Below are 144,179 nucleotides of genomic sequence, written 5' to 3' on the forward strand. Positions count from 1 at the left end.
GCAGCATTACCATTTTGTGCATCTACATCATCAATCACATTTACTGGTTTATACCAGCTACTCATCTCATCAAAAACAACATCTCTGCTCACTGTAAACTTACGAGTAGAAGGGTTATAGCATCTATACCCTTTTTGCTGCAGAGAGTAACCAATAAAGATGCACTTCTCAGCTTTTGGATCCAACTTGGATCTCAACTCATCTGGCACATGTACATAGGCAATGCAACCAAAAATTTTCAAATGAGAAATATCTGGTTTCCTACCAGTATACCTCTCCTCTGGAGTCATTCCATGTATTGTTGCAGTCGGAGTCCTGTTCATTATGTAGACTGCTGTAGCAACTGCTTCAGCCCAATAAAAATCTGGCAAGTCTTTTTCATTGAGCATGGCACGAGGTACCTCTCCAATATGCCTGTTTTTTCTTTCTGCAATTCCATTTTGTTGTGGGGTATGACTGCATGAATATTGCTGCTTTATGCCATGCTCCTGCAGGAACCTTGCAAACTCATTTGAGAGGTACTCTCCCCCTCCATCTGACCTTAGGCATTTTATCTGCAAGCCTGTTTCTTTTTCAACCATAGCTTTAAGAGTTTTGAAATGCCCAAAAACTTCACTTTTCTTTTTCATAAAATACACCCAAACTTTTCTGCTATAGTCATCAATAAAAGTGACAAAATAATGATAGCCTCCAAGAGATGCAGCTTTAGTTGTCCACACATCAGAGTGGATTAATTCCAATGGCTTCTTACTCTCTTGAACATGTCTAGGAAATGGTTTCCTTGCCTGTTTTCCAAACTGACAGGCTTCACATATCTTATGCATTTCTGCAACCTTGAATTTCGGCAAACCTGCGACAATATTTTGGGCCTGCATTGATTTAAGTCGCTGTACATTAACATGACCAATGCGTTTATGCCAGATATCAATATCTGCAACTACATCGGTCCCATGTGCAAACATTGCTGCACTCAATTCAGACATGTCTGCATCCAATGTAAACATTCTGCCCTTCTTCTTTCCTTTTGCTATCAAGCGACCTTTATTTTTCATATCCTCAACAAAGCATCCATGAGGATTAAATCTGACCTGCAAGCCCTGCTCAACCATTTGACCAACAGAAACTAGATTCTTGGTGATATTCAGGACATGAAATACATCGGACAGGTATTTCTTTTTCCCATCCTGCATAGACAAAGGAATTTTTCCAATCTGCACAATAGGATATGCAGTATCATCACCAGTCTCCACAAATCCTGGTTTTTCCATTTTCCTTGCATCCTCCATCCATTCTGCATGACCTGTCATATGGTTTGATGCACCTGAGTCAACATACCATACATCGTTGCTTTCTTCTGTACTTGTCACAGAATTGTTCATGTGCTGCACCATAAACAGATGCGCATTTCTGTCATCACCCTGTCTACTAGAGGATGCATAGTTTCCTTGTTGCAGTTTTCCATTCATGATGTCATTCTGCTTTTTATAGCAGTCTTTAGCCATATGACCCATTTTACCACAATAGTAGCATTCAACATTACTGTTTGCATTTTGGCCTCTTTGCCATCCACCACGACCTCTTTGGCTCCCCCTGCCTCTAGAGTTACCACGTCCTCCTCCATAGGACTGGTTTTCTTGAGTTTGCTACATATTCTGATTTGTACCAGGGCCTCCGTATCGGCCTCCTCTACCTCTGCCTCTACCTCTTCCAGCATTTGAGTAGAAGACAGCTTCTTTTTAAGTTCCTCCTGAAGAAGATGCACCACCATTTCTCTGCTCCTCAGAAATTAGAAGAGCAATCAACTCCTCAAAATCAAGAAATCTTTCATGGATTGAAATGGATGTCTGAAACTGTGCATAATCCTTTCCTAGACCATTCAAGGTCACAGAAACTAAATCATCATCTTCCACTGGCGACCCAATGGAAGCAAGTGCATCTGCAATCTTCTTCACCTTCATGTGGTAGTCATTGATGCTCATATTTTCTCTTTGCACATTATGCAACTCTTGCTTGAGCTGCATTTTCCTGGCTTGCGTATTTGTGCTATACATTTTTGACAAAGTATCCCATGTCTCCTTTGGCATACTTGCATCCTGAATATGCACAATCATAGAGTCTGAAATGTTGATAGACAGCCAGTACATAACTTTCCTAGCTCTCTCATGCCATGCTTTAAATGCATGCATTTGCTGTTGATTGGGAACATCAGGAAGAACTGGTTCTTCTTCATTTCCTGCAACAAATTTCCAATATCCTTTTCCCATAAGGAAATTCGTCATTCTAAACTTCCATGCTTGGAAGTTGTTCTTGTCAAGCTTTTCAGTGACAATTTGTGAAAGAGAATCAGATGCCATTACAGAAGACTGCAAAAAATTCTGTCACTGCAAAAACCACAGCTTCACCCTCACAAGGGAAAATCCACAAAACTGGCGAAAGTGGTATTTGACCACACAGTCACTTCCTAGTGACGATTTTGCATCAACAGGCAACAGGGATGATTCTGTAACTCCCAATGTCTCTGCGCACAAGCATACCATGCAATTTTTACAATAACTATTCACCGACCTGTAGAACAGTGGTTGCACAGCATAAAACTGGGCCTTTTCCTGAGTGCGTGCAGGAAACTTCCGCCTCCAAAACAGGCTCCGAAATGGCCTCAAATCAAAAAAACAAGGTCGCCAAGGGCTAAAGCCCTTATCCCACAGCATATACTGCCCTCTTGCTTCACCGTGAAGGGCGTCTCAACCTGAGACAATGCACTCCTACACTTTCCGGCTGTGCTACCTGTAGAGATCTGCTCCCAAAACAGAAAATGAAAGCAACACTGCTCCTCTTACCAGAACACCGCGAGCTTGGCTTGCTTTCTTGAGCTCCTTACCACGAACAAGGCTCTGATACCATGTCAAGATTGTGGGAGAGAAGGAAGGAGTCTCACTTGAAGCTTTCTTGCTTGCACAATGGGGGAAGACACACAAGGGTGGAGGCTGAAAACAGTTTTCCTCTTCTTAGTTGTGTAAGCCAAAAGAACTCTATTACAAATAAATAGAAGAAGCCTATATATGGGTCTCAAACCAAACTCAACTAACTAAGGTGGCATACTAACTGAGCCACGAACTAGAGTAGATAAGGATAGCTATCATGTAGCTATTATTCATGGGCGGTGTACCAACCGTATCTGCAACTGACAAGTCGGTGACATAAATACACAACGGTCACCCCGGCGTATCACGAGTGGAGCTCAATATCTCAACACTTCCACAAAAATATACTTGAAAACTACTTCGACTTGTCCTATAAACATTACAATACTTTAAAGAAATGTGTTCAATTGTATAGCCTCTTGTATCAAGTTTGAATTGCCTAAACATGTGACTCTCTCTCTCTCTCTCTCTCTCTCTCTCTCTCTCTCTCTCTCTCTCTCTCTCTCTCTCTCTCTCTCTCTCTCTCTCTCTCTCTCTCTCTCTCTCTCTCTCTCTCTCTCTCCCCAATCAATCAATCAATATGCACCATGTATTATTATGGACATATTAAACTTGGATTTTAACATCACAATGACTTTTTGACATGCATTTGAGAGATGATGGGTCTACCAAAGGAGAAAGAAAAAGTATAAATTTTTGTTGCCTTTAGCTTTGTTCATGGAAGCTTAATGCATAGAGGTTTGAAATTGTGCTTATTGCCTACATACTTTCTACAAAGTATGGAAAAGGGATAGTTATGCAACATGAATAGAATCTTGTTGCAAGTTAACCCACATGATGATCAACATTTTACATAATTTTGTCTCATACGCTTATTTTGTCCTCAAAAGACGTTAATATTTCTTTCTTTCTCTCTCGCACATTTTGATGTCTAGTGATGATCAACATTGTACATGATTTTGTCTCATACACGGATATTCACATCAAAGGATGTTAAGATTTCTTTCTTTCTTTATTTTTCTCTCTCTCACGTCTATTTTCATTCTTCAAATAAAAAATGTAAATAGTCTATCCCAATTTCTCCAAAATTTTATTAAGTCCATATTCTTAATCTTCAACTAAAATATCATTAGCTTTCATTAGACGGCCCAAAACTCAAGTTAATCAATGAATTTTAACCATTTCTTTTAAACAAGCACATTTGAGAGAGTTTCAATGTCACACATCTAAACCCTAATTTGTAAGGTCCCAACTTTCTATAAATAAACAACGTGTGTCATGGTGATGTGAAATTTTTGGATGCTTTGCTTATGCTAGAGACATTTGATTAATTTAAAAACAAATGTGCAATGTCAGATGCACATGTGATGTGCAAGCAAGTATTTCACAGTAACAAGTGTAGGACCACCTTGGGACTCGTGCCAACAATTAAAGGCATTGAATAGTGAAATCATCAAACTAAAATTCAAGGAATTGTTGGAGATTTTAGATACTAGCCCATCTCAATTGATTTGGGGCAGCATTTAGCCAACTAAGGGTCAATTTTGGACAAGTCCTAAGTGAAGATCAAAGGGAATATTATTCAAAGAGCTTGTTGATCATTTATGACAACAAGGGACATTTGGACTAGCAGAGGACATTGAAGAATCCTAGTTGTACTCCATGCAATCGCAATATAAGATAAAGAAATACTACAAGGGGGGCACCAATTTTGGGGCCAACAAGGTGTCCAATGGCCAAGATTGTATGGTAAAATGTGCATTTCAATCTTGTGAATTTTCTTATTGTTATAATTGAGTGCTTAATCAAGTCATCGCCACCCTTTCCAAGAAGGAAGGCTAGTTTCAACTTGCCCTCTCACTCAATCTAATCTCGTTTTTGTAGGTTGTAGGTGCTAGAGCTTTTGCTAGCAACACCTCATTCATGGAGGACATCTCAACCAAAGCTACCCTACACTATCTACACCATTCTAGCACTTATTTCTAGCCTTCTCTTCACACTATTCTCACCTCCATCTATTGTGTTTGTTGTTGATGACTCCATACAAGCTGCATTTGTTGATGAGAGGCTACATTTACACTTGCCAATCCCATCCTTGGCTGCGTTCGAGGTTCCCGACTATTTCCCAGCACTCCTTGACCCTCACATGGATGTGTTTTGTCCCAACTACTGCTACATAAGATCTCGCCCATGTCCAAAGGCTATGTTTTCATCATTTCTCTCTCCCCTACCTACACAAATATGACATCTATACTACTATGTTTACTGTTACCAAATGTCTTCGAAGGCTGCCTTGCTATGTATCGAGATCCATCATATTATGACACACTCTCTAACTCATACTCTTTGCTCAAATGCTTGAGACATGGGAGTTCAAGGGGTCAATATTTCTCACTATATAGTGTGTTTGTTGCATCAACATTGTATTATTCAAATTCATTCATTTCAAATTATTCATTGTGTTCATTGTCTCTAAGTTACTCTAACCCTAACTATATTTTTTTATCAATTTGCGCTTTGTCGTATGATTATATTTTTGTTTTTATGTTAGGACATTTCTTTACAAATGTACATGATATTAGAGCTAGGTACTCTCTTAAAACATAGGCCTTTGATCTAAAAACTTTGTAAAGGTACAAACAACAAGAGGGCAAGATAACTTTAAACACTACATTACTACTTCGGTCTCTTGAGCCAAATCCATCAAGAAATGAGCATGAGTGGATATCACAGCTTATTGTGCAAGGTTCCAACATGGCCGGAGAGACAACAAACTACCATGGAGTCCAAAGATCCTATGAGATCTCACAAGGTAAGTATGACCTCATCATTATGTATTAGACTCAACAACAACTTGAAGGTAAATCTAAGTGTTCCCCCTTAGATTTGATGCAATGGGCTAATGATTTTGTGGGAACAATGAAAGATCCACAAGGGACTAGCCATCCTCTCATGGAAATTAGCATGCAGTACAAAGCATTCATTTCTCTACCTCTTTTATCCACACCCATACCATTGACTTCGCTATCTCTCTCATCTATTTCATTCATTTCTCTACCCTCATTTTCTCCCATGCCAAGTATGGATTTTCATACTTCTCAATATTTTGATTCCATTTCCTCTTTTCTACAAGATTTTGGTCATTGTCATGAAGAAGGGACCATGCAATCAAGATATTGGTTCATTGTTGGTATTGAAGAAAACAGACTTTTCTTTTTCAACTCTAAGAAAGACGACGAGTATAAAATGTTAATTCCTCCACCTATAAGTTTTCCCTCTTCTCTTCCTTCAGTTTCTTCATCTCAAGGTCATTTTTCAATTCAATGCATTTAATGGACAAAAGGAACCTAATACATTTTCCACTATTGTATCCACTAACCCATATAATCTCCCACCCATCTCTCCCTCTTTTTCTATTGCACCTTCCTTCACATATCCATTAAGTGCATGTCACATGTCTTCACACATCACACTGAAGGGTTGTTTACCCTTACGTACATCCTTTAGGACCTCTTCTTTACCTCAGCTAGGTCATCAACCTATGAGGGAGGCTCATCCTCTCTTCCATATGCTTTTGGGCTTATCACAACCTCAGATACCCTCCCAACCATTACCAAGAGTGGATCTGGTACCATAGTTTACCTCCATGCCATTACCTAGAGGGTCTTCAAATTATTTTGTTGTACCTTGATCTACTTTTGGAAAGGGCTCACATGTTCCAGTGCCTCCACCTCCATCGACATCTTATGTAAACATTCATGTTCCAGTACCTCTGCATTAATCGACATCCTTTGAATACGCATAGCCCATTTCTACCTATCTCCTCCTCCTTTGCCACCTTCTTATCCCCCCTCCACCACCACCTCCTTATCCATGCTATCCTTCTTATCCCACCATTCCAATACCTCATGGTTATTCCTTCTCATCAGTCAAGCATGCCTTCATTGACAATACTCGTTTTCATGGATCTAACTATACTACATTATCCAAATTGATGAGATATATCCTTGACTCATAGAACCTATGGGATATTGTGCAAGGATTGAAACCCCAACATGATCCTACACTTGTTCCATGTGAGGTTGTTCACTCAATGAATGCTAGCAATACCTCTACTATTGTCGAGCTTATGGAGGGCTTATTGCTTGAGTTTCATTCTCAACTTCAACATTTTGACTTAACATCATAGCATTGGGCATAGTTGACTAACTACTATGCAGCTTGACATAGGTCCCATCGCATAAATATTAACCATGATCTTCAAAAATTTAAAATCATTGATTCAGAAAACTTGAAAGACAACTTGGTAGAGTATCGACGACTTCTTGGCCGAGTTCTCTACGATTGGGGCTCCTTGTTGAGATATTAGCAATCACACCTAATGTAGCCTCTTTGTATGAGGTAGTTTGGGATGAAGACATGCAGGCTGCAGGAATCCCATATGCACAGAAAGGGAAAATTGTACCCATCCAACAACTATAAAGCATTGTACTTGACTACCACTTTTGATAGATGAATAAATACATGATGAGGCTTTTCTTTATCAGTTAGTATCAGTCTTGTACTTGTCAGTCCTACACAAGATTGTGTTTATGAGTCCAAACTTCCATCTTGGAACCTAATTCACTTCTGTAACAGTTGTGGTCTTCAGTCAATGTCATCATGAGTTTGGTCTATGCTTACAAGCCGCCATAGCCATGCTCTAGATCCCATGTATTTTAACATGGTATCAAAGCTTAGTTGAGCATGGCCCAACTCTCCTTTCACTCCTCTCAGCTCCTTTCCATCTCTTGTCAGCTCAGTTTGAGTACTAGACCCTATCTCCAACTTCATTTGCATTCCTACCTTCAACGAAACTTCCATGGTAGCCATAGCCAGCAACACCCTATCAGCTTGAAGCTTTCATATCTCTCTCCACATGCCAAATCTCTATGAACTTCCTTCTAAAGAAGTGTTTCTCTACTTCCAAATCTCCTCCCTAGCACCTCAATCATTGAGATTGGGTAACTATAGCTTCAGCATTGCATCTTTTCAGAGTCGCTACCATAACTGTGTCTATGGACAGCACCTGCCAACCTCTGTTGGAGCAGCCATATCTCATCAACCATGCCATATCTCTTTGAGCTTTCTTCTCGAGAGTTGTTCTTTAGGTCAAACCGCAACTTCTTGGCACAAAAATCAAGGAGACTGATGCATACCATGCCCAACAATTCCATTTTTCCAAATCTGGGCATAGTTTTGACAGCGACCACTTTGAAGGCTTAGATCTCTCAACTCGAGCAAAACGAGTACAAACCCTTTTAATTAGGGGGATTTAATCCCATAAGTGAGAGTCCTCCATCTTAAAGGATTTGAGCAGATTCGACCTATGAAGCTCGTGGGAGCTCATCTACCAGTCGTGGTCCCTGTTTTGATAGGATAACCATAGCCACATACCTTCAAGCTCATTTTTCCCTTCATTTTCTCTCTCCTGTCACTTAAACCAAGCCAAGGCCACTCTAATCTGAAGTTTTCAGTAAGTATTCAACATCAAATCAGTAAGGAGGAGAAGCTATGAAGAGTTTTTGAAGATCATCAAGCCAAACTCAAGCAACAAACATCGAATTTCAAGCTAGTATTTGTTGATAACTCACTGCCATTGCTTGTGTCTTTTGACACATACAAAGATCAACTCATTGTTGGTTATTCTCAGTCATTTGAAGCTGATTTCCATCATGGGAATGACCAAAATCGTCTTTTATGAAGATGCTTCTCATGAAGAGTAACATTACTCTTGTTGCTCAATTCAACTACATGGAAGGCTTTTTTTCCGCTTGCAGGGATGGATAGATTTACTTGTTTTGAAGAGCAATCGATGAATTTATTTGAAGATTTTGAAGACATTTCTGCTGCCTCAAAGACAATGATACCTTTTCTTAAGGGGAACATGGACATAAAGACTGATGCAACTATTGCAAGCAAAGTCAATGAAGAAGCAGATCAAGAGGACCAAAAGAACAAGAATAAGAAGCAGAAGTAGAAAAATCATGACGTCTTTGAAGTGGCAAACAAAGTGAAGTACAAGTACAGGAAGCTAGACAAGAAGAACTTAAATGAATCGAAGATCTATGTCAAAAGAAATGCTAAAAACCGCAAGGGCCTCACGGTCCTTGATCCTATTTTTTACTGACTTTTTTAGCCTTGTAATGTCTAGCTCAAATGTCTTTATCATAAGCTTGTAAAACTCCTCATGTAGCCTTGTACTACAGCCTCTGTAAGGCCCCTGCTATAGCCTCTAGATGTACATCATATTTGTGGTACCCACACTTAGCCTTTTCTACGACAATCTCTGGTGTTTTGCCATGTTTATGATGTGCCCACACTTTGCAGGTGTTACTTTCACTAAAGTCTCTACACACTTTGTACATTATGGTTGTGATTGAGGAGGGGTGTTGAGATATTAGCAATCACACCTAATGTAGCCTCTTTGTATGAGGCAGTTTGGGATGAAGACATGCAGGCTGTAGGAATCCCATATGCACAAAAAGGGAAAACTGTACCCATCCAACAACTATAAAGCATTGTACTTGACTACCACTTTTGATAGATGAATGAATACATGATGATGCTTTTCTTTATCAGTTAGTATCAGTCTTGTACTTGTCAGTCCTAAACAAGATTGTGTTTATGAGTCCAAGCTTCCATCTTTTGGAATCTAATTCACTTGTGTAACAGTTGTGGTCTTCAGTCAATGTCATCATGAGTTTAGTCTATGCTTACAAGCTGCCATAGCCATGCTCTAGATCCTGCGTATTTTAACACTCCTAAGTCCTCTAACAATCAAGTCACATAGTTCCTTATTAACAAGTTGCTATGAAAATATGTCCATTTTGAAAAACATGTGATCTCATAGTACAATATGCCCACATTCAATGAATTTTAGTGTTAGTTAATGTGTTATGCTCAACTGTTTGATGAGTTCCATTGTACGACCTCCATAAAGGGGCTCTCGTTACTTCTTCTTAAAAGGGCAGCAACAAGGAAAGGGAAGCAAAATCAAAACCAAAACCAAGCTAGTGAGACCCAAGTGAAGTCCAGACCTCTCTCAAACCTAGGTAGTTGCATGTACCTATGAAACATAGGTATTATCAGCATTGTCCAAAGGCTAGTGATGAAAAATGTCGTTCAAAGGCAAGAGAGGCATAGGCCACCAAAACCTAAGACTCAAACTTTTGCCCCTTAGGTAGGTAAATCCCAAACAAGGAAGAAAGGGTAGTGGCGACCCCCAATAGGGGCAATGGTAAGGCCTAATCCACGTTACCACACCGATCAGCCCCATCACAGTCAACATCGTTGTTATGGGGAATGGTGGAGGAGGGATTAATCAAAAATAAAAATTAATAAAAGAAAAATATTTAAAAACTTACCTTTACACTCACGTAGTCTTTGACTACCAATGTCACTTGCTTCCATGCCATCATGCAGATGACCCCATCAATTGGCTCACCACCACAAGGCATCACCTCCTTTTAGTCCACCGCAGCTCCTCCAGCTATGCATAGAGACACTTCGACCTTGATTATAATGAAGAGAGAGGGAGCGCTCATTGATATAGATGGGGGGGACTCCCTCCAAAGACTATATAAGCATTATATCATAAGGCTTAAAGACACACATCATAGCATTGAAAAGCTATTGAGAGTATAGGCTGAGAGAGAGAGAGAGAGAGAATGATAGAGGGTAGGAAGGCTGAGAGAGATATAGAAAGAAAGTGCAAGAGGGAAAGAAGATAGAATAGGGAGAGGGGGAGTTAAGAGCATTAGAGAGAGGGGAGAGACAAAGAGAAGATAAGAAGGAGAACTGATAAAGATAGAAGAGAAGGATCCATCCTTCTTCTAGCCACAACATCCAATCCTTCCACTCTATCCATTGATGAAGAGCCTATTAGTGCACATAACCCAAGGATTCTTGCACAAGAGGCAAAGCTCAGAGAAGACTAAGACTTCAAGTTCAAAGCTCAGAGAAGACTAAGACTTCAAGTTAGGAGACGCCTCTCTTAAAGGACACCGGGTGTTTCCTCGCCTTTTTTTTTTCTACTCTGAGATGTATTGCCAATTGTATAGCCTAATGTGAACATCCGCCGGTGAAGTCTAAGTCCACCCTTCATCCTTGCTATATTTAACCATTGCATGACTGCGGCCAAAACTATCTCGATTCTTTTAAAAAGATCGCGCAGGAGCGTTTGTTGTTTCTGGGCGAGTGTGGAAAGACTAAGACCTCCTTCACCGTCATGGTTAGTTACGAGCACCCATGATATTGATCTCCATTCCTTTTGACTTGGATACTTACTCAATCCCTTAGGCGCTGGTATTTATTCAATAAGGGAGAAGACGGCCTTGGTTTCTCCAAACTCACATAAAATCACCAACATTGCTATTCAATCTTTTCAAAAGAATAAGAATAGTTTGCTAACCATAGTTGTGTAGTGGTTAGTCACTAAAAGTATCGGACGTCTGCAAGTTTCCAATTCTTTTTGGATTGACCCTTTACTGACAAGAAAGGAGATAAAGATACCCTCATCTCGAGTGGGTGGCTACTCGATTAATTTATATGTGGCCAGTACTCCAACCCTAGAGCACATTATTTAGATATTTAAGCATGCCAAAAGAAAAGAAATCTTACTCAATACTAGACAAATCCCTAAATTTGTCTTTTGTTGACACTCCTTGGCATTTCATCATTTGGTTGCAGAATCGTTCATAAAAGTTGAATATTCAACTCTAGGAACTTTCACTCTAGCTATACTTTGGTAATTGTTTTTCTTTTTTCAATTTTCACCTTGACTTTAAAAATGTGTATCATCATATCACTGTGGAGTTGTGGGGCTTCTCTTTTCCTCTGCTCCCCACAAGCATTTCTATCTAGAAGTTAGATCAGAGTACCTTGTAAACAATGACGAATGGTCTTAAGACTCAAGAATTTGAAGGGTTGAAAGGATAAAATGATAAACGTGACCTACCTTTCCCATGGTGTAGCAACAAAGTGCGATAGGTGTCGTAGAGTACTACGAATGCGATGGCTACAAACACTTAACAAAAGCACAATGTTTCTCATCTCGCAAGCAAAGAAGGCTTATATTTCACTAACAAGTACTCGCACTCTCTCTCTCTCTCTCTCTCTCTCTCTCTCTCTCTCTCTCTCTCTCTCTCTCTCTCTCTCTCTCTCTCTCTCTCTCTCTCTCTCTCTCTCTCTCTCTCTCTCTCTCTCTCTCTCTCTCTCTCTCAAAATATGTACTATGTATCACAATGGATGCATGTGCCATAATAGAAAGGCTTGAAAATTAAAGCCTAACTATAAGACACATAAAGCTTAGATTTCAACATTAGTGTGACTTTTTGACATGTATTTAAGGTATAATGAGTCTGCTAAACAAAAAAGAGAGAGTATAAATTTTTGTTACCTTAAGCTTTGTGGCTTTGTTCATAGAAGTTTAATGCGTACATATTTAAACTTGTGCTCATTGCCTACATACTTATTACAAAGCATAGGGAAGAAATAATTATTGTGCATGAAATTGTTAATAATTTATTTTGATAATGAAAAAATTAATATATTAAAAACATGTCAAGAGAAATACAACCATTCATGTATATAAGAAATTATCTAAAATCAATTGTTCAAAACAATAAAATCACTATTGGCTCTACTGACTATTTTAAGAAAACCAAAATTTTTAGTGGCTTAAACTCGATCAAAGCCTAAAAGACAAAGATTTTAAAAAATCCCATATCTCAATAGTTTGAATTTGATTTTTAATGCTTCCAACTATGAAATCTCTAAAAAATGTATGACATCACTGATGGAAACAGTAGGTAAGTTTCTCGTATTAAAAATATATACTATCATGATTATAATTATTCAAAAAAGTTAATGAAAACTCCAATTTATGTCTGCAATTATGTAATTATATTTAGACTAAAATCATGAATACGTAAATTAGCTTTGAATAAAGACATACAAATTATCATTAATGAAGGAGACATTTTTCTATGATGAGAAAAGTTTGAAGGTTCTCCTCTCTAAAGAGAACATGAGAAACATACACATAAAGCATTCTATAAATTGATTTAACATAAAAGCAACCAAAAAAAATAAACTTACAATGTTTATGTACCTTGTTCTATATCATATTAGATAAAGAGAGTAGTATCATGTTGTATACCTTATTCTATGTCATATTATGATTGATATCAAAAGAAGAAAGCAGCATTTTTTGCACGGCCATCATTATCTAGTTCCACCATAATCTAATATATTTCAAAAGAAAGTTTCTATTGTTTGTTTAGGAAACGCACACATTATCTTAAAGGATCTAAAGACTTGAAGACATTTCAAAAAAAAGTCTCAACTCTTTGTTTAGAGAATATATTTTGAAAGGATCTCAAGGCAAATCTTGTAAACCTAAAAACACATCCATTCTACATTAATTGAGTGAGTGAAAGGAGGCTACTTTTCTTTCCTAAATTCACAACTCAAAGCCCTTTGTGAAATTGCTTTAAATTCAACATTAACAATCACTTGAAGTAGCATATCTCGAAAGGAATAATTTGGCAATTATGAAAAAGTGTTTTTTTCAATACCTACGAAGCACAAGTGCTTATATGTTTCTTCGAGCATCCAATATTGCTTGGACAACTTGGAGAATATCCTCTTTTCTCAAGCTAATCCATTTTTGAACACGTGTCTTATGAATGCTTGCTTGCAAATTATGTGAGTAATATACATGCATGTCCATGTGAAACCTTGATTAGCAAAGTGCCCCATGTCACCCTCATCTAATCTTTGTAAAGGTTAACTCTTGTGCTTGATCACCACCATAAAGTGACTAAAAGATGGTGACTATGAGAATGCTAAGTGGGATAGAGGGCATGATCATGATGATGATAGGTCTTCGCCTTGAGAGGGCATGATTGTAATCATAGTGTATGCAATGTTCGTAACTATCTTATTCATAGATACAAATATGGCTAGAAGAAGTAGCCATGGGTGTAGATGTGGTGGAAAAGGTCACATGAATGGAGAGAGTGGAACATAAGGAGGAGCATGCAAAAAGAAATGAAGGGGCTATCAAGTGTTGAAGAAGGTTGCATGAAGTGGATGAGAGAGTGGGAGAGAAGATCAACAACACATGGTAGTTCTATATTGTGACATTACTATAGCTTACAAAATTTATGGAAATTTCCAACTAGATCTTGTACGGGGTGTCTAATCAATGAGAAATCTCCTTCTAGACCACTACAATGCCATACCCAACTCAAATAACATTCTCAAATTCACAATCTGTACAAGCATATCATCTTGAAAGCCATAACTCAATCTATGCATCAAAGCACAAAGAACCAAAGCTAGTAATGAAATGAACTACAAGGACATGGTATGTACTCCATTTGGATACATGTTTGGTGTTTGAATGCTTAGCATTGTTGAAATTTGAGGTGGATCACCATATGTAGTAGATACATTTGTAGAAGATGCAAGTATGTCATTTGAAACAATGAGTGGTGAAGTAGCTTTTGGATTGTTAGTTTATATTGGATTAGTTTTGAGTTTTGGGCATATCCCTATTGAGGGAGAAGCCAAGTGCACAAATAAAAGTTTCCTTATATACACATATTAATTGATTACTAGCATTTCGCGTGCGCATGGAATGCTAGGCCGCTTCGCGACAACTTCACTACCCCGAAGAGTGGCAAGCGAAGTTGCCGTATAATAATAATCCATTTCTCACCTTTCTCTCTCCTCTTTTCCCTCTCTGTTTCTATTTTTTTTCTTCACCCTCTCTCTCTCTCTCTTCCCCCAATTCCCTATGTCTAATTCTCTCTCTCTCTCTCTCTCTCTCTCTCTCTCTCTCTCTATGTCTTCTATTTTAGTTTATTTTTTCTCCTCTCTTGGTTCTCTCCCTGCTTTTCTTCTCTCTCTCCCCCTCTCCTCTCTTTTCCTTCTCTCTCCCTCTCCTATTTTTTCCTTTCTTTTCTTCTTCTTCTCTCTCTGTTCATACTCTTTTTAAATTTTATATACTCTCTCTCTCTCTCTCTCAAATTTTTTCTTTCCTCTCTCTATTATTCTCTCTCTGTTTATATCTCCCCTTCTTCTTCTTCTTCTTCTTTTTCTCTCTCTCTTTCTCCTTTTCTTCTCTCTCTCTCTCCTCTCTTTTCCTTCTCTCTCCCCTCTATTCTTTCTTCTCTCTCTCTCTCTTTAAATTTTATATTTTCCTCTCTCTATAATTCTCTCTCCATATTCTCTCTCTCTCTCTCTCTCTCTCTCTCTCTCTCTCTCTCTCTCTCTCTCTCTCTCTCTTCCTTTTCCCCGCTCTGTCTCTCTTAAAGTATGTAAATTTTATATTTTCCCTATATATAATTCTCTCTCTTTATGTTCATATTGTCTCTTGTTCTCCTCTCTCTCTCTCCCCCCTTTTCTTCTCCTCCCCTTTCTCCTAACTTTCCTTTTTTTCTTTTCTCCATCTCTCTCTCTTAAATTTTAATTTTTATCTTTCTCTCTCTCTTTCCCCCTCTCCTTCTTCTCTCTCCATTCTCCCTCTCTCAAGAAATATTTAAATTTAAAAAACTTTGCTCTTTCCTCTTTTCATGCGTCTCTCTTCCTCTTTTCCACTTTCTTCGTCTTCTTCTTCTACTCTCTCTCTCTCTCTCATCTTTTTTCATTTTTTCTTCTTCTCTCTCTTCATTCTCTCTTTAATTTTTTTTCTTTTCTCTTTATTTTAAATTTTATCTTCCCTCTCTCTATAATTCTCTCTCTGCGTGTTCAAATTCTCTCTTCTTCTTCTTCTTCTTTTCTCTCCCTGCTTTTTTTCTCTCTGTCTCTCTCCCCATTTCTTGTCCCCTCCTCTCCTCACTTTTACTTTTTTCTTTTCCTCTCTCTTAGATTTTATACTTCCTCTATTTATTATTCTCTTCTCTATGTTCCCCCTCTCTCTCCTCTTCTTTATTTTTTGCTCTCTTTGTATCTCCTTTTTCTCTTTTTTCTTCTTCTTTTTTTGTCCTTCTCCTTATTCTTCTTCTATCTCCCTCTCAAAGTGTGTGAAAAACTATGTCCCAAAAACTTTAAAGTAAAAAAAGCTTTAAAAATATTTAATTTAAAGAAAATTTTAAATTAAAAATTTTAATCTAACTGAGAGAGAGAGAGAGAGGAAACTTTTGATTTAAAAAGAAGTTTGATTTACTTAAAGGAGAGAGAGAGAGAGAGAGAGAACCTAGGTCTTGCCCTACACATGAGAGAGAGAGAGGCACTACAAGATATAGACCTTATAGCGACGTTTAAAGCGACGAAAATACAAACAACAAAATTTGCCCCCGTCGTCGCGACGTAAATAGCGACGCATATAGCGACGATTGCAGAGAATTTGCGACGCTGATAGCGACGCGTGCAATAAATTTGCGACGCAAATAGCGATGGTAACAGAGAAAAAAAAATTTGTGGATATAGCACTGTGTGCTGTATGAGAGCCATACAAAATAGTTTCTGCACTGTTGCATACAAAGCGTTTGCAAACAAAAAGAATGTATACTAAAATCATAAAACTGATGGATGAAATAAATACATGATATCGCATAAAATGCGATTGGTACAATCATAAAACAATATCACTAATACATAGAAAATGTCTACATAGATCGGGCGACTAAAAACTAAAGGTATGTGAGCTCTAAGGATCCAAGGGCGAGCTACAAATCGTCGTCCCCCGAAAGCTCTTCCCGCTGTAAAGGAGCATCAAAAGGATTCTGCAGAAAAAGAAACAACATATCAATCCACCATACAATAATGCATTCAAATATCTCATGGTAACTACGGACAAGAAAGATGAGTGACTTACTAGGCCGCCGCGTCTATACAATCGATCGATCAATGATCTGAGACCGTGCCTCTCCGCATATCGAGTCTCAAGGCCTTGCGGATCGCGATTTGTAATGGAGTGCTGCAAAGAAAACAAAATGCTAACTGTTAGAAACATGATTGTCAGTACAAAGAATATCTCAAAAAAAACAAATAAGCAAAACAAAAGAGAAACTTACAAAGTCCTCCAAATATGTCCTGTGGCCGCCACTCCCAAGATGATGTACCGATCCGGCCTCGATTCGTGCCCTCGCCACCTCCCACTGCTGACTCCAACGTCCTGGCAAATTTGTAGCCTCCTCCCTCAGTCGGTGCCAGTCGCTTGCATCTAACCACTCGGGCTTTGGAGCCCCACTCTTGATTGCCTTGCGTGCGTCGAATCGTCTATGTGACATGTATACACGCATGCAATCCATCATCCAGCCCGTAGAGAATCTATCCACTGTGGCTAGCACCGGGAACTCCTCGTGCAAGGATCCTACTATGTACTCCTTGCTCCCCTCTAGTATGTTCCTCCAATGATCCAGGACGTTGTGCCGAAAAACTTGTTGGCACAACTCCCTCATGCGAGCCATCACCCTCCTCCCCTCATCATTCATGATGATGGCTCCTGACCTGCTATCTACTAGGTATCCATAATCCCTAGGAGTGTGCCTTGTATGGGCCCTCTCCCATCTCCGTCCACGCTCCTGGGCATATCCAGGAGACCCCTAAACATCCGGTGTACCGACGGGGGTACCCTCTCCCGGAGTGCCACTCAAAGGGGTGCCACTAGAGGGTGTACCACCAAAAGGAGTGCCACCAGAGGGGGTGCCACCAAAAGGAGTGCCACCAAAAGGCGTGACATCTGCCGACGGCTGCGCAAAAGCCGGAGTAACTGGAGTGGACGTCCCCACAGGTGTGACAAATCCTGGAGGTGACCGAGCTCCAGTTGAACGACGAGACGGAGACACCGTGTCCGTGTCTCCACAGCAGCACCCCCCTGATCCTCCTGCAATCGCAGTCCCTCCCTCTGGCCCAAGTCGCAAGCGTCGAGATCGTCTGCTCGAAGCTAAAGCATTTGATCGCGCTGAAGCTGATCTAGCAGAGCGCCCTGACGAAGAACGAGACAGCTCCTGATCTGCTATCTCTCTGAATCTCGCGAGCTGATTTGGAGACATACGTGCCATCATCTCCTGAAACTCCTCATCGCTCATCCCTCGACTCATCCTGAAAATGTCGATACCTGCACATATAAAAAATAATGTTAGAATAATCAATTTAAACTATACAAAGCACATTAATATAAATCATTTTTGAAAAATCCCTCTTAAAATGCATATCTTTTCTACCTTTATGGAAGATCTAAACAACGAATTGAGTAATACAATTATCCAAGAATGAAGTATTCTATGGTCCCATGTTAATCTCCTGACACAACTCTGCATACACTGGAAGGTCGATAAACATGTCACCACAAAAGAACGAGTCTGCCTCGTTCTCAAAAAATTCTACGACTTCTGTATTTCCATCATTGTTAGCCGATGCGGGCTCCAAGCTTGCGGTGGCCTCCACCCCTTGTAATTTCGATCCCTCTATTTGCATATTTTCTTCATCTATGCCTGGAACATCGCTTTGATCGTATACTCTCACACCTCGAGGAGTTGAAGGTATAACATACCACCATCGAGGTTGTCGGGGATTTGGATAGAAGATTACGTGTTCACAAACACTTACAAACCGTCTTCAAACCATTGTGACATAAACCATGTCGTATTACAATTAGCAAGCAAATGCCTAGTTGTACCTGTTCACAATGGGCCGGCAACACAAAGGTGTCGCGCAAATCCATCCATTTTTTTTCGGAATCTATTTCGAGAAATCCAGATGGACCTCATCGAACTGTTGCGCCAGCTCCTCCAAGTACCACTTTGAACCACTGCACGTCGAATATTATCATGGAGAAGCTACGGTAATCCACCGTAATAATACTTTGCAAATTTCCAAAATACTCCATCTCATCCACAATCGTGTTCAGATCCGTTGCTCGTCGCCGGCTCTCTTGCTCAAACCTTGCCATGACACCACAGTCCATTGTGGAGCGCACTCCCCCTTCAGCACTCGACTGCGGCCAAAGTGCCTCCATCTTACCTACCTCCTTTAAATCCATTCGTGATCCTATAGTGTCTCTCTTTCCTGTGATGTGGTCCCATAGCAAGCTGCCCACATTTTTTAAAATATGCATGGGATCCAACAAGTGGTTGACCTGTAAGTGGGTCCAATATGGCAACTCGTAGAAAACTGAGAACCGTCGCATTCCATTTGGATGTGAATCCGGGTTTACCATTTTCAGCTCGTACCAGCTTGCAGCGTTCATACGTGCTGGAGGTCGTCCAAGAAAACCTTCCATGAGTTCATGATCCTCCGGCAAGAAATCGGCGTGTCCTTGATATACCATCTTCTTCATGGTTCGTGACCTTCGGGAGTCTAACTGTGGCCCACACAATAGACATGCATGATAACCTGAGGTAACGAGACCTGCAAGGCGATCCACGACCTAGTGAATACTTGATTGAATGAAATAAAATATAGATATTACCGGCGAGAACAAAGGTCTGCTCACCTGAGCACTCTCCCAATCCCGGAAAGTCATGCATCGTCCACATGAGAATGGCTCGAATGTTGGCTGACCGCCGACCATCGCGCCTGCTTATATCTTGCACCGTGACCCCCTCCTCCCACAAAATCTTAAGCTCATCGACTAATGGACGAAGATACACGTCCATATTTTTTACTTTGTAGCGGCCCGGGACGAGCAAGCTAAGGATGAGATGTCCTTTCTTCGTAGAAAGCCATGGAGGAATGTTGTAGTTGACAAGCACTATAGGCCACACACTGTAAGAAGTTGACCGCAGACCGAATGGGTTCACACCATCCATGGCGAGACCGAGACGAAGATTCCTTGGCTCTCGCGCAAAGCCTGGGAAGGTAGAGTCAATGTGGCTCCATGCGCGCGAATCTGCTGATATTCATTGCACTCCATCCGTGGACCTATTCTGCACATGCCACGTTGTCAAGCTTGCCATGGCAGACATGCGAAACATGTGGTTTATGCGGGAGATGAGCGGAAAGTGTCTGAGGACTTTTTGAGGGATGGTCTGCCCTTGCAAGTCCTGTCAATACCTGTGAGCACCACACTTTGGACATGTCTCCATAGTCTCGTATTCATCTCGAAACAATATGCAGTCGTTGATACATGCATGGATGTTATTGTAGTCCATGCCAAGCTTTCGTAAAACATGTCGTGCATCATCACGAGACTCAGGCATGGTGTTTGCAGGTGGCAATATATGATATTTCAATAACTTGAAAAAATCATAAAACACCTTGAATAATCCATCCATGTTTGCAATAATACTGTTTTTTTTTTAAAAACAATGAAGTCTGTGTGCAAGGTACCTGAATAACTCAGTCACACTCGTATCGCTCCAACCGTATTTTGCTTGCACACTTAAGAGTGCAAGCAATGTCTTCAACCGAGATACTCGGCACCCATCATATAATGGTATGGATGCTTCCTCTCTAAGCGGGTCAGATGTCTCAACATCCATGGGAATCAATGCATCGATCATTGCCTCCATCTTAGGCTCCAAGATTGTAGGCAAGTCGGGAAGGTTGTCTGTCTCCTCTAGCATTGACGGTATAGATGGGCCTTGCGAGTGGTCGATTGGCTCCTGCAATCCATCCATCGCACGTCCACGAACTCTTCTAATTGGCCGCAAAGGGTGCACTCCCCCTTGGGTCGAGACATCACCCCCCTGGATACAAAATTTGCCAACAAGACCCAATCTTATTGTGTATGGTTTTCAATTAGCTTGAGAGTATAATGCATGAAAAATGCTAACTTCAAATTACCGTTTGCTGAAACTCTGCAATTGCCTGATCAATGATCTCAGATTGAAACTCACCAAATCGTCGTACGTGTTCTATAGACAATCGACGTTTTCGTCTAATTGCCAACTTGCATTGAGAGCAAGGACATGGGACACGCTAATTAAGATACGACTCGCGGTCTTGAGCAATAGGACCTTCTTCGTTTGCCATCTTATCTACATTACAGCAAACGAGGCTTAAATGGATAGCTTTATGGAGATGTACGTCAAGTTGCAAGTTGACCATAAACCTTGCATTGTATATAGTAGTCGAGAGATTTTTCGATGTTATATCTCGGCCTTGTATCATGCTCAACGATTTGTTTGTCCCGGTAGATAATTTTTTGTTATATCTCGGCTTTGAGTATAAGTAATCCATTTTAAAATTAATGCGCGCCATCTATGAAATTTTATAACTATAGTAATAAATTTTATTTCAATCAATTCTACTCATAGTCATAAGACCTGAGAGAAATTATCCTATACTCAATTTAAGGGTTTCTTCTTCTATAACAATAATTTTGGGTTCATTTTGATGAAGTACGTGGCCATATGCAAAGCACATTGCATACCATTATCAATACGTATATTATCTTAAATTTCCTTCCCTTCCCTCTCCCTCTCTTTCTCTCCCTCTCCCTCTCTTCCTCTCTTTCTCTCACCCTCTCTCTCTCCCTCTCGTTCTCTTTTTCTCCCTCTCTCATTTTCTCCCTCCCCCTCCCTCTCCCTCTCCCTCCCTCTTTCTCCCTCTCCCTCTCCCTCGCTCCCTCTCCCTCCCCCTCCCTCTTTCTCTCCCTCTCTCATTTCCTTCCCCTCCCCCTCCCTCTTTCTCTCCCTCTCTCATTTCCTTCCCCTCCCCCTCCCTCTCCCTCTCCCTCTCCCTCTCTTTCTCTTTTTCTCCCTCTCCCTCTCTATCTCTCTTTCTCTCTCATTTCCTAAACAAGCAAAAAATAAAGTGATTTAAACATCTTCCAAGCAAAAGGGAGAGGGAGAGATACAATGCACTCTCCCTCTCTTTCTCTTTCTATCCCTCTCTCATTTCCTTCCCCTTCCTCTCCCTCTCACTCTCTTTCTCTCTCATTTCCTCTCCTAAACAAGCAAAAAATAAAGTGATTCAAACATTAAACAAGCAAAAGGGAGAGGGAGGGAGAGAGAGAATGCACTCTCCCTCCTTCTCCCTCTCTTTCTCTTTCTCTCCCTCTCCTATTTCCTCCCCCTCCCTCTCCCTCTCCCTCTATTTCTCTTTCTCTTTCTTTCCCTCTCTTTCTCTCTTATTCTCTCATTTCCTCTCCTAAACAAGCAAAGAATAAAGTAATTTAAACATTAAACAAGCAAAAGGGAGAGAGAGAGAGAGAGAATGCACTCTCCCTCTCTTTCTCTTCCTCTCCCTCTCTTTCTCTACCTCTCCTTCTCTTTCATTTCCTCTCCTAAACAAACAAAAGAGAACGATTTAAACCTTCAACAAGTAAAAGAAAGAGAGAGGGAGACTCACCAATGAGATATGGCGAGCGTGGGCGGCTTCTCTTTGCAACGAGGGCTCCTCCTCTCCTTCGCGAACAACGACGGTGGCGGTGGCGGCGGCGGCGGCGGCGGCAGCAGCAGCAAGTCTCTTCCTCCTCTTCTCTCACAAAGCCTCGGCTCTCTCACTCGCTCTCTCCCTCGCTCTCGCTCTCAAAAGGCGAAGAAAAGAAAATGAAAACGGCGCTCTGGTTTCGGCCGCGCTTTTTTTCCCTGCGGCGTCGCTATTGGCGTTGCTATATGCGTCGCTATTGCAACGCAAATAGCGACGCCAATTGCGACGCCAATAGCGACACCAATTGCGACGCCAATAGCGACGCCTATAGCGACGCCGATATCCGCCGTCGCTAATCGGCGTCGCTATTGGCCCATTCCCTTGTAGTGAGGGGAGAAGAAAAATGTTTAATTTAATAAAGACTATTCTCTTTCCTCTTTCCCCCCTCTTTGTCTTTTTCTCTTTCTTCTTCTTCTTCTTTTGTCTTTCTTGTCCTTCTTCTTCTTCTTCTTCTTCTTCTTCTTTTCTCTCTCTCTCTCTCTCTCCTTTTTCTTCTTCTATCTCCCTCTCAAAGTGTGTGAAAAACTATGTTCGAAAATCTTTAAATTAAAAAGAAGATTTTAAAAATCTTACTACTATATTATTTTGGTTGTAGGTTTGAAAAGTCTCGAATCTCCAAAGGGCTTCCCGAACCTATCTCCTTTTCTAAACCTCCCTTTTTCAATTAAAACCCCCTCCCCTTCCCTCTCTCTCATGTGTAATCTCTCATTTTCTCTTTCCCCTCCCCTTTTAATTGTAGGCTCTCTCTCTCTCTCTCTCTCTCTCTCTCTCTCTCTCTCAAACCCCCTCCCCTCTCTCTCACGTATGATCTCTCTCTTTCTTTTCCCCCTTTCCTTTTCAATTAAAGTCCTCTTCCCCCCCTCTCATGTGTAGGGCCTAGGTTCTCTCTCTCTCTCTCTCTCTCTCTCTCTCTCTCTCTCTCTCTCTCTCTCTCTCTGATTAAAAATTTTAATTTAAACATTTTTTAATTAAATATTTTTAAAAACTATTTCGGGCATAGTTTTTCACACACTTTGAGAGAGAGAGAGAGAGAGAGAGAGAGAAGAAGAAGAAGAAGAAGAAGAAGAAGAAGAAGAAGACGGAGAGGGGAGGAAAGAGAATAGTTTTTTTAAATTAAACATTTTTCTTCCCCCCTCCCTCCTCTCTCTCTCATGTTTAGGGCCTAAGTTCTCTCTCCCTCAGTTAGATTAAACTTTTTAATTAAAAAAATTTTATTAAATATTTTTAAAAGCTTTTTTTAAATTTAAACCTTTTTGGACATAGTTTTTCACACGCTTTTAAATGGAGATAGAAGAAGAAGAAGAAGGAGAAGGATTTTTATAAAAAAAAAAGAAAAATAAAGAGAAGAAAATAAAGAGGGGGGAAACGAAAAATAGAATACTCTTTTTTTAATTAAACCTTTTTTTTAGTATAGTTTTTTAGAGAGAGAGAAAGACAGAGAGAAAATATATAATTTGAAAGAGAGAGAAAATAGGGGGAGAGAAAAGGAAAGAGAGGAAAGAGAAAAATAGAGAGAGAATAATAAATATATAGAGAGAAAAGAAAGCAAGAGGAAAAAAGCTTGAAAAAGAAAGAGAGGAAAAGAAAAATAAGGAGAGAGAGAGAGAGCGAGAGAGACAGAGAGAGAGAGAGAGAGCAAAAAAGAAAGAAGAGGAGAGAGAGGGAAAACAAAGAGAGAGAATTATAGAGAGTAAATATAAAATTTAAGAGAGAGAGAGAGAGAGAGAGGAAAATAAAAAAGTAAAAGAGAGAATAGAGGGGGGAGAAGAAAAGGGGAGAGAGAGATAGAGAGAAGAAAAGTGAGGAGAGAGAGAAAAGAAGAAGAGAAATTTATAGAGATAGGAAAGATAAAATTTAAAAGAATGAGAAAAGAAAAAAAATTAAAAGAGAATGAAGAGAAAGAAGAATAAGAAAAAGGAAAAAATATGAGAGGGAGAGAGAAGGAAAAGAGAGGAGAGAGGGAGGAGAGAGAGAGAGAGAAGAAAAGCCGAGAGAGAGAGAGAGAGAGAGAAGATGAAGAAGAAAAATGAAAAATGGAAGAGAGATGCGGGAAAAGAGGAAAGAAAAAAATATTTTTTAATGTAAATATCTTTGGAGAGAGAGAGAGAGAGAGAGAGAGAGAGAAGATAAAATTTAAAAGAGAGAGAGGGAGAGAAGAGAAAAAGTAAAATTAGGAGAAAGAGAAGGAGAAGAAAAGGGGGTGCACAGAGAGAGAGAGAGAGAGAGAGAGAGAGAGAGAGAGAGGAGAAAAGAGAGAATATGAACATAAAGAGAGAGTATTATATATAAAGAAAATATAAAATTTACATATTTTAGGAAAGACGGAGGAGAGAGAGAGAGAGAGAGAGAGGGAGGGAGGGAGGGAACATGGAGAGAGACTTATAGAGAGAGAGAGAGAGAGGGAGAGAGAGAGAGAGAGAGAGAGAAAAGAAAAAATAGAGGAGAGAGAGAAGGAAAAGAGAGAAGAGAGAGACAAGAAAAGCATAGAGAGAAGAAAATGAGAGAGAGAGAGAGAGAGAGAAGAAGAAGAAGAAGAAGAAGAGAGAATATAAATAGAGAGAGGAAAGATCAAATTTAAGAGAGAGAGAAAGAGAGAGAGAATAATAACAAAAAAGGAAAAAAGAGGAGAGGGAGAGAGAAGGAAAAGAGAGGAGAGAGGGGGAGAATAAAAGGGGGGACAGAGAAAGAGAGAGATAGAGAGAAGAAAAGTGGGGTGAGAAAAAAAGGAGAGAGAGAGAACTAGGAGAGAAGGGAAAATAAGCTAAAATAGAAGGCAAAGAGAGAGAGAGAGAGAGAATTAACATAGAGAATTGGGGGGAGAGAGAGAGGGTGAAGAAAAAAATTAGAAACAGAGAGGAAAAAGAGGAGAGAGAAAGATGAGAAATAGAATGTTGAGAGAAGTTGCCATGCGATATCGTACGACAACTTCGCTTGCCGCTTTAGGGCAGTGAAGCTACTGCGAGGCGGCCTAGTGTTCCGTGCACTAGTCTTTAATTAAAAGGAAAGTTTAAATTAAAAATTTTAATCTAAGCGAGAGGAGAGAGAGGAGAGGAGAGAGAGATTTTTAATTTAAAAAGAAGTTTGATTTAATTAAAGGGGAGAGAGAGAGAGAGAAAGAGAGAGAATCTAATCCCTACACATGAGAGAGACAGGGGGAGGAATTTAATTAAAAAGAGGAGGGGAAAAAGAAAGAAGAAAGATTATACATGAGAGAGAGGGGAGGGGGTTTTAATGAGAGAGAGAGAGAGAGAGAGAGAGAGAGAGAGAGAGAGAGAGAGAGAGAGAGAGAGAGAGAGAGAGAGAGACCTAGGCTCTATAATTAAAAAGGGGAGGGGGAAAAGAAAAGGAAAGATAACACTTGATAGACAGGGGAGGGGAGGGGAGGGGAGGGGGTTTTAATTAAAAAATGGAGGTTTGGAAAATGAGGTAGGTTCGGAAAGCCCTTTGGAGATTCGGGGCTTTCCAAACCTACAACCAAAATAATATAGTAGTAAGATAAACAAAATTTTCCTTGCATGAATATATTAATTGATTAATTGTGACACTTTTTTTAGTAGTATGACTCTTCATCACATGTGCCTCTATACATATTATTTTCAAGCATATAAAGGCATTCACAAACAAGTTATTAAGGGACTCATGGGTTGAATGGGGTCTATACAAACAAACCCAAACAATGGTATGTTTGTGTATGAAATATTCATGACAAGTTTTATCGACATCTATACATGCAAAACAAAAGAACATGCCAATCTATTGAGCTTCAACAATAATATTAGGCCATCCACAACTTGACAATACAAGTCACATGTTTAGCCTTTTATGTCTCACATGTGTGGCCAATTTTAGACACGAATAGGCATGTCTATTCCTAATAGTATATTTCATACTGGAGGAAACTTAGGTTTCTTTGCATGTAGATATGGGAACTTGAAGGTTTCCAATTTCTTCTAGTGATTAAGGACTAGTGCATTACATTCTTATGTAAAATGTTGGGTCCTCAACGTTTTACTCAAATGAGAAAATTGGACATGCACAAGTTGTACTTAATTTAGCTATAAAATGTATATACAAAGAAGTTACAAACTACTATTAGGGAGAAAGTGGAGAACCATTGTGTAAGATGCATAGAATCGTATTTTTATGGGATAATGTGTCAATCATATCTTTGATTTGACTCAAGTAGCCAAGCTTTGGAGGAGGGTCATGGCCTTCATACTCACTTGTTGTTTTTGCAATCCCACTTAAATTTGCCTTTGTAATCCTCAATATCATGATCAAGCAGTGAACATTATAAGAAAAAATTGAGAACTATAATCGCATTCAAGATTGTAAGAAAAATGTATCGGATCATTTGGTTGGTATTCTCCATTACATGCTTTGTAGTTTGAGCACAAAATACATGTGGATAGATCTATGATTTATTACTTAGATAGGAGAAAGTGAGATGGCACATGGGTCAATATGGATTAAAAATCTCCTCAATTTACATAGATGTTTTGCATATCCTTAGCTACTTCACAAAATAAAAAATCTAATAAAACAGACAAAAACAATACATGCCCTGAGTTATGTGACTCTTTATGTTTATCCACTCTCAAACAAATACACATGTGCAAAGAGAGAGAGAGAGAGAGAGAGAGAGAGAGAGAGAGAGAGAGAGAGAGAGAGAGAGAGATATGAGACTTCATGACTTATAGGAAGTGAGATGGAGGGGTCCCATAAAGTTGGGAATAACATTACCTTATTGAGTTGTGTGAGTGTTTACGTGTTTGAGAGAGAAATGTGTGTGTGTGTGTGTGTGTGTGTGTGTGTGTGCACCCACATGTGGAGAGAGAGAGAGAGAGAGAGAGAGAGAGAGAGAGAGAGAGAGAGAGAGAGTCAAGGATCTATTCTAAGCAAGATTTTGCTAAGAGAGCATTACTAACTTCCCCCTCTAGGTTGTGAAGGATGCATCTGGCTCTTGAAGGAGCTACAAGCTACTGCAAGAGTTGTTGAAGATTTGGCTCTCACCTGTGCCTTTAAGAAAGATGCTGGTGCTTCAAGGCCAATCTATACTTCTAAAGGGATGAACTTGTCTATATTGCCATAGTTTGGGCCTTCTTAGAGTTTGGATAGCCAACATACTAGTCTACTATCTTGTACCCATGTTGGGTTGTGCCTTCGAAGCTCTAGGACTAACAGCCCTAGACAGCTCTAGTCCTCATATTCCATGACATGGTAGAGGGCTCCAAAGCTCTCATCATAGACACAATAATATTCTCTCTGTATAGCATAATACATTGTATAACTACATATGTAATGTTCCTCTATCTCAAGCTCTCTATCCCAAAGCTAGCATATCTAATCTTCTGTTGGAATATCTAGCCATCTACATGTCTCTATCCTTAACTGATGGGATGAGGTAACTATCCAATTGTAGCCTGCATATCATGGGAGAGGTGTGTATCCATGTTCTGTGGTTAGAAAATAAATCTATTCTCGGAGAGATATAGGAAATGGCTCCTGTAAAACTCCATCTTCCATCCTAAAGGGAGAAGTGGTTGAATCCAAGTCTTCTCTATCTCAACTCTTAGGACATTGGCCCTAATGATTGAAATCATGTTAGATTGCCTAGGGGGGTGTAGGATAGTTGTAGCTATAGTCAAAAGAAAGGAGCAAATTGATGTCCGATCCATGTAAGCCCATCCAATTTTCCATCTTGAGTACCAATATTCCTTCTTACTTGCCTTTGCTAGCTATCTAGAGGAAGCTAATGCTAATCTAGGATATCTATGGCATGGGATCTCCCATGTGCTATGTAAGAATTTTACTACTCTAAAGAATGCCTCCATAATAGGTGTTGCACCTAACTTTACTATGGTGATAAGGCATGGAGTGGAGGGCTTACTCCTAGTCATGTGTGATATCATCATCATCAATGCTGAATTAAAGAACACTATCAGAACAGCTTGTAACTAAGGCACACAATGCATCTACATTCCTTCGTTTCCAAGCTCGTAGAAGAATTTGATGGGTCAAGGGTAGGCTATGGTTCTGCGTCAGTCCCCAGCACAGTCTCCAAAAGCTCATAAGAATCAAGGATAGTTGTAATTTTGAACTTCCACAAGGTGTAGTGTGTACCATCTAACTTGTCTTTGTTGAAGGTTGGTGAATGAATCCTCAATGTTTGAGTAGTTGGTACAACAACACCACCTCCTGTTGAGATATCGAGCTCCACTCGTGATACGCCAGGGTGACCGTTGTGTATTTATGTCACCGACTTGGCAGTTGCAGATGCGGTTGGTACACCACCCATGAATAATAGCTACATGATAGCTATCCTTATCTACTCTAGTTCGTGGCTCAGTTAGTATGCCACCTTAGTTAGTTGAGTTTGGTTTGAGACCCATATCTAGGGTTCTTCCATTTCTTTGTACTAGAGTTTTTTTGGCTTACACAACTAAGAAGAGGAAAACTGTTTTCAGCCTCCACCCTTGTGTGTCTTCCCCCATTGTGCAAGCAAGAAAGCTTCAAGCGAGACTCCTTCCTTCTCTCCCATAATCTTGACATGGTATCAGAGCCTTGTTCGTGGTAAGGAGCTCAAGAAAGCAAGCCAAGCTCGCGGTGTTCTGGTAAGAGGAGCAGTGTTGCTTTCATTTTCTGTTTTGGGAGCAGATCTCTGCAGGTAGCACAGCCGGAAATTGCAGGAGTGCATTGTCTCAGGTTGAGACGCCCTTCGCGCTGAAGCAAGAGGGCAGTATATGCTGCGACCCTGTTTTTTTTATTTGAGGCCATTTCGGGGCCTGTTTTGGAGGCGGAAGTTTTCTGCACGCACTCAGGAAAAAGCCCTGTTTTATGCTGTGCGACCACTGTTCTACAGGTCGGTGAAAAGTTACCACAGAAATTGCATCGTATGCTTGTGCGCAGAGACATTGGGAGTTACAGAATCATCCTTGGTTTCTGTTTATGCAAAATCGTCACTAGGAAGTGACTGTGTGGTCAAATACCAGTTTCGCCAGTTTTGCAGATTTGCCTTGTGAGGCTGAAGCTGTGTTCTTTGCAGTGACAGAACTTTTTGCAGTATTCTGTAATGGCGTTTGATTCTCTCTCACAGATTGTCACTGAAAAGCTTGACAAAAACAACTTCCAAGCATGGAAGTTTAGAATGACGAATTTCCTTATGGGAAAAGGATATTGGGAATTTGTTGCAGGAAATGAAGAAGAACCAGTTCTTCCTGATGTTCCCAATCAACAGCAAATGCAGGCATTCAAAGCATGGCATGAGAGAGCCAGGAAAGTTATGTACTGGCTGTCTATCAGTATTTCAGACTCTATGATTGTGCATATTCAGGATGCAAGTACGCCAAAGGAGGCATGGGATACTTTGTCAAAAATGTATAGCACAAATACGCAAGCTAGGAAAATGCAGCTCAAGCAAGAGTTGCATAATGTGCAAAGAGAAAGTATGAGCATCAATGACTACCACATGAAGGTGAAGAAGATTGCAGATGCACTTGCTTCCATCGGGTCGCCAGTGGAAGATGATGATTTAGTTTCTGTGACCTTGAATGGTCTAGGAAAGGATTATGCGCAGTTTCGGACATCCATTTCAGTTCGTGAAAGATTTCCTGATTTTGAGGAGTTGATTGCTCTTCTAATTTCTGAGGAGCAGAGAAATGGTGGTGCATCTTCTTCAGGAGGAACTTCAAAAGAAGCTGTCTTCTACTCAAATGCTGGAAGAGGTAGAGGCAGAGGTAGAGGAGGCCGATTTGGAGGCCGTGGTAGAAATCAGAATATGCAGCAAACTCAAGAAAACCAGTCCTATGGAGGAGCACGTGGTAACTCTAGAGGCAGGGGGAGCCAAAGAGGTCGTGGTGGATGGCAGAGAGGCCAAAATGCAAACAGTAATGTTGAATGCTACTACTGTGGTAAAATGGGTCATATGGCTAAAGACTGCTATAAAAAGCAGAATGACATCATGAATGGAAAACTGCAACAAGGGAATTATGCATCTTCTAGTAGACAGGGTGATGACAGAAATGAGCATTTGTTCATGGTGCAGCACATGAACAATTCTGTGACAAGTGCAGAAGAAAGCAACGATGTATGGTATGTTGACTCAGGTGCATCAAACCACATGACAGGTCATGCAGAATGGATGGAGGATGCAAGGAAAATGGAAAAACCAGGATTTGTGGAGACTGGTGATGATACTGCACATCCTATTGTGCAGATTGGAAAAATTCCCTTGTCTATGCAGGATGGGAAAAAGAAATACCTGTCCGATGTATTTCATGTCCCGAATATCACCAAGAATCTGGTTTCTGTCGGTCAAATGGTTGAGCAGGGCTTGCAGGTCAGATTTAATCCTCATGGATGCTTTATTGAGGATATGAAAAATAAAGGTCGCTTGATAGCAAAAGGAAAGAAGAAGGACAGAATGTTTACATTGGATGCAGACATGTCTGAATTGAGTGCAGCAATGTTTGCACATGGGACCGGTGTAGTTGCAGATATTGATATCTGGCATAAACGCATTGGTCATGTTAATGTACAGCGACTTAAATCAATGCAGGCCCAAAATATTGTTGCAGGTTTGCCGAAATTCAAGGTTGCAGAAATGCATAAGGTATGTGAAGCCTGTCAGTTTGGAAAACAGGCAAGGAAACCATTTCCTAGACATGTTCAAGAGAGTGAGAAGCCATTGGAATTAATCCACTCTGATGTGTGGACAACTAAAGCTGCATCTCTTGGAGGCTGTCATTATTTTGTCAGTTTTATTGATGACTATAGCATAAAAGTTTGGGTGTATTTTATGAAAAAGAAAAGTGAAGTTTTTGGGCATTTCAAAACTCTTAAAGCGATGGTTGAAAAAGAAACAGGCCTGTAGATAAAATGCCTAAGGTCAGATGGAGGGGGAGAGTACCTCTCAAATGAGTTTGCAAGGTTCCTGCAGGAGCATGGCATAAAGCAGCAATATTCATGCAGTCATACCCCACAACAAAATGGAATTGCAGAAAGAAAAAACAGGCATATTGGAGAGGTATCTCGTGCCATGCTCAATGAAAAAGACTTGCCAGATTTTTATTGGGCTGAAGCAGTTGCTACAGCAGTCTACATAATGAACAGAACTCCCACTGCAGCAATACATGGAATGACTCCAGAGGAGAGGTATACTGGTAGGAAACCAGATATTTCTCATTTGAAAATTTTTGGTTGCATTGCCTATGTACATGTGCCAGATGAGTTGAGATCCAAGTTGGATCCAAAAGCTGAGAAGTGCATCTTTATTGGTTATTCTCTGCAGCAAAAAGGGTATAGATGCTATAACCCTTCTACTCGTAAGTTTACAGTGAGCAGAGATGTTGTTTTTGATGAGATGAGTAGCTGGTATAAACCAGTAAATGTGATTGATGATGTAGATGCACAAAATGGTAATGCTGCACAAAATTCACAGCAGCAGTCACAAAATATTAGTGGACCTGGAGCGTCCTCTAGCAGTGGTTCACATTCTTCGCCATGGACAGGCAGATTGAGATCAGGAGAATCTTCTCAAAGTAATGCGGATAGTGGTATGCAGGTATCACGAAAAGGAAAAGAGAAGGTTGATCAGCCCATGTTTGATGTGAATGCAGGTCACTCTTATGTGGATGGTGAATCCAGTGGTTCAGAACAGAGCATTGATGATGAGTTGGGTATTCCTTCTATTGTTACACCTGGAGTAAGGAAGACTAGGGATGTTTTGAGAGCACCTGGGAGTGAACCTACTTTGCGCAGGTCTACGAGAGCTAGGTATCCTGTGGATAGGCTGAAATATGATGGATTTACAGCCATTCACTATGCATATATGGTTAAAGTGATACAGGAACCAGAACCCACTTCTTTTGAGGAAGCCATGGGAAAAGAAAAATGGGAGAAAGCCATGGATAAAGAAATGGATGCCTTGGAAGCAAATGCTACATGGGAATTGGTACCTTTGTCTAAAGGTAAAAATGCAATTGGCTGTAAGTGGGTTTATAAGGTGAAGCACAATGCAGATGGTTCTGTGAATAGATACAAGGCAAGATTAGTAGTCAAGGGGTATGCACAAACATATGGCATTGACTATGAAGAAACATTCAGTCCGGTTGCAAGGATGGCAACTGTAAGAGCAGTCATTGCTATGGCTGCATCAAAGGGATGGTCTTTACATCAGATGGATGTAAAGAATGCCTTCTTGCATGGTGATTTGCAAGAAGAGGTCTATATGGAGCAGCCACTAGGTTATGTGCATGCTGTTCATCCTGAGTTTGTTTGCAGGTTGAAGAAAGCCTTGTATGGCTTGAAGCAAGCACCTAGAGCATGGTCTGACAAGATAGGACAGTATCTTGTCACTATTGGCTTTCAGATTTCCAAGGCAGATTTCTCACTTTATGTGAGAAAAACAGAGAAAGGTATTATGCTACTTGTCATTTATGTTGATGATTTGATTATGACAGGTGACAGTGATGAAGATATCCTTCATGTGAAAATGCTATTGAAGCAGAAGTTTGAGATGAAGGATTTGGGAGAGCTGCGTTATTTCTTGGGCATTGAGGTGATTAGATCACCAAGTGGGATATAGCTCTTGCAGAGGCAGTATGGATTGGACATGCTGTCCAAATATGGGATGACAGGCTGTAAGCCTATTTCAGTTCCTTTGGAGCAGAATGTGAAGCTGAGCACAGATGCAGGTGAGCTTCTAGAAGACCCTACTATGTACAGACGCATAGTAGGAAGTTTGATTTATATGACTATTACCAGGCCAGATTTGAGCTATGCTGTTGGATTGGTAAGTCAGTTTATGCAGGCTCCAAGGAAACCACATTTGGATGCGGTTGGACGCATACTCAGGTATGTGAAGTCCACATTGCAGTATGGACTATTTTATGAGACTGGGGTTCAGATACAGTTGCATGGATACACTGATGCTGATTGGGCTGGTAGTATTTCTGATAGACGATCTACCAGTGGATATGTGTTCTCCTTTGGGAGTGCTGCAGTCACTTGGAGCAGCAAGAAACAGCCTACAGTTGCCTTGTCGAGCACAGAGGCTGAGTACAGGGGTGCAGCAATGGCTGCATGTGAGGTAGCTTGGTTGCATAAGCTACTTTATGATATGCATCAGTCTACAGATGGGCCAGTTGTCATTTATTGTGACAACATGAGTAGTATACACTTGGCAAATAACCCAGTCTATCATGCTAGAACAAAGCACATTGAGGTGCATTATCACTATGTGCGAGAGAGGGTTTTACTAGGTCTTATTGATCTAGTTTATGTCAGCACAGAGGATCAGGTAGCTGACATATTCACGAAGGCATTGGGCGCAGAGAAGCTGCGCAAGTTCAGAGACCTGCTTGGTGTGCAGGAATTGGGATTGAGCTCGAGGGGGAGTGTTGAGATATCGAGCTCCACTCGTGATACGCCAGGGTGACCGTTGTGTATTTATGTCACTGACTTGGCAGTTGCAGATGCGGTTGGTACACCACCCATGAATAATAGCTACATGATAGCTATCCTTATCTACTCTAGTTCGTGGCTCAGTTAGTATGCCACCTTAGTTAGTTGAGTTTGGTTTGAGACCCATATCTAGGGTTCTTCTATTTCTTTGTACTAGAGTTTTTTTGGCTTACACAACTAAGAAGAGGAAAACTGTTTTCAGCCTCCACCCTTGTGTGTCTTCCCCCATTGTGCAAGCAAGAAAGCTTCAAGCGAGACTCCTTCCTTCTCTCCCATAATCTTGACACCTCCTACACCACTTCCTAATGCGCCAAAACCACTTCCAGAAGATGACCCATTGGTTGGCACCTTATGAGGGTGGGGCATGACCAACAAGAAATGTCTATATAGTTCTATGCAGCCTCTACAAGAATCCATTACTATGACGGTTGGAAATGATGCAAAATGCCCCTATTTCTTTTGTTGCTGCAAATGGTAAAGTCAAAAAGCTTTTAGATGTGTTGTATGTTCTTGAAATTAGGAGAAATCTATTATCAGTTTGCTGCCATAACTGATCTTGGTCATGAAGTGAGGTTCAAGAAGACAAGTGCAGAAATTCTTGACAGTGCTGGCAAAATTGTTGGCAAAGGAGAAAGAAAGAACAACCTATATTAAAGAAAGAACAACCTATATGAGCTAAGTGCTCTTACAGCCACCGCTGGAGTGGGCATAAGTAAGCTTTGGCATGAAAAGTTTGGACACATCGGATTTGCAGTGTTGAAGGAGATGCAAAAGCAAGGTATGGTTGCTCACCTACCTACAGTAACTGAATTGAAGGAACCATGTGAAGCTTGTAGGATGGGCAAGCAACAGAGAAAGGCATTTCCGCAGGAAAACAAGAATAGAGCACAGGTTCCTCTAGAGTTGGTACATGTTGACTTGTGCAATAACATACCTGCACAGGCCTTGGGGGGATCTTCTTATTTTATGTTGATTGTCGATGACTACAGTAGGATGATGTGGGTGTACTTCCTTCGTGATAAGGCTCAAGCTTTTGGTAAGTTTAAAGAATGGCTAAAACTTGTTGAGAATGAAATAGGGAAAAGTGTGAAGAAATTTAGAACAAATGGTGGTGGTGAGTTCAACTCAAAGGAGTTTGAAGACTTTTGCAAGAGCAAAGGGATCAAGCGTCAATTGACGACGCCTCACACACCTCAGCAGAATAGTGTTGCACAGGAATCACACCATTGTGGAGATGGCAAGATGCATACTAAAGGGCAAGGGATTGCCTAACCATTTTTGGGCTGAAGCTGTTAATACTGCAATCTACATTCTAAATCCGAGCTACACAAAGGCTTCCTTCGATAGCTTTAGTATTCTAATTAGGTCCTACCACAATTACGTGTGACATTTAAAACCAACTTCCTTAATAAAAGCCTTTAAGGAATAGGGTTCGTTCGCATAATTTACGGCACAAACATGAGTACAAAGCAAGCAGCCTTTTGACAAACAAGTTCCTTAACTTATCTCAAGTTAATCTTTATCTCCTTCCCATACAGGAGAAATTATGTATCCCTTCTGTCCAATAGAAGTATCCAGTCCAAATCACATGGCACCATAATTTCCATCTAGTATCTAGAATAGGATCTTCCAATGTCTCAGACGTTGGTTGCAGACTCAACAAGGGGTGTCCAAAGCTCCACTGACCCCAAGTGACCTAGGAGTGAGACACAACTTTCTGTGGTTGGCCTTTTCACCACTCGACCTTCGACCCTTGAATCGAAAGTGCCCTCTCGAGGTAATCTGTGGTGTGATCTTGGAGATGATCCACCCGTACAAATATCCTTCCTTAATTAATTCAATTAAGAATCAAGCACAATCAAGGCAATCGGCCTGATATCATCTTCCAAGAAAACATTCCTTTATTCCCATGGCAACTTGTCATCACAAACCCCTGCCATGCATTTATCATCAAACACAAATACTTCGAATAATTATCCAAATCACATCCCACAATTAGTTTAATGCAAAAGAAGCAATGGTTAGTTTACCAAATGGATGTTAAATTAGTGTTCTTAAATGGTGACCTCAAGGAGGAGGTGTACATGGCTCAACCATCGGGGTTTGAGGACCCCCATACTGAGAACAAAGTGTGTAAGCTAAAGAAGGCATTGTATGGGCTAAAACAAGCCCCCAGAGCATGGTACCAACGAATAGATAAGTTCTTTTTAAGCTTAAACTTCAAAAGATGTGCCTCAGATGCTAACTTGTATGTTTACAGGGATGGTAAAAATTATGTAGTGATTGTCCTATATGTGGACGACCTTCTTATTACATGTGACTATGAAGATATGATCAGCCAAACTCGAAAGGCTTTGAGTTCTGAGTTTGAAATGACAGACTTAGTCTTGCTACACTATTATTTGGGGATTGAAGTCTGGCAAGAGCCAGGAAGGATCTTCATCTCTCAGAAGAAGTATGCATGGGAGATCTTGAAGGCGTTTGGCATGACTGAGTGCAAGGAGATAGCTACACCTATGGAGGTGAATGTAAAGTTATCCATTGAGGATACATCTGCACTAGTAGACATTGGGAGGTACAGGAGGTTGGGTCGGCAGTCTGATCTAATTGTGTAACACCAGACCAGATGTCAATTTTGTTGTTGGTGTTTTGAGTAGGTTCTCAAACAAACCTCATGAGAGTCATTGGAAAGTTGGGATGCGGGTGCTCAGATACTTGAAGGAAACTCTTGACTATGGTATCACATACAATTCCGAAACTTCTCTTGTGGGGAATTGTGACTCAGATTGGGCAGGAGACAGTGATTCCAAGAAGTCTATTTTTGGTTATTGTTTCTCTTTAGGTTCGGGAATTTTCTCTTGGATTAGTAAGAAGCAGCCAACAGTGGCATTCTCTTCTACCGAAGCAAAGTACAAGGTAGCTTGTTTTGCTGCATGGGAAGCAGTATGGTTGAGAAGGATCCTATGGCATATGGGAGTGCAGGATGAAGAACCAACTGTGCTGAGATGTGACAATCAAAGTTGCATCGCCATTGCCAAAAATCCAGTGTTTCATGCACGCACCAAACATATAGAGATCCAATATCACTATGTGCATGATTTGATCAAGGATGGGATAGTGGAACTGGTCTACTGTCCAACTGACGAAAATGGAGCAGATATCTTCACCAAAGCACTTACGAAGGATCTACTTCAAGTTCATCTTCAGAGACTTGGCATTGGGCCAAGGATATAGTTCACCTACGGGTGGACATTGAGGGGGGGTGTTAGATATGCTCAATGCCCCACCCTCATAAGGTGCCACCAATGATCCATGGTGCTCAAAGTTGTAAGGCCCCCATTATGAGGAGAAGCCATATGTGAGCCTGGACATTGGTTGAGTCCTGACTTGTATGTCAGATGAGGTCTGTGTGACTGGATGGCAAAAAGGTGACCGTTGTGGGTCTAATCTTTGGGTTAGACAGAGTAGTTAAGCTGGTAGCAACTCGAGGCACATTGCATCAAGTTGCGGGGTAAGAGAGTTATCAGGGGCCCTAGCCAATAGTAAAGGGAATATTCCCTAGAATATTCCTTGGCCAACTAGTGGAGGTGCACATGGAAGTCAATAGGCACATGTGCATATGGAAGGTCAACAGACACATAGGCATATGGAAGGTCAACAGACACATGGGCACATGGAAGGTCAACAAACACGTGCATATGGAAGGTCAACAGACACATGGGCACATGGAAGGTCAACAGACACATGTGCATATGGAAGGTCATCCATCATGACCCCCTTCACAAGCTATAAAAGTTAAACCCCTTCACAGCCATCAATTATCCATCTTTCACCCAGTCAAATTTGATCTTCACCTATCTTCTGCCTAGATCGCCATCTAAGCTTCACAGTGGAAGTGCACGGGTGGACAAAGCCATATTTGTATCAATTGTTTGGAGATAAAGAAATTTTGTTATTCTCCTCTTATCTATTGTGTACTCTCTATCTCTTTCTCAGATTCTGTTCGCTGCGCCATGTAATTTTTACACCATAGAGTAAGTATTTAAGACCAAAGTAGTTTAGGGTAAGCAAGAACTCAAGCAATGATTAGATGACACCTAGGAGGCCTACAAAAGATTCATAATACAATCCAATCATCTTTCAAGACCTCTGTGCACAATTAAAGGATCATGATCTAGAATTGAAGTCCAAGAACCAAGAAGTACAAGATCTACAACATCAACATGAGGAAATTTAAGCCCAAGTGGCAAACCTCAAGCCTAGCTAGAGTAAGAAAGGGCCAAGACAACTCTCTAAACAAGAGAATTAGCAACCTCAAGGATGTGGAGAATCAGCAATCACACTCAAACAGCCTCTTTGTATGGAATCTCAGGGTCAAGGATATGCAGGCTAACTTATCCCATATGCACAATAGTGCCTACTGCAGTTTCCTACTTTCCTATAAAGCATTGTACTTGCTTCCTTTCTTAATGCAATAATAGTACTCTTTTCATTTCAGTAAAGTGTCAATGTCATTGTCCACATACACAAGATTGTGTTTATGAGTCCAAGTCTCAATCTTGGAACCTAATTCACTTGTGTAACAAACAGTGTCCATTCCATCATGAGTCTACACTTCTCCTTCCATCCTCCATAGCTTCCGGTTATGTCATGCTCTAGATCCCGCATTTCTAACACGGTATCAGAGCGGGTTGAGCATGGCTAAGCTCTCCTCTGCTCTCTCTCAGTCCCTCTTCAACTCTAGGTAGCTCCTGGATCTCTGTCCACAGGTCATATCTTGCTGTGACTCCTTCTGGGAAAGTATTCCTATGCTTCCATAGCTCCTCTGTGTCAACTCAGAACTCAACATTGCCCTAACCACAGCTCAGCATTGCTCAAATTCTTAATCTCTGTTTTTTGGTCCACCATAGCCAGATTTGACCTGCCCACCTTTGAGCACTCCAATCTCATCATAGAAGCTGAATCAGCTTTCGATTCCTTCTGGGGGATTTCTCTACACCTCAAGGCGCTGCAGCGTGGCACCATACACGACGACATTGGAGTCCATACACGACGGCATTGAAGAAATCGACAGATCTGGCCGAAATCTACACCCGTCTCTGATTTTCGATTCTGCCCGCCTGCACGCGACGTGATCTGGTCGATTGCTATGGGGCTTTGGTAGAGCATCATGAGAGCTACATTTTCATAAAAAAAGTTTTGAAAATGGTCAACCACAGCTCCCACAATCTGTAAAAAACCAGGGCTGCCTCAGAAACCCTAAAAGTCAGCCATAGCCAAAAGCTTCAAAATCTTGACATTTTTCACTGTTTCTCTCACTGAAGTTATCAACAGTGATTTTAATCACTGAGCAATACTCTCTGAAGTTCGTTAAAGTACTGTCACTCAGATCTGAAGACATCAGCATCAAATCAAGAAGGGGAAGATCACTTGGAGAAAAAGACTTTTGTAGATTTGGTATTCATTGACACTCAGTTAGTGCTTTTTAGCACTTGTGTCTCTCAATCAATTCTTCTGTTGCTCAAATCTAATAAAGTCTGAAGTTGATTTGCTACTATTCCCGTAAATCCAACATGGGCAAAGACTCGCCAAATGCTCGATTCAAAGGAGTCGGATTCCACACTTGGCAAACCCGCATCAAGCTCATTCTGATGAAGAAGGGTCTCTGGGCCATCACAAATGGCAAAGAGAAGAAACCGCGGGACGCGGACCTTGCAACTACTTGGCAAAAGAATGATGACAGAGCCCAGGCCATTATCAAATTGGAGCTAGACGACAGTTATATCCATCATGTGGATAACTGTGAGACCTCACAGGATACATGGAAAAGACTTGACACCCTGTTCGGTGCACAATCTAAATCATCAAAGTATGGTCTCCTAATTGAATTCTTCAGGCTTGAAATGAAGTCCAGCACATCACTTGCCACACATCTTAATTACATGGAAGGACTCCTAACCCAACTTGCAGGAATCAACATTAAAATGGATGAAGATGTTTGCATCGATGTTCTACTTAAGAGCTTGCCTCCTGATTATAATAACATATCAACAACTTTAATCAACATGCCAAATCCTGAACTTGTTGATATCCAAGCATCACTGTTAGAAGAAGAAAAGAAGCTAAAAACTAAGGAAGAACCAAGTACCTCTAGAGATGAGCATGCATTATATGTTGGCAACAGGTACAAAGGCAAGAAAGATCAGCTCTTTTGTGACTTCTGCAAAAGGACCGGACACACCGAGAAGTTCTGCCACGCAAGAAAGAGATCCCAAAAGGCCTATCTAGTCGCAGTCAAAGAAGAAGAAGAAAATGAAGCAAAGGAAGAAGAAGATGAAGATCACCAGGATCGGAAGGACAAGACTCATCAGTCCTTGTACTCTCATAATTCTGATAGATTGTTTTAATAGCCTTGTATTTTCCTTACCCTAATGCTTCCTGCCATAAGCTTTGTAAACTCCTTATGTAACTTGGCATTACAGTCCCTGTACACTTTGTGAGGCCCCTGTTACAGCCTCTGGATGTCCACCATGTTTATGGTACCCACACTTAGCTTTTTCTGCAACAGCCTCTGGTGTTTTGCCATGTCTGTGGTATACCCACACTTTGCAGGTGGTTCTCATTACAGCCTCTACACACTTTGTGCCTTTCCTAGTTGTGATTGAGGAGGGGTGTTGAGAATCAGCAATCACACTCAAACAGCCTCTTTGTATGGAATCTCAGGGTCAAGGATATGCAGGCTAACTTATCCCATATGCACAATAGTGCCTACTGCAGTTTCCTACTTTCCTATAAAGCATTGTACTTGCTTCCTTTCTTAATGCAATGATAGTACTCTTTTCATTTCAGTAAAGTGTCAATGTCATTGTCCACATACACAAGATTGTGTTTATGAGTCCAAGTCTCAATCTTGGAACCTAATTCACTTGTGTAACAAACAGTGTCCATTCCATCATGAGTCTACACTTCTCCTTCCATCCTCCATAGCTTCCGGTTATGTCATGCTCTAGATCCCGCATTTCTAACAAAGAACAGCTAAGAGCAATATGCACAAGGTTGTAGCAAACTATTGAAGCAACTCTAACTAGAGCTATCAATAACTTAAAGAGTCTATGGAGAATCTCTAACAAAGTTGTCCAATGACTCAATAGCCGCATTACATAGAGAGAGCCAAGGCTCATGTCGACATTTATAAATATGTGATTGCACTATAACAAGAGCCTCATAGAAAACCCATCCTAACAACTTTCACTCCTAGTACCATGGATGTAGCAAAATTGAAGACTCCATTGGGTTTGGCCATTGCAGCATTGAAAAATCTAAAACAAGGACAAGAACTCAATATTTTGACCCATGTGCCAACAAGAGAAGCTCTAATATACCACTTACAAGGTATATGCTATAGAAACGAAGAATTGGAAGTACTAGGACTTTGGCAACCACGGTCCTCTAAGCCAATGCAATCTACATCTTTGGAGCTACCAAAAATCATGGCATCTACGGTAGATTATGCAAATCAACTTGAGTTTTATGAGCCTAAAGAAAACACAACAGAGGTGTCTCAAAGCTCCTAATAGATAATTGAGATGACACCAAAGATACAAGAGCACTACATGAGGATGATCCATGCTTTGTGAGCCCCGAGTTAGAAGGTGTATGACCACCCCCTTGACTTTTGAGGATATGAAGAGCAGTGAGAGAACCTAGAACAACTTGTGAGAAGAGCATAATACAAACATTGCTCGTGTTAGGGGAGAACATAACTAAAATATGGAGGGATCAACAACACAAAGATGCATTGTGGGAAGTTTCTCAACTTTTGAAGGATAAACATTGATCAAGTTAGGGAGAGCGCAACAAAAAGATGGAGGAATCAACAACATAAAGATGTAGTGTGGGATGCTTCTCACCCTCATAAGGATAAAACCAAAAGTGACTATTTGGTATTGAGGTCCCAAGTCACCTGGAACTGTCAACCAAAGTGGTCATATGCTGACTTAGAGGCAAAAAACATCACTCAAATCTCCTATTCACAACCTCATGAACATGTTGATATACATCATTGTCCTTACCACAAGAGTGACATAGAGACTACATAATGCCATGGCCAATACAATTTTTCAAGGATTGCCAATGTCAATGCATTATCAACCAATAAATTTTATATTTTCCAACCAAGGGATCTTAGACCTTCCTTCAACATATTCCTCAAAAGGGTTACCAACTACCTCATCCTTACCTTCATAGCCACTTGCAACTATCTTCATCTCTTGGTAAACTTATTGTAGCAAGCGCCAACACCATATGAGGATGTTCTGTAGCTATTATTCTTCGATATTAATGCTAAGATAGACAAAACTAATATAATTTGGCAACATCTATACATAAACACTCTTTCTATTATATTACATAGCATTCCTAGAGGACATGGTGGACAACCACTTCACCTATTACACCCATCCATCATATACTAGCAGTCATCCATCCAATTGCGGAAAGAGATGAAGGACTACATGCTCAGCAAGGGATGCCCAACCTATACCCTATAGCCACTCTCTGAAGAACTAAGAAAAAACAAATAGAGAATATAAAATATAATAAACAAAAGAGAGCAGTGGCTCTATCTTAGATAGATTCACCACACATTCACTACTTCAAGGGGTCCTCAAACTAGACATGCTTGGTGGCTTTGGTTGGCTAGCTTCATTTCTAACCTCCTAGCCCTTTGCCCCACAACACAACCTTAGGGCACACCAAGGGTAGGATATCCCTGGCTTACTCAAACAATCTATCACCTTGAAGAATGCATAGTGCAGTAAAACTTTATACTGGGTCCTCAAGTATGGGACAACATTCCAAGCATGCTTGGAATTCTACTTGTATCCCAATTGCACTTGCATGAGCATCCTACGTTGCACAATAAGCTAGTCAAACCCCTAGGGAGAGCATGTTGATTGCAAGTATACTAATGGCCTAAAAAGCACATAGCAACTCCTCTACAATGAAACCCTGTATCTATGAAATCTTCATCCACATCCTCAAGCTACCACCTGGTAGAGCCATAACAGAACCTTCCTTATCGTTAAGGAAAACTATTGCTCCTCCAATAGGACTACCACTTCACAATCCTTGCTACCGCAAAGCTCCTATCCATAATGTTGCATACCCAAGGACCAGCATGCATCTTGGAGGGGGTAATGTTAAACACATTTTTGAAAGACAAGAAAAAGGAGAAAAGAAGTACAAAGTGCCAACACAACAGTCAACTCTAAGGACATGTATTTTAATCTTCATCAAAAGTAAATTTTTGAGAGATTGTGTCTCATTTCAGCTAGGAGAGAGTCCAATTTGAACTCAAAATATATGCAATTATCACAAAGGAGTGGTCAAGAGCCCAAGAAAGGGATAGTCTTGTAAGGTAGTTGTGGGCATGGAGTGGGTTAACACTTGCATTGAGGACTTGGTATAATGGGGCTCACTATAGCACATGGACTCAAGATCACTCTAGCTTGAGGTAAGATAGCAAGACATGATGACTCAAGTTGTCCGAACACTTCTGCTCGTGGTGGTTTACGTGTACCACTCACGATGGCAAGCTAAATTGCCATTTGGGGTGGTCATTATGTGGACTACAATGCCACTCAAGGTGGTAGACTCTGCTAGGTCTCAATGTGATTGCTCATAACTCTACTCAATGGGTCTATGTTGAATATCTCTCACCATCTAGACTATTTGCTTTGTCAATTGCACTCCTTGGTTCAAGATCGAAACTAGGCCCAACTTTGGTAGAGATTTTTCTTTCCCAATGAGCTCTCATGAGTTATGACAAAGAATTTATCTCACAACATGGAATCATGAGCAATCTAGAGTAATCATGAAAGCAAATAGTGAAAACAAGTAAAGACCCAATAAGCTATGCAACATGTTTTGACACTCCAATGAGAATTTCCAAGAAAGTAAATTTGCTTGGGATAAACATGTCTTAGATACCAAATAAAAAATGACTATAGTTTGCACAATTGGAACTTCATCACAAATGCCACATCAATGGGCCATGTCCTTTGAAAAAGTATAGCCCCTTAAAGAATGGATTATGCCTAATTGGGAAGTCATTTTGGGCACCTTTGAAGGGAAAATTCCAAGATATTCATACCAAGTTATACAATATTTGAACAAAGCACTATTCACATTCTGGTAAATGATGATCACAATGAACTCCATGCAAAAGAAAAGCATACAATAAATGAAAATTTTGAAGAACCCTCTTAAATGTGAATTGCCTAACATGAATTTTAGTAAGAACTTACGAATGTTTAGTAGTCTCACTTCTCGACACTTTAATTTCTCTTATTTATTTTCGTGGATGAGATTTGAGGCCCCAAGGACTAGTTATGGATCTTGACCTTTTCAACCTCCTTTTTTTAACAATTGTCACTATATGCTTGTCAATTTACATGGTGAATGTTCTTAATTCCATGCTCATGTTGTGCCAATGGTTTTGATACATTGATTGTGGTTATTAACCCCTTGGTAGCATCATCCCCTTGTTAAGAAAACTAGTTTATTGTTTGAAGTCATTGCCATGCCAAGAACGCCATGGGACCACATTGTTTTGCATCATTTGTCAACCCCAATTTTCTTGAAAGTACAAACGGTCACAAGATTTTTGATGTTGCTTATAAATTGTTTAGCTTGTGCGTGTAAAATATTACACGGCGCAGCGAACAGAATCTGAGAAAGAGATAGAGAGTACACAACAGATAAGAGGAGAATCAGTAAATTCTTTAACTCCAAACAACTGATACAAAGATGGCTCTGTCCACCCGTGCGCTTCCACTGTGTGAAGCTTAGATGGCGATCTAGACAGAAGATAGGTGAAGAGCTTAAGGCTAGCTGGAACAACAACTCTGACTGGGTGAAAGATGAGTGTGAGATGGCTGCGAAGGGGTTTAGCTTTTATAGCCCGCGAAGGTCGTTAGGTCGGCCTGCTGACCGACCTACCATATGAGCCTCCACTAGTCGGCCAGGGAATATTCCAGGGAATATTCCCTTTACCATCGGGCCGGGGGCGCTGCCCCCGGACCCCCGCCAGGGGGGCCGCTGGCCCCCCTGGGACCCCCCAGCCAGGGGCCGCTTCCGCGGCCCCCGGACCCCACAATAGGGGCCCCTTTTAACTCCCTTACCACGCAACTCAATGCAATGTGCCTCGAGTTGCTACCAGCTTAACCACTCCGTCTAACCCAAAGATTAGACCCACAACAGTCACCTTTTTGCCATCCGGTCACATAGACCTCATCTGATATACAAGTCAGGACTCAACCAATGTCCGGGCTCACATTTGGCTTCTCCTCATAATGGGGGCCTTACAACTTTGAGCACCATGGATCATTGGTAGCACCTAATGAGGGTGGGGCATTGATCATATCTAACACCCCCCCTCAATGTCCACCCATAGGTGAACTATCTCCTCGGCCCAATGCCGAGTCTCTGAAGATGAACTTGAAGCAGATCCTTCGTAAGTGCTTTGGTGAAGATATCTGCTCCATTCTCCTCCGTTGGACAGTAGACCAATTCCACTATCCCATCCTCCATCAAATCACGCACATAGTGATACTGGATCTCTATATGTTTGGTGCGTGCATGAAACACTGGATTTTTGGCAATGGCGATGCAACTCTGATTGTCACATCTCAGCACAGTTGGTTCTTCATCCTGCACTCCCATATGCCATAGAATCCTTCTCAACCATACGGCCTCACATGCAGCAAAACAAGCTGCCTTGTACTCTGCTTCGGTAGAAGACAATGCCACTGTTGGTTGCTTCTTACTAATCCAAGAGAAAATTCCTGAACCTAAAGAGAAACAATAACCAGAAACTGACTTCCTGGAATCAATGTCTCCTGCCCAATCTGAGTCACAGTTCCCCACAAGAGAAGTTCCGAAACTGTATGTGATACCATAGTCAAGAGTTTTCTTCAAGTATCTGAGCACCCGCATCCCAGCCTTCCAATGACTCTCATGAGGTTTGTTTGAGAACCTGCTCAAAACACCAACAGCAAAACTGATATCTGGTCTGGTGTTACACAAGTAGATTAGACTGCCGACCAACCTCCTATACCTCCCAATGTCTGCTAGTGCTGATGTATCCTCAACGGATAACTTTACATTCACCTCCATAGGTGTAGCTATCTCCTTGCACTCGGTCATGCCAAATGCCTTCAAGATCTCCCATGCATACTTCTTCTGAGAGATGAAGATCTTTCCTGGCTCTTGCCAGACTTCAATCCCCAAACAATAGTGCAGCAAGCCCAAGTCTGTCATTTCAAACTCAAAACTCAAAGCCTTTCGAGTTTGGTTGATCATATCTTCATAGTCACCTGTAATAAGAAGGTCGTCCACATATAGGACAATCACTACAGACTTTTTACCATCCCTGTAAACATACAAGTTAGCATCTGAGGCACATCTTTTGAAGTTTAGGTTTAAAAAGAACCTATCTATCCGCTGGTACCATGCTCTGGGGGCTTGTTTCAGCCCATACAATGCCTTCTTCAGTTTACACACTTTGTTCTCAGAATGGGGGGCCTCAAACCCTGGTGGCTGAGCCACGTACACCTCCTCCTTGAGGTCACCATTTAAGAACGCTGACTTAACATCCATTTGGTACACTGGCCACTTCTTGTGGGCAGCCACTGCAAGTACCGTGCGAATAGTGGTCATTCTGGCAGTTGGGGCAAATGACTCTTGAAACTCAAACCCTTCAACTTGTGAAAATCCTTGGGCAACCAGTCTAGCTTTGTACTTTTCTAAGGTACCATCAGCCTTGTACTTTACCTTCCAGATCCACTTGGTGCCAATAATCTTCCGCTTTGCTGGCCGATCCACTAGCTCCCAAGTGTCATTCTTCATTATGCTGTCATACTCCGCCTGCATAGCAGCCTTCCATGATGGATCTGCAAGTGCTTCTTCTAAGTCAGTTGGCTCCTTTACTTCTCTCATAATCTCAACCATCAAGGCCATGTTGACTATGTGAGCAGAAGCCCTCCTTTGCTCCTCTATTCTCTGAGACCTCCTTGGTCCGTCTGCCTTCTCCTCAACAGATGCAGGCATAGGATTATTGTGGTCATAGAGCTGCTTCACCCAGCGCGGCAATGGCTTTTCCGGTGGGGTGATGTCAGGTTGGTGAACTTTTTCCTCATCATCTGAAGATGATGCTTCCTCCTCCTTAAGGATAGGGATAGCTCTCGGGACAGGTTCATAGTGGACTACTTCTTCGCTTGATGATAAAGTGGAAGACCTTGCCTTCTCCTCCTCCACTGTATGAGGCTCCTCCTTGAACACCACATCACGGCTCGCGATGATCTTCTTTGCCTCTTGGTCATATAACTTGTAAGCCTTCTGCTCATCACTATAACCCAAGAAGATACATTTTCTGCTTTTTGGTTGTAACTTGTTTCTCTTCTCATCTGGAACATGTGCATAACATTCACATCCAAAAATTCTGAAATGTGAAACAGATGGTTTCTTACCAGTGTAAGCCTCATGAGGTGTTTTTCCCTTGAGAGCCTTTGTGTAGCTCCGATTTAGAATGTAGACTGCAGTATTAACAGCTTCAGCCCAAAAATGGTTAGGCAATCCCTTGCCCTTTAGCATGCATCTTGCCATCTCCACAATGGTACGATTCCTGCGTTCCACAACACCATTCTGCTGAGGTGTGTGAGGCGTCGTCAATTGACGCTTGATCCCTTTGCTCTTGCAAAAGCCTTCAAACTCCTTTGAGTTGAACTCACCACCACCATCTGTTCTAAATTTCTTCACACTTTTCCATGTTTCATTCTCAACAAGTATTAGCCATTCTTTAAACTTACCAAAAGCTTGAGCCTTATCACGAAGGAAGTACACCCACATCTTCCTACTGTAGTCGTCGACAATCAACATAAAATAAGAAGATCCCCCCAAGGCCTGTGTAGGCATCTTACCACACAAGTCAGCATGCACCAACTCTAGAGGAGCATGTGCTCTATTCTTGCTTTCTTGTGGAAATGCCTTTCTCTGTTGCTTGCCCATCATACAAGCTTCACATGGTTCCTTCAATTCAGTTATTGTAGGTAGGTGAGCAACCATACCTTGCTTTTGCATCTCCTTCAATACTGCAAATCCGATGTGTCCAAACCTTTCATGCCAAAGCTTACTTGTGCCCACTCCAGCGGTGGCTGTAAGAGCACTTAGCTCATACAGGTTGTTCCTTCTTTCTCCTTTGCCAACAATTGTGCCAGCACTATCAATAATTTCTGCACCTGTCTTCTTGAACCTCACTTCATGACCAAGATCAGTTATGGCAGCAACTGATAAGAGATTTCTCCTGATTTCGGGAACATACAACACATTTGAAAGCTTTTTGACTTCACCATTTGCAGCAACAAAAGAAATAGTACCTGTGCCCGCAGTAGGGCATTTAGCATCATTTCCAACCGTCACAGTGATGGATTCTTGTAGAGGCTGCATAGAACTGTATAGACCTTTCTTGTTGGTCATGTGACGGGAGGCCCCACTATCCAACACCCAAGAGTCAGTGGTAGATTCTTCTTGCGCCGAGGAGCACACTTCCTCAATGGTCGCCATGAATAATTCCAACTCTGCTTCAGCCGTATTGGCTGTCTCTTTCCCTTTACTTTTAAGGGTACCATTCTTTTCATCTGCCTTCTTGACACGACAATCTGCAATTGCATGTCCTTTCTTCTTACAGTAGAAGCACTCTCCTTGAAACTTCTTCTTGCCGCCCTTCTTCTTTTTGTCACCATCATTTTTGGTGGAGGAAACACCTTTGCCTTTTGCATTGGCAGAGAATGCAGCATCTCCATTGTTGCTTCCTTCTCGGGCTTTCAGCCTCAACTCCTCCTCCATTAATAATGCACAAAACTCCTCAAAAGTCAAAGCTTGAGGTCTCACCTGAGTATTAAGGGCAGTTACTAGTCCATCAAACTTTTGTGGACAAATCCGAAGACACCTCCGAGCTAGCTCTTCGCTAGTCTTTTGTATCCCAGCGCCAGCCATCTGGTCGCGCAGATTCTTAATCCGAGTGATGAATGCTTCAACCGTCTCTCCTTCAGCAAACTTCTCCGCTGCTAGTTGATTCTCCAAGTTTTGAATCCTTGTTTGGTTTCGTGTTTCATACTGACTCCTTAGTACATTCCAAGCCTCTGACGCTTTGGTTGTATGCTGAATCAGAGTCAAAACACTGTCAGAACAGCTTGTAACTAAGGCACACAATGCATCTGCATTCCTTCGTTTCCAAGCTCGTAGAAGATCTGCATTCGGAGGAATCATCACACTAGGATTTGATGGGTCGGGGGTAGGCTGTGGTTCTGCGTCAGTCCCCAGCACAGTCTCCAGAAGCTCATAAGAATCAAGGATAGTAGTAATTTTGAACTTCCACAAGGTGTAGTTTGTACCATCTAACTTGCCTTCGCTGAAGGTTGGTGGACGAATCCTCAGTGTTTGAATAGCCGGTACAGCAGCACCACCTCCTGCACCGCTTCCTGATGCGCCAGAACTGCTTCCCGGAGTCGACATCGTTTCTCTTTGCTGTTGAAGCCTTTGCCTCTTGCACTCTCTCCGATCTCTAGAGCCCCCTGGGCTCTGATACCATGTAAAATATTACACGGCGCAGCGAACAGAATCTGAGAAAGAGATAGAGAGTACACAACAGATAAGAGGAGAATCAGTAAATTCTTTAACTCCAAACAACTGATACAAAGATGGCTCTGTCCACCCGTGCGCTTCCACTGTGTGAAGCTTAGATGGCGATCTAGACAGAAGATAGGTGAAGAGCTTAAGGCTAGCTGGAACAACAACTCTGACTGGGTGAAAGATGAGTGTGAGATGGCTGCGAAGGGGTTTAGCTTTTATAGCCCGCGAAGGTCGTTAGGTCGGCCTGCTGACCGACCTACCATATAAGCCTCCACTAGTCGGCCAGGGAATATTCCCTTTACCATCGGGCCGGGGGCGCTGCCCCCGGACCCCCGCCAGGGGGGCCGCTGGCCCCCCTGGGACCCCCCAGCCAGGGGCCGCTTCCGCGGCCCCCGGACCCCACAATAGGGGCCCCTTTTAACTCCCTTACCACGCAACTCAATGCAATGTGCCTCGAGTTGCTACCAGCTTAACCACTCCGTCTAACCCAAAGATTAGACCCACAACAGTCACCTTTTTGCCATCCGGTCACATAGACCTCATCTGATATACAAGTCAGGACTCAACCAATGTCCGGGCTCACATTTGGCTTCTCCTCATAATGGGGGCCTTACAACTTTGAGCACCATGGATCATTGGTAGCACCTAATGAGGGTGGGGCATTGATCATATCTAACAGTGCGATGAAAGAAGTGGGTGCTTCTACAATTCTAAGAAGGTTCTCCAACTGGAAAATCCTACCCATGGAATGTGGTTGAATTGAGTTTACTTATAACCAATGTGACTACCAAGCTGAGAAATTATTACACATCTTCTTGGCACCGATAACCAAGACCATTAAAAAATATTCACAATAAAAATCAGTTATATGTGATATCTTGTTTTTCAAGGCCTCGTAGGGGTAAGCACGTCTACACTCCTCAAGATTTAATAAGTCTAGGAACCAATATTATTGACCTATGATACTTGTTAACACGAAATCATCATCACATCAACTTCAATTCCTGGACTCCTTAAATCTTGAGGAGTTGCATACATGCTTACCATTGCTAAGCCTAATCTTTTTTGTCAATAAAATTTTTTTGGGCTGATAATACCTGGCTAAAGTTAGTTTTCCACAAGGCCAGCCTTTTTTTTTTAACTTTTGGTCATTAGAATCACAAGGCAAGTATGCAGCCTTTGCCCTCTTGTATAGTTTCAGTGGATTGCTTTCAGCATTCACAAGTTACTCCGATGTAAAGGACCAATGTCTTTTAAAAAGCAAGACTTTATTATTGCAATCACCATTTGTTAAAGGAGATCTTATGTGTATTGGTTGCTTCGCATAGATGGCATGTCCTTTTCAACGACCCCATATGGAATTACTCTATTAAACTAGCATACTCTGGTAGATCCCCACTTAGGACTTTCTTCTTATGCTAAGATGATGAAGATTTGCACTTTTCGTTGGACATTTATCATCATTATCATAATTATATTTGATAATAAAAACCATACCTATTTTAGTGTCAATATAGTTTAGAATCAACATGGCATGTCCTTTTCAACGACCCCATATGGAATTACTCTATTAGACTAGCATACTCTGGTAGATCCCCACTGAGGACTTTCTTCTTATGCTAAGATAATGAAGATTTTCACTTTTCGTTGGACATTTATCATCATTCTCATAATTTGTAGGATTGTGCTCTTTCACTCATGCAACCTAGCTGGGTGTACACAACTATAAGTTTTGCACTTATACCTAGGTATCCCTTTTGGTTAATGAAGTTTGAGATTTCAAAGGGTGCTCTAAAGAGTGTTGAGCGGAAGTGAATATACATGTTACGACTATTACTTTCTTGGTCGTACCATAATGGAATCTAGCACTGATACAATAGAGATCTCATTCATTATTGCCCATTGGCCGTGAAGCAAACATACACACTTTACTTTTAGGCCTTCTCATTGAATCAGCCTAGCTCCCTGACCTTGGTAAAAAAGCCCTCATACTTTAAACAATTAAAAAAATTAGTGAGCTTGATTAGTGATACAAGTTACAGAGTATGGTATTTTGAGAGATTACAACTTTCTGCAAGCAGCAGTAAGCTGACATATTCCCTCCTGTATGTAAAAGTTTCAAATTGCAACTTTCATGATATGGGGAGCACATACACCACTTAAGTTATAGAACACTAACGTGTAGATCAATGAGCTGCTGTTTCTTGGGTTGAACCCTCAGTCATTCAAAGTTCCAATACCAACTGTAGCATCAGAATCTCAGACTGTCCGATATAGCTTGTAGAGCCCTTGTGTTTGAGATCAATGACATTGTAAACTGCTGATTCTATAAAGACAACTGTCACACTTCAAGAATTCACCTGATTGTATGAATTCATAAATCAGCTGATGCAGCAAATAAGTATAGCCTCAGCTTTCCTGACTATCTGATCAGTATTCTGATTGTATGACTCTAAAGTTGCTATTGTCCTATGAACCGTTCGGAGCATTTGAAAGGCCAAGTAGTACATGGTATACGACAGCTTTGAATGCCTCTGCCCAAGGAGACTAACCAATGAATGGCCTGGTCCATCAGATTTTCTGCATGTCTCATGATCTGAAAGTCAAATTCCAATGTCAAACAGTGAAACGCCCACCGTTGAAAGAATCAGTGCACCCGCTTGCCTGATCGAATGGACCTGAAGCCATCTTGCAGTGTTGGATTCCTTTTCTGCAATCATCTGCAGGCTAGAAGCAAGCTTCTCTTTAATATGTAGGTCGTGGTGGGGCCTTTCCATGTCACCTTCACTTTGTCATAACTTGCTGTGAGAACTATAAGATTTACAAAAATTCAATATGCACAGCAAGCAGTTTTTCCAGGTTTGAAACAGTAAGCTTTGACTGGTGACCAACAGCTTCAAGTAAACCTATTATTACTGCATTATTTAGCCCCAGGTATCGGGAAAAACTTGATGCATGAAGTCCTGAAAACGTTTGGAGTAAAGACTTGGATCGACAGCAGAGATAGAGAAAGCATCAAATTGAAGGGACTTGTAAGCATGCTCCAGTTTCTTGGTCATATCATACTCTTGCAAAATGTCAATAATCCCCAGATACAGCACCACATCATATGATTCTCCAGGAAAATCTTGTTCTCGAGAAAGACCTTTTTCCTGGCATAGCTTGCGATCTGCCCTAGCAGGCATGTTCACTCCTAATTGTATGCGTAGTCTGCAAACAATGTAATCAAGCCGTTAGCTTTAAAGGCATTATTGTCAATCCCTGCATAATTAACATTAGCTTGCACACAGTATGCACTCAAGGCCAACCTGGCTGTTCCTGGTAACAACAGGTCAACCTCACCATTATCTGCTGCAGCTGCTGTCCTCAATGGATTACCTCGCACATGAGAACCTGGAGAACTTAAACTCTTCTCTGGCTCATGAGCGACCAGCACTAAACCCTTAGTTGCAGTCGCTTCCATAGGAACTGTACTTCCTGCTTAACATACAAAATTTAAAATCATGCATAACAAAGAAACAAAACCAACAAAAGAAGGCAATCACAGGCACAGGAAATGAAAGAGTGCAGACACACATGAGCACATGCAAAAGATACTGACAGATTTTATAAGATCACTGCAATTCCAGCTCTTCGTAAAGTCCCGCGAATATACATGCAACAGTAGCACCCACGCCCACCAAATGCATAGGAAAAGTGCAAAAGAGAAAAATGTAGACTTAATGAAGTCATTTAACTCCAGTCCTTAACAATATACCAAACCATGCAGTACATGATATAGAATCAACTGTACAAATCCTGGTGTGCACGGCATGGAAACTGAAAAGTTTGCATGTTTACTCAAAACCCATGGGTAATCATTTAAAACCCATGCTAGTCATGCACTACAATTAAAAATCCCGTAGGCAACCCACAAAGGCGGCAAGGCCTATGGGCATTGTGATGGTAGGAGTTTAGAAAAAAGTGTTACAGATGCCCACATGTGCAACCTATGTATTTAAAGTCCAAAAGATAGAGCATGTGCAACTATTGAGAGCTCTTGTTTCTTATCTCCTCCTTCCACCATAGCTTGAAAGAAAGGTGTGAGAGAGAGCTTTCCCCTTCATTTTCAAGTCTTGCTCTCTCTCTCTCTCTATTCACTCACAAGTGGTGGATTTAAGTCCTGGATTTGATCAAAGCTTCCATAGCTGCACATCTTGGACCGAGCAAGTGCTAAAGCTTCTTCCTTCATGGTTAGACTATGATGCATAGGAAACAAGTAATGTTAACCCATCTCACATTCTCTTGCCTTCTTCACCTTGGATTAAGCGAGGGTCAGAGCTTCTTCCTTCATGGTCAGCAGACGCGAGTAGGAAAGAGGTAACTGTTAACCCAGCTCACATTCTCTTGCCTTCTTGTGTGCTTTCTTGTTTCCATAGAATCAGACGAGGTAGCATAGTAACATGGGATGGCCATCTTCTAGCTTCCCAGCCTGTCCCCATACCATCCCAATCTTGTCCCCTTGTTAGAGCCCCCTCCTCTCTTGGTGATGAGGGAAGGCAATTTAGGTCCCCGTTCCCATCCCCATCCCCAAAACCTGTCCCATGTTACTATGGCAGTAGGCATGCATAGAAAGTAGGAGAGGGAAGTAGAGAGAATCTATGTGTGAGGAAGATAGCAAGCCATGCACATTTCAATCTCTTGAAAAAATAAGAGTGCACCCATCAATGTCCCGTTAATAAGCCTCATTGCCCTCAATAATTATAAAGAAGCAAACACATTGTATTCACTACTACCCTAGATTCATTGATTAATGCATGTTACCCTTGCTCATCCACCAGTGGCTCTTTTCTATCTCTGAAAGAAAACTCAAAATAGCATTATCTCACTCTCACTCAAATTATCAAGGCAAAGACACACAACTCAAGTGGAGGGGAACAATCAATAATGATGTGACTTGCGAGGATAAAAGAGTGTACAATATTGTCACATATATAAATGAACGATCTCTGATTCCCCCTGCCATGTATTCTTGTATGGTGACCAATAATAGGCATCTCAACAAAACCAATCTAGCACAAACCCATGAGAATAGCCTTACAAACAATCAAATTAATGGGCTCCATCCTCATTGACTCGTCATATAGTCACTACACATTCACCAAATGTGTGCAAAAAATCTTCCATCTCTAAGGAAGAAAATTCCTCTGCTCTAGCACAAAGGGCTCATCCTCAAGAGCCTCTATATTTGGTGCCATGTGCAACTTGTCAGAGCTTGGTTGCTACATGTAATGTGACTGCCACAAATTTGAACACATCCAAACTGTCCTCATGCTAAAGATGTAGCTTCTCAATTGTTGCAACACTTGGCTAGGCTCAACTCTATCACAGTAATATGAATCCCTCTCACTACAACTTTTTAGAGTAGCTCCAAACATCTTAAGCAACTTCTGTTTTGCTGCATGGAATGACTACTTTCCAATTAAAAAATCTGGATCTACGCCAACTAATGAACAGCCACCCTTAAATGGTGCCAAGAAGAGTAACTCACTCTAGGCACCCTCAAAAAAAATCTGGATCTATGCCAACTAATGAACAGCCACCCTCAAATGGTGCCAAGAAGCGTAACTCACTCTGGGCACTTAAATCACCATAGTCATAAGTCACATAAGTCATGGGTTTGCTAAGTCACATAGATCTATTGCCACTCTAGTCTTCTTGGTCAAACTAACTTTTGAAACCTCTTACTTCTTCCTTGCCTTGATAAGGCTTGATTTTACTTGTTTTACTTGCTAAACATGACTTGCAAAGTCTAAAAGAGAAATCAGTCTATAGGATTTATAGCTTGCAAACTTGTGTTAGAATGCCATTCACGTAGCACATGCAACAACCGCTCACAAGAAGTGGCTAATTTATCAAATGGATGTCAAATCAGTCTTGTTGAATGGTGACATCAAGGAGGAGGTATATGTGGCTTAGCCACCACCATTTAAGGCCCCCTATTCTAACAACAAAGTTTGTAAACTAAAAGGACATTGTATGGGCTCAAATAAGCCCCTAGAGCATGGTACCAACACAAAGATAAATTCTCTCCAAGTTCAAATTTCAAAAAATATGCCTCAAATGCTAATTTGTATATGTACAATGATAGTGAAAAGTTTTTAGTAATTGTCCTATATGTGGACAACCTTCTTATTATAAGTGATTATGAAGATATGATCCATCAGACTTAGAGGGCTTTGAAGTACTGAGTTTGAAATGAGACATGCTAAATACACTATTGTTTAGGGATTGAAGTCTAGCAAGAGCCAGAACATCTCTCCAACAGATGTTTGTAGGGGAGATCTTGAAAGAATTTGGTATGTTCTATTGCAAGGAGATAGCTACACCTATGGAGATCAATGTAAAGCTATCCATTCAAGATACATCACCACTAGTAGACACCAGGAGGTATAAAGTTGGTCAGTAATCTCATTTAGTTGTGCAGCCCCAGACCAAATATCAATTTTGTTGTTTGTCTTGCGAGTAGATTTTCCAACAAGGCTCATTAGAATTACTCAAAAGCTGGGACATGGGTGCTCAGATTCCTGAAGGCAACTCTCGACTACTATGTTGCCTACAATTTTGGAGCTTCTTTGGCAAGAACACTAACTCAAATTGGACAAGAAAATGATTCCAAAAATCTAGCTGTTATTTCTCTTTAGGTTCAAGAATTTTCTCTTGGATTCGCAAGAAGCAATCGACAATGCACCAGCAGCAGGAACGCTGCTGGTCAAAACATGTGACAGCCGCTGTGGAAATTGTACAAGGGAGCAGTTGAGAAACTTGAAAGAACAATGTGAAACCAGCACTATCGGCACCGATTGACATTATCTACAGTTCAAGTCACCATTTCCACATAACCACCTGAGCGAAAAAGTAAAACCACCACTATGCAGCATTTTATCTGTGCTCAGTGTACAGTAACAAGTCAGCAAGAAAAACTGAAAGTTTTCCTCCTCATGTTCAGAGCCTGAAGCCTGCCCCTAGGAACATGACCACCATAATAACAAGTGTTCTCATGCACTGCAATAACTTTTCATATTCCATTTCTATGTTTCTGAGTATAGCAGTGCTAATCAACTAGTAGAGTGAGCTTTGCAGAAAGCCAAAAAAAAACTTGCATAGGAGTTGAAAGAATGCTCCAAATCAGAGGTAAAATAAATTTGTACATATGTAATCAATGGCATGTTAACTGCATGAATGTTAGCTGTAGAAGAGTCCTAAGAATGCTAAAGATAGCACAGGTGTGAAAAAGAAATGCTGAGCTTGCAAATCTGTAAAGCGACACCAAAAACTCTGCAGCATACATATGATAACTACTGCTAGCTTAGATGCATTGAGTTCCTACAATCATGTGACTAACATCATATGTAATAACATCAATGCAATATTCACTGTGTCTAGAAGATCTTGCTTTTCACTATTTTGTGTATATACAAGAATCAAACAAACTGCTATAGTTCAGTTATTTGAAGAAAGTTTCTTTTTTGAAATCACTTACCTGTCTTGGCAGATGAGAAAACTGCTGGAAAGTGAGGAGCTCTAAAGTGAAGGCCCAGCAAGAGGCTATAGTCCATAATGCGCTCAGACTCTAAAAACTTGCAATCAAACTCAATCTGCCTGCATTTCATTATAAGAGCTCTCTTCTTCTTCTTTTTTCGTAAAAAGATCTCTCTCTCTCTCTCTCTCTCTCTCTCTCTCTCTCTCTCTCTCTCTCTCTCCATAATAGGAGATTATATTAACCATGAAAAAGGTACAAGATTACAAGGTGCAGGATGGCTCTAGGCCATCAAGCATGATCAGACACAACCGACTCAACAGATCCTCTCTGAGACATCACAATCAAAGTACAAAGGAAGTAGACTGACTAGAAGGGGGCATAAGAAACTGCAGCGTGCCAAGAAAGCAAATCCTGTCTACGGAGAATATCTGCCAACTCAATCAAGTCAAGCTGCCAATGAAGAAGTCCTTTCAAGTGGACTACATGACTCTACATTCCTAACAAAGCATCAAAGATGAACACATTCCACATGGCCCATATATACCAACAGCCCCAAAAGCATAAGAAATGAAAGAGCATTTTCATATCAGCCTACACAAGATCCACAAACTTGGGATATCCAAAGACCCAATCTTTTGGAAACATCGACAGCCCAACCACTTGGAACCAAATGGCTGATAGTAGTGACCAAACCTTCCGCACCACCAAGCAAGGAAGGAACCCATGGCGGGAGAATTCCAAAAATGTCTAAGAAAGCAACAACCATTGGAAGTCCTCCACTTGGAGAATGCAAAGGCAAGAGAAAGAGCACCAATCAACATTCACCAAATGAAGACCTTGGATTGGAAAGGCATTTTGTTAAGCTAGCCTATCATTATCACAGATTTCCCCCACGCTTGACAATTCTGGAGAACCCAAGTGGTGTTGCCCTTATAGGCAAGCCAGCCCTCATCGCATATAAGCAAATGGGATATCCGATTGGTTGCAGCATGGCCCAAATGCAGCCGACTATTAATCATCCAAACTTGCCAAGGGCCCTCTTGGCCCAAAGAGGGGACAAGCTGCATGGCCCATAAATAGGTTGAGATGGCATCCCACAAATTACAATAGCCTCGAGGAACACGAAAGTAGCGTCAAACTAATCTAAAAGACATGACAGCCCCACTAGCAAGTAGAAGAGCATCAGCAACAATGACCAATCCCAGGGGCGCCATCCTATTCAACATCAGCCTTTATTCATGTTTGCCATGCCAGTCAGAAGCTTCGAAACAACCAGAGCTTCCACTCTCAAGGAGTTTATCGTCTCCTGATCTGAAGGTGGGTGCTAAAAAGATTTAAGGACCAATTTTCAAGATTGAACCAAATGATTCAAAAGCATGGAAGACTTAAAATGGAAAGGTTGTTCAACATTAACCATGTGCGGCAGAAATACTAGTATTCCCATGCTTGATACCTTAAGTCTCAAGGAAAAACCTGGCAATCAAAGACCAAGCTATCTATCCTCGCACAAAGCTTGGAACATAGACCAATGGAGAGTAATCATATGTGTCTTCAAGTCGAGAACAACCCAACCACCCATTCTTTTGGGAGTGCAAACATGGTGCCAAGAGATTCAAGATATACCCATCTGTGAAGAATCTTTTTTCCAAAGCAAAAACCACATGGCTCAAGTACTTTCCTGTAAATGAGGCTTCGGGCAAGAAAGCAAGAGAAGGTGATATGAAACCATCGGTATTATGATTATCTACACTATTTTCAATCTTATGTGGAAAGGCCAAGCTTGTGATTTCCAATACACGAACTTATTCATAATGCTCGAGAGATCAAATCCATTAGCACTTTAGGCAAAACATGCACCCCCAAAGGATAAGCCTAGGTGCCTAAAAACAAAGCCTTGAAGCACAACCTTGCCTCGGCAACCCAAGGCCCGATGATCATTCTCAATGCAACTGATAAGGGTGGACTTAGATGCATTGATATGGAGTCCCAAGGCAAGGGCAAATAAGTCCCATGTGGCCATTGCTCTTTGTATATTATTCAGATCAGCCTTGAGAAACATGAACGTGTCATCCACCAAAGCTTGCCCCACCAATTGTTCCTATGAAGGGGGAGAGAGTCCAACCACCTCACCATTAGCCACTAGGCAAGACAACTTCATCAAAATGGGATGAATGGCCAAGGCAAAAAACAAAGGACTCGATGAGCAACCCTACCTAACAGATCGGTGGAGGGGAAAGGGTGTCATGATGCCACAATTGAGCAAAACTCTTGAAGAGGAATCCATGCTGATAGTATTATTAAGTCCAAATATTCTTGAATTAAATCCCATGCCTTTCATCACCTAACCCAAGAAGGACCATTCCAAATGGTCAAAGGCTTTTTCTAGGTCCAACTAAACCATCACCATTTGAATGTTCAAGATGTTGTCACAACTCTATAGAAACAGAATTTGTATCCTTTTTCACTAATTTGTCTATATAATGATTTATTAAAATTGTTTCCTTTACACTAATTAGATATAAAGAAAAGTGCATTGGAGCTGGCCACTGATGAGTGGTCACAGGTTATGGTGGACCCACACAGTGGGTTAGAGAAAAGATAGTTCACACTTCCACCTATATGGCCCGATTGGGCACCTGTGACCAGAACTCACGCATATTAGGGTTAGACTTGCACACAGAAAGGATTGATGCCTTGAAGTGTGGGCTAGATCCGCCAGAACAGACAGTTACAATCAACAAGATTGCATTATCATGAAATGCTTATACAATGTGCATGTGTGGGCTGAAAGCTTGAAATGCACATTTCTTTGCATAGGAAAGTCACATGAAGATTTTGATACTGTTTTTGCGATGTACATGGAAAAAGCTTTCATATGACACCCATATTGGGGGGTCCCTAAATTTAGGAGCCTCGAATTAGCCTAAAAATGCTAGTCCTAAAAAATAGGGATGTCATTCTAAAAATAGCAAATTCTGTACTCTGACTGTGCTTTGGTTGTTTCTATTCTTGATAGTATTCAGTCCAAAAAGAAAGGCCATAGAGAAAAAAGACACTTGTCACACAAGTTTCCAAGTGTCCCACCACTTGTCACATCTCATGACATGTGGTTGAACACTTATCTTGTGCTACTCTACTTTCCCCTTTTGTACTAGCTCTTCCCTCTCCTATAAATAAGAGCTCGTTTTTCTTCATCCAACATCATTTTTCTTTCCTGTAAACTCATGTACAGCACCCACAGATAGCCAGAAACTGGCCCTATCCATCCCCATCATCATCCCCCACTTCTCCATTATCAAATTCCTCCATATTCCCTCTTCTATCACTGCTGTTTTACAGGACAGCAAGTCTGTAAATTCATTACAAGACCTCCTTCTCGAGCTCTTTCTTTCATTTTAGCAACAAGAAGCAAGCCCTATCCATGTACTGCTGATCAACGATGAAGAAAGGCTGATTTCCCCTCTTTCTTCTCTCATACTGTAAAGAAATCAGTTCTTATCATTGCATAATAGATATTGCATGTGTTTGTACATCTTTGCATGATCTTGTGGGAGTGAGAATTACTTCTCCTCACTCTCAGGTTGATTGTAACTGAGCTCTTCCCTAAGGGACTTGGATTGAGCAAAAATACATTTCTTCGGGGAGGGGGGGGGGAGGGGGGGTTGCCCATCTTCAACCCTCAATCTTGTCTCCATTACTTTTACATTTTCATGGCTGTAATTTTGTGAGTAATTTTCATTTTCAGCTTTAAGTGTTTATTCTCTCTTATATTAAATCTCGAAAACAAGCGAATATCATAATTGTTAAGCATACTACGTTGTTCGGGGCATTTACAGTGGTATCAGAGCTTTGGCTCGGTCCTCACCCCAACACTGGTAGTGTTTACAATTATAAGTTTGTTTGTTTTCAGTCCTTGCATTGAGTGCTTGAGCATATCTTTCTTAGAGTCTCAATGGATCAGTTGAGTGCTATCCTGCAAGCCATTCAAAGTCTTAGAGAGGAGAATCAGCAAATTCGTGAGCAACTTCTCAAACTAGAAAAAGTTGAAAATCCCAAAGAATTCAAGGAAAGAAGCCCATCTGCTTCAAGGAGACAAAGCCATACCAATGAAAGGAGCCGATCAAGAAGTCCAACTACTTCTAAGAGGCAATCCCATTCTACTTCAAGACAAAGAAAGAGATCGCGTCAAAGCTCATCCTCTTCTTCAAAGTCATCTGGCGCCTACTCTGATGGACCCTCTTCTAGTGACGAAGAATCACACCCTTCTCGTGGAAGACCTCATCATCATCAAAGGCGTCGACATTCTTCACCCTCGTCACCATCTTCATCCCCATCAAGCACTTCATCATCTTCAACCTCAAGATCCGGGCATGGACGAAGGCATAAGAACAAGAAGAAGACTAAGTCACTATCTCAACTTGAAAAGAATATCAAGTTCAGTATATATGATGGTTCCCGAAATCCTGATCTTCTTCTGAAATTTATTCGTCAATTTCAAATTTTGTATGGTCGTGACAAGTATAAAGAAAAAGAAAAGATTAAGTTTGCAGCTTTACATTTGACCAACTTAGCCCATACTTGGTGGACGGGATTGGAATATGATCATGCTGCCCCAAAATCATGGCGGTCCTTTGTTCGCATGATACAAAGCCAATTTCTTCCTGTTCATTTCAAAAGAGATGTAAAAATGGATTGGGATTAGCTTTGGCAAAGGAAAAATGAGTCACTTGGTGACTATACCAAGAGATTTTGGGAGCTACTTTTGAAGGTCCAATATTTCAAGAAGATCAACAGTTTGGAAAAGCTTAGGAAGTTTCAAGGAGGTTTGCATTTTAAACTTCGTATTGCTCTTAATCATTATCATTGTTCTAATCTCAGGGAACTCATTGACAATGCTAAGACATGGGAAATGGAGCACAATGGCAACAAATCATTCCAAAAGAATAATAAGAAGAGAGTAGCTGATGATGAGGAGTATTCAGCCCCAAATGAAGGACAAAAACAACGGCAAAAGCAGCCACCAAATCAAAAGAAGATGAAGCCCTATGCACCTCCTAATGCTCCTCAATTTCGCTCCAATCTATACCCACAAGCAAAGCAACTTTCCGAAGAAGAAAAGCAGTCCTTCATAAAAGAAGGAAAGTGCTTTAAATGTGGACAAACACGCCACATAGCGAGGCAATGTCCAAACAAAGGACAAAGCAAGGTTTCTGACAACAAGCCTAAGTCGCCAGTGAAAATCAATGCTATCAGTGATGTAGTTACAAACACAACTCACACTCCAGAGATGCGCAAATTATTAAAAGCTTTGGGACAGTTGCAAGGTAAGCAAGCGCTATTCTTGATAGATCTTGGGGCGAATGAAAATATCATTTCCTTGCAATTAGCTAAAGGACTTGGATTAAAGAATGAAGAGATGCACACTCCGGCAGAAGTTCGCCAAGCTTTAAATGCTCAAGTTTCAAATTCAAGGCTATAGTGACGAAGATACCTTCTGTATCGGAGACCTTGATGGTTGCGATGTGATTCTTGGCATGCCCTAGAATCATAGAGTAGATTCAACCATCTTCTCTCAAAAAAAGAAGGTAGAACTCACCAACAAAGGCAAGAAGTACAAGATCCAAGCTGGAGTTTCTGGAGACACCATACCTATGGTAAGCCATATGCAAGTCTCTAGAGCAATTAAGGATTGTGTTCAATGTTGTTTGCTTTATACCACTGATGTAAAAGATAATATGAATGCTGAAAACCAAGAGCGACTTCAGCTCTTGGAAAAGTATAAAGATTGTTTTTCGCAAGATCTTCCTTATCAACTTCCCCCAGAAAGGCCAGAAGAACATCATATTGATATTATTCCGGGCAATTCTCCTCCTAATATAGCACTATACTGTGTGAGCCGTCCTCAACAAGAAGAAATCAGAAAGCAAGTCGAAGACCTACTCAACCATGGGCTAATTAGGTCAAGTAGCTCACCATTTTGTTCACCGATTCTTCCTGTTCAAAAGAAAGATGGCACATTCAGGATGTGCATTGATTATCGAGCCCTCAACAAAATCACTGTGAAAAATCGGTTTCCTATTCCTAGAATTGACGACATTTTGGATCGTCTAGGAGGCTCAAAGGTTTTCAGCCGCATTGATCTAAAGAGTGGTTATCATCAAATTAGGGTAATACCACAAGATGTACACAAAACTGCTTTCCGCACTTCATATGGTCTTTATGAATTCTTAGTGGTTCCTTTCGGATTAACCAATGCACCAGCCACCTTTAATCGAATGATGAAGCGCACTTTTAGAGAGCATCGACAATATGTCGATACTTTCTTTGATGATATTCTTGTCTTAAGCAAGAATGAAGAGGAGCATCATCAGCACTTGGAGATTGTTCTACAATTACTTCAACAAAATCAACTCTTGGTAAATGGTAAAAAGAGTGAATTTTTCATGCATAAAATAAATTACCTTGGGTATGTCATCTCTTCTGAAGGGATCCAGATAGATCCTGAAAAGATCAGGATAATCCAAGAATGGCCTTATCTTCATGATGTACATGAGATGCGATCGTTTCTTGGCTTATGCTCTTATTACTGCCGCTTCATCAAGCATTTTGCACATATGGCTTCTCCACTTCATGACCTTACAAAGAAGAAGGCCTCTTTCCAATGAAAGGAAAAAGAGAAGGCAGCCTTCACAAGGCTGAAAACAGCTCTTACTTCTGGACCTGTTCTTATCATTCTAGATTTGGTAAAACCATTTGTGGTAGAAGCAGATGCTTGCGGTGATTGTATTGGTGCAGTACTAAATCAAGAAGGCCATGCCGTAGCCTTTGAAAGCTGCCGTCTAAATGATGTGGAGAAAAGGTATGACATATATGAAAAGGAGCTCTTAGCAGTGGTTCATGCTTTGAAGATATGAAAACATTATCTTTTAGGCAATGAATTCCTTATTAAAACTGATCATCAGAGCTTGAAGTATTTCAAGACTCAAAAGCATTTGCAGGAGAAACATGCAAGATGGGAAAATTTCTTGTCTATGTTTCATTTTCAAATTATGTACACTCCAAGGAAACAAAATGTAGTTGCTGATGCACTTTCTAGAGTGCCTCGCATTGCAACTATTACAGTGGCTCATCATGAAGATTTTCAAATGATGAAGAATACTTATGATGAAGATACTGATTTTGCAACAATTTGGTCAAATTTACAGCAAGGAGGTTCTCATCCAGAGTATTCTATCAAAGACGGTTACCTTCTCATGAACAATCGCCTTTGTGTCACTCTTCCTGTTCGACAAAAGGTGCTTAAAGAAAGTCATGAACCCCCTTATGCAGGGCATAGAGGAAGGGCAGCCACTCTAAGTGCAATTGAGCGCTACTTTTATTGGCCAACATTACGAAGAGATACACATAACTTCATTGAGGCTTGTCTAGTATGCCAAAAATCCAAGTATAATAGGCAGAAGACTCCAGGATTGTTGCAGCCTCTTCCAATGCCCAAAGATCCATGGGAATCCATCACAATGGATTTCATCTCAAGTATTCCAAGAATACCTCAAGGTCATGATATGATTTGGATCATAATTAATCGATTCAGCAAGCAATCACATTTTATTCCATGTCATAAAACATAGCCGCACAAGCTGTAAGACTTTTCATTCAACATATCTTCAGATTACATGGTATGCCTTCTGAGATCATTTCAGATAGAGACTCCAAATTCACAAGTAACTTTTGGCGTGCTTTATTTGAGAATTTGGGAACCGCTTTAAAGTTCTCCTTAGCTTTTCATCCTCAAACTAACGGCCAAACAGAGGTGATGAATCTCACTCTTTTGGATATGTTGAAAGCTTATGTTAGTGAACATAAGTCACAATGGGAGAAATATCTCCCATTATTGGAGTTTGCTTACAACAATACAGTGCACTCATCCACAGGAAAAGCTCCAAATGAAAAAGGATACAAATTCTGTTTCTATAGAGTTGTGACAGATGTTGTGCAGAATATTTCTCCCTTTGATGAATCCATACTGCCTGGGGTGAATAATATCCGGAAGATATTCATGCAAGCTATTAGCCAAGAGTTCGATAAAAATTTTGAATACAAAGCCCATTAAAGAAATTGGTCGTCAATGCTTCAAGGCTGAAAGAGACGGCACTTTAGAGATCAGTTTAATGAGATTCTCCTTCCAACAAGGCGGCGTGTGTCTTGTCATCCAACCCATCCCGGGCTCTTGTCTTTAGGTAAATGCAACAAAATATCCAACACCTTATCTTGTGTAATATCCATATCCAAACTATTAGCAACATCTAGTGGGACTTGATCTTTAACCAAGTCACAAAACAATGACCGGGTTGCACTGCCTAAATAAGAAATAGAGGATTGTGTCCAAGCAAGTCTATGAAATAGGTCTTGCACATTTGCACAATTGCTCGAGGATACGTGACTATTTCACCTTCGGAGTTTCTCAAGCAAACCACATTATCCCTAGCAAAGGAAGCTTGCAAATCCTGATAAAATTTATGCGACTGACGATTATTGTCCTGCAATCCCTCTGATAGGGCAGCAAGTTTGGCCTGCTAGCATGATCTCTTTTGAAAAGTATCAACAAGTTGTGCCAATCTTCTAGATATAGAAAGCAAAAGGGGATCTTGTGGTGAATCCATCAAAACACACTGTGTCAAAACTAAAGAGTTTGCTTGACAACTTGAAACCTTTGCTTACATAGGGTCGCATGGTGTATTCGGTATTGTCTGGCAATCGTCCACACATTGCATATCAACTGATGAAGGGAAGCTACCCCTTGAGATGGAAGATCCAATGAAAATTGATGTAGCAATTGTTACATATAGCCATTAAATATCTCATGCCGGAGAAAGGAGTTGAAATGCAAAGGCAAGTTGCTTAAAAGGACTCCAAATGGATGGACTAGATGTGTATGTATCCCAAGTAGTACAGGAAAATGATCAAAGAGAACATAGCCCTACAAAACCATGGTTTCCAAAACCTTTGGCGAAAAGAAATCATTGTGCATAACATAGATCTAATCCAAGTGGCTCCAGGTTTCCAAGTGTTGCTCTGAATGGAAGGTGTAGCCATGGTCTAGGGGAGATAACCAAGACTACAGATCTTGTTTCAATACTTTTGAAGCAAAGGTATTCCAATCTTGGCATTCAGGGCCATCCATGAGCATAACTAGAAGTCGAATGAGATGGGTTAATACACATTGAAATTACCCATGATAAGTCCATGTCTTCCAAGGGAAAGACATGCTCTCAACTAGCATCATAACTCGCGATAACCAAAAACATCATTAGGAGTATATAGGCCCACCAGCGATAGCACTTCCCCATCATAAGTAATTTCCACAACTATGAATCTTCCTGATACATGTCTCTTAATCATTATTGGCTGGAATTTCTCTTGGACAATTAGTAGCACACCAGAATGGGTTCCCGTAGAAACACTGGCATAGAAGAGCTTGAAGCCATGATAGTATAGGGTTCTCCCTACTTCTTTATAACTCTTATGCTCTGTCACACACAAAACATCCCAAGCATTAGAGTGCAAGTTTTGCATTTCAGTTAGGACTAACATTGCAGGGCCTACCTGAGCTAAAGGTTTGTCTTTCGGTTTTCTCCTTGATGAGTATTGTCTCCATCAGCATGGAGACAAAGACAGTATCTTCTCTCCTAAGATCACGTCTTAGGCATCCTTCTTCTCTTGGCAACCATCTTTTTTTCCTTTCAGTTGAGGTGTTTTTTATCATTTGGCTATCATTTTCTACACTTCTAGTTTATTTTTTCATGATAGGTTGACTACTACCTTGGTGGTTATGTCTTCACATTATTGAGTGGCATAGGAGCCATCTCCTAAGGTTGAGTTTCACACATGCCTATGACACTTGGTCAGCACTGGAGCCATCTCCAACGATGGAGTATGGGCACATCTAAACTGACTCAATGGCTAACTTTTCCACACTCCAGCTTTGGGGAGGGTCAAGTCTTCCTTTTTCATCCATTCAATCTATTTGCATGGTGGATTGCTCTCTTGACGCTTCTCGACTAGCATGGAGTCCTCTCCCGAGGTTGAGATTCAGGCTTGCCTACACCACTTGATCAACATTGGAGCCCTCTCCCGAGATCATGGGCATATTCCATGTACCCCAAAAGTTGATTCTCCTTTGGCAATTCCGGCTAAGGAGTGTTAGGTCTACCTTCATCATTAGATTCATCATGGTTCTCGGCATCATACAAAGACCAACATCACGTCCCTCTTCCTCCTTTGGTATCAACATCCATGGTTGAGAGGGGGTTCCTACCCTTCATTGGTATTCTACAAGATTCGGCATTTGTCTTCAATATCAACTTCCCTTTCCTATCATACCTTCCTTTTGTATTGCATAATCATCATCATTAACTTTGTGAAAGGATGGTTGGGCAAGTGAAAAATTCCCCCTCGATGGACACTATCCAAGTGGAGCCTACTACATATACACTCTCATTATGTAGCATTACTCTATGCATCTCATTGTGAAAGCACGCCTAAGCAGATCTTGAGTTGTTTCCACGTGGTTCTTTCACCACCTTACCACCACACATACATATTTCTTCTCTCTTTTCCTTCGTCACTGACATCCACCGATGGTTGGAATAGCTTGTCTATTTTGTTATGTGGTGGATCTAGCCATCCCATTTTATTCTTCCCCTTGGGCACAATTAGTTAATAGGCTGCAAACCATATCATCCCCAAAAAAAAAAGAAAAAAAAATGTTCAATGTGGTTCCATCCGCCTTTATACATCTTGATAGGCCATTGAGCAACTAACGAGCACCTTTGTCGAGTATCTTAGCCTCTCTGGGGTGATCACTTAGGGTCCCTTGGTAAGATAACCATCACCTTTGTAGTCTTGGTAGGCTTCCAATCCCTTCTTGGTTTCAATTTTGGGCCTAAGAGGGGGTGTTGAGCTGAAAATGCATTACAAACTTATTAGCTCTTTAAAACATCCCCAAAACATGTAAATTGCCAAAAGTTTCATTAAACCATGCGCCACACTAGAGAGTTTCTATGCCCCATAAGCAAAACCCTAATTTGGGAGGATCCTTCTACATCTATAAATAGATAGGCTACCCACCAGTAAGTCTATCCTTGTCTTACGTGTTTCCTCCATCAACCCTCTTCCACTAGTTGTCCAACCCTCAACAATTGCTGCTATGTGATCTACAATTGTTACCCCTCCCACTACTGCCAATGGTCAATCATCATCATCAAGAGGTTACAATGCTATGTTTACCAGTTCCAACCCTAGAGACTACTGCATTCTAGTTTCCAACCTACTGCCCTTCCATTTCTAGCATCGGCCTAATTTGCACTTGCATCCACATTAGGTTTTTTTCGTGTTTTCAAGACTTTCCTTTGTCAGCCTCTGCTTTGACTAGTGGTTACTATACTCGAGATCCATCTCCGGTGGACGACACATATCGACACCTCCCTCAGCCCGCTCCCACAAGAGCCACTAATTGGCTCTGCCCTTGAGCATTCTCTTCTCTTATTCATTTACAGCATTGATTTATTCATTTCACAGTTCTCTTTCTTCTTTGTTTGTGTTTGTGTTTTTGCATTTCGCATTTTGCGTTTAGGGCTTGTGTTTATTGCATTACTATCTAAGTTATTGTGTTTCAGCCATGTTCGTACATTCTATGTTTTCTGTATGCAAACCCTAGCATATCTCCACACATTTTGTTTTATTCACATGTAAAATATATTACATTATTTGCAGTGACTCACATGGTAATCTTCCCGGGCAATCTCTTTGATAGTTTTCCACATACCCTCCCCCCCCCAAAATGCTTTTCCTCCTCCACCAACACCCATGGGTGGTTGGGATAGCTTGTTTGTTTTGTAATGTGTTGGATCTAACCATCCCTTCTCATTTCCCCTGAGGCAAAAATGCTTAATAGGGCACATGGCGCAATCCATTATTCAAAAGAAAAAAACAAAACAAAACACACACACACAAAAAAAACCAAACAAACAAAAAGTTCAAAGTGGTTCCATCCGCCTTTGTAGGTCCTAATAGGCCACTAAGCACCCTTTTTTTTATGCCTTAGCCTCTCTAGGGTAACCCTTCAGGCTTCCTTGGTAGGATAACCATTGCCTCTATAGTCTTCGTATAGTCTTCGTGGGGCACTAGGCAGCCAACAAGCATCCTTTGCCTAATTCCTTGGTTACTTTGGGATGGGACGCCTTGGAGTAAAGACTCAACTTAAGCTATCTTGAGAATCCCCTCTTGGTTCCAATTTTAGGTCTAAGAGGGGGTATTGAGCTTAAAAATGCATTATAAACTGATTAGCTCATTATTACAGCCCCAAATCTCAAGTTTCATTAACAATGCATGTTCCTAGAGAGCGTCTATGTCCCATAAGCCAAACCGTAATTTGGGAGGATCCATACTTCTATAAATAGATAGGCTGCCTACCACTTAGCCTGAATCCTATTTTCCAGATTGTTGGCACGTGTCTTTGCTGCCCACGCACAAACTATGGAGGACATCTCAGTTCAAGCTGTTGTCTACTACTGTCCATAGCTAGCGTTTCCTGTAAAGCCCCCCTCTCCTTGCTGGCATCTGTTTTCAGCCTGCTACCATCACCCTACACAGCCTGCTACCAGTATCAACACATGCATTTACTATGTCTAGCCCTGCCATGTCATCAGCAGCCTGCATTTAGCTCTTCCCTGCTGTCAGCTGGCTGCCATGTCATCTCAGCAAAATTTGCAGATTAAATAACTTCCTCATCAAAGCGCTTCATCTCCGAGCTATCATGGTCCATCCAACACTGATTTAGACTCATCTGGTCTATGTTTGCAGCTGCCAAATTTCTTTGGAGGCTGTCCACTGCAACTCAAGATCTATCACAATACGACACACTTTCCATCTCATACTCTTGGCCCACTCCTAGAGACATGGGAGTTCGAGGTTCAATATTCACCTTGCATTGAGCATTATTCATTCATTTACCTTTAGTGTTCATTTCTCCGAGCTACCCTAACCCTACTAAGTTCTTTTATCCATCTATGCTTTATCGTACAAGTGTACTAGTTATCTATAGACAAGTATTTCTTTACAAATGCCACATTGTATACTCATTAAAAATGCATGTGAGAGAAAATGGTACCTCCTCGGGTGTTTTTGAGAGGTTTTGCAGCTATACAATGAGCATTCCTTCTCAACTTCAAAAAGACATCTTAAATGAAGGCTATGTGCAAACAAGGGGAGAGAACGAGAGTTTGTAAAGTTGTAGCAATCCCAAGAGGAGACATTTCTCCTACCAATTTTGTATTTTCACCTCTTTTAAAGGCCCTCTCTTGTCAAAGCTCTTCTTTTACTATTAACATATGAAAAATAAAAAGTGATGTCATGGGAAAGTGTTGAGAAGTTACAGCCATGATCCCTTCTCATTTTTCTTATGCAAATCATCAATGTTGCTCTCAACTCATCACAACAAACCCTATCTTGCTAGCTTGGGTTTTGAGGCCTTACATGAGACCGATCATGTGTTCTACCTATGGCCTAAAAAGTGTTGCCTACCCACAAATTGATAAATGTTCATATGTTTGTGCCTTCTTTTTGTAGTGAGTTTTGAGATCTTAGCTATGGCCTAAATAAGTTTTGTGAGAGTGTGCAATGGAAGAGGAACATGAACACAAAGAGAGAAGGGAAGAGAATGACTACAATGAAAGAAGAGAATGGAAGTGATAAATCTGCACTGAACTCTAAATGAATGTTGAGTACAAAGGTGCACTGATCAGTCCCTGCTGGAAACCTGCAAAAGATAATGACCAGCCAAGTAGAGGAGCGGCTACAAATAACGAAACTCTCAAAAAACTAGGTGACTGCTGCTAGATGATACAATAAATGCTGGCCGACCTAGTTTAAATAATGCAGGAAATGAAGTTGCCATGAAATAATGCTGATCGCCTGATATTGGCTAGTGTGAATGCAGTCCAAACCACTGAACAAGAAAATAGCCAGCCAGTGTGGACACACCTAAAAGCAACTAAAAAAGAAAAGCATGATCTAAACAAAGCTGCCTCCTCCATCAAAACACAAGACAAACTGAGTGTTAGAGCTCCGAATGTCCTGTCTAACTCAGACTGAGGCGCAGAGGCAAGAGATGATTGTGCAAGACACATATGACTGCTAAAAAGTTTGCCTATCCACAAAAAGATAAATGTTTATGATTTTGAGCATACTTTGTGGTGCTAATATTCTTTGTATGCCTACTGCCATGTCAAAAAAGGTTTAGCCTTTAGGACAGATATATTTCTAAGAGTTGGATAGATCTCAAGGAAGGCCAAGTAGATGAGCCATGATCTCCTTTTTGCAACAAAACCACTGTTTGCTGGTTTGAACTCAATGGAATTGAAAAGGCAAAATGAAAATAGAATGCATTGACAAAAACACTGTTTGCTGGTTTGAACCCGATAGAATTGAAAAGGCAAAATGAAAATAGAATGCATTGGCAATCTTTGTACAACTCTTATTCTCTATTTCTAATTACTGAACCCTAGCCAATGTGGGTGGCATTTGCAAGATAGGACCCCTTTTTGTGGCCATTGCACTATCTAGAAGAATGGCCATGACCTAGTCATCATGCCACGCTATGCTATACATAAATGGCAAGTCTATTTGCTCCTCCTAGCCCAAGAATGTCACCTAGGAGGTCATAATTACCTCATACTCGGTGATTTCAAGTTTCTAGGATTTCCATCACTAGGTTGCCGAAGTACATCTAGGAGAGCAATGGAAAGGTCCTCTTGCTAAATAGGCCCTTGATTGAGATAGAGATGGAGTAGTGTTGAAGACCTTCTCAAACCTCCTACCCACTAGTATAACAAAATGATAAGCTTTGAAGGCTGAGTTTGGCACCTCCACTACTACACATGCTCAAGCCACCATCACACTTAGTGGTCTTAGTGGTAAGATTCCACACATGTCAAGGGATGTTACATTTGTCCCAAACGAAAATTGTTTCCATACACCTAACAGCATTTTCTTTTTACCACAACCTATTTCAATTTCATTGAGCCTTTACAGTATTCCAAAAACATTAAAATATACCCCTCCTATATCCCATGCTTTTTTTAATGCTTTACTAGCTAAAGTCAAATGATCAACAAAAATAGTATGACAATGAAAACAAGAACCAACCTTAACAATTCAATCCGCCATGATGGTTCAAGTCTAAATACAAAGTCCAAATCCAAGTCCTTCAATGTCGTGTGTTCATCCATCTCAGACTTATTTGCACAACGACCTTGAGATGATCCTTTTAAGTCAAATCTTCTGTGAATCTGCAACTCTGTACAGAACATGTTGCCCATAACTATGAAGTGAACCTGCAAGATACCTCACTACTTATAAACTTATAAAAACCTTAATGCGATGCATTGCCTTCCTCAAGAGCATCTAATGATCTATTTCATGAAAACTTTTGAAAGACAACACACATTGATGTATAAACCTTAAGGCCTCCAGCAGGCTTGATTCTATGCAAGCCAAAAAACTTTGTAATTAATGTGTTTTCATAAGTTTTCACATGCTCATAGTAATTTGGAAGCATTCCTAGAAGCACCTGGAAGATAACAATGTACAAAATTCACATAAGTTCTCTCTCTCTCTCTCTCTCTCTCTCTCTCTCTCTCTCTCTCTCTCTCTCTTCATAAAAGGTAATTGTATTAATTATGAAAAAAAGTACAAGTTTACTTGATTACAAGATACATGATGACACTAAGCCATCATGTGAAAAGACTCCAGTACTAAACTACAAAAGAGTTACAAAAGTCATGACAAAGCCGCAGAGGAAATTGCCATATGCCAGGGAAGTAAGTCCTCTCGAGGGAGTAGGCCCAAGTGCTGAATGAGATCTATCTGCCAATGCAAGAGACCTTTAAGCCTCACAATATGTGCCGGGACATTAGAGGCTGAATCAAAAAGAAAGGCATTCCGAGTGGTCCAATTGTGCCAGCATCCCCAGTATCTAAGAAAATGAAACATGATCTTCATATGCGGCTGTGCCGGTGCGGGGCATTTTGGTCGTACAAAAACCCAATCCAAAGGGCTTAGCGAGAAGCCAACCACCACGCGCCAAACTGCTGACAAGAGCGACCAGATATTCTTAGCAAGAGGGCACCAAATAAATCAATGACGGGCCGATTCAACAATAGTGGTGCAAAAGAAGCAGTGGCCGTTAGAGATTTGACGCTTGGAAAGGGCTGAAGCAAGCGGAAGGCCACCAATCATCACCCTCCAAAGAAAGGCCTTGCATTTGAAAGGTGTCTTGTTCAACCAGTCCTCCATCACAGTTGTCTTCCACCATAATTGAGATTTCCGCAATCCCCACACAATATTAGCTTTAGTAACCAACCATTGATGATCTTTAATGAAAAGATGATAGACCTGGTTAGCTGAGGCCTTTCCCAAAATCAACCGACCCGCAAGGTCCCAGTCCTGCCAAGGACAATCCAAAGCAAGGGCAGGAAAGAGTTGCCTATTCTGAAGCACCAACAAAAGCTGTTCCCATAAATCACGGTATTCCCGGGGGATTCTGAAAAGCCTCCTAGCTGTTCGAAAGGATATGAAGACATTGCGACTGGCAAGGGTGGCATCTCCAACTGAAGTCAAGCCCAAACGTGCCATCCGATTAAATTTTGGTCTAAGCTCATGTTTGCCTTCCCAAGAAAGTAGTCGCGAAACTGCCAACAATTCCAGTTGAAAAAAGTTAGCATGTAAGCGGTCCTCCGCTGGATGCCAACGCGCCTTCTGGAGAACCAATTTCCAGGAGCAAACCAAATGAACAAGCAGGGATGAGAAAGGAGTAGAAAACCGTGAGTCTGCATTAAGAACATGCCACCAAGAGCTCCGAATTTGTATATTACCATGCCGAAGCCCGTGATCCTCAAGAAAATAACGAGCTATAAGGACCCACGAGTGCTGATCCACGCACATGACACGAAAAATAGACCAACAAAGTGCTAGCATATGAGTTTCAGCATCCAAAATAGCCCCACCACCCATGCGTTTGGGGGTACATGTATGCGACCAAGAAATCCATGAAATGCCTGGCTACAAGAAATCCTTCTTCCATAACATGAAACTAATGTGCCGAGTGAGCGCATTCAAAGTAGTAGTAGTCCAAGGCAGCAATGGCAAGAAATATGTGAGCATCGGCAACATAATGGTCTATGCCACCTTGAGACGAACATGGAAGGGCCAAGCCTGCAACCTCCAATACAGAAACTTAGCTGCCAGTTTCTGTGAAATCCAGTCAAGAAGTTGTTTTGGCCGAACATCAATACCCAAAGGGTACCCAAGATGCCTGACAATGGAACCACGGGGAACAACCTGACCCTGCCAGCCCAACGACTGTAAATCGAACTCCGTGCAACTGAGAATGGCCGATTTAAAAGCATTGATATGAAGACCAGAAGCATGACCAAAGAGCGTTCAAACATCTAATGCTTTGCGAAGATTGTCCTTATCAACACGCAAAATCATAAAGCTGTCATCAGCCAAAGATTGAGAAATGAAGTGCTGTCCAAAAGGAAGGGACAATCCAACCAACTGAGTAGAAGCCGCCATGGAAGATAACATGGAAAGAACCGGATGAGTCGTAAGGGCAAAAAAGAGAGGACTCAAAGGGCAACCTTGTCTCACAGAGCGTGCAAGGATAAATGGCTCGATGACGCCACCATTTAGCATAACTCGCGAAGAAGCCGCAATACTAATGGTGTAGATTAAGCGGGGCATCCAAGTACCAAAGCCCATAGTAGACATAAGTTATGCAAGAAAAGACCAATCTAAATAATCAAAAGCCTTCTCCAGATCCAATTGAATCAAAAACACTTGCTGATTCGAGTGCCTTGCATAGTCGATAACCATTTGCACATTTAAGATATTGTGCAGAATGTTTCGGCCCTTAATGAAACCATATTGAAGCGGATGCAAAATGGCCGAAAGATGCTTGTGGAGCCGATTCGCCATCACTTTAGAAAAGATTTTATACATCGAACCCATCAAAGAAATTGGCCTCCAATGTTTCAACATTGACAGCGAAGGGACTTTAGGAAGCAGCTTAATAAGACCTTCTTTCCATGAGGAAGGCATGCACCCCGTTTCCCAAACCTGCTAAAACATAGTCGTCAATGGTTTCACCAGTTGGGTAGCAGAAGTCTCAAAGAATTCATTGGTGAGACCATCCCAACCGGGACTTTTATTCTTGGGCAGGTGTAACAGAACATCCATAACCTCTGCCTCACAAATATCTGTCTCCAACGTAGTTTGCATATCAAGTGGAACTTGATGGCAGACCAAATCATAGAAAACTGAACGTGCATGAGTAACGTGGTCAGAAGGCGAAGGAGAAGAACCAAGAAGGTCAACAAAATAATTCCTGCACATATTCACAATTGTTTGGGGATCAAAGATCATTCGACCTTCTGAATCCTGTAGACTGGTCATATTTTCTCGTGCAGGAGATGCATGTAGAGCTCAAAAGAACTTATGAGTCTGACAAGCACTGTCTTGCAAGTTGTCGTGCAAATTTTGCAATTTGACCTGCTGATAAGATTTCAACTGAAACTCTTTAATAAGATCAGCCAAACGCATCACCAATGACAGCAGGAATACATCATCTGGAGTGTCCCCAAGCAGAGAACAAACCAAGGCCAGTAAGGCCTCCGCTACATGGCGCCACCGCAGACAAAGAGAGGCATGATGGATCCCATACTGCCGAGCAACCCGCTGCACATTAGAGAGCAAGCGTTCAAAAGAAGCATTGCCCTTAGCGGCGAAGTCCAATAAAAATCTATCAATCAATTGCTGCATATAGCCCTGAAAGATTGCATGCTTCAAATAAGATGAGTTGAAGCGCAAAGGGATTCTATCCAAGAACTGCTTAAAAGGTGCAATGGGTTGTGCAAGTATCTCAAGCTGTAGAAGGAAATGGTCCGACAAGGAATATTACTATAACACTTGCATTTCCAGCATCTCAGGAAGAAAATCATCATTCTGCATGATGTACATGCGGTCCAACCGCGACCATGTAGTTGCATACTGCGCAGAATGAAAAGTAAACCCTGTAGAAGAGGGGTGTAGCCAAGACCAGAGATCTTGCTTAAGTACAGCAAGAGCAAAAGCATTCCACACACGACTTTTCGAAGCGTCCATCACCGAATGTTCTGATGTGGACTGCGAAGAATCAACACACATATTAAAATCCCCCATCAAAAAACCCCGTCTGCCAAGCGACAAGGAGGTCTGCAAAGTATTCCAAAGATCCCAGTGGAATAACGGGTCATTAGGAGCATAGAGGCCTAGCAACCATAAGATCTCTCCTTCAAATAAAACTTCAATCACCACAAAACGGTCATGTACATCATTTTTAATGAGAACAAGCTGATATTTCTCATGGACAATCATAAGCACACCAGAATAATGCATGGCATGTGTCCCTACGTAAAACAAGTGAAATCCATGGCAATCTACAGCTTTTCCTGCTTCACTGTGACTCTTGTGCTCAACAGCACACAAGGCATCCCACTGATTCTCATGCAATACAGTCCACATGGCATGTTGCTTATGGCGAGAACAAATGCCTCACACATTCCATGTGGCTATCTTCATGTGTGTTCAAAAGGAAATCAAGAACGAGACACAGCTTGCCTCGATTTAACCTTTTCTGCCAGAATTTCAAGAACTCCCTCATCCAAAAAGTCAGCTAAGACGGCAAAAGAGTTCTGACGGCCAGATTTAGAAGTAGAGGGAACATCGACTGTCTTGGGGGTGGAGCGGGGATAACGACGATCCCATGGGGTAATCACATTGCGTTTATTATCAAAAGCCAACTTAGCAAGTGGGCCCTTTGGACCGTCCAAATAATAGACTTTCCTAGTAGATTGATAACAAGGTGTAGAAGAAACCAAAGGATGAGCAGGATGCTCTGAAGACATCTCTTTGCAGTGCATATAAGTGCGCATAGAATCCTGTGAAGCATTAGGCCCAGACCAGCATCAAGTTACAGTGTTGGCAGGTTGGTGGTTACTTTTTTGGACACCACATATGAGAATATTGCTGATCCTAAAAAACCATACAACTTTCTCTTACAAGAAGTGCCCTTGCAAAATGATGTGCATTCTTGTGGATGGAGAGTGATTTCAAATGTTTGTAGGACAATAGATTCAAAGATTCTCAAGATAGATAGGATTAATGTAAGTATTTTTCACATTGTTTTTTAAAAAACATGTCTTTGAGTTTTCACAACAACTGTTGCTAGGTACATTTTTAAGTCCTTGCATGGCAGCTCGTACTTCATGCTGATCGTAGATGACTACAACAGGATGACATGGGCCTATTTTTTGGCATTAAAGTCGGAAGCTTTCTCACACTTCAAGGATTGGCTTCTCTTTGAGGAGAACCGATCAGGCCGGAAGTTGAAGACCTTGCGATCCGACAAGGGCGGTGAATTTGTTTCTAATGAGTTTGCTCAGTTTTGTGCAGAAAAAGATATTCACCAAGAGTTTGCCAATACCAACACTCCTCAAGAAAATGGCATTCTTGAACGGAAGAACCGCAGTGTGATCGAGATGGCGCGTACCATGATGGAGCACCGACAGACCCCTCAGATTCTGTGGGCCGAGGCTGTGGCTACTGCAGTCCACATCCTTAATCGATCCCCTACTTCGGCCGTGGAAGGGATGACCCCGTTTGAGGCTTACTTTGGGACGAGGCCAGATGTTTCTTACTTTAGGGTCTTTGGGTGTGATGCCTATGTTCACATTCCCAAGGCTCACCGTGATAAATTTGACGCAGCTTCCCAAAGACAAGTATTTGTTGGCTACAGCTCCCAGTCCCAAGGCTATCGATTGTATGATCCCGTCAAGCGGGATGTGTACACTAGCCGCGATGTGCGGTTTGTGGAGTTTCCGGCCATATCAACGGGTGAGAAGCATCCCGTTCTTGGAGATCCAGGGGAGAGTTGGGCTCCTTCTACAGTTCCACTGGAGCCCGTGCCTTTTGATTATGATTCCGTTTCTGACACAGAGTCTATTGTTCCACCAGTCACCCCTGAGGAGTTACTACCGGTGGATATTCCAGAGTCTTCTGTTGATGGCGAGCGACGAGGGGAGGTTCGGCCTCCTCCTCGTTGGGCCCGTGCCACAGTCCGTGATTAGGGATCGAGGGGGTTCCTGAGGAGTGGGGACCGCAGGATGGTCCGCAGCGGTCACGACGGCACCAGGCACATTCTACGGAGCTTGTTTGCTCTAACTATTGTTTAATGACCCGTGTTATGCAAGATCAAGAGCCCACCTCCGTGAAGGAGGCTTTACAATCCGCACCATGGAAGAAAGCTATGGAAGCCGAGTTGGAGGCTATTGAGAGGAATGGCACTTGGTCACTCGTGCCCCACCCCCCAAATAAGAAGGTGATTGGCGTCAAGTGGGTCTTCACTTCTCTGGCGCCTCATTTTTCCCCAGATTTCTGGCTATAAATAGCCGACATCTCCAGCAGTCTCCTACACTTCTCTGCTCGCAGATTACAGACCGGTGACACACGCAGATTTCGTCTCTCTTCGCAGATTTCAGACAGGAGACAGTGCAGACTGCAGCGGACTTCGAGGTGAACAGCAGGTTGCATCATCGAGGTGGAGACACGCAGTCCAGCGCACTGCGCCCGTGTATATGTCTGCATATCTTTGTATTCAGCACACTTTATACAGCAGATCTTCATCTTCCACTGTCTCTTTCTCTCTCTTTTCTCTCTACGTTCTCTCTCTCAGTCCTACGCTTCCGCACCGCTGCACTCTGACAGGCTCTAGGCCATCATGCATAAACTCGCTTTACAGAAGATCAAATAACTAAAAGAGAACAATAGTCACAGCAAAGAAGCAGCAGAGATTGCCACATGCCAAGGAGACAAATCCTCTCTAGGAAGAAGATCAGCATGTTGCACAAGATCTGACTTATTGGCTAACAATAATCTTTAGGGGGGACACCAAGAGGACTTCTTAAGGACCACTTGCCAAGATGGAACAAGACGAATCAACAATTGAGAGGACTTTAGTTGGATGGGCTGATCAACATCAAGCACAACCACCATGATGTCTAGATTTGAGTGATTCGATGCAAAATACCCATGTCTTCTGGAAAAAATGTAGCGATGGCAACCCAAGATTGATGTCCTATGCACAAGGCACTAAACAAAGTCCATCAAAGGGGGGTTGTGTGTTTCTCTATGTCCAAAATTTGTGACACTCCCCCTATTCATTTAGTGATATATAAATGGCCCCAAGAAATCCACGTAGTGCTAGAATGTGTAGACTATTTGTTTCCACAATAGGAAGCGGATGGACCACATGACTTCCCACAAGGCAGTCCTTGACCGGGGTAGCAATGGTAAGTAACATGAGATCATGAGCAACATAATCATTTGGGCAACTTTGACATGTAGATAGATGTGAAGATATGCTAAGGTTTGCACTGAGGAAACACAAGTATGATCGAGACCAAAACACAGACTCAGACAGAGATGAGCAAAACTCAAACCCTAAACGTAAAACACAAAATGCAAAAACTCAAAACTCAAACACGAAGACAAACACACAGAGAAGAGACTCTAATGTGAATGAACACTGTAAATAAATGTAAGAGAGTACAAAACACCCAAGAACAGAGCAATGCAATGTCCAAGAGTAACGTTCATTGAAGACAGATCCCAACTATAGTAACCACTAGTCGAAGATGAGAGAGTGTTGAATAAGGCAATAGGCTGGTCACCAAAACACAACAGTTACAGGCTAAAATCTAGTAAATGTGGTAGTGTAGCACCAGAGGAAGGTTGAAAACTGGTCAACCAAAATGAAAAGAGGTGACAATAGGAGAGTGTTTGCTAATGTAGACAGCTCGCTAGACAGCAAAAATGCAAGTACTGTAGCAATCTCCCAATGGGAGAGATGGCAACAACCTGTCATCTGGCACTAGATGCTGAAAACGCGAGCTGATCAAGTGCTATTTGCTGATCAGGTGCTATAATGACGCAATAAATGGAGACCTCCAAACAATAGGACAATGGTTGAAAACAAGCCGCCTAGGGCTGGATAGTGATGGTCTACAGTTGGTGATGCTTGAATAGCAGATGGTAGGTGGTTGGCTGATGGCTGAAATCTACATGGTAGAGTGAGAAATGTCATGAGGACATGTATTTTTGAAACCTCACTTAACATGTGGATTAATTTTTAATCACATGATTAAGTAAATGTTGCACATGTGAGGCGCAACTAGGGTTAGAGTAAATTTACGAGCCTGAGCCCCGAGAAAATCACAAGATGTCAAAGGAAAAAGTTGCTTTTAAGTTATGTTGCACAGGTACTTGGTGGTATCTGGTGTCAATCGTTGACCTAGGTCATTCATTTAGCCATAAGTGTCAATTGATGACACTAGAGATGTGGCATTTAATGGTACCTAACGTTGATCTAATGGTCAAAGATGGCACAAAGAGACTCGGGAGTGGAAGATACCTAGCCAATTTTATTATTGGTGAATCAGATTATTTTTCTGGGCACCGAAATAATTATTAGAATAATTTTCAATAATTAAAGGATGAAAATTAATATTTAATGATGGATAATGTTAGAAAAACCATTTAGGAAGGCTTCCACCTAGCAAACATGCCCATACAGGTTGGTAAAAGATTGAAGAAGAGAAAATATGAGATGATTCTTGCTGTAGCAAATGTGGGAGAGCTGCGAGCAGCCATGGCCAACCTATTTTCAGCCATTGCAGCCAGCCCCATGAGTGAGTTTTGAGGAGGCGATTGTAGTTTCAGACCCTCCACAGTTGGGCGATTGCATCTAGGTACAAGGTGACAGCTGATTTGGATGTCTCAGCAGTAGGCAACAGCATATAATGCTGCCATGGCAAGGCAGCAACAACTGCATTTGACTGATTTTTCAGTCATTCTTCTCGACAAAACTCTGAATCTTCTCTCTCTACAGCTTTCTCTCTCATCTTCTAGCCATTTCACAGCCTTGCTCCGAAGATCTCAGCATTTGGACCCTTGGAGATTGAGAAATTGCAAATTTCTCTGCTGTAAACCCTAATTTATAGCAGAAATTAGGGTTTAGCAACAGCCTTGGGAAGCATGCCAAAAATTGAAAGCTCTAAGACTTGGATTTTTCAAGGCTGAAGGTGAGTTTCAGCAAAATTCAAGTGGAGGACTAGCCAACCATTGAATTTGGGGCATTTCCATCGTCTATGAAGTGGGTGAAGGCCAATTAAGTGCCTGAATCAAGTGGCAAATCGGATTGAAGACTTGCTAGTCACTTTGGACAGTAAGGGGAGTTTGGATTGAGAAGGGGATCGGGAGAATCCCATTGCAAATCAACTTCTTCTTCAATGAAGCTAAAGAAATACCGAAAGGGGCACCAATTTTTGGGCCAATTGGGTATGCATTATCCAAGATCAATAGGTAAATTTGTATTTTCAGATTTGCATTTCTTGTTTGCTGCAGTAATTAAGTTGTAATCAGGGATATACACCCATCCACGAAAGGAAGGCTAGTTTCAGAGAAACCTACACAAAAGAATAAGGCTGAATGGTAGGCAGCCCATCTCTTAATAGATGTTGAAGGGTGCCCCAAAGACTAGTGTTTTAGGGGACCATTGAAACTCTCTCGAACCACGATCAAATTTGCATTTTTCATTAATTGTGTTTTGGGATTGTGTAAAGATGTTAATTAGCTATAAAGCATGTTTTAGCTCAACATCCCCTCTCATGCCCAAATTTGAGCCTAAAAGGAAAGGCCAATAATGTTTATCCCAAGGCATCCAGCATCCCATCCCAAAGTAGCCAGGGCATCGAACAAAGGGTGCATGCCCGTTGCCCAATGGTCTACCAAGATTATAGAGACGATGGTTATCTTATCCCAGAGAGGACAAGGCATTAGACAAAGGGTGCTCATCGACTACCCAGTGGCCTACCAAGCCACATTGAACCTCTTTTTTTTTTTTTTTTTTTTTAGGGATGGTACATCCAACACATATAGCCCCACTAGACTGGCCAACCAAAGTAGAGGCAATCACAGCAATCTACAATGGTTTTCTAGGAGACAAACCCTGGGCCTTGGTACAACACTCCTCATCCACATGGCCCGACCTCTAGCAATGTGTGTAAAACCTATTTTTCTTAGGAATTTGCTGCCAAAGAGATTGTGTTTCTTTAGTTACATTGGAGGAAGAGGTGTCACCCTTCTTTTGACTTACTTTCACATCTTGCGAGTTCTTGCCACTGTTAGTTTTCCCTCCTGAAGACAAGGCAATCAACCCTCACCCCTCCGAATGGATGGATATAGAGGACATAAAGACTTCTTGTGGACTTGATTGTACAGCCTCACATAACATAAGAACTAGCACTCAAACTCGTTGAAGGTCAATAATCTAGGTAGTGAGATAATGTGTTGGATAAAATGGAAGTATTTGTCGGATAATCTATTTAAGAAGAGCATGACCTGATCATTGTCTGGACTTTGGGGAGCCAGTAGTGGCAAAGTTTGACGAGTAACCGCCAATATTCGACCAACTTGACTTTCAAATCATCCCCTTAGGTAGTGAGATAATGTGCTAGATAAGATGGAAGTATTTATCGAGTAATCTGTTTAAGAAAAACATGATCCGATCATTGTTTGGACTTTGGGAAGCCAGTAGTGGCAAAGTTTGACGAGTAACAGCCAATATTCAACCAACTTGACTTTTAGATCATCCCCTTCCTTAATGGAAAACTCATGAAGCTCAAAATTGAGATCGATACATCGAGTGCGATCTAGAGTCGCATAGCAATCAATGAGAGGACTCCAATGCTCAAATGCAAGGGAAAAATCTTGTAATTGAGAGTGAAACCGAAGAAGCAACCCCTACATTAACTCAACATTGACTGTGGCTTGCAAGCTCTCCATTGATGGATGTGACCAGGGTGAGCTAATCAAGGGTCTGGCAGGAATCAACAACAAGGTCCCAAAGTCCTTGAGATTCAAGCACTTGTTGCATGAAGTTTAACCAAGTGGTGAAATTTGACCCGTTAAAACAAGTCTTATCCGTAAAGGCATTTTTGGTCATTGCAACAAGAGTTTTAGTGCTAGGAGATGGAGAAGGTGTGTAATGGGGATAGGGTGAATAGGGGCGGGGAGTGGAGTACATTTGGGAAGGAATCCCAAAGTGCCCACCATGCATACGAAAAGTGTGCATAACAGATCCTAAATGTGGGCAACAGGGGACTAGGTATGGACATGGTAACCACATGAGGAGCTCAAGGTGGAAAGATACGGACACAAGAAGCAGAGGATGGAAATCCCTACATAGGAGTGACCCAAAGAATATGCAACAGCAGTCCATAAGCAAAAAATGGAAATCCCTATGTTTGAAAGGTCATATAAGAGATACCCATCACAATCGTACCAGAGTGGAAGGATGTGGTAAAGTGAGGGTATCTGGAAGGTACAGTGTTAAAGGGTAGCATTCTCCCTAACGATACACCAAGAGGTGGAGTAAACGGAGGATAGGTAGATGGTGGATAGGGAATGAGAAAGTGCTAGGAGCAAAGATGGAAGATCCAACCACTAGTGTGCTTTGAGAAGTGAAGTATAATCCCACGTATTGGAATGAAGATGTCAGTAGATAAGAATGTGAAGAAGATAATGGTGGGATGGGACAGAGTTGAGAAATTTGCTTAAATGAAACAAATGTTAAAGATACACCTCATAAAGAATATCTACTTCGAGACCCTTCTCTATTAAAGGTAACATACTGAAAATTGTCCGGATCCTTCACAACAAAAACAAAAACACGAGGGGGTTTCTACTCATACAACTCAAAAGGGTTATATGAACCTGACATAAGGCCTGGCTGAGATAAAGCAGATGGATCCCCAAATGAGCCAAATGTTGTGGTCCTTTCAGGATTAGGGAGGTGGCTAGTCCCATCAATCCATCCAAACGAAGTAGTAGCACTCATTGGAGGAGTGTAAACTGAATTGTACATGATGCGCAAGTACTCCTCAAGACCATAATAGCTTCTCAGAGCCTCTGACAATGGAGAACCTTAATAGGGAGTCATAGGATCCCTAGAAGAAAGTGCCTGAGACATTGTGAGTCAAAATCGAGTCGCGTGTGAGTCTCGCACAAAAACTAGCCTCCACAATCACCGCAAGATACTCTTTAGAATAGCATTGACTCTGATCCTATGTGAAGATATGCTAGGGTTTGCATTGAGCAAACATAGCATATGACCAAGACTGAAACACAAAGACAAGTAAAATTCAAAACCTAAACACAAAAACTCAAAACTTAAAACACTGAGACAAACACAAAGAGAAGAAACTCTGAAATGAATGCATGTTGTAAATGAATGTAAGAGTGTACAAAATGCCCAAGGACAGAGCAATGTAGTGTCTGAGAGTGAATTCCACTAGAGACGGATCCCAAGTGCAGTAACCACCAGTCGAAGATGAGAGAGTGCTGAATAATGAAGGATAATAGGCTAGTCACCAAAATATAGTATTCGGAGGCTGAAATCTAGTAAACATAGCAACCTACCACCAAAGGAAGTTAAAAACTGATCACCCAAGGCAGAGAACTGTTAGGCGACGACAAGAGAGATGTTTGCTGATGTAGACGGCCTGCTAGACAGCAAAAACGCACGTACTGCAGCAGTCACAGTCACCCGGTGGGAGAGATAGCAGCAGCTTCTTGCCTAGCACCAGATGCTGAAAACACAGGCTGATTAGGTGCTATGATGATGCAGCAGATGGAGACCTCCAAACAGTAGGATGATGGCTGAAAACAAATAGTGGATAATGATGGACTACAATTGGTTGGACTACAGTCGATGATGGTTGGACAACAGATAGTAGGTGGCTAATGGTCGAAATCTGCATAGTAGAGTGAGACACTTGCACAAAAGGATAAGGCTGAGCTCATCTATTTATAGATGTTGAAGGGTGCCCCAAAAAATTAGGGTTTTGGGGCACCACTGAAACTCTCCCGAACCGCGCATCAAATTTGTATTTCTTTAATTAAGCATGTTTTGGGGCTGTTTAAAGATTAGCAAGGCCATGTCTATGACTTCCAATAAACAAATTTGTTTGCGATACGAGCTAAAATCCAAGCAAGTAGTTGATTGGGAAGGATGTGTACACCCACAAGGTATCCCAAGTATCTTGGGGTTGCCTTGTGTTACCACCTTGCCAATCCAATGTCAATAAGTCTTGTTCCTTGAAATTTACAAAAGCCAATTTGTGCATATTAATGTGCAGCCCTAAAATTAGAGCTGATCATTCTCACATATCCATGGTTTGCAAATATTGCCCAAGAACATAAAGGTTTCATCTCCAAGGCTTACCAAATTAATTGTTGATGCCAAGGGAGAGACAAGCCAACCACCTCACCATTTTTTTACAAATGGGATAACATTGTCAGAATAAGATCTTTTGCAAGAGCAAAGAACAAGGACTCAAAGGACACCCTGCTCTAACACATCTGGAAAGTGAGAACGGCTGAGCATCACTAGTGCAGACAAGCCTTGATTGATAGTCTAGAGCAAATTTGAGATTTTGGGTCCAAAACCCATCTTCTATATGACTTGGGCCATAAAAGACCAATCCAAATGATAGAAAGCTTTATCAAAATCTGGTTAACCATCACTATTTTTTTATTTATATGTTGCAATAATCCATTGTCATTTGAACATTGAGAATATTATGCAATATATTCCATCCTTTGCACAAGGCACTATGTTTGGAAGATGTTAATGCAATCTATTAGCCAACACCACAAACATCTTATACATATTGCCCATCAAGGAAATTGGTTGCCAATGTTTGAAAGGGGAGGGGGAGGCACCTTAGGTAGCAATTTGATGACCCTTACATTCCAAGAATCAAGCATAAACCCCATCTCCCAAACTTCTTGACAAAGAGAGGTCAAAGGTGGTACAAGCATATCTATATACTTCGCAAAGAATTTATTCATCAAAACATTCCAACCAACGCTTTTGCATTGGGCATGTGCCAAGAGTGTGTTCTCCTCATCTTTACTAATATCCCTTGGATCTGTAACTATCTAATCCAAGGAGTTTTGCAACTGCACAACATTTTCCCTAGCAAAAGAAGCATGTAGTTGTGAAGAATACCCTAACATAGAAACATAATGAAAGCATACAACATAGCATAAACTAAAAAGAACAAAGTTAAAGTTGAGGTAACTCAGAGACAATGAACACACTGGAATCTAAATGAATGACTGAATACTGGATATGCAATGCTCATGTAGCAAACAAACTGTGCAAGAATGAAAATTGTACCCTGAACTCTCATGTCTCAAGGACCGAGGTAGAGGTGCTGAGCGGGAGAGTGTGTTGTACTCCTAATAGATCCTAAAATGCAGCAAAGGCACCCTCCGAGAGTCGACACTAGCAAGCAGCAATGGAAGTTGGATTTGATACAGATAGGCAATGAGGAGAGAGGAAGACTAAAGTGCAAATACATAAGAAGAGAAAAAATATGGGCAACAACTAGAGACTGAAGGTGGTTGTGCAAGAGATGATGGTGACGGCTATAGGAGAGAAAAACTCAGCAAACACAAATGTCCGGATGATGGCGACGGTGTTAGGATGATAGCGACAACTCCAGCAAGTGATGACAACAATAAACACAAGCTCTAGAGGACCAAGCGATAGCTCCTAATGATGGCAACAAACAACAAATGGGAACCAAGGCTGGAATCACACGCCAAATGATAGCCAACAATAAGAGGAGCTCTAACTGCAGTGTCCTCCACAAATGAGGTATGGGCAGCAAAGGTACATCTCTTAAAACCTACAAAAACAAGATCAAGGCTGAATGGAGGGCAACCCACCTATTTATGGAAAGTTTCAAGTCCTACTATCGTGCACCATTTTAAAAGTCTCTCAAACTGCATGTCAATTTAGGGTTTTAACTAATTATGCATTGTTTGGGCCGTTTAAGTGGCTAATTCAGCATGTAATGCTTATGTTAGCTCAATATCTCCTCTCTGGCCCAAAAACTAAGCTAAAAAGGAAGGCCAACCCAAATTTTTGAGTGGTTTTCTTTATAAGTGTTTTTACTGTTAGCATATATGTTAGTTCATGGCTGAGTCTATACATGTGATCCAATGGTCTAGGGCACTAGGATATTTTTTAGATTATTTAGGTATTTTATTTGGCATTTTATGATGGCTATTTTAGCATTTATTGCTCACCGACTAGCATTTAATGCTGGCCAACCTAACATCATTTATGGCATTATTTCAGCCTATCTATTCACGCTCCTCCGCACTCATTATGCATCATCTTTCATTCATCATCTAATAGATTCTGTTGGAGGGAGAGGAGCAAGTGCCAATGCCTTCACAACTAGTGACTCGCATTGATTCTATACTATCTCATATCTCGGTATATGGATTCCATTTCTCGAGTATCTCTTTGATTCTGAGTTCTTTATGTAGTGTTCTTTTCTTTTGCAATGTTTCTCTTTCTCTTTCCTTTGTCTGTTGTGTTCAGCAATTTTCCACGCTTCCATCAATGCATCCACTTCTGACATGGTATCAAATAGCAGGATCATTGTTCCTGCTGCTCTTTCACATTGTTTCAAGTTTAGTTTTGACTTTTCATCTGCTGATTGGACCTGTTTCTGACTGCTGCACCTGATTTCAGCCTAAGTGACCATCTTCTGCTAATTTTTAGCCTATTTTTTTGCTATTTCTCAGTGTTTTGCAATCTGCCATCTGCATTTACAAATTTATGGGGCTGTTTCAGGGCTGAGGACCTGTTCTTGACCCTTTCAAATCTACATTTTGGGGTCAACAGGCTGAGGCGACCTGTTTTTTTGCAAGTGAACTGCCTTTAATGCAGCTACTGTCTGCATTTTCCTGGCCAGCATCTGTGTTTTGCCTTTTTGCTTTTGTGCAAGGCTGGGCAATAGGTTTCAAGCTATTTTTTGGCTGTGTTTGGTCTGTTTTTACCTTTTGTGATACACAGCTCAGTCTTAGAGAGGGGTCGTGTGCATCTAGTTGCCGTGTTCTCATTGCTACATTCAGATTGCTATTGATCGTTTCGCTATGTGCTTTCTTTACTGCTTTGAACTCATGCAATCCTTGAGAGTCTGTATTTTTGGCATATTTTTCTCCCTGAAGATCCTTTGTCTTCATCTTCTCTATATCTCCCTCATCATGGCTCCTACAACATCTCCTCCTAATGGTCAGCATGCCAACATTATTTCCTCATCTACAAGTGTTATGTTGGAGACTTATTGTGTTCCATTTCAGGTTTCTGTGAAGATGTTGTCTCTTGGTACTTCAAATGTTCTAGATTCAAAGAGGGGTGCCATATGGCAGAAAAAGAAGAAGTCTCAATGCTACTATTGTAGCAAGTGTTAGATATGATCAATGCCCCACCCTCATTAGGTGCTACCAATGATCCATGGTGCTCAAAGTTGTAAGGCCCCCATTATGAGGAGAAGCCAAGTGTGAGCCCGGACATTGGTGGAGTCCTGACTTGTATATCAGATGAGGTCTATGTGACCGGATGGCAAAAAGGTGACCATTGTGGGTCTAATCTTTGGGTTAGACAGAGTGGTTAAGCTGGTAGCAACTCGAGGCGCATTGCATCGAGTTGCGGTGTAAGGGAGTTAAAAGGGGCCCCCGCTGGCCCCTGGCTGGGGGGTCCCAGGGGGGCCAGCGGCCCCCCTGGCGGGGATCCGGGGGCAACGCCCCCGGCCCAATGGTAAAGGGAATATTCCCTGGAATATTCCCTGGCCGACTAGTGGAGACTCATATGGTAGGTCGGTCAGCAGGCCGACCTAACGACCTTCGCAGGCTATAAAAGCTAAACCCCTTCGCAACCATCACTCACTCATCTTTCACCCAGTCAGAGTTGTTGTTCCAGCTAGCCTTAAGCTCTTCACCTATCTTCTATCTAGATCGCCATCTAAGCTTCACACAATGGAAGCGCACGGGTGGACAGAGCCATCTTTGTATCAGTTGTTTGGAGTTAAAGAATTTATTGATTCTCCTCTGATCTGTTGTGTACTCTCTATCTCTTTCTCAGATTTTGTTCGCTGCGCCGTGTAATATTTTACATTGTAGCAAGGGCCACCTCTAGGACTGCAAGACATTGGCAACTTTACAGCAAGCACAAGTGCGGAAGGACGGTGACAAAGAGTGACGACTGAAACCAGCCTTCCTTCTTGGAATGGGTGGTGATAACCTCATTTAAGAGTTAATTACAACAATAAATAAAAGCACATAAAATGAAATACACACTTTACCATAACATTCTTGGACAATAGACTCCCTGTTAGCCCCAAAACCGGCGCCCTTTGCGGTATTTCTTTAGCTTTCATTCAATTAGAAGGAGCACAACTTGAGATTCTTCAATCTCCTCCTGCTAACCAATTGCTCTTGCTGTCATAAATGACCAGCAAGCCTTTTCGGTCATTTGCCCCTTGATTCACCCAAGACTTCTTCTCCAATTTGACCCTTGGCTGGCCAAATACTGCCCCAAATCAATTCGGGATGGGCTGGCTCCTGAAATCCCTTGATAATCTTCAATTATCAGCTGCTGATTTCAGTCCCTTGAGCCTTCAATCTCTGGCACGGATCCCAAGGTGGCTGCTAAACCCTAATTTTTGCTGTAAATTAGGGTTTACTGCAGAAATTACAGATCAGCCCACCAAAAATGTCCGAAATCTCCTCCAAATGGCTGAGAATTGATGAGAATGGCTGAGCATAGGCTGAAGGAGATGAGAAAATGCTGTAAAGAGAGAAAATTCTGAGATTTGTCGCAAAGAACTGATCAAAATCAGTTGCTGCCCTGCTGTACCAGTCCCAAACGGATGCACCAACAACAATAGAAGCATCAGAGACTGTGATCTTTAGGAGAAAGTGCATCAGCAGCAATTGCCAGCTTCCCAAGGTCAAGAATATGCAATCTCCATCACCAAAATGGTCTCCAGTGGCTAGGAAATGGCCCCAAAAGCTGGCAGCAACAGTCCAACACCTCTTCCCAACAGCTCCAAAATGAAAAAACGAGATTTCTCTCTCCCTTCGACCCTATTTAGCCTTTCCCCCACTTGCATGGGAAAGTTTTGCCAAGTGGCAACTTTCTTAATCCATTTTCAGCAATGTCCAGTCATTTAATTAATTTTCAGAATTAATTAATTCTGAAAATTAATTCAGTCCTTAATCCATGCCCAGAACATTGACCTTGCCCATCCAAAAATTAATTGGCTAGGCCATTTGCAACCCAAAGTGGTCCCATGCATTAATTGACCCTTGGACAAGCATTAATCCATTAATTAATGCCTAGTCCCTAGTGTCACCACTGACACTAATGGCCAATTAATGGTCCTAGGGGCAAACTGACACCAAAATTCACCTAGAATCTAACAAATGTAACTTGTTACAACTTTTGCCTTTGACACCCAACTTTTTCACAAGGTCCTTGGGCCTTCAACTGTGAAAAAGTAGCTTGCATCTCACATGTGCAACATATGTGCATCTTTTAATTACACATTTGAGTAATCCTTTAATCAAATGTCAATTAAACATAAGCAAAGCATCAAATTTTCACGTCCTTGTGACAAACGACTCTCTCGATGAATCTTCCTCATCTCTATATCCAAGTTTAGGCTCCGACTATGTGGCCCCAACAAGGCTGCAAGGACCTCCCTTCCATGGTGCTCGTACAGATGATGTGGTCACCCCTCACAACTTTCCAATGCTAGAGAGGGAGTGTAAGAGAGTGGTGCGATGGGATCGGAGAGCCTTATCTATACAAGTATACCAATGCACAGGTTCCCGAGAGGGGTTTCCCTGACACATCAATCGAAGTCTAGCAAGTTCAAATCTTGGAGCTGTCATTCACATCCAAGTTCATGTTAAGCAAGTTCTTTGACAAAGAGTGGGTTTGGCTCTTAGTTTAACCTCACATGAGGAGACACTTTGACGGTCTAGTCAAAGGTGGAAAATGCATGGTCACATATATTCAGAAGCATTTTTGGCAAGCTGGTTTTGTATGTGATTGCGAGACATTGTTAACAAATATTCAAAGCTACTATGATTCTTCTCTATTTTCAAGAGCTGGTACAATTAACATCAACATTAGGTACTCTTCGAGGCACCTTGATGGTGGATTGCACACCCACTACTTAAGTATCCATGGATCTACTCTAGTGGTCCTTGTTGTATGTACTATGTTGGGACCTTATCATTGTATATTGTATTATATCACATCACCCACGATCTGAGAGAGGGTGTTAGCAGATATGTCAGTTCATGACTAAGTCTATGCATGTGATTCAATGGGCTCGGGCACCAAGATATTTTCTAGAGTATTAAGACATTTTATGATGGTTATTTTAGCATTTATTGTTGGCTAACTTGACATCATTTATGGCATTACTTCAACCTATTTATTCAAGCTCCTCCACCATAGTCATTATGCATCATCTTTCATTCATCATCTGACAAGTTCTAGTGGAGGGAGAAACAGATGCCGATGCCGGTGTTGGTGCCGGTGCCGGTGCCTTTATAGCTCCTAACTCACATGGTTTGGTATTGTCTCATATCTTGATGTATGGATTCCATTTTTCAAGTATCTCTTTGCTTTTGAGTTCTTCGTGCGGTGTTATTTTCTTTTGCAATGTTTCTAAAACCAACCTTCCTTCCATGGATGGGTAGTAATTCCATGATTCAATAGCAACTTTTATTACAAAACAAAGAAATGTAAATTAACTCACAATCTTGGAGAATGAATACCCTGTTGGCCCAAAGTTGGCACCCCTTTCAATATTTATGTAACTTATTTGAAAAAGAAATTGATATACAATGGGATTTTCCCAATCCCTTTCAGTATTCAAACTCCCCTTGCTGTCCAAAATGACCAACAAGCCTTCAATATGATTTGCTCCTTGATTCGAACAGTCAATTGGCCTTCACCACTTTGATAGAGATGGAAAATGCCCCAAATTTTTTGATTTGTTGGTCCCTCCACTTGGATTTGACCGAAAACAGCATCAACCCTATTGAAACCAAGTCTTGGAGCTTCGAATTTCTAGCAAACTTTTCGAGTCTGTTGACATCTCAATGCTATAATCTTCAAAGCAAAGCTGTAAAAAGGCTAGGACATGAGAGAGAATGCTGAGGAGAGAGAAAATTCAGACTTTCTTTGCAAAGAACTGAAAAAAATCAGTCATTTACTGCTACTACCCTATCTCAACAACCTGTAGATGTTGTCGCTTCTAATAGATTGGTCTTCTCCTACCCTTGGCTGTCTCAGAAGGTCCTCCATGGCCTGCAAATCAAACCTGCAACATCTCCTCCCTCTCTCTTGTAGACTGAATGCACTAAAATGCCTCTCCAACCTCTAAAGACGTTTTTTAGTCTTGCATGGGTATTTTTAACAAGTGGCAACCTTCCCAAATGGTTTTTCTAGCATTATCCATAATTAATTATTAATTTTCAATATTTGATAACTGAAAATTAATCTAATAATTATTTGAATGCCCAAAAAAATAATTTGACTGGCCAATAATTAAATTGGCTAGGCAACTTCTATTCCCGAGTATCTCTGCATCATCTTTGACCATCAAATTGGCGTTAGGTACCATCAAACGCCACTTCTCTAGTATCACCAACTAACACTTAACGGCCAAATGAATGACGTAGACCAACTCGCACCAGATACCACCAAGTACCTGTGCAGTATTTATATCAACATTTGCCTTTGACATCTCGTAATTTCCTTGAGTCCCAGACTCATAATTTACTCTAACCCCAATTACACCTCACATATACAACATTTACTTAACCATGTGATTAAAAATTAATCCACTTGTTAAGTGAGGTTTCAAAAATACATGTCCTCATGACAACCATCCCCCTTAAAATCCTTGCAATCGTCCTTGATTACACTACTAGATGCATCAAAAGCAAAATAGTGGACTAGAATTTCCACAAGGCATTATACTTAATAGAATATTATGCACTATTGCTCAACCATTCCATATACCCAACATATGCTGAAAATTACCAGCCAACATAACATAACATAAAACTCACAAAGAATCTCAAAAACATTGCCAAATTATCATGTGACATGTCTATTTCTCATAAGCTCAACTCATCTAGCAAAATCAAACCATAGCATAGCATAAACCAAGCATAAACCATGGCTAAAACATCAATGGCATCATAACATATGCTATTGTCCACAAAACCAACTGAATACTACTCGATATTAATGATCATACACTGAAAACTAGCATTCGTTAATCAGTCCTTGATAATCATTAATCAGTGCAAATATACAATTTCAGAGCTGCAGTGAAAACCATGCCCATGTGCATACCAAACATAGTGACTAGTACACTGAATAGTGATCTTCTGGCAAACATACTGTCAGCTACAATACCCTAAATGTATGTTGAATACATCTAAGATCTACTACATCTAGAGTTGTCCATCACTGAGGAGAAGAGATGCTAGCTTCCTCACAAGCATTAGGTAATACTCTCCACCCCTGCTCTGCTAAACTTGATTGAGCCTGAACTAAAGTTGACTCTAACTAGAAAGCATCAAGGTAAAGCTACAACGCAGAATGATCTACCAAGTCATCCTCCTCCATCTATTTGGCATCCATTGGTGAGTAATTGTGAAACTTCACCAGGTACCTTCTAAAAACCTCACCCATGATCTTCCACTCTTTGTATACCAAAATCTGCTTTGATTTTCAGCTTTATTTTCAGATTTACCCTTTTTCTCAACCTTGGCCTCAGTGACACATGGCTTCGCATCACTATCTTGGAATCCTACATCATTTCCACGCAGCAATGTGTCAACTATAGTAGCAATTTCTATGAGCTGAGACATGTTGGAAACAGTGGACTTAATGTAAAAATCCCGAATACCCTTTGGCAAACCACAAATATACTTCTCCACCTACTCATGGAGGAGTACTATGTGACAAAAAGTAACTAGCAGCAATGCTTTCTTGAAATCTTTGGAATTCAACTAATTCCAAGCTATCATAATGTCTACTTCAAAAGTACTTGTCAACCAATTTGAAGCAAACATTTGCTTATGGACCCAAGTGGTAGGTGACTTCCCTTGAATAAGAAGTGTAGACCACCACTGCAATGCATTTCCCTTCGAAAAGGTGGTTGCCTTTCATATTTTAGATGCCTCTATGAAGTTGCCTCCAAAGTAGGCTACCTCAAACTGCTAAATAAAAACAAGTGCTTTCAACCTATCTTATACACCACTTAAAGGCTCAAACTTCACACTTATGCCACCTTCATCATAGTCCTTCGGCCGACCTATGGGGGTCAAGTTGTCATAAATAGGCTGCTGCAAAAAGGGTGCATTTGCTGTATTTACATGATAACCAGCACGATCAGATACTCCTACATGACCAGCACCAGATCCTTGTGCTCCAATAGTTCCTCAGGGGTGCAAATACATATCCATATGACTCGCTTTGTGCCCCAAGCATCATGCCTATGCTGCTATACATTGGATTAGGCATTCCATTTGCATTACCTGGATACATTGGGTATTGTGAGCCATGCATTGGCTACTACATACCATAGGGATTTGAGCCATACATTCCCGTAGGTGGTGCTATCCAACCATAGCATGAAAAATGGTACCACCACCAAAATATCCTTGTTGTCCCATGCTTGAATATGCATAATTACCTTGCTGCCCATATTCCCATGGATTGGCACTACCAAGTTGGCCATGCATTTGCACTTGCTATCCCACGAGTACCAACTGTTTGTGCTCATCATGCATGTCGAGCTCTTCCAAAGCAAGCTTAGCCATTTCCTTCGGTTCTTGAGGCTATCTCGAAGCTGTAGAAGATGTCTTCTTCTCTTTGCCTTTGCTGTCCTTCCTTGGGGCATTCACGAATCGAGAAAACTCGCGATCCTTTGCTAATTTAGCAAAAAGATTTGTTGTTGTACACATTCGATCCTTGAAGCTATCATCAAATTCTTCAGCCCCTAGCTGGTCATCAGCCTCTTTACGCATTGAAGTGCCAACATTTGGGTCATTTCCCACATTTTCTCCTTGCTATCCATGTTGAGAACCATGCCCAACATCGGCCATTGCATTTCCCCCTTCACCACATGACCAACCAAGGAGTGATGCATTCTCTCCACTTGATCCCATATCACCATGTAAAGACATGCTTGCTGTATTTTACTATTGAGAGCAATTTCAGCACTAATGCAATAGTTCCAAGCTGCAATCAAGTGCCATGGACCACCAATTCAAAGAATTTGATGGTATCTTAGCAATGGAACCATGAAACCAACCTTCCTTCCATGGATGGGTGGTAATTCCCTAATTAAAACTTAGTTACACCAGCAACATTTATTTCTCTCTCCTTTGTCTCTTGTGCTCAACAGTTTTCCATCCCACCCCAAAGCAACCAGGGCATCAGACAAAAGGTGCACGGTGGCTACCTAGTGGCCTACCAAGACTATAGAGGCGATGGTTATCTTACCAAGATAGTCCAAGTAGTCACCCTAAAGAGGCTAGAGCATTGGACAAAGAGTGTACATCGACCACCTGGAGGCCTACCAAGTCCTACAAAGATGAATGGAACCACAATGAACTTTTTTTTTGGGTTTGATAATGCTTGTTTCAAAAAGGGATGTAGCAGTCAATTAAGTTACAAACAGAAGACAAATAGCAATCCCAAAGGCTTTCACAACATAAACAAACTATCCCTACCACTAAGGAATATTAATGATGAAGAAATAGACTAGTGGAGTGTATAACAAATATAGGGGGTATGTGAAGAGACAAAAAAGATGAAGAAATAGGCTAGTGGAGTGTATAACAAATATAGAGGGTATGTAAAGAGACAAAAAATATATGTAGAAAGCAAGCTAGCAAGGCAAAGCTGTCAGAAGTGGAGCAGCGGTGGAAGCATAAACATGTACTGAAATAAACTGCTGAAACACAAGACAAAAAGAGAAAAGAAAACGATACAGATGAGAACTCAGATGTATGCACGGGAAATGGAATCCATATATCTGAACACGAGATGGTCACATACAACAGTGAGTCATTGGCTGCGTAGGCACTGGCACTGGCTCCGGCTCCTCTCTCCACAGAGTCTGCAGATGGTGAAGATGATGATGATACTGACTGAGGAGGAGCCACTAAGTATAAATAGGGTGAAAAGTGGGGAGCAATTAATGCTGGTCAAACAGCATTAATGCTAGCCGATTGGTGCACAAAAATGCTCCAATGGCATAGAATGCCACACCAAAAAAATACCTAAAATACCTAATAAAAATGCCCAGCCCAGATCAAGCTCAGACTCACACATGAGCTGACAAATACTCTGCTAACACCCTCTCTCAGATCATGGGTGATCTGATACAATACAATAGTACAAGGAAAAGGGATCAGAAACTATACAACATAGAACCACCAAGTAGAACCATGGATACCCAAGCAGTGGGTGATCAAGCCACCACCAAGGTGCCTCGGAGAGAACCTGATGTCGATGTCGATCGTACCAAATACCTAAAAAATAGAGAAGATCATACCATGTCTCTGTGTCCATCACCAATGTCTCACAATAGCATACAAGACCATCCTGTCAAAAATGCCTCTGAATATATGTGACCATGGAGTCCCCGCCTTTGGCCAGCAGACCACCAAAGTGTCCCCTCATGTGAGCGCCAGACGAAAGCCTCCCGCTCTCTGTCAGATAACTAGCTCATCATGAACCTGGATGTCAATCCCAGCTCCAGGATTTGATTCCGCTAGACTGAAGTCGATGCGTCAGGGACGTCCCTCTCTGGAACCTGTGCACCTGTATAAAAGTATAGATGAGGCGCAGCTGCCCCATCTGAACACCCGCTCACACTCCCTCTCTGGCACAAGAGAGTCGTGAGGGATGACCTCATCACCACCACTAGAAAGCAGCCGAGGAAGGGGCCACCAAGCCCTTTCCACGATCCGAAGAAGAGGATCCCTTCCGCGCCTTGGAATTCACCTTGGTCGGAGGATCTGAGTCGAAGTCTGTTGAAGGAGAGGACTCATCGGTAGAGTCAACATCCCGCTTCGGCTTCTGCTCCTTCCTAGAAGCCGCTAACGTCTTGCAGTCCTTCCGCAAATGTCCCTTCTTGCCACAGTGGTAACACTGGGCCTTCGACTTCTTCTTTCCGTCACCCCTCTCTAAAGCTACATAAGCCTCGCCTCCATAATGTGCCGGAAGCCGCCCCTGTAATCTCAAGGATGTCTCATGCTCAAGAAGCATCGAGGTCATATGTGTAAAACTGACAGGAGTCGATGATGTCTGCGCCCGCAAAGCATTGGCCACTCCATCAAACTCCGGGGGGAGCTTGTAGAGGACCGTCCCGACGAGATGCGCCTTGGGAAGAGCAGATTGCATGTGCCGAAGCTGGTCTTGGACCTGCGCAACACGAAGAAGAAAAGACTGAATAGTATCTTTCGGCTCAAACTTCATCTGCTGGAGCTGGCCAAAAAGTGTGATTGCCCGCATGGTGGAAGGTGCCTCGTACATCTGCTGCAACTTCTGTCATACTTCAGGAGATGTCCTACAGGAGGTAACCGCCGGTAAGACCGCTTTAGAAATACACCGAAGCAAGGCCGAGTAAGCACGGGCATCGTCCAAGCCCCATGTGAGCATAGCTTCCTCATGGTTGTCCTCATCAAAGTCTTCAGGAAGAGGAAAAGGACGGAGAGGTCGAGGAATAGCTCCACAGACGATGTACCATAACCGCTTCTGCACAAACCAAGCTTTCATGACAGCACTCCATGTGAGATAATCAGGTCCATGTAACTTATCATCAGTGAAAGTGCACGGAGGAGCCATATGGAGAGGATAAGAAGAAAAGTAGAGAAGAGATGAAATTTAGAGAGGAAACACACCCAAAACACAAGCACAGACTGCAGAAAATGAGAGTTCATATGCAATACAACCTGACATCTAATCAATAGAAGACAAAATCTGTTGCAAAAAGTCAAAAAATCAGTCAAAAACTGCCAAAAACGGCCTGAATTAACAGTCATCCAACCACGAGAGACACTGAATCAGCAAAACGCAGGCTGTAAACTGGAGAAAAACAGGTAGAAAACTGTCGCCAGCAGCTGCAGATGAAAAACACAGGCAGTAGAGGGTGCATAGGCAACAGGCGATGGTAAGACTGCAAAAAACGCAGGCTAAAAACAGCCCCAAAACAGGTCGCCTCGCTGCAACAGCAGTCGTCTGATCAGTAGGGGTACAAAACAGTCCTGAAACTAGCAAGAAAACACAGCAGAAACACAAATCCTGAAAACTGATACCATGTCAGAAGTGGAGCTGTTTATTTCAGCACATGTTTATGCTTCCACCACTGCTCCACTTCTAACAAAAGCAAGCAAGAAAGACTACCTTGGAGACTGCCATGTGGATTCAAGGCAGTCCACTACAGGTTATGCCTTCTCCCTCAGATTAGGAGTTATCTTGTGGAGCAGCAAAAAACAGCCTACTATGGCCCTTTCTTCTACAGAGGCAAAGTACCATGCATTATGTTCTACCACTATGGAGGCGGTTTGGCTTCATCAAATGTTGGCAGAGATTGGCTTTCTTCAACCTCGAACTATGGAGCTCCACGTCGACAACTAGAGTGCTCTAGCTCTAGCAAAGAACCCTATGTTTCATGCTCGTATGAAGCACATCAAGATTCAATATCACTATGTTCGAGAGCGGATCGTGGATTCCGAGTTAGCAATGGCCTATTGTCCCACTGCAGACAACACAACAGATGTCTTCACAAAGCCTTTGCCCAAGGCTTCTATGCTTCATCACATGAGATTGTTAGGTCTTCAAATACTTCCAAGATCTAAGAGGGGGTGTTAGCCTGCTTATGTTAGTCGTGCCAATCTATCATCTCTTCATTGTGAGCTCCTATCAGAGTCTTAATGAAGACATAGGAGCTCTAGCAGTTTAGGCACATTTTCTTTATTTGTCAGCTTCTTGTGAGGCCAGCTTCTGCTTTCCACAATCCGCCTATACCTACCGGACATTGTGATTGTCATTTGGGATTTTTCCGAGGTCTCCCCTATTTTAGTGGCATTTTTCTCTTTAGTGACCAGCATTTATTGCTGGTTGGCCAGCTTTTATAGCCCCTACAAGAGCAGGTCAGCCAATTTTTTGATGTTTTGGCTATTTAAAGCCACACCCCACCTTGGCAGACACACAATCTTCAGTCTTCAGTCTTCCATTTGCAAGTGCACACTCCAACTCTCCATGCTTGGTGCTGCCATTGTCATCAGCCTGATTTGGTGCCTTCACTGATGCTTTGGGCTACATGTAGGGACTGATCAATCCGTTCCCATTGTATCAGCATTCTTCTTCAGTCAGCGCAGTATTCTTCCTTCGTCTTCTGCTTCCTCTCTTTCTCTCTATATATCCTTCTCTCTGTGTTCCTGTTTCTTTTCCATTGCGCACTCACAAAAGCATCAAGAACAAGCTCTTCCATAGGCCAGCCACAGGACAAGGTCCAGTCAACAAGCATGCAGGCCACACAATGCCTCCATCAGATCACAAGGGAAAATCAGGTCAGCACAACAGTAAGAGATGTAAGAAAAACAAAAGGACAGGAAAAATAAGAAACTAGCTTTGGTAGACAGCATCACCCTTCTTGCTCCAGCCACAAAAGCAGATGGTTGGATAGCAAGAAAAGGGCAAGGGTTTCTTAATTCTCATTACACCCCTTTATTCATCGTATATTGTACTTCTAATATACAGTTAATACTAAACATTACTGGAGTCTTAACCTTAAGAGTAATTGTAATCATGATGTTGAAAGAAACTAATCCAACCAGGTCATTGTCAAATAGTATCCATATCATATTCTGCCCACTATAACAGGACAAAGTGCAAAGGAACCTTCACAATTTAAATGTGTACCTTGACTTCAGCCTTGCGCATTGTTTTAATCATGAAACGATCGTCGTGAGAAAGGTAAAACACACTGCCACTTTTTCCTGGAGAAGAGAGCTCTCTTAATCCATTATCACCACAGATAGATAGCATGTAGTCTGCTGTATCCAACTTGAACATCTCCCTTAACTCCCTGGTCAAAGTTGTTGATAAATCAAGACATGTTATTTACACCATATGCATAATATAGATGCAAGGTCAGATGCAGATAAATCGAGACATGCTACTTAACACTACATGCATAATACAGACCCAATGTGAAATGTTGAGATGTACAAAATTTGAAATGTAGCAGCTTGTTAGAACTTCTGTTTGGCACACATGAGGTTCACATAAGTCATCTACACCACAAGGCAATCTAATTTAGCAGAAATAATTGAAATTTGATTCACCAACAGGTATTTTTAGCTATTTTTAGAAGCAACACCCAACCACAATGTGCTATCAATGAAAAGAAAGAAACAAAACCTAAGTAACAAAGGTGACTTCTATGACATCAACAGGGGCTGTCATCCGTAATGTGGCTGCTTCATGGTTAGAGATGATTCAAAAAACTTCAATCACTGCTCTTAGTGTCATGATGTAGAATACTCTTACTGTTCAACAGCTTGAACAAGTTCTCTCTCTCCTGCTGTCACACTCGACTTTTTTCGGGTGTTGTTTTCTCCAGTGGTGTATGGTTTTTGCATGCTGGCCCCAAATGGCTTCCAATGTAGTTTTATGCTTCTTGCCTTTGTGATTCTTATTGCCATCTACATGGATTTTAGGCTTATGTTTTGGGTATTTAGGTGCTATATGCCCCTCTTATTCACAAACATAGCATTTGTTTGCATCATACAACTTTCTTAGCACTAGCAAATGACATTTTGCCTTGTTTGCCTTTTAGAAAGAATGATAGAGACTGATTTTCAGCTCGTTGACCTTTTTTTGAGGATTTAAACTTGTTGCCCAAAAATAGAGTCTTGATGCCCTTATTTTCAGCATTGTCTTTTGAAGCATCCCTGTTGCCCCTAGATCCTATGACATGGCCTTTCATCAATGCATAAGTTGTGTTTGCATTTTCAATCAATCATGCCATGCTAGCCACTTTTGTCTTGGTGCAATGGTCATAAATTTCTTTGGGTAGACCACAATAGGTCTTTATTTACTCGTGACCTCACGAAATAGCTAATTGATAGCAAAGCTAGCCAAAATTGTCATAGATTTCTTTAGGTAGACCACAATAGTAGGTCTTTATTTGCTCAACCATTGTGACCTCACGAAGATAGCTATTGATAGCAAAGCTACCCAAAATTTATTTGTGCACTCTTCCAAATCAACACAATGAATTACATCCAATTTGTGCCAAGTTGTTGTTACATCCACTTCAAGTGTTTGTGAGCCATTACGAAGAGAGAACTTGTTTAAAATGCACCCAAGTTGCTAATGCCCTGCCTTGTATCAAATGGGTTGTCCACCATTGAAGTGTATTCCCTATTAAGAAAGTGGTTGCCTTATGTACTTTTGAATGCTCAAAAAAACTTCCCCTAGATAGGTGGCATCAAATTGTTGAATGAAGGTCAAAGCCTTCAATCTATCTTGTGAAAGGTTGCCCACCTTCTTCGTAGTCTTTAACCTTACTCAAAGGTGTCAAGTTATCATGAATCGATAGTTGCAAAAATGGTGGCCCCGGTGATGTGGCATGCCATTGCTGCATTTGCATCGAGAAGGGCCTTCTAGTTGACCAAGCATTCCTGTTTGCGTTCTTGGCTACATACCAATGTTATCATACAAGCTATTGTGCATTTCGGGTTGCAATGCCCCATGATAATTCTTGTGAAAACCTAACATAGGTGGCTGAAACCAGATGCATTTTGCATGCGAACATTGGTGGTTGTAGTGGCATCCAAAGCACTTGGATGCATAGATGGTTGAGGAATTGTTTGCTGTCCATGAGAAACATGCTGCACATTATTCCCTAGTGGATGAATATGCTATTGAATTGGAGTTCCTTGCACATTTGGCATTATAGGTGCCGGTGTATGCAGTATTTTGGCTGAAAAGATTGCCCATGAGCATCGTTTGGCTATTTAGAAGGCAAAGCGATGTTTTTTTCTTTAACATTGGGAATCAATTGCATGAATTTAGTAAATCAAGTTTGCTGAATTAACTGTTGCAAGTTCATAACAACACTTGCCAACTATGACTTGAATTTTGCATTTGCTCCTTGAGCACCTTGGACTTGTGGAGTTGTATGTGATTGAGCTGCATGCTCACCGATCACATTTCTTGCTTACTATGTTGAAGCTTTTTCAACATTAAGTGACTCCATGTGTTGAGTGTCTTTCAGGGTGGGGGGGGATGGGGGGTTTTCCTGTTTCTCACTCCTATTACTAGTGTTGTGGAACATATTTTACTATTTGCCCTTGCTATACATCGTTTTCAGCTAGTAAAAACCTTGCTGAAATTGAATTATTGCAAGCCAAAATGCATGTGTTTTGCCCCTCGAGATGGCCACAAGCTCACCTCCTTCAAAAAGATGGGAATGTCCTGATAATGGAACCATCAAACTCGCCTTTTGAAGCCCAAAGGGTAGTAGACCACATTTTACCAAACACTTAATTCATCTTGATAGTAAATTTAGCATGAAAAATCCACACATAACTAGAGCGAGAGCGCTCTTGCACCATGCACTATACTTGTTGGCCCCAAAGCTTGGTGCCCCTTTCAATATTTCTTTAGATTATTGATGTATGCTTGAAATTGGCTACAAATGATTGTATTTCAACGATTTCTTGTGACACAATTGATCCATGGGTGTATGATGACATTGTCATCTTCAATGTTGGCATCCAACCAATTGTAAAGTATTCAAAAATGTAAATGAACAATTAAGCCTATAAAACCCTAAAAATTATAGCTAGCATTTGAACCCAATTTTGTGGAGCATTTAAAATAACTGTCCTACATAGTTTCCATGCAATCCCATGTTGTTCCTCTCACAAATAGGGGAATTTCTTGCGATGAAATTGTAAGAATGTTGTTTTCTTCATGACAAAGTTACCTAGAAAGTTCACTAGGCTTGAGATGTTAGAGGAGAAGAGAGGATCTCAACGCCTAGTATTGTAATAACTTGTCTTTTAGTACTTAATTCAAAAACAATAGCATACCTTGCTATATATGGAGTTACAAGGCTACCTAATGGGTTTCCCATGTCAAGAGTAGAAGATTGCTGCTATTCACACTCCATCCATGCTATCGGCTCATATCCCATGGCTGAAACGTGCGATTTCTATAACAAAGAAGAAAAGAATGGCTATCTCTAAACTTGGGTTGCTCAAAATGGTCCCAAATAGCGAAGATAAGCTTTTTAAATGAGTAACCAACAATTCCTTAATCAAATCTTGTTTTTGATTGAGGGTTAATTAATGACTTTGTCTCTAATCGTAAATGAGATACCCTTAGAGCGTGGCAGCCTGCTTTATAACTCAAGTACCCTAAGTAAGTTGCTTACTAGGCGAAACTTTCAACGTAACTTAATTCTAAGGTATAAACTTTTAATTTAATGAAAATTTCACATTGAACCTTGTTACTTTTGCCTTGCTTTTGTACCACATAGCTTGTATACTTGTCCAATACAAACTTGCTATCAAATCCTTCACTGTTGGTGCGATGCTAACCATGCCAAAAGCTATGGAAACTAGAATTAAAGTTTATTTTAATTGAAAATCTTTGTGAAGTTTAATCAAATCATTAATTTGGTATTTATTTAATCTTGTTGGTAAGGCAACCAAGTACAAATCCTTTACAGCTATGCCGTGCATGGACCAAAGTGAGGGATTAGTATGCTTTAGTTTTCTTTGATGCAAGTGCTCATGCCAACTTCATTTCTCTAAAATTGGCAGCCAAGTTGGGCATTAGAAATTATGAAAAAGGTTCCACACATGAGGCTTCTTGAGCTAAAAATGCATTAGCTTTACTTAAACAGCCCCAAAATGTACTTAATTAATGAATCAAACTTGTTCTTTAAACAAAAATGTGTTCCTAGAGAGTGTCTATGTCCCATAAGCACAACCCCACTTGGGAGGACCCAAACCTTCTATAAATAGGTATACTGCCCTCCATTCAGTCCATCTCGTTTTTGCAAATTGCAGCCATCAGTCAACTCACACGTGGCAGCCCCTCCAACCTTGCAATGCCCTAGCGCCTTCTTCCAGCTCTCACCCACTCTCTGGCATCTCCTCCAGGCTACATTTGGCCTCTAGCTGCCATCACTAACCTCTCCACCATCATTTGGTGCTTGCATTTGATCTTCATTAGCCAGGCGTCAATCTCCACACCCTCCAACTGCCTGCGTTTGGGCCTCCATCAGCCTGGCGACAGTGTAGTTGCTGCTCCTCCATCTAGCGACATCGTCTTGCTCGTGTTTACATCATCAGGAGCCACCAAATATCACCACACCCTTCTACAACTGTTGCCTCTGTCTCCAGCAGCCTCCGGTGTCCACGTTTTGCAGATTGCTCTCTCTTCACAGTTTGACTGGTGGTCACAGACTTTGGATCCATCTCCGGTGGACATCACTCTCCGACACACTGCTCTGCCCTTAAGTATTTATACACTCTTACATTCATTTGCAGTTTTCATTCACTTCAAAGTTGTGTTCTTCTCTCCTTTCTTCTATTTGTGTTTGAGTTTCTGTGTTTGAGTTTTGAGTTTTGCGTTTAGGGTTTGAGTTTTGCTTTTTGTGTCTATGTCTGTCTCTTTGTGTTTTTGTCGTGGTCATACATTCCGTGTTTCCTCAGTGCAAACCCTAGCAGTTTTCTTCACATGGTATCAGAGCTGGTGCTCTTGTAAAGAGTATCCTGCGGATATTGTGGAGAGCTAGTCTTTGTGCGAGACACACAATACAACTCGTAACCAAATCACAATGTCCCAGACACCTTCTTCTCCAGTTTCTATATATCCTATTATGCTTCTCCATCACTGAAGGCCCTAAGACAGCATTATGGACTTAGTGAGGAGGACGATACTCCACTTTCACCTTCACCTTCTTTTTCTACTCCTATTCCAAATTTCACGAACATGACAGAGGAGGACTTTGAGGAGTACTATTGCAACAAGTACGATAATGTTTACACCCCTCCTATAAGCTTTGCTACCACATTCGGACCGGTTGGTAAGGCTGGCCACCTCTCCGATCATGGAGGACATACGGCATTTGGAGCATCTTGCGATCCATCTTCATCATTTCAGCTAGGTCCAATGTCAAGTTCATACATCCCTTTTGAGTTGAATGAATCAAAAGCCTCACATGTTTCTTCTTTTGAGGTGCAGGATCCAAATGGCTTTGCATATGTGAACTTTAATAGAGGGGGCTCACGAAGTAGATGGAATTCAGATACATCTACAGCTTCTGTTTGATTTGAGCATGTAACACACACTTCTCACTTCCCTCCCATCCCACCTTCTTCAACCTCCACCCTTGATCATCTCTCTTCATCCTTTCAAAATATCGGATTACACTCCACATCCGCTTCACACACACTAGAGGTTGAATCTTCCATCTCCGCTCCTAGCACCTTCTCCTTCTCTACCTCTTTACACCATGGCTGTGATGGGCATCCCCCCCACTACCCCCAAATTCACCTCTCACATTACCCCTCAGATGCAGGGGATTCTATCCTCGGCTTATGGTGTGTCATCCCACTTACCTTGGGTTACACCTACGTAGGGATTTGCATCTTCTGCTCCACGTGTTCCCATCCCACCTCCACCACTGACTACTCATTCGGCTACCATACCCATGCCTAGTCAGCCCATCTCTACCTATGGATCCAGCTTGCACACTACCCGCATGCTTGGTAGGCACTCTGGGGCCCACTCCCAAGTGCACTCCACTCCCTTATCTTACCCCCATTACACTTTTTCACACTACCCATCTCCGAGCACTACCACTCATGTTACAACGGCAAGAATGCCTTCACGGATAAGACTCATTTTAACACGTTAAATTTCACCATTTGCTCGAATTTCATACAACAAATGCTTGAGTCTCAAGGTCTTTGGGACCCTATCATTGGTCTAGAGCCTATGTTGGACCCTCGACTCACTCACCCTGACTACATCCATCAATGGAAAGCCCGCAATGCCACAGCCAATGTTGAGCTGATGCAAGGATTGCTTCCTGAGTTTCACTCTCAGTTACAGCACTTCCTGCTCGCATTAGAGCATTGGAGTCACCTTCTTAATCGCTATGCGGCGCGAGATCGTGCTCGGCACATAAATCTCCACTTTGAGCTTCAAGAGTTCTCTATTAAGGAAGGGGATAATCTGAAAGTCAAGCTGGCTGAATATAGACAGTTACTCGCCGAGTTTGCCACTGCTGGCTCTCCAAAGTCAGACAACGATCAGGTTATGTTCTTCTTGAATAAGTTGCCCGAAAAATACTTCAATTTCATTCAGCACATCATCTCATAGCCTCGATTGCCAACCTTCTACAAGTTTGAGTGACAGTTCTTGTGTTACACCAGTCTACATGATCAAGTCCACAAGAAATCCTCATCACAGCCTTATTCAAAGCAGAGGGGGTTGATGTCAAAAGCGGTGCAGCAATGGAAGCGTAAACATAAGCTGTAATAAACTGTTGAAACACAAGACAAAAGAGAAAGGAAAAGAAAAAACGCAATACAAATGAGAACTCACATGTATGCTCGAGAAATGAAGTGGTGCAGCAATGGAAGCGTAAACATAAGCTGTAATAAATTGCTGAAACACAAGACAAAAGAGAAAGGAAAGAAAGAACACAATACAAATGAGAACTCAAATGTATGCTCGAGAAATGGAATCCACATACCAAGACATGAGATAGTACAGAAGCAATGTGAGTCACCGGCTGTGGAGACACTAGCACATGCTCCCTCTCTCCAAGAATTGTCAGGTGATGAATGAATGTGGAGGAGGGAGCCTGCAAAGGCAAGCCAATCAAAGGGTGACTCCTCTTTCTCAAATGGAACCAATGAATCTAGACCTATCTGGCAACAACTCCCTAAGAAAAACCAGTTTTGCACACACTATCAGAGAGCAGGCCATGTGGACGAGGAGTGTTGCTCCAAGGCCCAAGGTCTTCTTTCACCTAAAAAGCCTCAACAGACCACTCTGCGACTGCACACTCCAGTGGGGCTACACCTTCCACTCCTGCTTCATCTGCTCCTTCACCACCCGTTGTTACTACTGGACATGTGGCCCGATCACAACCTCAACAGACAGTCTCTTTCACTACCCCTGAGGGACTGCCTGATTGGTCTAAAGGTCCCGACCCCGTTGCACTTCATGCATCCATCTCACCTTCTTCTCCACCTCGTCAAGTCTTCCCTTGGCAAAGCCTTGCTACTGGACGTACGCAATGGTAGACACCTTCTTAGACTAGCATGTCTCTACGTCCTTTAGGATACCCTAGATCAATCTAGCAACCATTTTTTGCACTCTTAGAGTCGGACCCATAGGATTCATTGTCCTTAGCTTTTCCATCCTTAAGTCTTCCGTTGCATTTACTCACGCACGTACACATTCATTGCGTTGTCTATTCAGTTAGATTTTCTCTCTATTATGTTTTGCTTTGGAGTATCTCACCACTAACCTCTGTCTTTGCAGATTCTTATCTCTTTTGCAAGGTTTTGTCTTTCAGTATCGAGCTAACTTGCAGATTGCTTTGGTCCTACCTAGGCTAGAGACGTGGGGATGTGCACCGTTCCTTTCATGGTTTCATCATCCTAGGAGTGCTTGCTCTTCTTCTAGCATGGAGGTTTCCCCTCCCGAGGCAGATCGTGCAGCATCTCTCTCGATGCTATCATGGCGGTGACTTCTACCTTGCTCTTCCAGCGAGGTGCTTCATCCCCTTCATCTTCATCATCTTTTTCCATTCCTTATGGTTCTCGGCACCACACAAAGACTGACATCAAGCTCCTCTTCCTTCTTCGGCATCTACATCTAGGTTGAGAAGGGGTTCCTACCCTTCTTGGTATTCTACAAGCTTCAACACTTTGTCTACAGCATCGGCTTCTCCCCCCTGTTGTACTTTCCCCTTTGCATTGCATGATTTCATCATCTTTGTACTAGGATGCTTGGGCAAGTGAACAATTTCTCCACGAGGGATATTGTCCAAGTGGCACCTGCTGCATGAGCATTCTTCAACAAGTAGCATACTAAGCATCTGATTGTGTAGAGCACCACTTGAGCGGATCCTAAGTTGTTTCCACCGGGCAGCCGCTGATACCACACCACCATACTCCCTCATTATATTTTCCTTCATCATCGATACCCAATGATGGTAGGGATAGTATGCTTGTTTTGTGAAGGTCTTGAGTTCTAACCATCCCTTTTTTTACCCTCCCGTCAGGGGCACGGATACTCAATAGGACGAAAACTTATGTGAAACCCTCACTTAAATGTTAATAACCTCACACCAAAAAAGCCCTCCAAAAAAAAAAGTCCATAGCTGATTCCATCCGCCTTTGCAGTGCTTAATAGGCCACTGGACAGCCGACGTGCACCCTTTGTCCGATGCCCTGTCCTCTCTAGGGTGATCACTTGGGCTCCCTTCATAAAATAATTATCACCTTTGTAGTCTTAGTAGGCCACTGGGCAGCCGACATGCATCCTTTGTCCAATGCTCTGGCTCCTTTGGGGTGGGACGCCTTGGGATAAAAGATAAAGAAAAAGGGCTTGGCTGGCCTTCATTCTCATGGCACCGTTGTTGGGCCTAAGAGGGGGTGTTGAGCTAAAAATGCATTAGCTTTACTTAAACAGCCCCAAAACGTCCTTAATTAATGAATCAAACTTGTTCTTTAAGCAAAAATACGTTCCTAGAGAGTATCTATTTCCCATAGGCACAACCCCACTTGGGAGGACCCAAACTTTCTATAAATATGTATGCTACCCTCCATTCAATCCATCTCGTTTTTGCAGATTGCAGCCATCAGTCAACTCACACGTGGCAGCCCCTCCAGCCTTGCAATGCCCTAGCGCCTTCTACCAATTCTCGCCCACTGTCTGGCATCTCCTTTCAGGCTGCGTTTGGCCTCCAATTGCCATCGCCAGTCTCTCCACCATCATCTGGTGCTTGCGTTTGATCTTTATCAGCCAGGCACCTATCTCCACACCCTCCAGCTATCTACATTTAGGCCTCCATCAGCCTGGCGACAGTGTAGCTGCTCCTTCTCCATCTAGCGACATCTTCTTGCTTACGTTTGCACTCATCAGGAGCCATCTGACATCACCACACCCTTTTGCAGTTGTCGCCTCTATCTCCAGCAACCTCTGGTGCCAACATTTTGCAGATTCCTCTCTCTTCACAATTCAACTGGTGGTCACAGACTTCGGATCTGTCTTTGGTGGACTTCGCTCTCTGACACACTCCTCTGCCCTTGAGTATCTGTACACTCTTACATTCATTTGCAGTATTCATTCACTTCAGAGTTGTGTTCATCTCTTCCTCCTTCTCTTTGTGTTTGAATTTCTGTGTTTGAGTTTTGAGTTTTGCGTTTAGGGTTTGGGTTTTGCTTTCTATGTCTGTGTCTATTTCTTTGTATTTCTCTTGTGGTCGGACACTCTGTGTTTCCTTGGTGCAAACCCTAGCAATTTTCTTCACAAGGTGAGTTTGGCTTATCCTAGACGTGCAAAGGTAGTCACCGCTATCATTTGGAAAACCCCATGCTCATTTGCAATAATATGTAGATAGTGAGGATTTTCACATTATGACGTTGAAGGGCTGCGATGAATTATTGGATATATAGCAGGAAAATTGCTTGTTCTTGATGTAAAGTTGAATGGAGAGTCAATTCCTCTTGAATCTGCTTCAGCGATTTCTTCAGTAATGAAAAATCAGCTTTTGCAAAAACCAAGAAAATTATGGTAAGTCTAATGTTTCAATGCTGAATAATGAGCAAACAAAATTCTTAAATGAATTCCAAGATTGTTTTCCTAACTCTTTACATGGAGAATTGCCACTTGAAAGGCCAAAGGATCATTCTATTGACCTAGTGCCTAGTAGTACACCTCCAAACAAGCCACCCTATAGAGTAAATGCTCCCCAATGACAAGGAATAATAAGTCAAGTTAATGAGTTGTTGGAAAAAGGGTTGATTCAGCCTAGCTCATCACCCTTTTATTCACCTATACTACTTATGCAAAAAAAGGATGGTTCATGGAGAATATGTATTGAAGAATACCATCAAAATAGATTCCCTATATCAAGGATTGATAATATTATTGATTGGTTAGAGGAAGCCTATACTTCAACAAGATGGACCTTAAAAGTGGGCATCATCAACTACATATAAGGCCAAAAGATGTGCACAAGACAACTTTTGGGATCGCTTTTGGGTTATGTGAGTCCTCGGCCATGCCATTGGGGCTTACAAATGCACTTGCAGCATTTAATCGCATGATGGATAGAATTTTTCAGCCCTACAAGTGCTTCATTGGTGCGTTCTTTGATGACTTCATAGTCTATTCAAAGTGAGGTGGAACATTGGATACATTTGACTAATTTGTTTAAGAAACTCAAAAAACACAAGTTGGTTATTAATGCAAAAAACAGAAATTCTTCATGTCAAAGATTCGCTTCTTAGGGCATATTGTCTCAAAAGATAGTCTTAGAATGGATCCTGCAAAAGTGGAAGCAATATGCAATTGGCCGCATTTGGGAACCTTGCATGATGTACATAGCTTTGTGGGGCTGTGTTCGTACTATAGAAGATCTATACACAACTTTGTTGAAATTGCTTCACCCCTTTATACATTGCAAAAGAAGGGAGTTCCATTCACATGGGCTAATAAGGAAATTGGAACATTCAATAAGCTGAAAGAAAAGCTTACTCCAAATCCAATGTTGATCTTGCCAAATCTTCAAAAAGCTTTCATTGTTTGGTGTGATGCATGTGGGAACAGCATCGGTGCACTTCTAATGCATGAAGGCCATGTTGCACCATATGAGAGTAGAATTTTACAAGGTGCTGAGAAATATTTGTGGGTTTATGAGAAAGAGTTGCTTGCTGTAATTCATACTCTTTCCACTTGGAAACACTACCTATTGGGGGCTTATTTTTTGTATAGACAAATCATCAAGCTCTATGATATTTTCTTACTCAGACTATGTTGTTTGAGAAGCATATGTGATGGGCCAACTTTTTATCCATGTTTCACTTTCAAATAGTGTATATGGAGGGGGGGGAAAGAATATTGTGCTCATGCATTGTCTAGGAAACCACAAGTATCAACAGTGTCTATAGCATATCATCATGAGTTAGATGATTGTGGGCAAATTGTGCCCAAACAATGCTGGTCATTATATGACAGCAAGTGTATTGAAGATTAAAGGGGAGCAATTTATATCTCATTGAGTTAGATGATTGTGGGCAAATTGTGCCCAAACAATGCTGGTCATTATACGACAACAAGTGTATTGAAGATTGAAGGGGAGCAACTTATATCTCATCGTACTTCAACCTTAATACAAGATAAAGAACTACAACAAGGGACGCCAATCATTGGGGCCAATTGGATATCAACTGTCCAAGATTAATTTGTAACATTTTTATTTCAGTTTATGTGTAGTTAATGCTTGCGGTAATTTGAGTTAAACCAAGTTTACACCACCCTTGCCAAGAAGGAAGGCTGGTTTCAACATCCTTCTAGGAATCATTGCGACTAGCAAACACCAGAGACATGATATCCACCTTCTTGATAAAGGAGGATGGATGCCTCCAACAAGAGACTTGGACTTCACAAAGTTCACAGGATCCTCAAGACAAAGGATCAAAGTAGTAGCACACTGCAAAAGAGGAAGTGGCACATTGATCAAGACCCAACCACTTGTCTTGTAGATGGATGGAGATATGGGGCTTATTAGAGGCCTCTATAGAGATTACAGTGAGATTCAAGAGAGTGGGTATGGAGGGATCCAATCCTTGACAACCTACAGGCCATGCAACATGGCCTTCTTTGGCTACACTACTAGGCTGGGTGAACGATTCAAATGAGCACAATCACAGCACAGCTAGCAACCACCTCCCACTAGCACAAACAAGGCATCTCACATCATTTCTATTCAGACCTTGGAGGATGCTAGATGATAGCTTTTGGCCTTGGAAGATATCCCTCTTCCTATGACTATTAGCTCACAAGAGCTCAGCAATTGGCACTTGGCTTGGATATGGCAAGAACCTAGTGGCATGCACAAGATGCGGTTAGTCAGAGGGGACACACATGCACTATCTATGGAGGAGAGCCCTCAAGATTATATTCCATGGCACATCAGAGACCATGGTTGCAACTTGGGGGGGTGTGGCTTGGATCACAAACAGAGACCTGGCATGAGGCAATGCAAATGTTCAAGGAAGCCTACCTTTCATCATTATTGGACAACATCTGAGCAGGATCCCCACTCTAAATTAATCACATGCACAGTGGACCACAGACAGTGTCATAGATGGGAGCTGATTGCTAGTATTATAGTTTTGCACATTTGCACAGTTTTTTAAGTCAAACACGAAAAACGTAATATTTTGCACCCTCCGCAAACCCTTCTTCCCTTGTCCTTTTAGCTTTAGCTTTCTAAACATCCCTGGTAAGCTTCACCTACTTAAGTAATAAAGGACTGTTATAAAGCCTCAACGTTGCCAATTCTTCACCACAACTTAACTGAGCAAAATGGTTTGCTGATTCAAGGCTGTAATGAGGTGGGGCTAGTCCATTAAACTCCCATAAGCTGTGCAATGTGAGTAATTCCATGTGTAAATTGCAGCAGGTGTAGCAGGGGTTACAACCAACCCACAAATGTTGTAAAAAGGTATGGGCAAATCAGCAGAAGACTTTGGCAAACAATACACAACATGTTGCCTAATCACTTCTATTAGAATTCAGTATGCAAAAAGAAATAAGGAAAGAAAGTGTATATCAGCAACCAAGAAGGAGAATTCCACAGTTAGCTTCTACCATGCCTCAAGAGCATGTGAAGCTACAGTTTCAATACATAAAGCTGTAGTTGAATGAAACCTGAACACAAGCGGACAATAGTCTTTCCACTTAAAATCAACAGATTGATGAGGAGGAGTCAGCTGAGAACCCTCCTTTGGGAAGTTCATCCATATCCTTGCTTTTAGACCAAAATCAGAAAGGGAGATATCACGCCTTGGTATTGCTGTTATCTTACCGACGGAGTACCTAGAAAGTGTACATAAGCAATACAGTTCATGCCTGTCTATTCTGTTTAAATTTTAGCACAATTAGAGCACTATGAAAAAGTGCATGAGGCAATAACAATCACCTGATCCCTAGCTGTAAGTTTAACATTAAATCGTAGCTTTGATGCCCTTTAAATATTGTTTCTCCTGGTCTAATTGGATCCTTACTACACCGCTGTTGCCAACTTCTTATATGCTTCGGCAGACGAGAAACTGGAGTTTCTTTTATGAGCTCATTGATTAGCACACCTTGCACATAATCTCTTTCCACTACTGTTGATACATAATTGTCCTCTTCTAACAAAGATTCCTGGCTAGCACCCTCTTGCTTCCTTGAAACCTTCATTTCATCCCATTCATCAAAGCTTATAAGATCACAACTCTTTCGGTCCTCTGGTGGTAAACTTTGGTTCAATGATGGGTTTCCACCACTCATGAGCATATCTGATGATGACCCCTGGCTGGATATTCTGCATATCTTTGTAATCCACTGTTCATGATCAGATCCTGATGATGAGCTCCTAGTTCGTTCGGATGTCCGGGATGTAGTGCCATCGTCTCCTGATCCTTCATCTTGTTGTGCATTTGATATGCGTCGCTGTCTTCCAGGTGAAATGAAAAAGCCCTTGCCATCTTTCAGGCCTCTGCTCCAGGTGCCTGCATAGGTACCACCATCCACCCATGTGTAGACACCATGTCCGTGCTCCAATCCATCAAGCCACTGGCCATCGTATTTGTCACCACAAGCCCATGTTAAAGTGCCTCTCCCAGACATGGAGCCAGATTTCCACTCTCCGACATATTCATTTCCATTCTTCCACAGGTACCTTCCCATGCCTTCAGGCACGCCCTGGTTCCACAAACCCTCGTATACATCACCATTTGCATAGCTCTTTGTTCCAAAGCCTTTCTTTTCATTCATGTACCAACTGCCTTTATAGGTTGTACCATCAACCCCTGTAAAAGTTCCCACTCCATGTATGTAACCTGCCATGAAGTCACCCTCATAAGTAGCCCCTGAAGGCCAGGATATTTTACCCCTGCCAGATTTCCGGCCATTTCTCCACTCACCTTCATACATGCAGCCATCTGACCATAAATATTTGCCTGTTCCTTCCGGAAGGCCACTGTGCAAAGAACCAACATAAATGTCTCCATTTGCAAGTAACCTTTCCCCAATAACTTCATCAGAACTCAAGTCTATACTGGCAAGCTCATATGGATTATCTTGCCCAATTGGGATAAATAACTCTTTGTGAGGTGCCACTTTGTGGCCTTGTATGGGGTTGAACAGTTTGTCATAGGCCACATGAGCTTGGGGATTAGACATACATGCAGCATCGGTTGGCACTGTGTTTTCAGGAGCAACTAAGCCTTGTCTAGTATTGATGCGAAAATTGTTGGGAAAACTTCTAAATATCCCTGTGTGCTGGAGTAAGGTTAGGCCTCCATGGATCTCCTTTGTACCTGGTAAGGTTGCCACTGTTGCGTAGTTACAATCTCAACAGACTCATTTGTGCCGATGACGGCCATTCTATACTGAAGCATCCAGAACAGGAGCACATCCATAAATGTGCCAGAATCTGGTCACACTCGCTTATCCTGTTGGAAACTGGTCCCTGTAACCAAAAATTAAAGCACAAAATTAATCCATAACTGCCATGCTTCCACAAAATTTACCCCTCCAAGTGTATGACATTGAAAGGGCTTGTGCACGCTGTATCACCACATGCCAAGTTTTGACGTGCCAGCAGTGAAGCGAATCAATACTGCTGGGATAGAATCAGGTAAACCGATAGACAGAATGTGCAATCGAATGGCACGAAGATGGGTTTACGAGGGGGAAATGCAATGGGATGATAGAATGCTGTATGTTAATGCAGTCGGAACATGTGCCAGGCATAAGAGGGATGGCATGCGACAGGACCAACCATGAAGATCAAGAATCAATTGTCACACAGCAGGGAAAGTGAGGGAAGCAGGAGTGCATTATACGAGACCATAGGACTGATCGCAAAGATCAGGAATCGATGGTCACACAACAAAAAAAATGGGTGAAGCAGGAATGCATTATGTGAGACCATAGACAATACCGCATAACATGGTTGGGGGGGAGTTTTTGGGGCAAGAATCCTCTTGATCATACAGATCAGCACCATGGGCATTGAGCTTGAAAGCTGGCAATTGGCTGGTTCGTGACAGGAAGGCACAATAGTTTATGTGTCCTGATTCTTCTTCTTCTTATGATCCTCCTCCTGCTGCTCCTCCTCCCCCTTCTCTTCTTCTTCTTCTTCTTCCTCCTCTGCTTCTCCTCCTTTTTCTTAGAGAAAGGACGGCAATCTATTTATACAAATCCGTTTATAAGTAAAGAAACTGGATGGAACAAAAGGGGGAATTGTGTCGCGGAGGGTTGTTAGGAAGAAGAAGAATGAGAGAGACAGACAGAGAGAGAGAGAGAGAGGGGGAGGGGGGGGGGGGGGGGGGGGGGGGGGGGGGAGATTCAGTGGGGTCGAACACAGATGATGCAGCCAGCCTACTTCTTCTTCCTCGAGGCAAACGCAAATGCATAGGAAAAAAAGAAAATACAAAAGTGGTTTCTGTTAACGTTTGCATTCAATTTTAGGCGTTGATATCTAATTATAATTAGGCTGGTTACACACTAAATGATGGGTATCCTTTGAATTTTGAAACTAAGTCCAAGTATGAGTATAAAGCCTTTAAACATTAAAAATTTTTGTAAAAAAGTAAAAAATAATATATTTATTATTTAATTGATTAGTTGCAATAGTAAAAAGTGTATCCTCGTCCATCACTTTACAAACCATCAGGTAGGGGAGACTCCCTGGCCAAAAGTGGGCGGGGCCTCATACATTTGCACCATGAGATGTAGCCATGCTATATAATGCCTACTGTTGGAGTCTTTTGAATTACATATAATGCCTACTATTGGAGTTGGCCTCATACAGTTGCCCAATGAGATGTAGCCATGCTATAAACCTCCACATTTTCACCACTACATAGACTCTCTCAAAGATTTGGACAAAGATCATGCATACTCTTTGTGTGGGAGATGCGAGAGGCTACAAGGTGGCTTTACGAGGAGGAGGAGGAGGAGGAGGAGAAGGAGGAGGAGGAGGAGGAGGAGGAGGAGAGAACTTCATGCAAACATAGGACTCCAATATTTTGTTCCACTCGCTTGGCCCCTAGGATGGTCTGGCATTATAGCCCACGAGATCACTTGTTCACACAACCATTGTATTTATGATGTACATACCTACTCTCTACGTGGTTCTTTGTACTTTTTATTTTGCCCCAAGGTGATTTTCTCCAAGGTGTAATTAATAGATTTTCTCTTTTCTCTGGAAAAAAATGGGCAATGTTGGCTCCCCTTAATAACATGAAAATGTATTATGGAAGTAGCAACAATAGTTACATCATTCTTTTAGGATAGTTCTATCCAATTAGGGGTTGCAAATTAATTTGGGGTTTTCTAAAAGCCTTAAAGACTTAATTTGCTCCCTTAGAACCCTAAAGAGTTCCCAAAACATCAACCCTAAAGAGTTCCCAAAACATCAAACTTAAAAGAACTAAAAGTATCACCTAGGACTTGAAGAGCAAGAGCTCTCTTAAATTGCTTAGCATTTCTAAAATCCCATTCGCCTTATGGACCATCATCCATATGATACTCTAAGTTCTCAAGGACCTCTCATCAATGTTGGCTCACTTGAGAAGGTTAGTCACACATGATATCTAACTCTTGTTGAAACGTAGATTTTAGCTAGCATAACATACATGTTACCAAATGAGATTAAGAGATGTTATAGTCAATAGAGTGAACATCTATTTCCATTGAGCCCATGTTTTTGGGGCTTTTATATCCCACAATGCCTCCCTTTGCAGGGCTCATTAACACCCTTATTATATCAATCGTTGACATGGTTAAGTGGTTTCAGCGTCCCCCTTTATACAAACTATAACACATGTGAAGGTCTTGCACCTCTAGCAACCAAACCTCAATCAAGATCACAGTTGGTAGTATTCACGAATGTGTAAGCTCGTGCATAGCTACTCTTATATGAGAAGAGTCATTGTGTCTAATTACGATGCTAAGAAAGCCCATGGCCAAGAAATAGCCACATTTGTTAAACTCTCTAGCTTCTATGAGAAGGTTTGAAGTTTAATCCTACCAAAGAGGTAATTCAAAAGGGAAATGCCAACTAAGCATTATTTGAGCAATAACCTCAAGAGGTGAGGCTTGTAAGAATTCTCATAAGACGCAAGTGTCATTGCCTTACTTTTTTAACTCCATGGATAATTAATATCTTCTTCAAATGAAAAGAGAGCCATTTGTTGGAAACTTAGGAACACAAGTTAAATAAATGAACCTTCATGCATCATGTATACAATCATCCACTATATTTTGAAACTACATGAGTAATGTTCAAGTTGTAGAAAAGCAAAAGTTAGCTCCTCTTTGATTTCATTTCATTCAACTTGATATTTGCATTTGAGAAAGTTTTGTCTCAAGTAAAAGTAGGCTCTCCTCTTTTGATTTGCAAGATTTTATATTATTTACATTTGTTGAAAGGCTTATTAAGTTATATTTTAGCAAGGGGTTGCTAAAACAAGGAAAAACCTTTCTAGAATAAGGGTGACCATGGGACTACAACTTATGGTGGCCCCAACTTGATGAGCTATGCCTTCCCTCAAAATTTAGGGTGTTGGTGGGGGGGACCAAAAATATTCCCCAAAAGTACACACTTGGTCAATGGCATCTCATTTCTTTAATGTCTCCCATTACAAAACTTTTCCATGTGACAATTGTGATTGTGCATGCTAGTTATACATAACTTTTTTTCTCCTCCTATTACAAACTTTCAAGAAATGTTGTGCATGTCATGAACCCCATGAATTTTAAAAATTTCAAATTATTGTCTTAACAATCTTCAAGGGAAAATGTAGCATGAAATCTTACCCATATAGACCTTGAAATATTATCACAGCATTGATGAGGTAGTCTTCCCATTCAATGATTTTATAGAATTGTCTTATATTTCTATTGCATTTATTCTGACAAATTTGCAAGTTTACGTACAACTAGATTTTAGTCACGACATCTAAGTGTATGTGAATTTCGGTTATGTTCAAAAAAGTCAATGCAAAAAAAAAAAGCCCAAATATAATCTATACTTACGATTATGCCAAGTGTTAAGATGAAGCTCTTCTAAGCCCTTGTTTTGTGACAAATTTGCCATGATAATATGGTTGTATTTTGGTTAATTAAACTTTACCCTACATTGGTAGATTGTGTAGTCATTATTAGGTCAGTTGGATTGGTTACATGTCTTAAGTGATTTTTAGGAAAAGTTGTGTAACACCTACCACCTAAACATTGGGAAGCTATAGGTTAAAAGGTTGCCTCCTCATTGAATGGGGTGAAGATCTTCAATGATTTTGATTACACGCTCCTTACAATTGGGTTGGTTTGAGTTTTATTCTCTCATTACACCTAAGCTTTGGTGAAGGGACATGAATTTTCTTTCTATGCATTTAGTTGGGACAAAGATTTTTCCAAACATGTTTGATGGAAGATTAATAATGTTAGTTATTGACCATGCAAACTCGTGTGGAGCTCCTACATGCATCTCCAGTTCCATACCTTGAGCTTAAACAAGGGTGAGGTGTGTGTCCTTGTGTGAAAGATTCCTTGAACTTGAGGGTGGGAGAGCATCTCCCTTGTTGCTCTATTGAGTCTTCCCTCTTCTCTTCTTCACTCTCAAATTGTTTGGATGCTCATGGTGAGGGGATTGAAGGTGTGCACATAGAGAGGAAGCTGTTGAAGCTTTTCTTGCAAAACGGAAGCTTCTCTCCACACCATCCAGGTCATAGTGGTGGAGATTTAGACATTAGTCATTAGTCATTAAGCTTTCAAGCTTTCTTATTCTTCAGGACTTGTAGTTTTTAAGTAGTCATAAAGTAGGAGAAGGAGTGAGAGAGACAAAACAATTGAGGTGAAAGATAGGCAACCTTTTGATGCGAAGAACCCTCGAAAGGATAAGTGGTGCAACAATGAGCTTGTGTACCTCACAAAAAGCATAATGCAATGAGAGAAATAAGAGATGATGTAGGTAGTGGTGGTTGGTTGGCTCATAGGCAATGGCCAAACAATTATGCCACATTTTGACCTTTGTAACCACGTTGGGCCCACAGAAAGTGGCCACAATGTGGAGGTGAGTGGTCTCATAGATACTTGGTATGAATAGGCCTCAAGCTAGTTCCTACATCTTTGGAACTTATTTTTATCTTATGCACTTCATCTAGAAACTTAAAGTTGTCATTTGATTGAGCTTTCAACCTCATGTGTGTTGTCTTAACTAGGGTGCCTAAACATCACATTGGTGCTCATCTGTAACGTGCCTACTCCTCAAATCGCGGGACATGTCTTAGCAGTCCATCAAGAGATATATCTAGAAGACGCCGCCGGGTACTCCCAAGGAATGACACGAGGTTTACCAACTAGGGTCTCTCGAGTCTGCCCCCGCAACATAACTTATCCGGTCGTTCCCACTAGGATCGCGGGTTCCTAGTCAACATTGTCTAAGGTCATAGACCGACTTTCTCCTAACATTTCTCGTTATCATTTCCTTTGAGAAAAGCTCTCGGCTAACCGAGACCACCCTTCCGTAGGATAGACCCATTGGTCACATCCACCACGCTTCCCTCGGGGGTTGATTTAGTTATCTAATTACCTACCACGTTATGTTTGACACATAAAAGTAGCTTCCTTAGTTAACCCGTTAGTCACAGGTTCCTTTACATAATTTAGGGCACAGACACGAAGACAAGATAAAACAGGATCAAAAACGTCCTTAACTTATCTTCAGATTAATGTTTGTCTCCCGCCCATACAGGAGAATTAAGTGTTCCTTTCTGCCTCCGCAGAAAAAATCATTCCGTCTCTCGACAACAAAACCCGCAAGTTTTATCCTACCAAGATTCCACCTTGCAACTAGTATCAAGGCCTCGAGATCCCATCTCGAGTCACGTAGAACACTCGTGTAGGGCTCGGAGGCATTGGGATTTATGGCCAGAGCCCCCACTGGCACCCAAGCGTCCTCCTACGCCAAGTAATTTCCACAGAGAGACCTCTCGCGGCGGGTTCGGTCCACATTCCCGGCGTGGATTCATAACCCCCTTGGTTAGAGTTTGGCGGTTCGCGGGGAGTAGCTAGTGCCATCCTTCCTTAATTATCCCTTTAGGAAATCAACCACAACTGAAACAACCAACTCAAAAACAATTACTAGGGAAAACATCCCTTTTGTTTCCATGGCAATCAGTCATCTCAGACCCGGCCATGCAATCATCAATCACACCCCACTTGGGTTAACATCCAAAACCACATTAACAAACAATTGAATGCACAACCTCTTACTTCAAGGCATCACAATCCCGTTGCATGCACAATCAGAATTTAACTTGGATATATCAAAACACTTGCTTAAGGAATTTACAACCTTTTCAAACAACCAAGCATTACTTGGGTCAACAATCCATCTTTAACAAGATCAACCTTTGTTAAAACCATTTCAACAGTTCCAAGCAACATGCTTAGCATGAATCAACTACCCTAAAGTTCGCTCTTCCCCTTGGGTTAGGGCTTGTACCCCTACCTTAAGTTTCCCTATACTATAGTCAAATAGTTCCTGGACAGTCCAGTCGTCCTAAACTAGGTAGGTCAACTTGCTTTCTTGGCAATTCACAACTGCCCTAAATCCATAGGTCTAATGGACTGTATCTTGGACTCAATCTAAGGTCCCTTTGTCTTGTGCGGCCTGGAAAAGAAATGACTAAGTCCTTGGGGTTGGGTTTTTAGGTTTTCAAGGTATGGCAATAAACTCTCCTTGTTGGTCATCAGTTGGACATCAACTTTAAGTAAATGCAACATCTTCTAACCTTCTATCTTTGAGTGTGATACCTTGCAGGATTTCTACTCTTTATCTTTTTCTTTCCTTCCGCCTAAGCCAAGAATGCAATAAACATTCGTACGCAGTGAATGTTAATCAAAGGCCTATGATTCATTTAACTCTCAATGAAATATAAATTATGATTGCCTTATATCTTCCTAATGAAATTGTGATACCTTCCTTTTATGTCATTGCAACCCCTAGTGCACCCTTATCCTTTCGTTCCCAATGTGTGCAATGTAACCTGAATATCCTCCTTGCTAAAATAGACAAACAAAGACCTAATTTGATACCTACCTGCTAAGCAATGATCCTTTAGGAAAGGTGACCTCCTATTGCTTGCTTGTCTCTCTCTTCCTCCATTGCATACAAGGTGCTAGAGTGGAAGAGGGACACCCCTTTCCTTCTCTCTTCCCCTCTTCTTCCTCTCTTCTTCTTCCTCTCCTTCTTCTTCTTCTCTCTCCCTCTTCTTCTCCTTCTTCTTCTCTTCTCTTCTCCCTCTTCTCCTCTTCCTCTTCTATTACTTTTTCTCCTCTTCTCCCTCTTCTTCTTCTCCCTTCTCTCTCTCCTTCTCTTCTTCTCTCCCTCTCCTCTTCCTCTTCTCTCTCCCTCTTTTCTTCCTCTCCTTCTTCTTTCCCACTTCTCCCACTTCTTCTCTTCTCTCTCCCTCTTTTCTTCCTCTCCTTCTTCTTTTCTTCTCTCTCCCACTCCTTCTCTCCCACTTCTTCCCTTCTCTCTCCCACTCCTTCTTCTTCTTCTCTTCTCCTTCTCTCCCTCTTCTTCTCTTCTCTCTCCCTCTTATTCTCTTCTCTCTCCCACTCCTCCTTCTCTCCCACTTCTTCCCTTCTCTCTTCCACTCCTTCTTGCTCTTTGGGGGGGGGGGGGGGGGGGGGGGGGTGTTTGCTGGCGGAAAGCCCCAAGGGGGGTGCTCTTGGCCGCCTGATAAACGAGGAGGGGGGGCGTACTGGCGGATGCCCAAGGCCGCTGCTGCTGCACGACGGATGACGAATCATGGGGGCGAGAAGAAGTTGCCGTCGATGCCCTCAGGGGCTGCTACTATAGGGAGGAGGTGCCATCCTAGAGGGGGGGCACTATTTTACAGGTGTAGGGGGAGGTGGCAAGGCAGTGCCACCCCGCCACCTGGGGGCTGCATGGCCCCCTTTCTCCCACTACTCTCACACACACTCTCTCTCTTTCCTCGCCACGCAGTCGGCAGGGGGAGAGAGAGGGAGAAAAAAATTGATTTTTTTTTTCTTAGGGGGGGTTCTCATGAGGCACGGGGGACATTGCATCATCAATTGAAGATGGAGTGCCTTCTTAGAAAATAGAGTGTGGTGTAATGCCCTTAAGCCTGCCACAAGACATATCAATACATTTAAGTGACACAATCAAAAGAAAGTGTCATTGTTGAAATCTAAAAAATGTATCTGAAATAACTTCACTTTTGAGATGGGTGCTCTTATTTGAAGGGAGCATGCAAGTTGGCTATTGATGAATGAGCATGTGCAATCAAGGTACATGTGCCACTTTGTATTTTTTTTCTTCTTGCCGCCAACCTTAAGGGTAGGCAAACATTGGAAAAGCTGAACTTATTCAAAATATGTTGTTGAGATTTAGAGAAAATCTCAAACTTAAGACAAATATCATGCATGTAGGATCTATTTTCCTTCCTATCGAGCAACCACCTTTTTTGTAGGAAGCCAACATCATGGAAAGGCAAACTTGCATATCCGTTTCAAATAAGATTGACATTTCAAAAAGATGAACAATTGAACTTCAAATGGTAGGCCAAGAGCATGCCACAATTTCAAACGTAGGTGTTGCAACAACCCTTAGCCCTTCCAATACAACTTAGCCCCTTCTCCTACAACTTACCATACAAATGCTTTAGAGTTCCACCACGTGCAATTCTATTGGCTTGATATGAGGGACTTGAAATACTTAAAGATTGTATGTCCATGTAGGGGTTCATGTGATTTCGTGAAATAGAGTCCATCTACAAAAATATGCTTTTGGCATCCATGTGGTTTTCCAACAGTTTGTCATGCTAGTATCATTGGCACTAGACAAATGTAAGAGGCTTATAGCATTCATGTAGTTTTTTTATTTTGTCGTCCTAATGTCATTGGCTCTCTCTCTCTCTCTCTCTCTCTCTCTCTCTCTCTCTCTCTCTCTCTCTCTCTCTCTCTCTCTCTCTCTCTCTCTCTCTCTCTCTCTCTCTCTCTCATCATGGCCCTCCCCCCAATGACAAAAAAAGAACCCAAAAGAAAAACTACCCAAGTTGAATGAATCATTAGAAATGATAAAAATGTTTCACATTCCCTTTGAAAATGTAACATGAAGATTGATTTTTTTAATTTAAAAATGCAATAATAGGCCTAATTGAAAAGATAAATGAATATTGACAAGGGTAGTAAAAGTGAAAGTAAGGCCACAATAAAGGGCAAAGAGCCTTGCACTTTTTTTTCTCAAACAAAGAGCTAACAAAAGCCACCTAGCATGTGCAAACGTCTTCCATGTCAGCAAGGGGACCGCCACTGTTAGGCACTCAAGGTTTTCCAATGAGGCGCTAACATACAGGTTGCACTCGATATGATGGCATGCACTAACTCATTGGCCTACTGGTTTGGGCAAGGCCCATTTGTTTTTAGACAATCAAATATTCTTTCATTTGAGAATTCACACACCACACATAGGTCATGACTAGATTTTCATCATTTTTATAGCAACTAGGAGGCTTAAATAAGGTGCCACATGCAACTCAATGTACTTGCTATACATCCAATATATAATCAAAAAGTACAGCAAGTAGCATGTGTGAGAGAAGTTAGAACCATGGTCCATAACCTTCTAAATTCTAGTAAGTTCAAGCTCAAAACCTTGTTTTTTTCCCAAAGCTTTTAATGTCATTTCAAGAAAATACCTCTATAGAAAAATTTAAAATGTTTTCTTTTCTCATTCTTTTAGTTCTCTTAACACTACTCAACCCTAAAACCTAAAAATTTTCAATATTTCTATTTCTCATTCTTGTAAATCACTTAATACAAAACTTTCTTTAGAGTTTATAATCAAGAGATTAGCTCACATGAAAAAGAAAAAAAGGAATTGGTGGACACTAACTCAATGAGGATTTTCTTGATTATTAATAGCTATTTTCCAAAGACTAGACCTTAGCTTTTTCCAGATGATGTCATAGATGTCCCTTTATCTTAAGTTATCATTAAGGCAGTACATATGCCACGTCTTCGACCTTAATTAAGCCAAACCTTGAGTAGGAGAAGCCGGTGACATTACATCAACAATCAAGACATTGAGCATATAAAGGTGGAAAGTTGTTTTCCTTTTATGGTTAGTTTGGAGGGTGACATGCTTTGTGGGATTGAAGTAAACCTTCAATCACGATTTAATATCCCACCCCTTCTTGAGGGTCATAGTTCAAACCACCAATCACTACTCTATTCATGCATTATTGGCTATGGATTTGTTGTAAAAGGAAAAAATAGGTTACCAAATCCAACCCAAAGGTCGTAGTCTCATCATGCTCAACCCTTCTTCTCTAACAATGTGGTTCAAGTACATGTCAAGTAGTTTCATAATAGAAAGTTTACAATCAACACAAATGTATAGTAACTACTAATCTAACGTGATCAATGGAAATTTGTTATGATATCCCTCATCACCTTACTTAAAAGACATTAGTTTCTTCAAGCTTGATCAAGTGTAATAAGTCAAATCTTTTAAAGCTTTCCATATCACTTTTACATCTTGTGACATTACAAGTCTAAGCCATGCATTATGAGAAGTATTCTTGCATTCCATGGTAAGGTCAACTCATAACTAGTCGGTTATAATGGCCATCATAATTCCTCTTATTGAGTTATTCTTATGAAGAACTATGTTCACACATATGGATCCTCAACCATATCAATCCCTCAAATGAATGGTCGCACATTTTGACAATGTATGGATGATGTAAATAATGTTCACTTGATTAATTCATATTAATATTGAAAGCAAAACATTTAAGGAGAATAAAGAAACAATTTCACTAAGTGGCATCATACTACTCACAAAGTAAGATTATTTGCAATATCAACACTTTATCATGAAGCACTGTTAAGTCAAAATGCTCCATAATGAGAATCATACATAAAATGATATCTTATTGAGAATAATTATTAGCTTAATTTGCATATTTTAAGCATCTAAAACTAGAAAGATATAAAACCATTACTACTCATAAGAACTTAAGTGATATGAGACTATTATTAGTAAGTTAAATTATTTTCAAATGCTAGACAACATAAGGAGGGATATTTTTTCTACTCTACTTTGAGATCTTCCAACAAAAGAAAGAATCTAAGTTGCAAATTGGCCCCAACTTGCTATTGGCAATGTCAAAATCAACAAGTCCTTGATTCGGGATAAAAGATATTGTGTCATAGGCACTATTGGCAATTATACCAATCCCAGTCACTCATTTTGACAAAGTTTTTCACATCTAAAGAATGTTCACTTGATGAATGTTAATCTTGAAAGCATAGCATTAAGGATGCAAACAACAATCTATGTTTCATCTTAGTACACATAAAGTAAAATTACAAACAACACAACATTTCACCAAGAGGAAATCTTAAGCCAAAAATAGTCATAACTAGACCCATATGCAACATAACATCTTATCAAGAAGAATCCTTAAGTTGAACTTGAAGCATCGATAGCTAGATGAAGGGCTTATTTTTCTTCTTTCCATCAAGATATTCTAACAAAAGAGAGGATTGATACTACAAACTCGCCCCAACATGCAACTACCAATGTCAAAAATCAATAAGTTGTTGAACTAGACAAAATGACATTTGTTAGACTTGAAAGTAAACCATTAAGAAGCATAAACAATAGCTTCTCTATGTTGCATCATACTATTCATAACATCAAACGACATGCAACACAACATTTAAAGAAGAAGACTCTTAATTTAAAAGCATCCATAGCTAGACCATATGCAACATAATATCTTATGGAGACAAATTCTTAAGTTAAACTATGTATTTTAAGCATCCACACCTAAATTACTTAGATTGTTGGTGAATGCTCAAAAATAGAATGAAGTGGTCCTTGTCTAACTCTAGTTCATGATCTTTCAACAAAACAAAAATCTATGCTGCAAATTGACCCCAACTTGCAATTGGCAATGCCAATAACTCAACAAGTTGGAACTAGAAAAAAGAATTTGGTTCCACTTTATTGATGGATGTAGAAATACATGTCCCCATTATTGCAAAATCCAAGAACCACTCATGATGGTTAAAAACTTGACTTCATATGGAAATTCTTTAGTTTATCAAGTTGAGGAATCCTCCAAAAAGTTGAATTATGTGGAAAGTTGTACTACATCTTCCTATTATAGAAGCATGTCACTTATTGCTAGGAAACCCAACAATAACAAATATATGAGTATGACATCACATATTGGTAGTATGTTGATGATGAACCTTCAACGTGTGCACAAGCTACATGCATTTAGTAACATTTGTAGCTGTAGTTTTTTTACCAAAGCATAGTGAAAGATACACACTTTTCTTTTACCATATTATGACCAAAAAAATTCCTAGGGTTTTTCATTGTAAACTAGAGACAAGTTAGTCTTTATTGCTTGATAAATGCATCCCTATATATACTTTTGTTTGAATACACACTTGCTAGAATGACTTAATTCTTTTATGTATTTTGTAGAAGATATTGCATTGAAGAAACAACTATAACAAAGTACTCATAGGCTTTGAAGAGATAACTTTCCTTGAAATCTAGTATAGATCTTTATCATTTTAGTATACTTGTAAATTGTCAAAATATACATCTCTAGCATTTTAAAACATGTATAATATTTATAGATTATAAGTTTTCTTTGAAAGTAAAGTATAGGTCTCTAGCACATTTATTGCCAAATTCCTTGCTAAATTTGCTATGAAGATCCAATTTGTCAGACCTTAGCAACACCAGTTGCAAAATACTCCAAAGCATTTGATTGATAGTAAAGTTTAGTCATGCAAGCCCGCAAATGTTGAATAGTGTTCTTACATCACAATTAGTTTAAACCTCCAAATGTGCATACAAATGACAATGTGAGTGTAGTTTTCTCAATGTAAAAATATTGATCAATAGAACTATATGCCTTAACCAATTGGCTAGTGGGGAACACTTCATATCTTAAAGTTAAAAAGGGACTTAGCTATATTTCTTTAGGAAAATATCTTCCTTGTAGCTTTGAGTATTGAAATGAGAGATAGTTGAGATTTTGTCGAAAGCCTTATTATTATTAAACTCCATATGGAAATGTATTGCTATTGTACAACAAATGGTCCACAATTTATCTGAGCCTTCATTGAGGTGTCCAAGTTCTCCAAACATGATATTCTTCACATTGCTTTTGCCATAAAAGCCATTAAGCTCCATCCACTTCTTCATGGAAGCCTAGAGGCCTCTTACTTCTTGACATTCCCACAACAAATGTTAAATTGTCTCATGATGCAAAATGTATGCAAAGGTCGCATCCTTTTCAACTTACATAACCTCTCTCTCTTGTGGGAAAATTATCCATAAGATTCTTCCACAAAAACAAGTTTAGTTTCCTCGAAGGGGTACTCCCCTAAATCACTTGAACTCTCCCTTTTGATGTCATCAATTTAGTACAAGGGTGTTTCTTCTTCTAATACTCAATCACTTTGAAGATGTGCCATCCATATTCACAAGAGGCAATTGGGATGCACTTTTAGTAGAGCATTGGAAGCATAGATTGATATGACTAGCATTTGATCGCCCTCAACTAAGAGCTCCATTGCTAACATTGAAGCATCACCATCTACCCATAAGAGATCGTGCGACAAGGACTCTCGTATTATTGATATCATCTCCCCTTTGCCTTTGAGGTAGCCCCTTGCTAAGGAGGCATAACTAGCAACATAAAACTTATTTGCTTCCTCTTCACCTTTTTAATTTATTATAGAGCAAGTATACATGATTTGTGCCCCCTCTTAAGAAATGACTCCTCATCTCCTTCAATACTTGTGTAATAATTATGGTCAACTAGTAGAGGCATTGCCAACTTCTTAACAAACATCTTTGATTTGGATTTCTAAAGCTTGCCCTTTTGTTTGGCTGCTCTATGTCACTCTTCTCTTTGTGTGCAAACCTATCATCATTGATGGAATGCCCACCTAGACAAGTATCCTTGTCGACCTTGACCTCTTATTTCCTCATTTAGGACTTGGAATATATGTTTTAGGTCCAGTTTGGTGCATTTCCTAATTCATGCTATATTTGTAAATAGGGTTACCATTTTTTTAGAGACTACCTAACTATGGTAAACAAAGGCATCCATTCTTTATAAGAGGCTCAGCATGCCTATCCCACAAAATACACGCCTTCCTCTTATAATTAAGAGCTCTATAAAAAGACATGGTAGAAGGAACATAAAGGACTCTCCAATGATCCTGTAAAAATAGACATTTCTCCATCCAACCAGATTGGGAGATTTGGAGATTGAAATCTAGATGGGGCATTCATATTGGAGTGCTACCATTGGAGAAAAAGAAGCACTCTAAAGGTAAATAGAGTAATACAATCTTTCCATTTTAGCTAACTAACATCCCAAGATCCAATCCTTTTTTATAGAAAAACTAAGGAGATCCATAGAAAAATATCTATACTATTACAACATTGATCCCCTTGATGTGGTTGAGAACCACTAGTTACAATCCTATTTGGTTGAAGAGTCCCATGAAATAAAAGAAGATGCTACTTGTAGAAAAATCAACATAGCATTGCCTAATGTAAGAAAGAGAGAGCTTGACAAGTGCTTGTTGCATCAGCACATTTTTACTCATAGTGACCATTCTAATCACATCACATGCTTTCTCATCTACACTAGATGCAATCTAGAATTTCATGCAATAGTTGTGTAGTCCACCTCCATAGTTGCTTCATTATGAAACACATGTTCCTTTCCATATCAATCAACTACTACTGCTACACTAGGTAGTGATTGCTTGCTTGAAAGGCTTCCCTACATGCATGCATGGCAAGGAATCCATGTATTAAGTTGCCTTAATGGTTTCAAATTGCCTTTATGACCACTTCCCCAATCTCTCCCTCTAGCTTACACACTCTAGTCCTAGACTTGTTCCATTGAAGCTTTAATGTTGTAGCTATAGCTCAAGCATGGTGCTAAAAATTGAATTGGACTATTTGAATGCCCCTAATTGATTTGAGTGACATTATGAATTATGTGAAAATATTGACTTCAAAACTCTAATAATATTAGAACCTAGGTGATATATATTGAATATGATTTCTCAAAAATGACTGCATGTGAGAGCAAACTTTTGGAGCAAGCTTTTGTTGCAAATCCCCCAATTTTTGTTTCACATAGTCTACTTGTTCTAGTTTTTGTTACAACCACTCCCTTAAGGGTAACTTGCACAACTATTAGCACCACCACTTCTTCCATGATTGCCACCACCAATATCCATTGGTCTCTTTCTCCCCCCCTACTCTCTTATTTGCCAAATTATCATTCCTCTCCATTCTCTCTCTCTCTCTCTCTCTCTCTCTCTCTCTCTCTCTCTCTCTCTCTCTCTCTCTCTCTCTCTCTCTCTCTCTCTCTCTCTCTCTCTCTCTTTGTGTCTCTCTGTCTCTCTCATGTTGGGGATCCATACTCCCATTTTGAACTTTTCCTTTCCTCTCTCTCTCTCTCTCTCTCTCTCTCTCTCTCTCTCTCTCTCTCTCTCTCTCTCTCTCTCTCTCTCTCTCTCTCATTCAACTCCATACTATCCTCTTTCTCTCCTAACCTTCTCTCTAACCCCTCCCTCCCTCCCTCCCTCCCCCCCCTCTCTCTCTCTCTCTCATATTTGAGATTCAAACTCCCATATTATCTATTTCTCTCCTCAAATATTTCTGTGCAATTATTGTCTCTGTGCTCTCTCTCTCTCTCTCTCTCTCTCTCTCTCTCTCTCTCTCTCTCTCTCTCTCTCTCTCTCTCTCTCTCTCTCTCTCTCGTAAGGGATCCAAACTTCCATTTAGTAGCTACACTTTCAATCATGATTGTTATAGCTACACTTTTAATCATGCGATACTTAATATTATAAGAGTATTGTATAAGACCATTTTGTTGAGAATACAAATGATGCTTGGCCATAGAGGCTAGATGAATGCCCATAGAGGCTGAATCAATGCCCTAAAGAGCCTAGGAGATATGACAAATATGTATGCTCTAGAAGCTCTAGGAAGAGATGTCCAAAATCCCATATGCACAATGAGTACAATGGTACTATCCAAAAGCTATAAAGGCATGTACTTGTTGACACTCATCTCAATGTGATAGAACAATCATCCTGAGTCACTCAAGATTGTGTTTATGAGTCCAAGTTAATTTATCTTGGAACCTAATTCACTTGAGTTATAATTCTTTATCTCAATCATGTTTTATGTTTATGAGTCCAAGTTAATCTATCTTGGAACCTAATTCACTTGAGTTATAACTAGCATAGCTCTAGATCTATGTTTCTTAACATGGTATCAGAGCCATGGCTAAGCTAAGCCGCCTTGTCCTAACAAGGGTGGAATATTAGATGGGGAAGTCAAGTCTTTACAAGGAATTGATAATCATCATGCTTCTAGTATCACAAAATCTCTGTATGAGAGGGCCATGGAAACTACCAGGGATGGAGTAAACCCTTTGGATGGCTCAATTAACAACTGAATCTCTGGTAACTACCAGTACAATGGAACAATTAAACCCTCTATCCAGTCAGCAAGAGTTGTTAAGCAAGGCCAAGTGAGAAGAGAGAGACCAAAGAGTCCAGTACAAGAAATTTTGATTTCTGAGATCAAAATGCCATTTCAATGAGACCTATGATGCTTGAATTCCTGAGCGATACTTTTTGAAGGATCACACTGAAATAGTGCGGGGGAGGATGTAGGCAGACCAACAGAGCTGGCGGGGTGATTAGACCTTCATGATTTGATTTGCTAAGGAAATCTCCAGATTTCTGATGCTTGTTCTTCTAAAGGTGTGCAGAAGAGGGTTTTACAACATCATCACGTATGTTAAAGGTGTCTGGGTATTCCCAAGGGATAAGGGAAGGAACGATGCAAGCCGTCATCAAGGATGTCATCCCCGTGGGTACTTTGTGACACTGCCTACCGGTAGAGAAGGATACCTCCCTGCGTAGGATTTACAAGGTGATTGGCCATTTTGGAGCGCATCTTCAAGAGTGGATACTTAGTCTTTAGTAGAGGGGAAAGATGAATTGATCCGCGAAGGCTACAATAGTGGAACAAGCTGTGGGTGTGTAAGCTTTGTTGGGTTTCTTCCTACTTCCTTTCCTCGTCACGGCCCAAATGTCCATTGCCACTTGCAGTTTGATATTATTCCTCACTCCATTTTTCCTTCCTAAAGGCTAATGCTAAGGTTAAAGCCCTAACTTTTAAGGGCCATTCACACCTACACTTCTCCAAAACAAGTGAGTTCACACCTTTTGCATTTGATAAGAGTTGCCTACACAACGATCAAATGATCAATACCATTGTAATAATGAGCCATGAGCCCAAGCCAAATAAATCTCTCAAATCATGTATCTCAAAATCTATGTCATGTATGACAAAATAGAGCTTGTCAAGTCAAAACAATCATAAAAGCCTGAACCAAAAAGACTGTGTCAAGCAGACTAAAAGGCAAGAACCACGCACCAACAAAAATAATAAGAAGCACAACGAAGAAAAGGAGCATGGAGACAAAGACAACCAAGAAGATCCAAAAAATCGAGAAAAGCAAAGAATGACAAAGAAGATAAAGAAATTTCTGCTACTGACAACAAAGAATTTCCCAAAGTGGATCTTCCTTAGTGGATCATGTTTCCCATAGTGGATGTAAAACCCTACCAACATGTAAAGTTTCAAGCCTTAACTTGACTAGGCTGCCAAAGAGCTAGTCTCTTGGTCCATTTTACATGCAGGGGGGCAAAAGCCAGCAAGGGTAGAGACTCATCATTTGAGGGGGGGGGGGGGGTGTTGAGAATACTAGTGATGCTTGGGCATAGAGGCCATATGAATGCCCATAGAGGCTGAATCAATGCCCTAAAGAGGCTAGGAGATATGACAAAGATGTTTGCTCTAGAAGCTCTAGGAAGAGATGTCTAAAATCCCATATGCACAGTGAGTACAATGGTACTATCCAAAAGCCAAAAAAGCATGTACTTGTTGACACTCATCTCAATGCAATAGAACAACCATTCTATGTCACTCAAGATTGTGTTTATGAGTCCAAGTTAATCTATCTTGGAACTTGATTTAAAATGGGTTAAGTGTGCTATCTTACTAAAGGTTAACTTGCATGCTTGTTTTTCACACACACACACACACACACACACACACACACACACACACACACACACACACACACACACACACACACACACACACGCGTGCGCACGCACACGCACACGCACACATACACACACACACACACATGTGTGCACGTGCATGTGCGTGCACACAAATCATTGTTCCCTAGCTTGTGGAACATGGGTTCAAATATGTGGTAAAGAATCGATGCTGATCTGGCCCCCTTACTCGCATAATATACTTAAATTTTTCACTTACACTTGAGTATCTTGATGAGAACTATTGAAGTCCCCCTTAATGGATGCCAAATAAAGTAGTTGAGGTTGGGAGGAATAATGGAAATAACCAATATGATAAAGATACGTGGCATAGGAACCCCTTATTTTTGGCTAAGGCTTATAGGTGTATATAAACCTATGTTTTATTGATGGGTCCTTTCCTTTGCTAAAGATCACATTTGGTAGTATTCATGAATGTGTAAATTGTGCATAGCTACTCTTATTGAGAAGAGCCGTTGTGTCTAATTACGATGCTAAGAAAGCCCATGGCCAACAAATAGCCATATTTGTTAAACTCTCTAGCTTCTATGAGAAGGTTTGAAGTTCAATCCTACCAAAGAGGTAACTCTATCCAAAGGGGAAATGCCAACTAAGCATTATTTGAGCAATAACCTCAAGAGGTGAGGCTTGTAAGAATTCTCATAAGATGCAAGTGTCATTGCCTTACTTTTTTAACTCCATGGATAATTAATGTCTTCTTCAAATGAAAAGAGAACCATTTGTTGGAAACTTAGGAACACAAGTTAAATAAATGAACCTTCATGCATTATGTATATAATCATCCGTTGTATTTTGAAACTACAGGACTAATGTTCAAGTTGTAGAAAAGCAAAAGTTAGCTCCTCTTTGATTTCATTTAATTCAACTTCATATTTGCATTTGAGAATGTTTTGTCTAAAGTAAAAGTAGGCTCTCCTCTTTTGATTTGCAAGATTTTATATTATTTAAATTTGTTGAAAGTCTTATTAAGTTATATTTTAGCAAGGGGTTGCTAAAACAAGGAAAAACCTTTCTAGAATAAGGGTGACCATGGGACTACAACTCATGGTGGCCCCAACTTGATGAGCAATGCCTTCCCTCAAAATTTAGGGTGTTGGTGGGGGGGACCAAAAATATTCCCCAAAAGTACACACTTGGTCAATGGCATCTCATTTCTTTAATGTCTCCCATTACAAAACTTTTCCATGTGACAATTGTGATTGTGCATGCTAGTTATACATAACTTTTTTCTCCTCCTGTCACAAACTTTCAAGAAATGTTGTGCATGTCATGAACCCCATGAATTTAAAAAAATTCAAATTATTGTCTTAACAATCTTCAAGGGAAAATGTAGCATGAAATCTTACCTATATAGACCTTGAAATATTATCATAGCATTGATGAGGTAGTCTTCCCATTCAATGATTTTATAGAATTGTCTTATATTTCTATTGCATTTATTTGGACAAATTTGCAAGTTTACATACAACTAGATTTTAGTCATGACATCTAAGCGTATGTGAATTTTAGTTATGTTCAAAAAAGTCAATGCAAAAAAAAATGCCCAAATATAATCTATACTTACAATTATGCCAAGTGTTAAGATGAAGCTCTTCTAAGCCCTTGTTTTGTGACAAATTTGCCATGATAATATGGTTGTATTTTGGTTAATTAAACTTTACCCTACATTGGTAGATTGTGTAGTCATTATTAGGTCAGTTGGATTGGTTACATGTCCTAAGTGATTTTTAGGAAAAGTTGTGTAACACCTACCACCTAAACATTGGGAAGCTATAGGTTAAAAGGTTGCCTCCTCATTGAATGGGGTGAAGATCTTCAATGATTTTGATTACATGCTCCTTACAATTGGGTAGATTTGAGTTTTATTCTCTCATTACACCTAAGCTTTGGTGAAGGGACATGAATTTTCTTTCTATGCATTTGGTTGGGACAAAGATTTTTCCAAACATATTTGATGGAAGATTAATAATGTTATTTATTGACCATGCATACTCGTGTGGAGCTCCTACATGCATCTCCAATTCCATACCTTGAGCTTAAACAAGGGTGAGGTGTGTGTCCTTGTGTAAAAGATTCCTTGAACTTGAGGGTGGGAGAGCATCTCCCTTGCTGCTCTATTGAGTCTTCCCTCTTCTCTTCTTCACTCTCAAATTGTTTGGATGCTCATGGTGAGGGGATTGAAGGTGTGCACATAGAGAGGAAGCTATTGAAGCTTTTCTTGCAAAACGGAAGCTTCTCTCCACACCATCCAGGTCATAGTGGTGGAGATTTAGACATTAGTCATTAGTCATTAAGCTTTCAAGCTTTCTTATTCTTCAGGACTTGTAGTTTTTAAGTAGTCATAAAGTAGGAGAAGGAGTGAGAGAGACAAAACAATTGAGGTGAAAGATAGGCAACCTTTTGATGCGAAGAACCCTCGAAAGGATAAGTGGTGCAACAATGAGCTTGTGTACCTCAACAAAAAGCATAATGCAATGATAGAAATAAGAGATGATGTAGGTAGTGGTGGTTGGTTGGCTCATAGGCAATGGCCAAACAACCATGCCACATTTTGACCTTTGTAACCATGTTGGGCCCACAGAAAGTGGCCACAATGTGGAGGTGAGTGGTCTCATAGATACTTGGTATGAATAGGCCTCAAGCTAGTTCCTACATCTTTGGAATTTACTTATATCTTATGCACTTCATCTAGAAACTTAAGGTTGTCATTTGCTTGAGCTTTCAACCTCATGTGTGTTGTCTTAACTAGGGTACCTAAACATCACATTGGTGTTTATCAATTGAAGATGGAGTGCCTTCTTAGAAAATAGAGTGTGGTATAATGCCCTTAAGCCTGCCACAAGACATATCAATACATTTAAGTGACTCAATCAAAAGAAAGTGTCATTGTTGGAATCTAAAAAATGTATCTAAAAAAACTTCACTTTTGAGATGGGTGCTCTTATTTGAAGGGAGCATGCAAGTTGGCTATTGATGAATGAGCATGTGCAATTGTTAACCCCAAGTCGAGATGGCGAAAAAATGAAGGAAAAAGCAAAAGGAAGATGGAAAAAGAGCAAAGACACGCAGGCGGCCTCTAAAGATGAACCGAGGCAAAAAGTGTAACTTTAAAGGAAAAGGTGCCTCAAAAAACTTAGAAAACACTTGTAAAAAAGTGCCAGGCTCCCTCCTGTGCCAATTATAAAATATTAGATGGGTGTAGGCTAGAGGCACAAGGCTAGAAGAGGGAAATAGAAAAAGGACCTTGCCACAATGGCCGGTCATGTAAAAAAGGGATGGGTGCCCATGGGATTTTAGGGTTTGTATATATAAAGTTCAAAAAGTGAATAAGAGATCATTCTTGTGTGTGGCAAAAAGTGGCTATTCTCTTCTTCTTCTTCTTCTTCTTCTTCTTGCTTGCTTGTGCTTGTGCTTGAGAGAGGGAGTGTGAGAGTGTGAGGGAGTGAGTGTGTGAGGATGAGGGACTGTGGGGTGGAGAAGCTCTCCATCTTCTCCTCTCTTCTTCTCTTCTCTTCTCTTCTCTTCTCTTGCTCGCGGTGATGGAGCTTGGAGAGTGGAGCTTGAGGATGGAGCTTGCTTGAAGCTTACACTTGGATCGTGGAGCTACCGTAGTGCGTGGGAGAGGAGGTAACTCGAACGGCATGGAGGTAAGCTCACTACACCCGTAGATATGGATGGCGCATCGGCTATGTGAGAGGTAGCCATTAGTGCTCAGCTTGGAACGCTTGAAACAATAAGCGGTCCGTGGGTCTTGGCGGTTGAGCGAAAGCTCCCACATTTAAGTTCCATTGCCGAGACCAACGGATTCAAGCTGGAGCACTTGCGCATCTCATATCGAGCATTGAAGTAAGGGATTCATCCCCGAAACGCGGAGCTTGAGATAGGTAGGAAGTTTGTCTGTTTTTTTATCTTTAAAACAAGTAAGTATTTTGGGTTATTTTGTTTGTTTGATGATTGGGAAACATGGAGAAATCATTTTGGTGTTTTGCTTTCGATTCTTGTTGCATTTAGAGTAGGTTAGGATTAGGAAATCGCATCGGAGAAGGGTAGGGTTTACTATTGCAAAACAGGGCAAAGCAAGGCAAAAATCGTGCAAAAAATGGCAAAAAACTTGCTTGTGATGCCCAAGATCAGCAAGTGAATGATTGGGGGCATCAACACCATGCCCGGGAAGGGGTATAGGAGCCAAGAGGCCAAGGGAGGACTCATTTGCAACCATTAAAGAGAGAGAGAGAGAGAGAGAGAGAGAGAGAGAGAGAGAGAGAGAGAGAGAGAGAGAGAGAGAGAGAGAGAGAGAGAGAGAGAGAGAGAGAGAGAGAGAGAGAGAGAGAGCTATTGCCTGATTCGATTCGATCACACCAACGACAAGCCCACCACTCCATCCAGGTATATGAACCCTTTCCCTTACCCCCTTAGGTAGGATCTGGAGGTTTGTGCCTGATATGATTGAGTAAATCACAATAAACGATCGAAATCAAACTCGCGCTATCAACGTGCACTACGCTTGGCCCGTCAGAACGGCCACTTTTGGGCTGAGTCCCAGAATCGGCCCTCGGCCCCTTACCATTCGGTCCATTCGGCCAAAACCCTAATCGGCCCACTCGGCCCGTCCGAGTCTACCATTCAGACCGTGGACCAATTCGGCCCTTTGCCATGTGTCAAATTTGACCCTCGGCCCGGTCCGAGCGACATCGTTCGAATTGACCACTCAGCTTGTCCGAGCCAATTTGTCCGAGCGACTTCGTCCGAGTCCGCTCCTCGGCCCATCCACCCTATCGAAGTCCCAAATTTGGCCCTCGGCCCATGCACATCGGCCCGTCCGAGTGACCCACTCGGACCCTGCAATTCGGACCAATTGGGCCGAGTGTAGATTTTTACCAAATTTTCAGAAATTTGACCTGACCCAGCTAGAACTCAGTAGTGCAAACTGTTGAAAGATCTTAGGATGCTCAGAACTTGATTCTGGCACACGGAATAGGTAAAATCGTAGGGCGCTACCGCTTAGCAGCTAGAAGTAGGCAATTGTGAGACCCAGAGGCTTAGACGCAAACCGCTGAGTTGTAAAGCCTGATTGGACCAAAAACAAATGAGGCAACATATTAGAGAAACCCTAAACCCTGCCAAGATGGCCAAAAAATTGACCAATAAGCCTATTAGGCCCGAAACAATGTGAGAGTGCGTAAGACGCCTAGAAATTGGTTGTTGCACTCACCCTGAGTTTCTGCACTTGAAGTACACTTAAGGAAACTGAAAGCCTGATTGAGCACAAGTGCACAGAAAAAGACACACACATTGAGTGGTCATAAATTGAGGACTGTATTCAATAACTGAAGGAACTCACCCAGATAAACCACGTAAGGAACCCATCGGTAGGAGAGGACCCAAGACATAGACAAACCATCAACGCACAAAAGTAGGACCAAGCAAGGGACGCCGACGAAGTGGATTTGACAAGTCTACTGAACCTGATCGATAGCTTGGTGGAGCACGATAACTCGACAATGGTAGAAGAAATTTCAGACCGCAGTTCTAACGAGGAATTCGACTTAGGAGCCTTTCCAGATGCTATTCAGTAGTAGGTGGTCAGTAGTTACGACGCTCATGCTCGGTATGAGCACCGCGGTAGGACATCAAACGCTATCATCACATATCTAGAAGAGGAGAGAAAGCTGGCCCGCAAAGCATTGCAAAGCATGGTTGAATACAATAGGGATCAGCAGGTTAGGAGCCAAAGGCAAAGCATGGAGTTGCGAGAGGTGTAGCGGGTGCTGAACTTGGCTGGCAGAAATCGAATGGACCATGAGAGAGCATTAGAAGGAGACTTAACATTGAGTGAGCTTCTCATGAAGCGGCTGCTCGATAACACTGCTGTAGAGCAAAGTGCCACGGCTCTAGCAACATCGCTGCTCACAGGATTAGGACTAAATCAGGGCTCAAAGAGCCAGTCTAAAATCCCTATTGTTGCCAAGCAACTCGATAAGTACCAACCCCATGATGATCCATATGGCTTTGTTGAGCAGTTCGAGCAAGTCTGCGAAGCCAATGGCCTCAACGACCTGACTCAATGCTCTCAAGCGTTCGGGCTTTGCTTGGGCTTGGGCGACAAGGGTAGGATGTGGTATACGAGCTTAGATAACGCAGAGCGAGCCAACTTCGATGGCCTCAAGGATCTCTTCATTAAGAGATTTGTTGAGCCCAGATACTCTTATAATCTACTTGTATGCTTGATGAACGTCAAGCAGAAAGAGAAGGAGGAAATTCGCGATTATGTGACCCATGTGCAGAGTCTCTTCAAGAGAATTCCTACTAGAGAGCGATTGACTGAAAGAGCAGTATCAACTGTATTCATCACCGGGATTCAGAACGAGGAATTATACAAGGCTTTGGCAGGCAACTCAAGCTTGCAGCAAAACGTGCTAGCTAGGGTCTTTGAGGAAGCCATCCGAGTTGACGATCAGCTGAAGGAGTGGAGCTCCAGAAGCGCGAACCTAGAAGTGACCAACTTGCGAAGCTTAGAGAGAGCGTCAGCCTTGAGTGAGCGATCAACCCCATCATCCTAGGATAAGGGGAAAACCACCGAGACGAACCAAGACTTGGCCGACATTAAGATGGAACTAGCCAAGTTGCAAGACATGTTGAGACGACCAATGCGCCCACACATCCAATGCGTGTACTGTGGCAGAAACCACTTGCTAGTCGAGTGTCAAGACCCTAGGTTAAGACCTTGCGCTAACTACGGTAGGTTCGGTCATGATGTCGCACATTGTAGGCTGCCAAGAAGACTTCCATACTCACAACCATACGGCTAGCCTTACCTAGCGAATAGACCGCAGCCATTTTTCGGAAGGGGAGCCCCATTGACCCTCCTTGCACATAACGACATTAAGCCGGCTGTCCCTAGGATGGAAATAAATCCTACAGGAATTCCTCGACCGCTTGGTCCTTACGTAACCCATCCACCGAGTGACGCTCCTGTCCACTATGTGGAGGAACCGAACGAGGAAGAAGCTTACATATGCCCTTACGTCTCGCATGACGATGAGGGCAATGCTGTCCTCATGGATTATCGCCCCGTACCGGTGATAGTGTTAGGAAGAGGACAAGGTAAAGGCCTAGGAGGGCAGATGCAAGATCCAATCACCTGTTGGACTTGTGGTCACCCAGGTCATGTCTCATAACGCTGCCCTGAAAGGGAGCAACAAAACAGAGACAAGGTTGACCAAAGGTATGTTGAGTGCGGAATCACCCATCTCTTTGTTGATTGTCCAAGGCGAAAGCCGTCATCTAGCTCAACCAACGAGCCATCTGTCCCCTTGGGGCTGTTTGGTGTCGAGAACCACGATGGGGAGGCCACGCCTATCCCATTGCGGGTCATGACCCGTGCCAAAATGAAGCAGGCCGGCATCTCTCTGCCACGACCTAGCAATCTTGATGCAACCTCGATAGGGAAGAAGAGCCGTAGACGGAGGAGGAAGAGGTCGGAAGCTAAAATCGCACTAAAAATGGAGAGTGCACAACTCTGCCTGTTGGAAAGAAGGTCTCTGATGCAGAGGTAGAGACGTCAGCCCCTAAGACGGCCAGGAAGGGAAGTGCTAAGGTAGGGGAATACCTGCATCCAAAGTGACAGTTAGAGGCCATAGAAAAGGTGAAGGAATGGGTGAAGGAAGCCCAAGAGAATCTAAAAGATGCTGAGCCCATCATAGAGGATGAGATCGATGATCTCTCCAGCATAAGTACGCCAACCTCGCCTCCACAACCAAAGTCGAGAGAAGCAACTGCACCACAAGCGGTGCCACCAAGGCCAAGCCTCGGCGCTACAGGGCCGCAGTTCAGTCTCACGGCCATTGGATGGGATGATCCAGGTTAGGAGAGAGACGAACACCCAACGATCTCTTGACCACGTTGGTGACTACCCTTGTAACACTTAGCCTGGGAGATCTGCTTAGGCAACACCCCACCCTATGGCAAGATCTTTAAGCAGTGGGTTGAAGGGTCACAAGAGTAAGTCACGGCAGACCCTCGTGATCATGATGCAGAGACACAAATACCGAGTTTGACGTTGCACTCTATGCCTAAATCCTTGCACGTCAATGCCTTCTTGGAAGGTTCCAAGATGCATGTGGTAAGACCGGTTTTAGCCCTAGGCGATACAACGAGGAAGGGAATCGTGGACACGGGGGCTGGGGTTAGTGTGCTTAGCCATGCAGTGCTTCAGACTTGGGGAAACCCACCTGTTGAGACTGCTAGGTTTAATGTCACACTAGCAAACGGTATGAGAGTCAAGCCATTCGGGGTGCTTAATAATTGGTCAGTGAAGATCGCAGGTGTCCAATTCTCCGTTGACTTCATAGTCATGAAGGGAGTGGACTACGACATCCTATTAGGCCGACCCTGGATGCGCAATGCTAGAGTCATTGAAGATTGAGGTAACGGCTTGATCTTCCTCGGCAATAGGACGGATGCCATGAGAGTAGAGATGGACACCTGGAAGACATCACCAATCGACTTAGATGCCATCTTTGCTATGCTCAAGGGTAATGCTCAGGTCAAGAGGTCCTATGGGCCCTTGACCAGGTATATCCCATGCCCAGAGGATGAGCGAGATTGGATGCATGCCCTTGCTACAATCGACCTGTCGTTCTCTGATCACGAGGCATATGAGCAAGCCATCAAACAATCGGCAAGGCTAATGACACACCCTCCATACCAATCTGCATGATGGCAAGAAGCCTTCCTGGGAAACCGAAGCCAGTCAACTTCCAAGTCCCAACCAACAAAAGGGAACTCCGGGAGATACTGGAATACCTAACGGACAAGCTAGTTGGCAATCCAGCTGTAAATTTCAAACCACTCCAGGATCTCTTAGATGAATCCAAGTGGCAATGGACCAGAGTGCATGACTTAAACCTCATGTATAACTGGGCCCTGGTTCTTAACCAACGACCAGAGATATACCAAGCCCTAGGAGACGACGAGCAGTCTGATGAAGAGAATTCTAACGACGAGTACAAAGGCTGCCAATCCTTCATTGGATGAAAGTGAGGGTGAGGTAGATACTGTGGAATACGACACTGAAGGATAAGAAATAGAGCAAATACGCGCAGACTCCAAGCTGCAGAAAAATAGTATCTTCAGGATGGAGCGAGGAGTCATGTGTGTGCAGTGTGATCGCGCCTGGTTGGAACACTTAGGTGCCATAGACCTTGAGCAAGTAGGCCTAGCCCAGCCAGGAACGACATCAGTACTTATGACTGAATCACCACCTGAACTGCGCCCACCAGGGGAGACCACCTCTTCTAGCGAAGACGGAGGGTTCGACTCTGAATCGGAGGTTAGTTCGGATAGTGATCTAGAAATCCCTAGGCCGCCCACAACCAGACGCACCAAGGGGGACTTACCCGTCCACCTGAGGTGCAAACGATCAAGGCAGGAGAAGGCAAACCAACCTAAGAATACACGAACGATAGAACAACAAAAACCGTAGGACCTCCCTTAACGATTTACGGAATTCAAAAAAGGGGATAAGGTGGTAATTCTGCTAGGTGCCAAACGTCAAGCGCAGACAAGGGAACCAATCAAGAACCAACCAAGATCAAAGAGGTGGACCTAGCCCAGGAAGGGGAAACACCCCGACCAGTCTTCATTGCTGAGGACTTGACTGATGAAGAAGAAACGAGTCTTGTTGCTCTCTTGCGAGAGTACATAGACGTGTTCGCATGGTCCTTAGAAGAGCTGAAGGGGGTAGATCTGAGTGTCGTGACTCACAACATACCCATGACTCCAGAAGCAATGCCGGTCAAGCAGCAACCGTACTCTATGAATCCAAAACACGCTCAGGCTGTCAAAGAAGAGATTGATAAGCTGATGAGAGCGGGATTCACTTATGAAATTAAGCACACAGACTGGGTATCGCCCATAGTCATCGTGATGAAGAAGAATGAAAAGATCTGAGTGTGCGTCAATTACAAGAAGGTGAACGCTGCTACAAAGAGGGACAACTATCCGTTGCCGTACACCAAGCACATGCTTGAGAGAGTGGCAGGTAAGGAAGCCTACAGTTTTCTGGACGGCTTCTCAGGGTACAACCAGGTGCAAGTGCATCTTGCAGACATGCATAAGACATCCTTCGCCATTAAGTGGGGCGTCTTTGCCTACATAGTCATGCCCTTCGGGTTGACTAATGCCCCTGCCACTTTCCAATGCCTCATGTGTACCATCTTTAAGGACATGCTTCGCAAGGAGTTAGAAGTATTTGTCGATGACCTCTGTGTCCACTCGACCTAGATCGAACACGTAGACAAACTTCGAGCAGTCTTCGAGCGGTGTCGATTATATCGTCTCTCCTTGAACCCCCTAAAGTGCCTATTTTGGGTGAAGCATGGATGTATCCTAGGGCACGTGGTGTCGAAGAATGGCATTGCCACTGACTTCTCGAAGGTCAAGGTTATTGTTGACCTTCCACCCCAAACAACTATAAGGGAGTTCAATGCTTCCTAGGCCATACTGGATACCATCGACAGTTTGTACTGAATTATGCATTGATCGCCAGACCCTTGTACAAGCTGCTTATTGTCTTCAAATGGACCGAAGCATGCCAACGGGCATACGAAGAGTTGAAGAAGGCTCTAACCACAGCACCAATCCTACGAGCCCCATATTGGACCATTACCTTCCACGTGCATATCGATGCTTCTAAGTTTGCCGTGGGGGCAGTGTTGTGCCAACCTGGCGAACACAATTTAGACTATCCAATGAGCTTTGCTAGGAGACAACTCACTGAGACGGGAATGAACTCCTCGACGATGGAAAGAGAGGGATTAGCCATGGTGTTCGCTGTGAAGAAATTCCGGCATTATCTTTTGGCCACACCCTTTATCTTCTTTGTGGACCATCAAGCCCTGCTCTATCTAGTAAACAAACCTTGCGCTATAGGATGCATATCTCGATGGCTCCTTCTGCTTTTAGAGTTTGACTTCTCCGTGGTGGTACGGAAGGGAAAATAACATTACATGGCTGATCACATGTCGCACATTCCCATTGGAGAAGCCGCTGGACAAGGTGTTGTTGATGAATTACCCGGTGCCCATCTGTTTAACCTTTCTAGCAAGAGAGATCTATTAAGGCTGATCTAACGCCATATTGGGCAGATGACATAGTTCAAGGGCTTGAGCACAAACTGCCTAACCGATCGATAGAAAAAGCCCGACTTAGGCTATTAATCCTTAAGATCTAGTCCTATCAGCTGATTGCAGGCCAACTCTATAGGCTGGGGCAAGACGGATTGTTGCGCAGATGCATATGCGAATATGAGATGCATGATCTGCTCTCAGAAGCGCATGGCGGCATTGCCAGAGGGCACTTTAGCAGAGACACAACAGCACGAAAAGTGTTGCAATCTCAACTGTGGTGGCCCACGCTTTTTCATGACACAGCACGATTCATTAAGCACTGTGAAGAGTGCCAGCAGACGAAGGTCCTAATT

The 144,179-nt window shown here is 41.6% G+C and overlaps 1 protein-coding gene across 3 annotated transcripts; it reads right to left on the bottom strand.

Annotated features, from left to right (window-relative positions):
* Nucleotides 1-51,435: 51,435 nt before the first annotated feature.
* Nucleotides 51,436-115,704, bottom strand: LOC148022277 (phosphatidylinositol 4-phosphate 5-kinase 9-like). Of its 3 annotated transcripts, XM_087697896.1 has the most exons (9): nt 115,368-115,703; nt 113,358-114,893; nt 113,087-113,254; nt 100,022-100,187; nt 72,485-72,595; nt 72,172-72,359; nt 56,968-57,086; nt 52,754-52,922; nt 51,436-52,655 (listed from the first exon to the last, which is right to left on the bottom strand). In XM_087697896.1, exons 2-9 carry the CDS (start codon nt 114,602-114,604, stop codon nt 52,370-52,372), a joined length of 2,454 nt encoding a protein of 817 aa, XP_087554022.1. In that variant the 5' UTR covers nt 114,605-114,893; nt 115,368-115,703; the 3' UTR covers nt 51,436-52,369. The 3 variants fall into 3 exon arrangements, with proteins under 3 accessions (XP_087554022.1, XP_087554024.1, XP_087554023.1); XM_087697898.1 differs by lacking the exon at nt 113,087-113,254 and having other exon boundaries at nt 115,368-115,704; XM_087697897.1 differs by lacking the exon at nt 72,485-72,595 and having other exon boundaries at nt 115,368-115,704.
* Nucleotides 115,705-144,179: the final 28,475 nt, after the last annotated feature.

This window comes from Lygodium microphyllum, chromosome 17 (genome assembly GCF_053477565.2).
Source record: "Lygodium microphyllum isolate KBCC chromosome 17, Lygodium_microphyllum_v1.1.10, whole genome shotgun sequence".
Taxonomy (NCBI): domain Eukaryota; kingdom Viridiplantae; phylum Streptophyta; class Polypodiopsida; order Schizaeales; family Lygodiaceae; genus Lygodium; species Lygodium microphyllum.

Excerpts from the sequence above, each read along its gene's own strand:
- LOC148022277 (XM_087697896.1), bottom strand. The coding sequence starts at position 114,604 with ATGTCTAATCCCCAAGCTCATGTGGCCTATGACAAACTGTTCAACCCC. Across the intron at positions 100,188-113,086 it reads TATTGTCCGCTTGTGTTCAG|GGAGTTAAGGGAGATGTTCA; the intron begins GTTTCATTCAAC and ends AACTTTGACCAG. Across the intron at positions 52,923-56,967 it reads TTTCTCATCTGCCAAGACAG|GAAGTACAGTTCCTATGGAA; the intron begins GTAAGTGATTTC and ends TATGTTAAGCAG.